At 39.1% G+C, this 144,179-nt stretch overlaps 1 protein-coding gene, 1 non-coding gene and 1 pseudogene across 2 annotated transcripts; 1 reads left to right on the top strand and 2 right to left on the bottom strand.

Annotated features, from left to right (window-relative positions):
* Positions 1-33,896: 33,896 nt before the first annotated feature.
* On the bottom strand, positions 33,897-34,003 carry LOC129061169 (U6 spliceosomal RNA). Its single transcript, XR_008528119.1, has one exon. It is a non-coding gene; the product is annotated as a U6 spliceosomal RNA (small nuclear RNA).
* Positions 34,004-48,669: 14,666 nt separating this feature from the next.
* LOC129088164 (protein FAM210A-like) lies at positions 48,670-59,946 on the bottom strand (annotated as a pseudogene).
* Positions 59,947-75,930: 15,984 nt separating this feature from the next.
* Positions 75,931-134,120, top strand: ATP6V0D2 (ATPase H+ transporting V0 subunit d2). The gene is made up of 8 exons (XM_054595903.1): positions 75,931-76,060; positions 84,933-85,104; positions 98,823-99,001; positions 117,148-117,227; positions 118,487-118,564; positions 128,770-128,946; positions 130,026-130,103; positions 133,786-134,120. Exons 1-8 carry the CDS (start codon positions 75,931-75,933, stop codon positions 133,945-133,947), a joined length of 1,056 nt encoding a protein of 351 aa, XP_054451878.1. The 3' UTR covers positions 133,948-134,120.
* The last annotated feature ends 10,059 nt before the right edge of the window (positions 134,121-144,179 follow it).

The following is a 144,179-nucleotide window of genomic DNA, read 5'->3' as shown; positions in this document are numbered from 1 at the left end:
TCTGCCTGTCAAGTGTTTTATTGAACTCAGTGAAAGAATCATTTCATATTCTCTAGGCAAATACTTTTGAGGTAATGGAAAAGATCTCAGAGGAGTAGAGAGAGCAAAAAGAAGAGAGGAAGAGGGAGAAAGAGAGGAATTATTTATAAAGTAAAATCATCTCCTGTAGATACTGGAGAGTACCCTGCTTCCCTCAGGGAGAATAAAAAAAAAAAAAAGCAGCCCATGAATAACCCATTAGCTTCAACTACTAAGATATTTTGATTTCTGGGTTAAAATGAATGAGACTTGTGTTCAGACTACAGCTGTTTTTCTTTTCACAAGAGAATTTTTTTTTTCTTTTTGAGAAAACATGCCATGTCCAGGTGATCTGGAAATAAATAACCTTATTCTTACTTAATCTCATTTTCTTGTTCCTTTTCTGTTCTTTGCAGCCCTTGAGGAATAGGCATATCCAGAAGGAGGTGGGGAAAGTGTTCTCTCCAACCTGGTATCTTAGACTGCCCACTGCAGACCAGCTCTCCCAGCACTAACAGCATTAATGGGTGATTCACTGTGCCACCAAGAGCCCCCAAAATCTGAAGGAAGAGCGGTAGGTCATCAAGTCTGGTCTTCTCCCAATTGGAGGCTACCACTGTCACGCTCTTTCTGTACATAAGTATCAATTGTGCTACTATTTACTAAATATTTTTCTTTAAATGGTTCACTTTTTAATTCAAAAAATTTTTAATAACAAATGCTATTTTACTAACCAGTTTAATTTAACAAAAATATAAGTTAAACATAAAAATATGTACAATGAAAACAATACATTATTATTTAATCCCCTAAAATTTCAGCCTGATCCCATCATCTCTCTTTGTTAACAAAGAAGAGTACTGAAATTTGGAACTGAGATACTTGACATAATCAAAAGGATATGAAAGATAATTGAGAAGGGAGAATATTCTCACTGTGTAATTCCAGAATATTTAATGCCCTGCTTATGAATTATTAATGATCTTTCCATACTAAGCAGGATTAAAACCAAAATGGAAATAGGGTATCTTTTGCCAATATCATACAAAGTTTAAAAAAATCCATTTATTCTACAAGACTCATAAATTTTAGATTGATACATTTGAAAACTATCTAGTTTTTCTCTTCTCCCAATATTTGCTTGTACTTCTGTATTACATAACTTGAGAAGATTAAAAAATGAAAACAAACTTTTTGGTCCTTGATGAAAACCTTACAAGTTGTTTTTGGAGAGAAAGGAACCACATATCAGCAGAGGACAAAGCAATCATTTGTTTAAATGTCAGATAACAACCATAGCTGCCCTCTATCCCTGTAATAATGAGCATCTACTATGGGCCAGGCTAAATATATGAATATCAATGTATAGGATGGTATTAATAGTATATGGTGTTAAGTGCTTTCCAAACATTATTTTATTTAACACTTTTAACAGTCCAATGAGGTAGGTAAGTTATCATTCCCATTTTTGTATGAAGAAACTGAGATTCAAAGAAGAAAATAAACAAGTCCAAGATAATACCACTGGTAATAGAGGAATAGGACTCAAACTCAGTTCTCTATATCATTTATTGGATAGAAATACAAAAAGTCTAAACAGGCAAGCCAGGAGAACTTAGAGGTGTGCTTTTTATTTTCTTTTTTGTTCTTGCCCATTATAGGTTCTCCCATATGAAAATGATGGCACCTTTCAGATTCCTAATATTCAGGTGAGTTTTAACCCCTGTAAGCTGCCTGGATTGTCAAAAGAATGCCTCTAGAGGAGGGGCACTATGGCCGAGGAATGGAAGTCACACTGAACTCCTCCCAGGACCAATCTGTAATTACAACTAAATTGTGGAGAAATCACCAGGAACAAACAACTGAACAATAGTGAGATAGAAGCCTTATAACCTTGGACAGACAAAAGAATCAGCTTTAGCACAACCTAACAGGTAAGGAGTGCAACGGACACTCAAAAAGGTGGGCTGGGCAACCACAAGCAGCAGTGCCAGTGTGATATTTAAGGGGAGAGTTGGATCTCCCTGAGAAGAGCAGGGTCTAAACCATAAGCAGGGGTCCCCAGCGTAGAGCACCAGAGCCCAAAAAGTACACAGAAAACAGCCAGCTATGAAAAGTGGCACGGTTGCACTCTGCCAGAGACAGGCAGCTGGAGACGCAAAGAGAAATTGAAAAGACCAACACAAAAATTTTTATCTGCAGCCACTTACCCTAGGCTCCAATGAAGGTCGGGGCAGAGTGAGCTATAAATGCCTGAAGAGGGATGAGGGAGGGAGGCTTTTGGGAGAGAACTGAGGGAACAGCCAGCAGAATCCTGGTGCTGAGTCACCACCCATACAGCAGTAGCCATCTTCCTCAGGCAGACCATTCCCTTGAGCAGCAATAGCATAAGAGGAAGCAATAGCCCTGCCCCCAGAAAGGACTCTGCCATGGTCTTGTGGTGCTTAAGCCTGACTGCTGAGTGCAGAGTGACTAGATTAACACCTGAAGGAGACAGCCACATACATTAGATTCCTGGAAGTCTCGAACAGACTGCCTAAGGTCAGACAGGTTCAACAGCTGACATCATCAGAGGCAGATCCAGACAGGAAAAACAGCAGTAAATACTAGAGGCTACTGAGAAGAAATCCACTGTAGTCTTCTCCATGATTTGCAATATTTTCTTTACTGCATAACATTCTAACATTCATTACAAGACTATCAAGTTTGTGCATACTAAGTCATTAGATTTTATACTAATAGTTTATTTCTATCCTTTATTATAATAGTCTTAACCTCTTTACAGCCTTATTAATACTGGTTCATTTGTTGTTGAGGGTAGGTTGTGCGGGGGGAATTACTTTTGTGGATGTGGGTTTGTTTCCTGGGATTTCTGGTTTTGTTCTGGCAGCACGTGCACAAAAATAAACACAAGACATGGTGGGTAGAGTGACCCTCAGTCAACCAGCTAGAGGGAAGAACCCACCAAAAAATGACTAAACAACAATCAAAACCCAATTTCTTCCAGAGACCCAACATAAACAACATAAAAGGCATCCAAAGAGCATCAAGTTCAGGAGGTCAGGGAGACTACACCAATGAATCTCACAGGTTCTCCAACTTCCTACCACAAACTGAGGAAGTAAAGACAGATCAACTTAAGAAGCATAAGCAAGAAAGAAGAATTTCACAAATAATAGGAAGACAAAAGGAAAAAAAAACCCAATTGAAAGGAAAGGAGGAATCACCAGAAAGAGGGCTAAATGAAATAAAGACAAGTAAAGTATCAGATATTGAGTTCTAAACAACGGTTCTAAGAAAGCCCAATGAGCTCAGTGAACTCAGAGAGAATTACCAAAAATTACAGGGAAACTATGAGGAACTTACAGAAAAATCTATCAGCATGAAAAAGGACATAGAAACTATCAATAAGAGACAAGAGGAAATGAAAAATACAATTTCTGAATTGAAAAACACAGTAGAAGGAATCCAAAACAGGCTTGATGAAGCTGAGGACCAAATCAGCGAGCTGGAGGACAAGGTACAGAAAAAGCTCCCAGAAAGAGCAAGAAAATGAAAAAAGACTCAAAAAGCATGAAGAGGCTTTCAGGGAAATGCAGGACAACCTGAAATGTAGTAATATCCATATAATAGAGATACCAGAAGGAGAAGAGGATGAGAAAGGAAAAGAGAACCTATTTGAAAAAGTAATGGTAGAAAACTTCCCTAATTTGAGGAGAGAAAAAGTCATACAAGTCCAGGAAGCACAGAGGGTCCCATTCAAGGGGAACCCAATGAGGCCCACTCCAAGATACATCACGATTAAAATGACAAATATCAAAGACAAAGAGAATTCTAAAGGAAGCAAAGGAGAAAGAGGTAGTAACATACAAGGAAGCCCCGATACAGCTAGCAGCTGACTTCTCAACAGAAACACTGCAAGCCAGAAGGGAATGGCAAGAAATATTCCAAATAATGAAAAGCAAAGGCCTGCAACCAAGACTGCTCTAACCCAGCAAGGTTCTCTATTAAAATGGAAGGAGAAATAAGGAGTTTCCCAGACAAAAGAAAGCTAAAAGAATACACCTTCACCAAACAAACATTGCAAGATATGCTAAAGGGATAGCTTTAAGAAGATGAAGAAAAAGAGTGTGAGACAGAGAGGAACACAGGTAAAAACAGAAAAAATGAATAAGTACCTATCAATAATAACTTTGAATGTAAATGGATTAAATATTCCAGTCAAAAGACATAGAGTAACAAAATGGATAAGAAAAGATGACCTTCACTTATGCTGTACTAGAGAACCACCTCTGAACAAAGGACCTACACAGACTGAAGGTAAAGGGGTAGAAAAAAAATATTCCAAACAAATGGGCCAGTAACAAAAGCCAGGGTAACAATACATATATCAGACAAAATAGACTTCAAAAAAAATGCCATAAATGAGACAAAGAAGTACAGCACCTAATACTTAAAGGAGTAATCCATCAAGAAGATATAACCCTTGTAAACCCAATATAGGAGCACCCAATTATATGAGGAAAATCTTGGAGGACTTCAAGAAAAATATAGACAGCAAAACACTGAAGTAGAGGATTTTAACACCCCACTATCAAAACCAGATATATCTTCCAAACAAAATGTCAACAAGGATATTGTGGAACTGAATGACTCATTAGATCAAATGAACATAACTGCTATATATAGAACAAATCATCCCAAAGAAGGAAAATACACATTATTTTCAAATGCACATATAATATTTTCAAAGATAGACCACACTATAGGACACAAAATGAGCCTCAACAAATTCAAGAAAATTGAAAACACAACAAGCATTTTCTCAGACTACAAGGCCTTGAAACTAGAAACCAACCTCAAGGAAAAAACTCAAAAACACTGAAACTCATGGAGACTGAATAGCATACTATTAAACAATGAATGGGGCAATAATGAGATCAGAAAATAAATCAAGTTTCTGGAAACAAATGAAAATGAACACACAACAGTCCAAATCCTAAGGGACACAGTGAAGGCAGTCCTGAGAGGGAAGCTCGTAGCAATACAGGCCTACCTAAAAAAGATAGAAACATTTCAAATGAATAACTTAAAACTACAGCCTCAAGAACTGCAGAAACAACAACAAACAAAGCCCAGAACAAGTATAATAAAGGAAATAATCAAGATTAGGGCGGAATCAAATGAAATAGAGACTAAAAGAACAATTCAAAAGATCAACCAATCCAGGAGCTGGTTCATTGAAAAGATAAGTAAAATTGACAAGCCTTTAAGCAGACTCATCAAGAAAAAAGGGGAGAGGACCCAAATTAATAATATCAGAAATGAAAGAAGAGAAATAACAACTAATACCACAGAAATACAAATGATTGTCAGAAACTACTATGAACAATTATATGCCAAGATTTTGAAACCCTTGATGAAATGGACAAATTTTTAGAAAAGTATCATCTTCCAACACTGAAGGAGGAAGAAACAGAAAGCTTGAACAGACTGATAACAGCTGGAGAAATTGAAGCAGTAATCAAGAAACTCCCAGCACACAAAAGCCCAGGGCCGGACGGTTTCACAGGAGAATTTCACAAAACATTTAAGAGCTAACTCCTGTCCTTCTCAAACGATTCCAAAAAATCCAAGAGGAGGGAAGACTCCCAGACTCTTTCCATGAGGCCAGCATCACCCTAATCCCAAAACCAGATAAAGACCCTACAAAGATGAAAATTACAGGCCAATTTCGCTGATGAACATAGATGCTAAAATCCTCAACAAAATAGTGGCAAACCGCATCCAGAAATACATTAAAAAGATTATCCACCGCGATCAAGTGGCATTCATCCCAGGCATGCAGGGATGGTTCAATATACACAAATCAGTAAATGTGATACATCACATAAATAAAAGAAAAGACAAAAACTACATGATCATCTCAAAAGATGCAGAAAAAACATTTGATAAGGTACAGCACCATTTATGATCAAAACACTCAGCAAAATGGGAATAAATGGGGCATTCCTCAACGTAATAAAGGCCATATATAAAAAAACCTACAGCCAATATCATACTCAAAGGGCAAAAACTAAAAGCTTTCCCACTAAGATCGGGAACATGACAAGGATGTCCTCTCTCACTGCTTCTTTTCAACATCGTATTGGAAGTCCTAGCCACAGTGGTTAGACAAGAGAAAGAGATAAAAGGCATCCCAATAGGAAAGGAGGAAGTAAAGCTATCCTTGTTTGCAGATGACATGATAGTGTACATAGAGAACCCTGCAGAGTCTACCAAAAAACTCCTCAACCTAATAAGTGAATTTGGCAAAACAGCAGGATACAAAGTCAACATTCAGAAATCAAAGGCAGTTTTGTACACCAGCAATGCAATAGAAGAAGAAGAAATCAGAAAAAAATATCATTCGATATAGCAACAAGAAAAATAAAGTACCTAGGGATAAATTTAACGAAAGACGTAAAAGACCTGTATGCAGAAAACTATACAACACTGAAGGAAGAAATTAAGGAAGACACAAATAAATGGAAGCACATACCGTGCTCCTGTATTGGAAGAATTAATATCCTCAAAATGTCCATACTACCCAAAGCAATTTACAGATTCAATGAAATCCCTATTAAGATACCAATGACATATTTCACAGAAATAGAACAGACATTTCAAAAATTTATATGGAACCATAAACGACCCTGAATAGCCTCAGCAATTTTGAGAAAGAAAAACAAAGTAGGAGGGATCACAATACCAGACATCAAACTCTACTACAAAACCACTATACTCAAAACAATCTGGTACTGACACAAGAACAGACCCATAGACCAGTGGAACAAAATAGAGCCCAGAAATAAGCCCAGGTCTCTATGGGCATCTGATATTTGACAAAGGGGGCAGAAGCATAAAATGGAGCAATAATAGCCTCTTCAACAAATGGTGTTGGGAGAGCTGGACGGCTACATGCAAAAAATTGAAATTGGATCATCAGCTGACACCATACACAAAAATAAACTCAAGATGGGTAAAAGACTTAAATATAAGTCGCAACACCATAAAAGTCCTAGAGGAGAACATTGGCAGGAAACTCTAGATATCCCACGCAGCAATTTTTTCACTGATATGTCTCCTAAAGCAAGGGACAGAAAGGAAAGAATAAACAAGTGATACCTCATCAAAATAAGAAGCTTCTGCACGGCGAAAGAAAACATCAGCAAAAAGAAAAGGGAGCCAACCATATGGGAAAATATATTCGCTAATGACAGATACATCAGAGAGATGGTTTGATCTCCAAGATATATAAAGAACTCACTCGACTAGAAGACGAATGATCCAATCCAAAAATGGGCAAAGGATCTGGGCAGACGCTTTTCCAAGGAGGAGATACAGAGGGCCCAGAGGCATTTGAAAGGATGCTCAGCATCACTAGCCATCAGAGAAATGCAGATCAAAACCACCATGAGGTACCACCTCACACCGGTCAGCATGGCCATCATAAACAGATCAACAAACAACAGGTGCTGGTAAGTCTGTGGAGAAAAGGGAACCTTAGTCCACTGTTGGTGGGAATGCAGACTGGTGCAGCCATTGTGGAAAGCAGTGTGGAATTTCCTCAAAAAGCTGAAAATGGAACTGCCTTTTGATCCAGTGATTCCCCTGCTGGGACTATACCCTAAGAACACCAAAACGCCAATTCAAAAGAACCTCTGCATCCCAATGTTCATAGCAGCACAGTTTACAATAGCCAAGTGTTGGAAGCAACCTAAATGCCCATCAGTAGATGATTGGATCAAAATGTCATGGTACATATACAGAATGGAATACTACGCAGCAGAAAGAAAAAATGAACTACTAAACATCGCGACAGCATGGATAGAGCTGGAGAGCATTATGCTAAGCGAAATAAGCCAGGGGGAGAAAGACAAATAGCATATGATGTCACCTATAAGCGGGACCTAACCAACAGTACAAAGATGCAAGGAAAATAAGACCAGCAACACTGAAAGGGAAAGAAATCAACAGAGACAAGAGGGAAGGAGGGGGGGGCGGGGAAAAGGAAGGGAAGGGGAGAGTCAAGGAACATATAGCAAGGACTCATGGACAAAACCAAAGAGGAAGAGCTGAGGAAGGGAAGAAGGGAGGGGGCAAGGGAAGTGGTGGGGGGAAGGCAGAGACAAATGTATTTGAAAAAATAAATTAAAATAGAATTAAAAAAAAATAAATGAAATCAACAAGCCTTTAAGCAGACTTATCAAAAAAAAAGGGAGAGGACCCACATAAATAAAATCAGAAATGAAAGAGGTGAAATTACAACTGATACCACAGCAATGTAAAGGATTGTAAGAAATTACTATGAGTAATTATATGCCAAGAAATTTGAAACCCAGGTGAAATGAACAAATTTCTAGAAAAATATAGCCTTCTAACACTGAATGAAGAAAAAGCAGAAAGCCTGACCGACCTTAACAGCAGGTGAAATTGAAGCAGTAATCAAAAACTCCCGGCACACAAAAGCCCTGGATCAGACAGTTTCACAGGAGAATTTTACAAAACATTTAAGAAAGAGCTAACCCTTATTCTTCTCAGGCTATTCCAAAAAACCCAAGATGAAGGAAGACTTCCAAACTCTTTTTATTAGTCTAGCATCATCCTAAACCCAAAACCAGATGAACACACAATAAAGAAAGAAAACTACAGGCCAGTATCTCTGGTGAACATAGATGCTAAAATCCTCAACAAAATATTGGCAAACCACATCCAGCAATACATTAAAAAGATCATCTACCTGGATCAAACAGGATTCATCCTAGGGATGCAAGAATGGTACAATTTCCACAAATCAATAAATGTAATACATCAGATAAACAAAAGGAAAGGCAAAAATCACATGATCATATCAATAGATGTAGAAAAAACATCGATAAGGTACAGCACCCATTTATGATAAAAAACACTCAGGAAAGTGGGAGTAAAAGGGTCATACCTCAACATAATAAAGGCTATATATGAAAAATCTAGAGCCAACATCATACTCAATGAACAAAAACTACAAGCTTTCCCACTAAGATTGGGAACAAGGCAAGGATGTTCATTTTCATCACTTCTATTCCACATAGTATTGGAAGGTCTAGCCTCACCAATCAGACAAGAAAAAGAAATAAAAGGCATCCAATAGTAAAGGAGGAAGTAAAGCTATCCTTGTTTGCAGATGACATGAGAGTGTACATAGAAAACCCTGTAGACTCCACCAAAAAACTACTCAACCTAATAAATGAATTTGGCAAAACAGCAGGGTACAAAGTCAATATTCAGAAATCAAAGGTATTTTTGTACACCAACAATGAAATATCAGAATCTGAAATAAGGAGGAAAAAAATCCCATTTTCTATAGCAACAAGAAAAATAAAATACCTAGGAATAAACTTAACCAAGGAGTTAAAAGACTTCTACTCAGAAAACTACACAACACTGAAAAAAGAAATTAAGACATAAATAAATGGAAGCATAAACTGTGGCAATGGATTGGAAGAATTATTATCATCAAAATGTCCATATTATCCAAAGTGATTTAAATATTTAATGCAATCCCTATTAAAATACCAATGACATATTTCACAGATATAGAACAAACATTTCAAAAATTTAAATGGAACCATAAATGACCCGAAATAGCTGTAGCAGTTTTGAGAAAGAAGAACAAAGTAGGAGGGATCACAACACCTGACATAAAACTATATTACAAGGCCACTGTGATCAAAACAGTCTAGTATTGGCTGTTGGCAGCTGTCTCTCATGTAATCAGCTTTTGACTTTCTTCACTTTAGAAAGATTCAACAACTAAGGCTTGAAACAGAGAAATGAATGGGGACCTTCAGGGACTGCAGTGACACCAAGAAATAGCAAAGGAAAGTGATGGTGGCTGTGTGAAAACCTTCCTGCTTAACCATACAGGAAAAGCTGACTCTGCTGATACCATGCCTGGCTTTGGAAACACAGAGAAGACACTGGACAGTCATCTCTGTGTCAGCAATGCTCAAACTTCCCTACAAGGAAAACTCAGCTCTGTGAACTGAAAACACCCAACATGACTCTAAATGCCACAGCTGGACAGAATCTTAACGATATTCATACTTTGGATTGGATTTCATTTCAAAAACAGAGTCATGGTTATAATTAGTTTCCACCTTTCACAAGTGCTGTATAAAGAAGCTGAGATTAGGTTTTCAAAGGGAGAGACGTCAGAAGCTCAGAACATTCCACAAAGGAACTTCCAAATTCAAGATAAGGAAAGGACAAGGCTTTACACTTATCTATATGAATATTAAATCTGCAGTTATTGCAACTGGAGCAAGGCATTGCCCACATTTGATTTGTCCACTGACAAATCACATGTTTGAGATGGGAGAACAGGTGTCCAGTAGTCTTTGTCTGATTGGTGCTTCCATGGCAATCTGTATTCATGATGAATGTGAATTGGGATTGTAGTGGGAAGTTGATCATGATGCCAACTTTATGGACAAGTTAGTAATATTATTAAGGGACAGAGTGTAAAATGTTCACAAATGTTTTCTTTACTTGGAGTTTGAAAATGCAAAGGCAAAGGGTCTGTATTAAAGGACCCATGGAAAACAGATGTCGCATCACATGCTGACACCCTCATCAGGGTGGTATGGAAACCAGGGAGGTATAGGGGGCTGCTGGGAAACACCCAGCCTGATTTCAGGAGCGGTAACCCTGCCAACAGGCTGGAGGGCCCCAAAGCTGGAAATAATCTGGAGGCCTTGGAGAAACAGGCTCCTGAGGCAACTTGGCCTGTACCCCCAGGCAGGGTGTAGCCCCTGCCTTTGTGCTTTGTCTTGTGATGATCCCTGTCAATGACAGGTAAGACCCCTCAGGGGAGGGGCAACCTCAGATAGGCATCCACTGATATAGGGAGCAGATAAGAAATTGGGGGACACAGAGAAGGGGCAAAAAGGCCCCTGCCCCTCTCAGCGTGGCTTGGACATGGCCAGAGTCTTTATTGCACCCCATAAGCAATCTCTTTATCCCTTGGTGGTTCCCTCCCCCTGCCTGGCTCAGGCTTGAAACAGTGCAGGAAAAACAGCCCTAAATCAGATCTGGTGGGTCCTGGGGTAATCAGGCTTAAAAGTAAATTCTTTAGAGTGTGCTCTGTTCGTCCCTCAGATCTCTGGTCAGCTCATGCTGCGAAGGACCTTCACATTATTTACACCCCTTACCCTTTATCATTAAGGCACTTTCCCTTATCTTCATTCTCTTTTGTTTAGACTGGTCTCCTCTTGTACCTATGTAAATCAGTGAATTCCTGTCACTTGTTTTCTTAAAAGTATCTATTCTCTGTGAAACTTAACATGCTAATGTAACGAGTGTACACATGCATTCCTGTTACCTAGCCCACTGATAAGTTTTTCAATAAAAGCCTTGGAACAAAGAGCAAAGCGGCCTTCCCCACTAGGGGGATGTTCCATGGCCTTCTCCAGTGAAGGAAGTGCCCCCGTCTGCTCTCCCGGCAAACAGAGAAGTCTTTGCGATGTTTTGTGTTTATTCTCCCTCATCCGTTGCAACTCTGGGATGGGCTCTGTGGATTTCAGAGCCCTGCTCCCACCTCAGCTAGCCCTGGCCAGTTTCCCTCAGGTTTCAGGGAGCACTGGGTTCTCTGCAGCACTCCCCCGTGGCAGCGCGCCCCTATAGCCGCTGCACAGTGCAACAGTGAGCTAAACCCTAATGCTCACATAGGTTTCTCCGTAGGAAGAGAGTTGGAGTGTTCAAGGTGAAATCTTTAGGATAACCCAGACCATAATGGCCTTTACTATGTTATTTGGGGTATATTTGGAAGTACATACTGCACATCCCCTTCACGCACAGCAGGCACAGTAGTTCTCAGTTTAGGGGTGTTGGGTTACCAGCCTGAACACAAGCACATTTTCTGAACCAGCAGGAGGAGACACACACCAACTGCCAAGAATCCAGAGCTGGCAGAAATTCCCACAGTGCCTAAGTCATCTTTGTCTAAGGCCCAGCCCATCCTAAAAGAATTGCCTTTGCTGGGTTTTGCTTCATTTTCTATGTTTATGTTCATGAATTCTCTCCCAATAGAAATAGGCATGGGATTTTAAGTCAGCAAGAATACTGTGAACTCCTCCTCTGCTGTCTACAAACTAGGTAATCTGGGCATATGACTTATCTTCCCTTGTACTTCATTTTTTCTCTATAAATTGATGGTAATGATGTTATAAACTAAAAGGATTTCAAGGAGAAATTACTGAAAAACATTCAAAATTCACTGAATAGAATGCCTTATTCATAGTAGATAGTCCCTAAATGTTTGTTCAACTTGAGAAGCTTTCTATAAGGTTTTATATTAGGAGAATAGAAAACTGGCTTTCTCACCTGCAATTATTGACTGAAAGATGGAACTCCTAGAGCTCCTGATGAGAACATTTCCCTGGGGCACAGATATGAATGCTTAAAAGATACAGTCAGAGTGTTATTAGAAGGTCACTGTGCTTAATAATTAAACAAGGGGAGTAAATTTATTTAGATCCAAATTTTCATTCTAATACTTCTTAATTGCATAATCTTATTATTTAGTTATCATAGTGTCTCAGTTGCCTCATGTATAAAATTGCAATCATATTATAATTATCTCATAGGGCAGTTTTAAGTGGCTGACACATAGAACAGCTACCCTACCTTATCGGTGGGGCATATACTCCAACACCACAACTGGATGCCTGAAACTGCAAATATGTAGTATCCAACCCAATGTATAATATATTTATTCCTATTCTTACATATCTATGGTAAAGTTTAAACTACTCTTACAGTTTGAGGTCATTATTAAGTTTTAAAAAAGGTTGACTTGAACAAAAGCACTGCAATAGGACAATAGTCCACCTAATAAACCAGAAGGCTACTAAGTGTCTACCGAGTAGGGAGCATATAAGGCCCAGAGACCCTGGACAAAGGGATGGTTCACAAATGCATTGTGATGGAGCAGAATGGCTCAAGATTTCATCACAATACTACTCATCATGGTGAATAATTTAAAACTTATGAATTATTTATTTCTAGACTTTCCCATTTAATAATTTTGGACTGAAGTTGACCATGTAACTGAAACCACATAACTGAAACCATGGAGAACAAAATAGTGGATAAGAGCAGACTATTATATACATCAATGCATAGCAGCTTGTATTAGACTTATTATTAATTGTCTTATTAGAATAGTTAGTAGTGATTTTTATTAATTACACTTTTCTTATTAATTAATTTATTTTTCCAAATACATTTGTCTCTGCCTTCCCCCCACCACTTTCCCCTGCCCCCTTCTCCCTCTCCCTCCCTCAATCCTTCCTCACTTTGTCTTTTTCCATGTGTCCTTGCGATATGTTCCTTGACTTGCTTCTTCCCTTCCTTTACCCCCCGCCCACCCCTCCCTCCTTCCCTCTTGTCTCTGTTGGATTCTTTTTCTTTCAATGTTGCTGGTCTTATTTTCCTTGCATCTTTGTTTTGTTGGTTAGGTTCCACTTATAGGTGAGATCATATGGTATTTGTCTTTCGCCCCCCGGCTTCTTTCGATTAGCATAATGCTCTCCAGTTCCATCCATGCTGTCACAAAGTATATTAGTTCTCTTTTTCTTTCTGCTGCATATATTCTATTGTGTAAATGTACCATAATTTTTTGATCCAAACATCTACTGATGGGAATTTAGGCTGCTTCCAACACTTGGCTATTGAAAATTGTGCTGCTATGAATATTGGGGTGCATAGGTTCTTTTGAATTGGCGTTTTAGGATTCTTAGGGTATAGTCCCAGCAGGGGAATTGCTGGTTCAAAAGGCAGTTCCCTTTTCAGCTTTTTGAGGAAATTCCACACTGCTTTCCACAATGGCTGCACCAGTCTGCATTCCCACCAACAGTGGACTAGTGTTCCCTTTTCTCCACAGTCTATTCAGCACCTGCTGTTTGTTGATCTGTTTATGATGGCCATTCTGACTGGTGTGAGGTGGTACCTCATGGTGGTTTTGATCTGCATTTCTCTGATGGCTAGTGATGCTGAGCATCCTATCAAATGTCTCTGGGCCCTCTGTATCTCCTCCTTGGAAAAGTGTCTGCCCAGGTCCTTTGCCCATTTTTGGATTGGATCATTTGTCTTCTTGGAGTGGAGTTGAGTGAGTTCTTTATATATCTTGGAGATCAAACCATCTCTCTGATGTATCTGTCATTAGCGAATATATTTTCCCATATGGTTGGCTCCCTTTTCATTTTGCTGATGTTTTCTTTCGCCATGCAGAAGCTTCTTATTTTGAGGAGGTCCCACTTGTTTATTCTTTCCTTTCTGTCCCTTGCTTTAGGAGACATATCAGTGAAAAAATTGCTGCGTGGGATATCTGAGAGTTTCCTGCCAATGTTCTCCTCTAGGACTGTGATGGTGTTGCGACTTATATTTAAGTCTTTTATCCATCTTGAGTTTATTTTTGTGTATGGTGTCAGCTGATGATCCAATTTCAATTTTTTGCATGTAGCCGTCCAGCTCTCCCAACACCATTTGCTGAAGAGGCCACTTTATGCCTCTGCACCCTTTGTCAAATATTAGTTGCTCATATAGACCTGGGCTTATTTCTGGGCTTTTTATTCTGTTCCACTGGTCTATGGGTCTGTTCTTGTACCAGTACCAGATAGTTTTGAATATAGTGGCTTTGTAATAAAGTGTGATGTCTGGTATTGTGATCCCTCCTACTTTGTTTTCCTATCTCAAAATTGCTGCAGTTATTCAGGGTTGTTTATGATTCCATATAAATATTTGAAATGTCTATTCTATTTCTGTGAATTACATCATTGGTATCTTAATAGGGATTGTGTTGAATCTATAAATTGCTTTGGGTAGTATGGACATTGAGGATATTAATTCTTCCAATCCATGAGCATGGTATATGCTTCAATTTATTTGTGTCTTCCTTAATTTCTTTCTTCAATGTTGTATAGTTTTCTGCATACAGGTTTTTTACTTCCTTGGTTAAATTTACTCCTAGGTACATTATTTTTCTCATGCTATATCGAATGATATTTTTTTCTGATTTCTTCTTCTTCTATTTCATTTCTACTGTACAAAAATGTCCTTGATTTCTGAATGTTGACTTTGTATCCTGCTGTTTTGCCAAATTCACTTATTAGGTTGAGTATTTTTTTTAGGAGGAGTCTACAGGATTTTCTATGTACACTCTCATGTCATCTGCAAACAATGATAGTTTTACTTCCTCCTTTCCTATTGGATGACTTTTATTTCTTTTTCTTGTCTGATTGCTGTGGCTAGGACTTCCAGTACCATGTTGAATAGAAGTGGTGAAAGCAGACATCCTTGTCATGTTCCCGATCATAGTGGGAAGGCTTTTAGTTTTTCCCCGTTGAGTATGATGTTGGCTGTAAGTTTTTCATATATGGCCTTTATTACATTGAGAAATGCCCTATTTATTCTCATTTTGCTGAATGTTTTGACCATGAATGAGTGCTGTACCTTATTGAATGCTTTTTCTGTATCTATCGAGATGATCATGTGTTTTTTGTCTTTCCTTTTATTTATGTGATGTATTACATTTATTGATTTGTGTATATTGAACCATCCCTGCATCCCTGGGATGAATCCCACTTGCTCATGGTGGATGATCTTTTTAATGTATTGCTGGATGTGGTTTGTCAATATTTTGTTGAGGATTTTAGCATCTACATTCATCGGTAAAATTGACCTGTAGTTTTCTTTCTTTGAAGGGTCTTTATCGGGTTTTGGGATTAAGGTGATGCTGGCCTCATAGAAAGAGTCTGGGAGTCTTCCCTCCTCTTGGATTTTTTTGGAATACTTTGAGAATGACAGGGGTTAGCTCTTCCTTAAATGTTTTGTAAAATTCTCCTGCAAAACTGTCTGGCCCTGGACTTTTGTGTGCCCAGAGTTTCTTGATGATTGCTTCAATTTCCCCAGCTCTTATTGGTCTGTTCAAGCTTTCTGTTTCTTCCTCCTTCAGCGTTGGGAGATTATACTTTTCTAGAAATTTGTCCATTTCATAGAGGTTTTCAAATTTCTTGGCATATAATTGTTCATAGTAGTTTCTTACAATCCTTGCATTTCTGTGGTATCAGTTGTTATTTCTCCTCTTTTATTTCTGATTTTATTTATTTCGGTCATCTCCCCTTTTTTCTTGATGAGTCTGCCTAATGGTTGTTGATTTTACTTGTCTTTTCAAAGAACCAGCTTCTGGCTTGGTTGATCCTCTGAATTGTTCTTTTCATCTCTATGTCATTCAGTTCTGCTCTAATCTTGACTATTCCCTTCCTTCTCCTTGCTCTGGGATTTATTTGTTGTTGTTTCTCCAGTACTTGAAGTTATAGTGTTAGGTCTTTTATTTGAAATGTTTCTATCTTTTTTAGGTAAGCCTGTATTGCTAAGAACTTCCCTCTCAGGACTGCCTTTGCTGTGTCCCATAGGTTTTGGACTGTTGTCCATTCATTTTAACTTGTTTCCAGAAATTTTTTGATTTCTTCTCTTATCTCATTAGACCCATTCATTGTTAATAGTCTACTGTTCAGTCTCCATGAGTTTGCAAGTTTTTGAAGTTTCTCTTTGAGGTTGATTTCCAGTTTCAAGCCCTTGTGGTCCAAGAAAAAGTTTGGTATTATTTCAATTTTCCTGAATTTGCTGAGGCTTGCTTTGTGTCCTATCATGTGGTCTATTTTTGAAAAACTTCCATTTGCATTTGAAAAGTATGTGTATTTTGCTTCTTTGCCATGTAAGGTTCTGTAAATGTCAGTTAAATTCATTTGATTCAGTGTATCATTCTGCTCCATAATATCATTGTTGATGTTTTGTTTTGAAGATCTGTCCAATATTGACAATGAGGTGTTAAAATCCCCTACTATCAGTGTGTTACTGTCTCCATCTTTTTTGAAGTCATCCAAGATTTTCCTTATATATTTGGGTGCTCCTATGTTGGGTGTATGTAAGTTTACAATGATTATGTCTTCTTGAAAGATTCTTCCTTTAAGTATTATAAAGTGTCCCTCTGGGTCTCCTTTTATGGCCTTTGTTTTGAAATCTATTTTGTCTGATATAAGTATTGCTACTGCTGCTTTCTTCTCTTTCCCATTTGCCAGGAATATTTTTTTCCATCCCTTTACTTTCAATCTATGTAGGTCTTTTGCTCTGAGGTGGTCTCATAAAGGCAGCATATGTGTGAGTCATGTTTTTTTTATCCATTCAGCTATCCTGTGTTTTTTGATTGGGGCATTTAGTACATTTACATTGAGACTTATTACTCATAGAAACTTATTCATTTTTTTTATTTGTACCTGTGTTTTTCTTCTTCTCATTCTTTTTCATCATCTTCTTAAACTAGTCCCTTTAGCATATCTTTTAGTGCTGGTTTGGTGGGCATGTATTCTTTTAGCCTTCCTTTGTCTGGAAAACTCCTTATTTTGCCTTCTATTTTAATTGAGAGACTTGCTGGGTAGAGCAGCCTTGGTTCTAGGCCCTTGCTTTTCATGACTTGGAATATTTGTTGCCATTCCCTTCTGGCTTATAGTGTTTCTGTTGAGAAGTCAGCTACTAGTCATATGGGACTCCCTTGTATGTTACTCCCTGTTTCTCCTTTAGTGCCTTTAGGATCATATGCTTGTCTGATATTTGCCATTTTAATGATGATGTGTCTTGGAGTGGGCTTCCTTGGGTCCCTCTTGAATGCGGCCCTCTTTGCTTCCTGGATCCATGAGAGCTTTTCTGTCCTCAAATTGGGGAAATTTCCCATCATTATTTTTCAAAGTGTTTCTCTATTCCTTGCTCCTCTTCTTCTCCTTCTGGCATCCCTATTATGTGGATATTATTGCGTTTCAGGTTGTCCTGCATTTCCCTAAATGCCTCTTCAGTCTTTTTGAGTTGCTTTTCCATTTCTTGTTCTTTCTGGTAGCTTCTTTCTACCTTGTCCTCCATCTCACTGATTTGATCCTTGGCTTCTTCCAGCCTGCTTTGGATTCCTTCTACTGTGTTTTTCAATTCAGAAATGGTATTCTTCATATCCTCTTGTGTCTTCTTGATAGTTTCTCTGTCCTTTTCCAGGCTGATATAGTTTGCTGTAAGATCCTGATAGTTTCTCTGCAGTTTGTCATAGTTTTCTTTGAGCTGGCTGAGCACATTGAGCTTCCTTAGAACCATTGTTTTGAATTCGATATCTGATAGTTCCCTTGCCTCTATTTCATTTAACTCTGTCTGTGGGGAGTCCCCTTTTCCACTTATTTGGGGGGAACTTCTTTTTCTTCCCATTTTTGTGAGAGTCCGTTAAGCATTTTTGTCCTGTCCTTTTCTTTCTGGGCTTGCCTCTGATGATGTCAGTTGTTAACCCTATATGATCTTGGGTTGTTTGTTTGAGCCTTCCAGGAGTCTACTGCCTGTGTCTGAGTCCTGCTTAGGGCAGTTCTGTGACCCCTTCGGTCAGGGCTGGGCTTTTTTGTGGGATTGCTCTGCACTCTCATGCTGTCTCCCTGAGCACGCTCCCTGGCGCAGCATGATCCCCTACCTGCCTGGGCTAATGCCTGCTTGCCCCAGACCAGAGGGCTTATTCGCGACCTTGCATACTCATCTGGCCCCCCTGGACAGTGAGCTGCCCGGCACTGGTCAGTTTAGGGTCTTCTATTGTGAGTTTTCCCCACTTTTGGCTGTTTGGGTGTGTTGCTTGCCCTTGCCAAATGGGGACTACGGAAATGGGAGGAAGTCAGCTCCAGGACTCTCTGGTTAATCCTGTCTCCAGTCTCTCCTCCAGGGACTCTGGGCAGCTCTACTAATTTTGTGGGCCGCTCTGCAATTGCGGGTGGGCGGGTCAATTTACACCTGCCCTTGCCGCTCTGTGTACTCCTTATCAGGCTGTATTGGTGCCAATCTGTGGGAGGCCTTGCTGGCCGGTGCAAGTTTTTGCCAGCCCACGCGGGTCACATACACGCTCACCAACCCTCGCGGGTCACTCGGCGCAAGTGTTCGTGCCTGCAGTGGGTGTTTTTGTGGTGTCTATGTGTGCTTTTCAGCTTTTGGGTCTTTGCGGGAGTGGCCTCTTCCCGCACAACGGAGACTATGGCAAGGAGAAGGAGTCGGGACTCCCTGGTTTCTCCTCCCTTTCTTTCCCCAACGTCTCCTTTTCCAGACTCTCCTCAGGGGTCTCCGGGCAGTTCTGTGACCTTTTCGCCCAAGGATCCACCCCCTGTGCAGACTGCATTTCAATCGCAGGCAGTCTGGTTCATGCGCGCCCCGCTTCTGCCTCTTTGGGGTTGCGCCTTTCCAGCCCACAATGGAGACTACAGAACGGGGAGGGAGTCGGGACTCCCTGGTTCCTCCTCCCATTTTTTCCCCAACGCCTCTGTCTCCAGTCTCTCCTCAAGGCTCTCCCAGCCAGTCTGCACTCAGCTCCGCAGCTCACAGGCGTACAAGCTGTGTGCGGAGCACACAAAAGGCAGGTTAATTGATTCCCTTTTGCCTGAGCGAGATGGGAGCTGCAGAGTGGGAGGTGCGTTATCACCAGGGCTCCACAGGCTGCTGTGTCAGTTCTCTTCACAAAGTTTTCCTCACCAGTCTTTTCCCAGGCACCAGCCCACCCTGCTGCCACCTCTACCCAGAGATCAAGGAGGGTTGCTGCCACTGCCATTTTTGCGTTGGCCCTTTTAATGTCTCTTTGCAACTCCAGCCACCTGTCTCTGGCAGAGAGCAGCGCTAAGCTTTTCCGGGTTGCGTTTTGTCTGTATTTTCTTGGTTTTAGCTGCTGTAGTTTAGAGGTCCCTGTTTATGGTTCAGACCCCGTTCTTCTCATGGGAAGCTAACTGGCCATTTCAATGTCCCTCTGGTGCTAGTGCCTGTGGGCACACAGCCCACACTCTCGAGCCTCCACCGCACTTCTCACCCGTTGGGATGTGTGAGAGTCGAATCCACTCTCCGCAGCACCAAGGCTCCTCTCCCACTATAGTTCCATTGTTTTCCAGTTGATTACTCCACTATTTAGTCGCAATTCCAGTTTGGTCTTGGGAGGAGGTCAGCGTGACTCCCATTCACTCCTCCACCATCTTCTCTCCTCTATGACTGTTTTTAAAGGAAATAAATTTGAGTACATTTAACTTGTTTCTTGAACTTTTCAATTCACAGTTTGTGCAAAAATCATTTTAATTTGGATGCTGGTTTTATAAGTATTTGGGACATAAAAACAAAACATGCATACAAAGAATTTTTATGCTACTCTGTTTACTATAATCTTCAAACTCTGTATCATCTGACTCCTATAGTTTAGCAACATTTCTAAATTAACCCAGTACATTTTTTTTTAGGTAGCTCTATTTTGAGAGACTGTAGTAAGTCCAGATTCATTGGACCTTTAATAAATTTATTTCAAAAATATTTGGTATCTAATGTAGAAATGAGTAAAGGGGAGAAACAATATGCATTTTAATATGCAAAATAAAAAGCATTTTGAAGATTCAATTGATCTATGCCTGGATTTAGGGGGTAAAAATATGAATTTCTAAGTCTCTGGCTGTGTTTACATGGAACAATGGGATCAAATAGAAATTTAAAAATTGGTTTGCGTTGTCTGTATTAGGCTGCTTTCAAGTGAGAAATCTCAGTCTCTGCAAATATCTCATACAACTTTTTTTTATAGTTTTAATAATTCTTGCTCATCAAAACACCATTCTGCACATGGTAGTCAGTTCTGGTCCTCCAAGACACTAAGACAGGGTTAGAAGAGCAAGAGGTGTATTAGGGGAAAGTCCTGTGAGAGTTAAAATGGAGAGGGAGCAGAAGCAGTGGGAGATACCAACAGATAGTATGAGGTCAGGGCTGGGGCGGGCAAGGATTGGGGGAAAGAGCCCTGAGTGCAGTGTAGCACAGAGATCCGTACTCCAGGGCAGATGATGCAGCCACTGGTATTATCTGCCACCTACCACCTCACAGCAGGTTCTGTTTTGAAAGAGTGCCTAGTGGTACATCTTCCCAGCTGTCTAGGGCAAAGTGCCCTCAAGCAAGACAGAAACAGATAAATTGGAATCTTTGAGTCAAGTCATTTAATAACAACAACAACAACAACAACAACAATAATAGCAATAATAATGATGCCATTGCCAGGGTTAGAGCATAGTACAATTAAAAAATGATGGAACAAAACTTCTCTGCTTTTACCATCCTCCCTTCCTAAGTGACAGGGGCTAAGAGAGTGAGCAACAGTGCCCACATTCTTTTTTGTCAGAGCTACTTTCTCTACTAAACAACGACTAAATCACTTTTATGCAGATACAGTCTCACATACTTTATCTTTTTTTGTTGTTGTTCAAATACATTTGTCTCTACCTTCCTACCACTACTTTCCCCTGCCCTCCTCCCCCACCTCCCTCCCTCAGTCCTTCTCCACTTTGGCTTTGTCCATGAGTCCTTGATATAAGTTCCTTGACTTTATCTTGATTTTTTCCCTCTTTGATGAAATCTAACATACTGACAAAAAACACAAATACAATTTGTGTGCAAACTCCAGGGAGTAATTATTAAACACATACCTGTATCACCTCCTGTAGAACTTTACTGGAATCCCTGTATGCTTCTTTCCCATCACAATCAAACCCTTTTTTGGAAAGGTAAATTTTAGGGGAGCAAAAAACAGGAAATACCTACAGTGTCTATCAGCTGGTAAATAAACCATGGTATATACATACAAACAAATAACCTCTAAGCAATATAAAATGACTTACTGATAAATGTAACAACAGAGATAACTCTTAATATCACCATACTGAGTGACAGAAGCCAGATACAAAATAAAGACTGTATGATTCAGTTACAGAAGTTCTACAAAAGGTAAACTAACCTATAGAGGGAAGAAAAACAAACAAACCAAAAAACAAAAAAGAAACAAAACAGATTTAGTGGTTGCCCAAGACCGGAAGTCAAGGAAGGGATCAACTGTTAAGGACATCAGAAAACTTTTGGGGAGACGGAAGTGTCCTATATTTCTCTGACCAGTGTGGCTCATTTGGTTGGAGCATTGTTCCATAAACCAAAAGGTCACAAGTTTGATTCTTGGTCAGGGAACATGCCTAGGTTAAGGTTCAGTCCCTGGTCAGGGTGTATACGAGGGGCAACTGATGGATGTTTCTCACATTGATGTTTTTCTACCTTTCTCTTTCTCTCCCTTCCCCCATCTCTAAAATCAATGAGAATATTTTCAGTAAGGGTTAAACAAAAAAAAAAAGAGAGAAACATCTTGTATCCATCTGTCAAAACTCATTGAATTGTACACTATACAGGAAACAGTTTATTGTATTAAAATTGTGCCTGTGCAATGTGGGGAAGTCCCTTCAATGACAACAACAAACATCTCCCACTGTGGTTGTATATTTATCTATTTCTCCTTGTGTTTCTGGCAAGTTTTAATTTTTGTATTTTGAAACTAGTTTATTAATAGCTTACAAATTTTAACAGTGTGATATCTTTGTGAAAAAATTAACCTTCTATCAGTGTGAAATGATTTTATCTTTGTTCATACTTTTGCTTAAGAGAAAGTTTTGTGTAATATTAAAATAGCTATATCTGCCCTGGTTGCTGTGGCTCAGTGGATTGAGTGCCTGCCTGTGAACCAAAGCATTGCTGGTTCAATTCCCAGTCAGGGCACATGCCTTGGTTGTGAGTCAGGTCCCCAGTAGGGGGCACATGAAAGGCAACCACGCATTGATGTTTCTCTCCCTCTCTCCATCCTTTCCCCTCCCTCTAAAAATAAATAAATAAACTTTAAAAAAATAAAAAATAAATAAGATAGCTATATCTGACATGCTGTGCTAGTTTTGCAAAGTATATTCATCTTCCTATTCTTTTCTTTGAATTCATGAATGTGAAGTTTAAAGTAAAGTATGTTCAAATTTGCTTTACAATGACTTCTCAGAGAATCTGTTTATGATGAATGGTGAAATAAGACAAGGCTTAAAATTTATGAATGCCTTGTTGATCAGTATATCCCAGCATCTGTTTCCTGGCAGAGAACAACATTTAAGTCATTGTTTTGGTGTGGAGATAGACAATACAAAAGTCATCAATTCCAAATGATTTTCTTTTTAAGATCTTTCTGCCATTTCTGATATTATGTTTTTTAGTGCATGTGTTTTAAAAAATTCTTTGCAAGAACACTGATAGATCCTCTCTTGCATCTTGGCAGCCATATTTATTGGTAGTTTTAGCTCTATAGGGCACAAAGATCAAAATGTCTGAGTGAAATTCTGTAACATTATGCCTGCAGGTTGATGAAAAACTGTGTCTTTCAACCATCAGCCTTCTTTAGTATTATCCAAATTAATCTTTGGGAGATAAATCAGAAAGCCTCTGTCATATTAAAGTTCTAGGTTTAAAGCGGTAACTCATTATAGAATTAAAGTGAACGGAAAATGGTGGACTGATACATAGACACACATTCAGTCATGGCACTCTAGAAACCTGGCAACCGGGACTGGCTAATTTGACCATCCTGCTTAAGAAGAACCCTTGTATGTGTTGATCAGTGAAAATTTAGGAATATATTTAGTCATATTAGGCCTCAATTCTTTTCACAGAAATTCCTACTTCAACAAGTCATGAGTCTCCACTCAGGATCTTCCCAATATGTCTGCAGGCTTCATGGGCTCTGCTAATCTGACATGATTAGCTAATGATTTTTCTCAGTCAGAGATAATTTTTTTTTACTGAGCACATTAAGCAGAAAGAGTTCTTTTACATGCTATTGACCAGTGATAAGGGTATTGAGGTATTAGGTAAGACCCCAGAGATGCTGGGTCCCCTGCTTGAGCACTGGCTGGGATGATAAAGGGCTGAAGATCTATTGTTTCAAATAATCTTGTCACTGTAATGCACAGATTCTTATTATGTACTTGTGTATGTCTAGAAATAGACTCATGTTTTTCTCCAGAAGGTCCTTCTTTACTTTTTCATAATTTCGTTCTTTTCTGTCATCTTCCCGTTTCCTGATGATGAATGAGGCTAAATTTTTCAGCTGCTGGCAGTGCCTATCCCTGACCCACAGGTGAGTTCAGTCAGGTGCTTGCAGCAGGTAAAAGCATCAGGTGCTTGGTGATGCAGGGGGCAGACGTGCACAGATGAATCGTTTTTCAGTCTCTCACTAGGAACTTACCAAACTGCCCAATTACCCTGGTTACAGCCCACATACTCATAGATTCATCAATAAATAGTGTTCATTATTAACCCCGAAACTACTTTTTGCTTCTGTCTGGCAAGGAACAAATTATTCTTGCACTGAATTTGCTGCCTACTCACGCCATCTCTTTTGGTGCCTTCTGTCTCCAACCCCACTGTCTGTACTCTCTCTCTCTCTTACTGCACTTAACTGGTTCCCATCTGTGGGGCAATAAATTGAGGCTGGGAAGCAACACAGCATACGTACCCTGGGGGTGCAGAGAAAGGCAGCTGGCTTCTCTCCTCAATGCTGGCATATTACTCTTTAATGAGCTCTGCAAAATCCCAGGCTGTGTGCTTCCAAAGCATGGATATATATTTTTTTTAAATTTTAAATCACATTTATTCTATTATGGCTGTCTCATTTTATCTGCCTTTTCCCTCTTCCACCCATCCCACTCCACCACGCTATCCCACAGTTAATTCCCACTTTATTGTCAATGTCCATGGGTCATTCATACATGTTCTTTGTTTAGCTCTTCTCCTTCTTTCCACCATTGTCCTCCTTCCCCATCTCCTCTTGTCACTTTCAGTCTGCTCCATGTTTCCATGTCTGTGGTTTGTTTTGTTCGTTAGTTTATTTTGTTGAATAGATTCCACTTATAGGTGAAATCATGGGATTTTTCTTTCACCGACTGGCTTATTTAACTTAGCACAATATTTTCTGGTTCCATCCATGTTATTGCAAAAGGTTTATTGCATGTTGATTTTTATTTATTTATTTAAACGTCAAAAATCCATTATAAAATATTTAAAAATTTAAATCCATTATAGTCTCAACAATTAAAATAACATGACACCAGCACAGAAATAATCAAGTAGATCAATGAAATAAAATGAGCATTCTAGAAAAAAATGTATATATCTGTCTAACAATGTAGTATATGATGAAATTGGTATTTCAAATCAATGGGGAAATAAGGCTTATTAAAATTAAGTGCATGGATTACTGTTACTTGAAATAAAACACATGTAGAGCCCTATTTCACACACTATACAAAAAATATTCAGGTGAGTTAAAAATCACTATGTACAAGGGTCAGATCAAGGAACAGATGTGAAGCCAAGGTGGGGAAGGATTGAGGAGGGTAGATGGGGGTAGGTGGGGCAGGGGGAAGTGGTGGCTGGTAAATGGAGACAAGTTTATTGGAAAAATGTTTTAAAAATAAATTAATTAATTAAAAACAAATCACTATGTAAAATCTAAGGTGTTTTAGTAGAAAATACAAAATAATATTTTTCTTACCCTGAAGTAAAATATTCAAACCCAGAAGCTATAAAGTGAAATATCGACAATATGACTATATTAAACATTTAAGACTATACAGTAATATAAACATTAAAAAAGTTAAAGGACAAGTAATAGAATAGGAAAATATTTGCAACACATCTAAAAAAGGGTAATAGTTTTATTTTTTTTATCAGGGAAAAAATTTTACAGTCAAAAAATGGATAAAGAAACCAAAAAGTCATTTAAAACTTTTTAAAATAATAGAAACAAGCAAGAAGTACACAAAAACAGGTTGAGTTTCAACAAATAAGAAAGTAACAATTGAAATAACACATCATTGTCACAATCAGATTTATAGGTATTAAAAATATTGGTAATATCAAGTACTGGTGATTATGAAAAGTACTGGGTATTCATAGACTCTTTCTCTTCATCTTCTTAAAACAGTCCCTTTAACATATCTTGCAATGCTGGTTTGGTGGAGGTGTATCCTTTCAGCCTCCTTTTGTCTGGGAACTCCTTATTTTGCCTTCCATTTTAATGGAGAGCCTTGCTGGGTAGAGCAGTCTTGGTTGCAGGCCTTTGCTTTTCATGACTTGGAATATTTCTTGCCATTCCCTTCTGGCTTGTAGTGTTTCTGTGGAGAAGTCAGCTGCTAGCCGTATCGGGGCTCCCTTGTCTGTTACTACCTGTTTCTCCCTTGCTGCCTTTAGGGTTCTCTGCTTGTCTTTGATATTTGCCATTGTAATGATGATGTGTCTTGGAGTGGGCCTCATTGGGTTCCTCTTAAATGGGACTCTCTGTGCTTCATGGACTTGTGTCACTTTTTCTCTCCTCCAATTAGGAAAGTTTTCCATCATTACTTTTTCAAATAGGTTCTCTATCCCTTCCTCATCCTGTTCTCTTTCTGGTATCCCTATTATATGGATGTTACTACATTTCAGGTTGTCCTGCATTTCCCTGAACACCTCTTCATGCTTTTTGAGTCTTTTTTCATTTTCTTGCTCTTTCTGGGAGCTTTTCTGTACCTCGTCCTCCAGTTTGCTGATTTGGTCCTCAGCTTCATCTAGCCTGCTTTGGATTCCTTCTACTGTGTTCTTCAATTCAGAAATTGTATTCTTCATTTCCTCTTGTCTCTTATTGATAGTTTCTATGTCCTTTTTCATGGTGATATAGTTTGCAGTAAGTTCCTCATAGTTTCCCTGTAGCTTTTTGTAATTCTCTCTGAGCTCACTGAGCTCATTGAGCTTCCTTAGAACCATCATTTTGAAGTCAATCTCTGATATTTTATTTGCCTCTATTTCATTTAGTTCTCCTTGTGGGGATTCTTCCTTTCCCTTCAAATGGAGGGTGTTTCTATTATTTCCCATTATTGTGAGACTCTTCTCTTTTGCTTCTGCTTCTTAAGTTGATCTGTGTTGATTTGCTGACTTTGTGGTGTGAACTTCTATGGTTGGAGACCGCTGTTTTTACCCTTTGGATCTGCCTCTGATGATGTCAGATGTTGACCCTGTCTGACCTGAGGCAGTCTGTTGGAGACTTCCCGTAATCTACTGTTCTTTCTACTGTGGCTCTTTCCTTCAACTGTTAATCTATTCACTCTATACTCAGCAGGCCACCCTAGACAGCTCACAGTGGGGTAGAGTCCCTCCTGGAGGTGGAGCTACTGGGTTCTCTCACACTGTTACCATATGGGGGAGGAGTCTGTACTGGGATTCCACTGGCTACTCTCTTTGTCTGTCTCCAAAGCCTCCATCCCCAGTCTCTCCTCAAGTGTCACCAGACCTCTCTGCACCCCCTTTAGCCAGGGATATATTGTCTGTGGCTGCCACTCTGCACTTAGCAGGCAGCTTAGACAGCACAGGGCAGGGTGGAATCCCATCTGGGGTGGGGCTATTGGGTCCTTTGACACTGGGGCCACTCAGGGGGAGTGGTCTCTGCCTGAGGAAGATGGCTGCTGATGCATGGGGGATGATTCAGGACTGAGATCCCACCAGTTTCTCTCCCAGTACTCTCACCAAAGCCTCCTTCCCCAGTCTCTCCTCAGGCATCTCTAGCCCACTCTGAGCCCAACTTTGCCAGAGACCAGGGGTAGGTGGCTGCAAATAAAAATTTATGTGTTGGCTCTTTAAACAGTTCTTTGTGTCTCCAGCCATCTGTCTCTGTTAGAGAGCAACCCTGTAGCTTTTTGCAACTGGCTGTTTTCTGTGCACTTTTTGGGCTCTGGTGCTGTAGGCTAGAGATCCCCGCTTTTGGTTTAGACCCCACTCTCCTCAGGGGAACCCAACTGGCTGTTTCAATATCTTCCTGATCCTGCTGCCCGTGGGTGCCACGCCTTGCTTTCTCAGGTCTGTACCGCACTCCTTACCAGTTAGATTGCGCTAAAGCTGATTCTTCTGTCTCAATGGTTACAAGGCTCCACTCTCGCTGTTGTTCTGTTGTTTGTTCCAGGAGATTTCTCCATAATTTAGTTGTAATTCCAGGTTGGTCCTGGGAGGAGGTCAGTGCGACTTCCACTTACTACTCCGCCATCTTGATTCTCTCTTCTCTTCTTATAATTTTAAAGGAAACAACAGAAAATATGCTTTTAAAATGTTGACTTCATTCCATTGTGTAAATGTACCACAGCTTTTTTATTCACTTATTTACTGATGGGCACTTGAAAAAAGAAAATCTTACCTTTTGTGACAGCATGGATGGACCTGGAGATTATTATGCTAAGTGAAATAAGCCAGTCAGATAAAGACAAATACCATATGATCATATATATATATGTATATATGTGTGTATATATATATGATATATAGATATATAGATAGATATGTCTGGCTGAGATATGGCTGTGTGTATATATACACATATATATAGATTTTATTTATATATATGTGTGTGTGTGTGTATATATGGAATCTAATGAACAAAATAAACTGATGAACAAAATAGAAACAGAGTCATGGATACATGGAACAGACTGACAGCTATCAGAGGGGAGGAGGGGTGGAGAGCTGGATGAAGGAAAGTTAAGGGCTTAAGCATGAGAATGGAGGGAAAGGCAAGTGTGAGCTATGTTCAGGAAAGCAATGGGCTGTAATCACACCCTTGTTGGATAATCCTGGCTCTGAGCTATTGCAGTGGAGTACATCACCTTCTTTGTCCCTGGGTCTTCACTTGGGACAGAAGGTTTTCGCGACCAGAAATGGTTATCCCTATTCTTTACTTTGTGTATCTTTGATGTACCTGATTGTGTTCAGGCACACTGCAGGATTATACTTCAATATTTTCTAACTGTAACATTGAGTTGTTGCCTGGGGCTTTCACATATGGTTAATATTTTGGCCTATGTTGATTTATTTATATATAATAGCCTGGTTCATTTAAAAGGTAAAACCAGCCTATTTAGTCCTTGTCATTGTTTTACAGTAACAAAACACCAAAATTAAACCTGTATATTTCATTACACAGAATATTTGGAGTCTTCCAGGATTATAGGTTCTCAGATCTCAAGAACCTTATTTTTCTAAATGGTACTCATCATCTTCATCATCATTATAATTCTTTGGATTTATTGAATAGTCATTATGGCCCAGGCACTCTGTTAAGTGCTGTGTATATATTATCTTAATTAACCCACTCTTCCAAGGACTATCTTCCCAGGAGACAGACACTACCAGTATTTCCATCTTACAGATGAAGAAATTGAGTTGAACAAAAATAAAGTGACCTGCCTGAAGGAAGGCTACTGCTAAGTGACATAGTGTCTGTGTTGAACACATCACTCTGGTTCCTGAGCATGGGCTTGTAATGATTATATCCTCCAGCTCCATCAGTGGCACTTTTTTTAAGGCATGTAGATGTTTAAGAAATTGCTAATTACCACTCACCTCTGTCTTGTTACTTCATTTGGCAACCTACTTTCTTTCCCTGGTGTCATATTTAGATGTATTGAGGCCACATTTTTATGTTCAGAGCTTTTATTTAAATGAAAGGGAAAGTGAGTCATTGTATTTTAGATGCCTCTTTGACTCCAGTATTCTAATTTTTCTTATTCTCCCTGGAAATGTGCAAAGCTTCTAACATCCTGGATGTCTGTGCAACTGAAGCTTCTGAAGTTAGAAGCATCACTCACATTACTTCCCTACCATCAGTCCCTTAAACTTCAGCACACTCCACTCACTGCCATCAATATCTGCTCACCAAAGATAAAACTTGTCATTCTTCTGTTATTTTTAAGGTGGCTGATTTTTTTGTGCATCTGAGGTTCAAGTAACATAACCAAAATCTGTATTCTTTCTTGGACATATGAAGATGTAAGTATGTGGAGGAAGTTGACCCTGCAAGTTATTTCTGTTTTCAAAGTTGGTGGTAGTGTTTGATGGACTAGAATTCTTAAATTCCACTTGAAGACAGTTGTAACATATCAGTCTAACCCAGATGGTCTAATGCAGGAAGCCACTGATCCTCAAGTCACTCAACAATAACCAAAGAGCTGTGTTTATCTACCTGTGACAGAAGAACAAATTGCTTCCACTCTGCCTTGACACTCTAACTGTAAATGTAGATAAGTCTGAAAAAAGTGTTTGTACCTACTTACAGTTGGGTGTAATAAGATGAAAGGAAGGCTGCTGTTGACATTCTCAATTTTGTTTTTTGGTTTTTTTTTTTTTCCTGAGGAAATATCTGGCCATATTGGCTTCAGGAGAAAAAGATCCCCTAAATCATCTGTGCAAAGAGCTGTGTGAACTCAGACTTACCAGGAAATTCTGAAGCAGAACCACTGCAGAAACCCCAAGCTTTTGTGTTTACAAGATGGTGGGGAAGTTGGGCCATGTGCTGCTAATTGCACCTATCATGTTTTTTTCACATGTGCCTTTCTCACCAGGCTTATCACTGCAAGAGCTTGAAGACTCTGGAGACTGTGACCCTCCACAAGGCATTTTCAGCCCAACACATTTATCCCACAACCAGAGACCGACTTATTTCTCTCATTTGGGGTGTGTTCTTTTTTTGGTCCTGCCCAAATATCTTTATAGAGATGCAAAGCAGAAGAACTAAAAGTTCAGCAAGTAAAATGAAAAGGAGAGGCAACTCTTCTTACATATTTTTCTACCCACTTTAGAGAGAGAAAAGGGAGGGAGATAAGGAGGGCGAGATTTTAAAAGTATATTGGAAACCTGGTGTGAAAACTGGGCAGTAGTTATCATGCTGACATCAGAGGCAAATTGGAGCGAGAGACAACTCTGCATGGCTCACTTACATGGAGAGCTGCCTCTCCTGGGTACTCACAAAAGAGTACTTTCCAAAACAACAACAGAATGAAATAGATGACAGACACCAGTTCCTCACCAGTCAAAATTGAGAGTATATTAATGGCTGTCCATTAACAAAGCTGTGTTACCCAGCATCCTGTGTTCTAAGTCTTCTTGAATGTAATTGGGAGGAGGCTAAACTGTTCACACAAGATAACAAAGAAATGAATAATTCTGAGTGATAACTCATTTCTCCGCTGACAGAATCCCACATCTGAAAGTTGGTTCCTATCCATCTGTAATTCAGGAATCTGTGTTTTCCATTACATTTTTAATCAGCCCCGCCAGAACTAAACCATTTTCAAAATATCCAGGGTAGAGTCCTGGCTTCAGCTTCTTAAGGGGTCACATGATGCATGCACAGTGTCCTCACATTCTTCTGGGACTGTGAGATAACACATCTGAGTGGTTTACTTCTTCTTTCAGGCAGCAAGATAAAACTTATCAGAATCAACTTTTTTTTTTCTAGGTCTAGTGAAAGAATTTGAAATGGTGAAGTTATTATAGAGATCTGGGATCATTACTTTTCATTATAGAGTAATACATGGCAGTACCAATTGGAAAAATCACGTTTTTATTTTGTTAAACATAACTACAGTGTTTTAATCCCAAAGTGAAAGAATAGCAGTAGAAAGGTTGTTTTTACCCTTGAGTAGTTATTTGACCTGACATTTAGGTTCCCGTGACTTGTTTTTCCTAATTTCACACAACGAAGGCCAAAGGCCACATTTTCATTCTATCTGATGCTGACATTCTCTAAAACAGGCTGCTCCTACATTTGAGGCCAGGGGATCATATTTCCCAAGCATAGCTGCAACACTGCCTCCCACAGAAACAGTCCTCTAGGACCTTGCAACTGCCCCTCCATCTTGACCATGGGCAGTCTGACGATGCACTTGAAAGCATTGGAATGAACAGAGATGATGCTGTGTAACCTCTGAGGCCAAGTCATACTTACCAATGAGCTTGGATACTCCCACCAGAGTCCTGGGCTACCCTGGAAGCTGTCCAACTTTCTTGGGTGGCACAAGGAAAGAAGCCCAGTGTCACCACATCAGACACATAGGGACATCTAGGACTTTTGTAGAAGAGCCCCCAGCCACTGCAGCCCCTGGTTGTCCAATTCAGCCACTGCCCGCAGCTGCTTGAGCCCTATGGCCAGACCACCTAGCCAAGCTGAGTGACAGAAAGATTTAAGTGAAAAGAAAGGAGACAAACACCTGTTTTAGGAACTGAACAAAGACCTGCTCTTGGTGGAACACACAAGATGAAGCTTCAATGATTCCTGACCCCCTGTCCTTAGTTTCATATTTAGGCCAAAATTTACAAGACTCACTAAGCAGCAGGTGCATGATGGTGGGACACACTGTTTCTAACCATGCAGAGGCCTCATTTTCAAAATACCTTTGATTCATTTTCCCTTCTCATGCAGATGGCATTGGTAGACATATCCTGTTTGTTCTCATTGACTACCTAATATATTTTCAATGGAAATGTTCCCAACCAGCAGTGTTCTTCTCACTTATGTACAATAATCCAGAGATTAAGACAATACCCAGTACTCTTAAGTGACTTGCCCAATGCCTCTAAGATAAGATGATTCTTTTCCATGTGCATTTAGTAAACTCTTCCTGTGCCTGCAGCCTGTGTCAGGCATCTCAGGAAATCAAAGATGACTCAGTGCAGATCCTGTCCCCAGAAGCCAATATGGTCCCACCAGGCTGCAGCATCTCAGGGAAGATCTGTACAGTGTCTTTTTTTCTTTAGAAGCAAGTGACAGTTTATATAAAATGACTATATTGACTTTCACTCATCTCACCAGCTGTTTGGCAGCTTTCATGATACACTTTAATGTCATGGAAAATTTCTTGTAGATTGTGCTGTTCTGTTTCTTTCTTAAAACAGAAAGGGGGTGGCGGGCAGCATCAGGACATCTGGCTTGTCTGTGGTAGGAATCAGGGAATGAGCACTTGGTACTTTTTCTACTCCATTTCTTCCTTTGCTGTATTAGTCATTTCCACAAGTCTCCAGATTATGGAGAACTTATTTTTCTTTTTGAATTTCTGAGTTTATGAAGACAATTTTGTAGTCCTATCTATGAAATTCATTTATTTATTCAGGCATCCATTTCTTTTACTAATACTTGCCAAGTAGTACCCTACTCTCTAGAAGCCTAAAGTCTTGACAGAAAGTAGACAGAAAAACACACAATTTTAATGCAAGAAAAAATTTGATTTAATAAAGATATGTGTAAGCACAGGTGGGGGTAAGAGCAAAGGAAAGGAGCCCAGGTCTCCTTGAGAACCAGAGAAAGATTCAGAAGAGAGATATAAATTGGGCTGCCAGCTGGAGAATCAATAAGAGAAGCAAGAGGCTCTGAAGACAGGAGTTACATTCTGGCAGCTGGAGAATGATGAGGCACAGCATAAGCTGAGTGTAGTTGGACTGTCAAACAAAACAGCAGAGTGGCTGAATCACCTGGACCTGGTAGAAGTAAACATCTACCCATAGAAAGATCTTGCACTTCATAGAAAAGAGTTCATGTATTTATCCCAGAGGATTTTGGAAAGCACCAAAATTTTGAGCAATAGAAGACATAATCATCTTTGTTTTATAAAATCTACTGATGCACTGAACTAATAATGAAGGATGAGAGTCATGGGGAGCCAAAGAGAAATACAGATAGTAAGTGGGGCTGTCAAGATCGTAGGCAAAGACTGCTGGCCAAGATGGAGGCATAGGTAGACATGCTTCACTTCTTTGCACAACCATAAGAAGGATCACAAGTGATCTCAAAACAAAATACAACCAGAACTGCCAACAAATCAAGTTGTATGTAAGTCTGACAACCAACAGTTTAAAGAAGAAATATTCACCCAAATGAGTAGGAAGGGTAGAGATGGGGAGCCAGGGCAGAGAGGGCATGGTATGGTGGCAGCGAGGCAGTGGCAGGAAGATAGTGATGGTGGTGGCTGGAGCAATGGATGGTCCCACATTTACATGTGGTGGATAAAAACTGGAAGGGACACCTGGGGAGCAAGCCATCCCAGCCCCAGACCTGGCCACTCAGCCCAGGGTTCCAGCACCAGGAATCCTTCACAAATTTGTGTGTCATCCTTGTGCAGGGGCCATGCTAATCCTCTTTGTATCATTACAATTTTAGTATATCTGCTGCCAAAGTGAGCACGCAACACCAAGAATATAAAGCCTCATAAGTTCTGGCTGTAAAAATCAGTGGGGGTTGGGGTGGTGGAAGAAACTGCCAGTCTCTCAGGAGTGTCCACTTAAAGGACCAACATGACCCTGGAATGTACACAAACCCACCCATTCTGGGATTCAGCACCAGGGAAGTAGCTAGAATGGAACCAGTCACATATGGGAAGTGGGGGGAGTGACTGGAAATGAGAAAGAGAGTCAAGCAAGCAGCATTGTTTCCTCTCCAACCCCTCCCCCATATACAGTGACACAAAGTTGCAAAGCAGATTGCCTCACCCTAGCAAATACCTAAGGCTCTGTCCCTTACAACAGATGTGCCAAGATAGAGTCAAAGCTGCTCACAGAAACAAACACAGAGAGGCTGCCAAGTTGAGGAGACAAAGAAACATGGCCCAAATGAAAGAACACATCAAAACTTTAGAAAAATAACTAAGTAAAACAGAGATGGCCAACCTATCAGATGGAGAGTTCAAAACACTGGTGATAAACACTTAGAGATGTCATTGAGTACAGCAAACATCTAAGGGCAGAAATGAAGGCTACACTAAATGAAACAAAGAAAAATCCACAGAGAACCAAGAGTGAGGGGAAGGGAACCAGGGTTCAAATCAATGATTTAGAACATAAGGAAAAAGCAAACATTCAGGTGGAACACAATGAGAAAACAGGAATTCAAGAAAATGAGGAGAGAATAAAAAGACTGGGACATCACCAAACATGCCAACATCTGAATCATAAGGATACTGGAAGGAGAAGAGGCAGAGCAATAATTTTAAAACTTATTTGAAAATATAATGAAAGAAAACTTCCCTAATTTGGAGAAGGAAATAAACATACAAATCCAGGAAGCACAGAGAATCCCAAACAAGTGGGACCCAAAGAAGGCAACATCAAGACATATCATAATTGAAATTCCACAGTTTAAAGATAAAGAGAGAATCTTAAAAGCAGCAGGAGAAAAGAAGAAAGTTACCTACAAAGGAGTGCCCATGAGGCTGTCAGCTGATTTCTCAAAAGAAACTTTGCAGGCAAGAAGTATTCAAAGTCATGAAAAGCAAGGACCTACAACCTAGATTACTCTGTTCATCAAAACTATTATTTAGAATGAGAGGGCAGACAAAATGCTTCCCAGACAAGGTAAAGCTACAGGAGTTCATCATCACCAAGCCCTTAGTATATGAAAAGTTAAAGGTTGTTAGGTAAGAAAAAAAAGAAGATCAAAACTATGAAGACTAAAATAACAACAAACTCTCAACTATCAACAACTGCACAAAAAAAAAACAACAACAACAACAAAAAAAACTAAGCAAACAACTAGAACAGGAACAGAATCATAGAAATGGAGATTACATGGAGAGTTATCAACAGTGAGAGGGAAAGAAAAAATGAAGGAAAATGTGCAGGGATTAAGAAGCATAATTGGTGTGTACAAAACAGTCAGGGGGATGTTCAAAATAGTATAGGAAATGGAGAAGCCAGAGAACTTATATACATAACTCATGGACATGAACTAAGTGGGGGAGTATTGCTAGAGGGAAGGGAGGTACCAGGCATAGGGGAGCAAAGGAGAAAAAAAAAGTTGAGACAACTGTAATAGCATGATAAACAAAATATACTTTTAAAATGACAACAGCCAACACACACACACAAAATTACAGGCAAGAGATGATGTTCAAAGTTCAACAGATGCGATTAGACTCTGTGTGATCAAAGGGTCAAAATGAAACAGTGAACAGAGAAAAGCTGGATTAGAGGCATCACTTTGACAAAAGCTGAGTTAGTACCTGTTGTTGGCCAGGTGATAAGGTAGCTGCCAGGGAGAGAAAGATGAGAACACATGGTCCTTGTCTTAGGAGAGCTCCAAGTAAGAGGAGTAGAACCAATCAGGTCAGCATCATTGGCACACAATGGGATAAGCATGAAAGGCTCTGGAAACAGACAAACCAGAGTTGGTCAATGATAGAGGATTTAATCTCTGATTATCACAAACACTAGGCTGAATACCTACTCCATGCAAGATGCTGTGCATATGCTTTATGTACACCATCTCCACATAAGACAAGATACTAAAAATTACATTTTTTAAAAAACTTGAGCTAATTACTCTTAAGTTGTCTCTTTTCCCTCCAAAGATTTGAACTACTCCAACGCTATTCTTATTAACAATGAGGTAAGCACAAGCACACTCCTTGCTGTTTGAGCAAGAGAATTTTGGCAGTTCCCAGTCCCCCTTGGCTATGATTATCCAAGATACAATTATGTTAATTAAAAAAAGACCTTAAAGATAACCTCTACAAAGATACACATCTGAACTGCTAACTACAGCACCTAAATTATGTTGTCTTCTTTAATGATGGATTTAGTTCTTACTTAACAAGATTTTAAGGAAACATTAACAGATTGCAACTCTTGCCCTATGTTTGTACTCTAGTTAACAGCCCAGCTGAATATTAACCACGAGTTAGTGGTTCGACATAAGATGGAGCCCAAGGTCACTTTGAGTGGCATGTTCAATGGAGGTAGCTGACATACATCAAGCTACAGGTCCTGGCTGAGTCCCAGCTGGGACCTAAAGCTGAACACCTTTCTCAAGGACACAGCCTGGCCACCTGTGTTGTTACATTGTGTGCAGCATGGCTGCCAGGAAGGCACATGCCAGTGAGGATTATGGACATTCATGTGGAGGGAAATCCAGGCTAAAAAGCATTTAGACAATCTTAAGTTATCTCTGAGATCTTTAGAGAACAGTTGTCTGTGATGGACCCTTTTATCACTTAAAAGATGTTCTGTCTTACACTTTATGTACAACTTTATTCAATTCAAAGAACGAGGTTTTTATGAGTGCCAAAGTCTGTCTATCTTGTTCCAGAATTATCCCTATCTACCACCCATCCAAGTGGTTTTCATGGCATCTATCACTTTCCCAGATAAATGGGAGGTTTTTTAAAGGCAAGGCCATGTCCTGTATTTATTCTGCAAACACCAACACATGCACATGTGATGTGGACAAACTCCCTCTGTGTTTGGTTGGACCACCTGCTATCTGGGGACCTTAAGCAAACTCCCTTCACTCTCTAAGCTCCAGTTTGCTTGTGTGTAAAAGAATAATATATTTTAAAGATTAAACTAGATAATAAATTTAAACAGTGCTCTGTAAACCTAAATAAATTACCAAACAATTATAAAGTATATAAATAATACACATATTACCAAGCATGCTCTTAGGAGTAAATCTGCTGTTACGGATGATTCTGACCAGTGAAAATACCCCCCTCCTGTCTTAATCAGCAAACCTCTTACAGAAAGAATTTCTGAAAGGGAAAAAAATTTTTTTAATGATTTGTACAGGGATGTCATATATAACAATCTTACAAGGTTTTGGGGTTTTTTTTAATAATAGCAATGCTACCAATTATTTTCAGAGATTCTAATGCTGAGGAAAACTATGATGTTTAACAATATGTTTCAACTTAAAATGCAGTCTATTTCCTCATAGAATTGAGCAGAGTAAATACAATTAAGATAGGCCAACGTTGGTTTTGGAGGTCAGCCCCAAAATGAATGGCATGTTTTTGGTTCACAGGCCAGAACTCAATCTACTGAGCCACACCAGCCAGGGCCGAATGGCATGTCTTTAGAGAACACCACACATTTTCCTAGCCCTAGGAGAGAGAGAACCACCCTCCCCACCATGGCTACGCCATCCCTGTAGGCTGTGTTGGTGCCTTGCTAGCTCCAGACTAAGAATACAGCCCATTTAAAGAAGTCACAACTCAGAATCTACCAAAGAAAGACACATGAGATCAGCAAATTTCATCTAAGTGAGATAAGCATCATGACAATAAGACCATTGTTGACATTTTTATTTCATTTGTGTGTTATCGAGTTTTTAATTCAAAAACTGGGACCTAGTCAAAAATCAAAATGAAAACTGGATTTAACAGCTAACAATCAATCAATTATATTTACCTAAGGAGGAAAAAATAGAAAAAGAACTGCTCATATAGTGAACAAATAATGTTGATCTAGATGTGTACATTGGTACCTATCAGGTCATCATCATCCTTTTTTTCACAGCAGGACCTGCAGAGTGTGTGAAAATAGAACACATGCTATGACTCCCTTGCACAATTCCTAATTCCAACCACCACATTTGCATAGCTAATTAGCAATCCTTACCTCTTCAGCAAATACAATGCTGTTGTGCATCCTTAGATGTGCAAATAGGACATAAATCAGAAGGAAACAACAGAGCATGTCTGCACCATGTGTCTGCAGCTGCAACACCCATCCTCTTCTCTGTCCTTAGATATGACAGAGCTACCCATAACTGACATTTCCTTTTGTGAAAAAAATAAAAAATGTTCAACAGGAATAAGTGACTTCCCTTTGGTTTTAAAATATACTGATATGTTCATGAAATCTCCAAGAATGTTCTGGTCCTGTTCACTGAACAACCCTGAATTTTACAATACCATAATAGTGGTTGGTCATATGATTGCTAGGAAGTAGTAACTGGCTATTTGTGGCCATTTTTATTACAGACTAATAGAAGAAAATGAGGAAGGAAAAACTATTTGCAGGTTTCAATTGGTTACAGGAAGCACATGTTACACAAGCAGCAGATATGTCCTCTGTTGGAATTTGTTTCTTGATGTCTTTTTCCAAGTGCCAACCCTGGTTGCAATTATGGGCATACAGTTTTCTGAGAAAGCTTTTGGCTATTATTCAAATCCTCTTGAACTCAAGATTAAGTAGCCATCAATGTTTATTCTGAAAGGAAAAAGGAAGAAACTGGAAACCAGGCTCACACAGTTAGAAAGCCATTGTGTAAGACATCACTACCTTCAACTACATCCAAATTACACATTTATCATTCTCTGCTGAATTTTTCTTCCTTTTGCTTTGGGGTAATTTCTCTCAAGAAGGGGTTTGGATTGTTTGCATAACCCGTGCATCATCTAGTGGCAACTGATGGGAAAATCCACTCTGGAGCTCTTCATAAAACAATTGACACAGTACAGTACTACATCTTTCTTAAACAGATATGTCATTTCTTATAAATAATTAAACAATTCAAATGATGTTTTATCTCCTTTGAGCTGAGCGTCTCAAGTGGACTATCTTTGGCATGGGGAAGATGTGCTTCTGGGTTGCATATGTTGAATTGTCTGAAATTCATTGCAGACAATTACTATTGTGTTTTAAGTCTGCTATTATCACTGCTCATTCACACTTACCAGAGCAAGAGGAGGTCAGAGGTTAAGTGCTCCAACTATGGAGTCAAACTAGCTGGGATCAAATTTCTGATTCTGCTCTCTATTCTTTCATCTCTCTGCTCTCTGACCTTTGACAAAATTACCTAAACCCTTTCACCTTCTGTAAATGTGCCTTTAAGAAAGAAGACAAAATGAGATAACACTTGTTAGGCACTTACAAATGTGCTTAAGGGACCTTCACTGCTCAGTAATGTTAGGTACTGTTAATGATTGTGAAACATCAGAAAATGGGTAACACTTCCATATCTACCCAGTTCTTCAATCAAACCAACAGAAACAGCTAAAGTTTTCCCACTAACACCATAGGCTTGTCATTAGTGTTGGTTGAATGCTCCCAGAAAAGATAGAATATACAGACTCCTGTGAGAATTTCAGAGGCCTGAAAAGGACCACAAGAACCCACTGGGTAACTCAACACTAGTGTGTCCTTCAAACAATGGAATTTCTGTCTCAGTGGAGATGCACTTAAAACATGCTCCTCTGTCAGTCCTTTGGCCTATTCTCAAACTATTTCATTAATTATTTCTGGTTTCTGATGGTTGTTCTTGAGCCATCCATTGTTCAATAGAGGAAGAGTGTCATTACAGTATGTCCTAATTTATTATTCTCATTGCATGAGAGGTCAGAGAGGAGGAATGATCCTTTGCAGTGGAAAGCACTGCACGTTGAACTAGTGTTGAGCTTGAGTGTAGAAAGCATGAACATTTGGGATTAAGACATCTGGTAGACGAGTGTTAATGGACAGAAGTATAAAAAGCTGAATGCAGGTTGTGCTTATTAAAGAACTAAGGCCCACAGCAGGTGTTCAAGGGACAACAGGTATTCCAGAGCTTCCTCTGGGCAATGATGGGGCATTTCCTGGGCAATTATGTGGCAGCATGTGAGTTCTGACCATTAGGATGTGAAACACTATGACATCCTCTGTTCACAATATTTTTCCTCAGACTGGAGCTGACCATTGATAAGTTGCTTCAAAAACACATTGTCAATGTCTATGGCTCTACCATCAACTGTAGAATAAAGTAGCTCTTTGCCCCTTGATTTCCTGAACACAGGCTTCATGACCATTATTAAGTGTTATCCGTATAGAAAGAGGAGTAAGTTACCAGTAATAAATCAATGATTCACGTTTTTTGCTTTGCTTTCTTAGTGCTAAAACATGGTCTACCCATTCCAACATTTGTTCAACAGATATTTCTGAATATCCACTATGTGCCAAGTACATATGTGTGTGACCAGTTGGGATTCATTGATTCAAATAGACAAATGCCAGCTCTCAAGAAGCTTCCATTCTGGAGGAGAGACAGACGAAATAACATATATAATAAACAAACAACAAATGATTGTGGTAAAGGCTACGTTGAGTTGAGGGGTTAGGAGTGAACTTTTTCTGAAAAATTCAAATTTAACCTACAATCCTACAAGAGGAGCCAGTTATATAAACATCAGTGACGTAAACATCCTCCCAGCCAAAGAAACAGCAAGTGAGAAAGACAGAAACAAGCTTAGCATGCTCGAGAAACAGCTTTCCCCAATTGAAAATTCTCCCTCTTTCTCTCTGGCTTCCCTACCCATTCTCCATGAGAATCAAGGATTGGTAGCTATCAATTTCTGGGGATTCAAATAATACCCTACTTTATTCTGAAAATGCCACTAAAGAGAGTGAGATTATGTCCTTTCTAAATATTGTTCTATTCTCAAAAAAATAACCTAGAAAAATTTTCTTTAACCAACTGTTGGGGGATTATTAATATTCCCATTCTATGCTAGACAGTTTACATGTGTGATATATCTCACATCAGTGTTATGATAAGGAAGAAAGTATTATCTCTATTTCATACATAAGTAAACTAGGGCACACTGCTATTCAATGGCAAAGCTGAGATTCAAACTCAGGTTTCTCTGGGGACTTCTTAAAGGATAGAATTAAGAGCCTGGCAAAGATGAAAAAGATTGGTAATACTCAGTTTGGCAGGTATATGGAGAAGCGAGCAATCTCTACTATAGGTAGAAATATACCACGCAGCAATATTTTTACCGATATGTCCCCTAGAACAAGAGACACAAAGGAAAGAATAAACAAATGGGACCTGATCAAATTAAAAAGCTTCTGCACAGCTAAAGAAAACATTAGCAAAAATGAAAAGGGAACCAATTGTATGGGAAAACATATTTGCCAATGATATCTTGGGCAAGGGTTTGATCTCCAAAATATATAAAGAATTCACATGACTCCACTCCAGGAGGACACACAATCCAGTTAGAAAAGGGGCAAAGGACCTGAACAGACACTTCCCCAAGGAGGACATAGACGGGGCCCAGAGACATATGAAAGGGTGCTCAGCATCACTAGCCATCAGAAAGATGCAAATTAAAACCACAATGAGATGACACTTAACACTGGTCAAAATGACTGCCATAAACAAATCAACAAACAACAAGTTCTGGTGAGGTTGTGGAGAAAATGGAACCCTACTGCACTGTTGGTAGGAATGCAGAGTTGTGCAGCTACTGTGGAAAACAGTATGGAATTTCCTCAAAAAACTAAAAATGGAACTGCCTTTTGACCTGGCAATTCCACTGCTAGTATTATATGCTAAGAATCCTGAAACACCAGTTCAAAAGAACCTATGCACCCCAATGTTCATGGCAGCGCAATTCACGATACCCAAGGGCTGGAAGTAGCCTAAGTGTCCATCAGTAAATGAGTGGATCAAAAAACTATGATACCTTTACACTGTGGAATACTACACAGCAGAAAGAAAGAGGGGGCTTCTACCCTTTGCTATAGCATGGATGGAACTGAGAGCATTATGCTAAGTGAAATAAGACAGGCAGTGAAAGACAAATACTATATGGTCTCATCTATAAGTGGAACCTAATCAACAAAACAAACAAGCAAGCAAATTGAAATAAAGAACAAACTGACAGTAACTGGGGTGGGGGAAGGGGGAAAGCAGGGGGAGAAGGGGAAGGGTCATCAAGGTACATGTATAAAGGACCCATGGTCAAAGCCAACGGGATAGGGGGTAGGATTGAGTGTGGGAAGTGGCGGTGGGTGGGGTGCAGAAGAGTGGTGGTGGGAAATGGAGACAATTGTGCTCGAACAACAATTAAAAAATATAGATAAATATCTTTTTAGAGGCAAAAAAAATAGAGGAACCAAGGGCCAAGTTGTTGGTCTACTAAGAAGTAAGCTCCTACCTCTGGGTACCATACAGGTGATGAAGAGATGGGCGGGGATCTCCAACTGTGCACCCATGACCAGCATAGACGCACATATGCATTCATCTAGAAGAAAAGTAAACATAAAAATCTGTCTTTGCTCAGGTAAGAAATTACCTGAGAATCAGGATTTAGATGTTAAAAGAGGAAGCTAGGAAACCAGAGTATCAAGGGACACTGAACAATGACCCTTAAGGGAGACTTTTATTTTCTTGATATAGAATGAGTCATTTAACTAAATTTTGTAGACATTTTTAAAGCTAATCTGCCATTTTAAAAACAGCTATATCTGGAACAGGAAGTATGTTGTGGACACAGAGTGGATCTGTGAGTAAATGGAGCCCCCAGACATCTTAGAAGACAAAAGAGAAATTTAAAATAAAAAAATCAACAGTGGCACAGGGAATTACCAGTTAAATATAAGCCAACAGACATTTTTTAAATGACCATAACCACAGCCTCCCATTTGATGTGAGCCCCTGGATAAATTTACAGAGAGCATAGCAGGGCTTCATCTACCTGTGTGATCTGCTGGGACCAGGACCCATCACCACTGCCCTGTTTGTGCAACAACACCTCTTCAGGAAGAGGTCGAGCTGATTTAGAATGGCTTGTTGAACCTGCTAAACAACAAAGCTTCTTTCAGAGATATAAAATCTTTCCTTGTATAAGCTAATCAATTCTGTTAGCTTTAGAAGATTTCTGTTGTTCCAAATCAGAACTGTTTGATAATATTTTTTTTAAAATTGTTAATAGTGAAATAATTTGGCTTATACGCCATTCATTGGGTATATATCACACACAGAAACCATGTAAATCATACACGTTTAGATAAATATATATGTAGAATATGTATTTCTATATCCTTAGAAAGATATCAAATATTGAATCAAGGGACATCAGGTTTCTAGTTTGTTTGTTTGTTTGTTTGTTTTTTAAAAAAGAACACAGCAAGTAGAAGTCCTTGGGAATAAAAAAATTATAGCAAGAAAATATTCAATGAAAGGGTTTGAAAGTAAATATCTAGTAAGTGAAGTTCCCAAGGAAAGAAGGAAGGCAGGTGAGAAGAATTTGTAAAAGGGAGAAATCAAGAATATTTCACAAAGCTGAAGCACTTGGAATCCAGACTAAAAGACCCAGTGAGTACCCAGCATAATGAACAACAACAAAAAATGATGACCAGGAAATTTTACAACACTGAAAATACGGAGAAATTGCCAGGGCTTCCAAGAGAACAAAAAGCCATCTACTAAGGATCAAGTAGAAGATTAACCTTGTACTCCTAAAGCAACACCAGAAACTTGGGTGGGATGGAGGGGAAAGAAGGGAAGGGAGAAGGCAAATCTTCAAATTCTTCATGAAAAGGATTTTCAATCGTGACTGCCAGCCAAGATGGAGGCATAGGTAGATACACTTTTCATCCTTGCATGACCAAAAGAAGGACAACAAATTTAAAAATAAAAACAACCAGAACTACCAGAAAATCGAACTGTATGGATGTCCAACAACCAAGGAGTTGAAGAAACATTCATCCAGGCTAGTAGGAGAGGTGGAGACGGGCAGCCAGGGCAGAGAGGACACGCAGTAAGGCAATGGCTGGAGGATGGGGAAGGTGAGATGGTGGCTGGTGGTCAGGGTAGTCCCATATTTACATGTGGATAACCAGGAGGAACAACAGAGGAGGAAGGCATACTGTGCATCCCAGGGTTTCAGCAGCAGGACAAACTCCCAGTCTCATAGGAGGGTTTGTTGGAGAGGCCCACAGCGTCCCATAACCCACACAAACCCACCCACCTGGGAATCAGCACCAGAAGGGCCAAATTTGCTTGTGGGTAGCAGGAGAAGTGACTGAAAGTGAAGCAAGAGCTGAGCAAGTGGCATTGTTTGCTCAGCTCTTGCTTCACTTTTAGTGAAGCAAAACATAACAGGAGCCCCAAGACAAATAAATATGTACCAAATGAAAGAAGAGATCAAAGCTACAGAAAAAAATACAACTCAACAATGAAGAGATAGCCAACCTATCAGATGGAGAGTTCAAAACACTGGTCATCAGGACACTCACAGAAATGATCAAGTGTAGTCACAAAACATAGGAAAAAGTGAAGGCTATGAAAAACGAAATAAAGAAAACTATACAGGGAACCAACAGTGAAGGAAAAGAAACCAGGACTCAAATCAATGATTTGTAGCAGAATAAAGAAATAAACATTCAACTGGAACAGAATGAAGACATAAGAATTCAAAAAATAAATAAATAAATAAATGAGAGGCTTAGGGACTTCTGGAACAACTTTAAACGTCCCAACATCCAAATCACAGGGGTTCCAGAAGAAGAAGAGAAAGTGCAAGAAATTGAAAACTTTTGAAAAAATAATGAAGGAAAACTTCCCTAATCTGGTGAAGGAACTTGACGTGCAAGTCCAGGAAGCTCAGAGGGTCCCAGAGAAGTCTGGACCCAAGGCAGCACACACTGGGGCACACCGGGTAATTACATTACCCAAGATTAAAGATAAGGAGAGACTCTTAAAAGCAGCAAGAGAAATGGAGAGAGTTGCCTACAAAGGAGTTCTCATAAAATTGTCAGCTGATTTCTCAAAAGAAATCTTATAGGCAAAAAGGGGCTGGAAAGAACTATTTGAAGTCATGAGAGGCAAAGACCTACATCCAATAGTACTCTATCCAGCAAAGCTATCATTGAGAATGAAAGGGCAGATAAAGTGCTTCCCAGATAATGTAAAGTTAAAGGAGTTCATCATCACCAAGCCCTTATTACATGAAATGCTAAAGAGACTTATCTTAGAAAAAGAAGAAAATCAAAACTATGAACAGTAAAATGATAACAAATTCACAACTATCAACAACTGAGCCTAAAAACAAAAACAAACTAAGCAAACAACTAGAACGGGAACAGAATCACAGAAATGGAGATCGCTGTGGAGGGTTATTAGCAGGGAGGAGGTGAGGGAAGAATGGGGAAAAGGTACAGGGAATAAGAAGCATATATAGTGGGTACAAAATACACAGGGGGATGTTAAGAATAGTATAGGAAATGGAGAAGCCAAAGAACTTATATGCATGACCCATGGACATGAACTAAGTGAGGGAATGCTGGTGGTAGAGGGGTACAGGACAGAGGAGAAAAAAAGGGAAAAAAATTGGGACAACTGTAATAGCATAATCAATAAAATATACTTTAAAAAATAAAGAAATCTAAAAATTGTATTAAAAAATTTTATAAAAAGGATATTCAGTCCTACATTCCACACTCAGCCAAGCAACTAATCAAGAGAAATGGTAGAAAAAACACCTCTCTAGACATTAAAGGTATACGAAACTTCTCCAGAGAATGCAAATCTCCAGGTCTGGAGTTTTCCTGGAATCCCTGGAGGATGTTCTCCACAGAAATAAGGGAATAAGTGAAGAAAGATGAAGACCAGGGACCCAGGAGAAAACAAAGAGATTTAACAGAGAGGACGAAGTGCCAGGATCCACCATTAAGTTCGCCCAAGAGAGCCTCCAGTCTAGGCTGGAAGAGAATGACCAAGAAACGTCAGAAGAAAACAATCAAACATATGTAGGTGATAGGGTTTCTGATCTGTTTGTGAGGAAATGTCTGTTAAGAAATAACTGGGAGACTTGAGAAAAATAAGTATATAGTATAAGATACATAAAAAACTAAGCAAATAAAAAGGCAATAGCTCTGGGGGAAGTCAGAAGGTTGCACATATTTTAAGTGCACATATTGATATGTTTGACAGATGTGTACAACCATGACACTGTCAGCATAGTCAGGATACTGGAGACATCCATCATCCCAGAAACCTCCTCCATCCTTGACTCTCTCCCTTCTGTTCTTTCCCACCCCTTCAGGTCCCTGAGCAACTACTGGTCTGCAACCTATTGCTATAGTGTACTTTGCATTTTCTGAAGTTTTGTATAAATTGTACCTTTTAGTATAAACACTTTTTTTCCTATCCTTTAACTCAGCATAATTATTTTGACTTATCCATATTGTTACGTGTATCAAGAGTTTATTCTGTTTCTGATTCTATCAAGTTTTCTCATCCAACTTCCTGAAACTTTAAAGTCCACTGTGATATGTCTTGAGTCAAGAACAGATTTTTATCTTTAACTTGTCACTCTTAAAAATGCCAACCTGTCCCCAGGAGGGTTCACTGATAATGGTGTTAAGGTCAGGTGATCACCTGCTGTGAGTCTGACACACACAGAGGCAGACACTAAAGGAACAATATGGAGGTTACTCTGAAACAGTATGGAAGTTCCTCTTCCAGGTGTCTACACAAAAATTTAAGAACATTTATTTATAAGGATAGATGCACCCTTATGTACATTGCGGCATTATTCACAGTGGCCAGTAGGTGAAAACAACCAAAGGGCCCATCGATGGGTGATTGGATAAAGAAGATACGGTACATACATACATTGGAATACTACACAGCCATAAGAAAAAATGAAATTCTGCCATTTGTGACAACATGTATGGACCTTGAGAATGTCATGATAAGTGAAATAAGTTAGACATAAAAAGTCAAGAACCATATGATTTCATTCATATATGGGATATAAAACTGAAAGCAACAAATGAGTAAACAAAACAGACAAAAAAATACCCTCATAGATACAGACAATATGGTGGTTACCAGAGGGAAGGGGGTGGGGAAAAGATGAAGAGAATAAAGGGGGCCACATATATGGGGACAGAAAGAAACTAGACTGGGTGGTGAGCACACAGTGCAATATACAGATGATGTATCACAGAAATGTACGCTAAAAACCTATATGATCTTATTAACCAGCACCACCCCAATACATATAATTTTAAAATTATCTTCGAAAAAGAATATGAGCACTGACTGGACAGAAGGAGGCACCAGGATTAAATTTTAAATTTTTGTTGCTTTAGTGAAGACCATGCTTAGCTGTGTCACATGGATCCTGTAATTGGGCTGCCTGTTTTCAATAGCTGAATAATTCTCTTTCATTCTTTTCTGGTTTCACTGCCAGCAAGGCTCACCTAAGTCTAGGGCTGGTGTTTTCCCTTCCACATTCCCCTTCCCCTTTGAGTACAGAGGGTACCCACCCTCTGTTGCAGGAACATCAATGTGTTCTGGAATCTACTGTGTCTCCTACAGTGAAGGGACAAATGGCCTAACAAGTTGGGCTTCTCTGAAGGGCTTACGAGCCTTGTTTAGCCCTGTGGTCCCCAGTAGCCTCCTGCTGTGCCCAGCTCCTCCAACAGGGCCAGTTGGGTCCCCTTATCTTCTGTCCAATTCCTCCAGTCTACTATTAAAAAAAATCATAACTCCTGATTGTCTACCCTAACTTCTCCTCTTCCTAGACACCCTCCTTCTGTGCTGAGGGAGGAGAGAATGGTATGAGTACTGCAACTTTCCAAATCACTTGTTAATTCATAACACCTGGGGTGTGTTTATCTTGGGGCTTTCTTCCTGATGTTCATCAAGAATGGGACTTGCATAACTTAAAAAAAAAAAAAAGAGATTGACAAGCTATTTCTTGATCTTTTGTTCCCAGGAAAACAACCTTACTTCTTGAGTTAATGTGGATGAAAGGCCATGCATAAGTGAATGGGGGAAGTAAAAAACAACATTAATATTACAAGATATTACCTTACTGTGTGTATTTAAATCATTTGTATGAATTCATAATCCCTTAAAATTAATGGATTCAGAGACATTTTAAAATAAAATGTAGTAGAATATTTCCAAGTCTAAGATATCAGTACAACAGTAAAAGTTACTCATCAAGGTAAGCTTTCTGACCCCAGAGAGGCTACTTAGCTGTGGGTACACTAAAAAAGTGCTTTGCAGCCCTTTAGACAAAAACCTGACATTTAAAAAAAATGATATCATCATTATCCAAAGCCACTTACAAAATAAAAATATTACTGTGCTATTTTGAACAAGAGCTGACCCCTATTTGGCCCTGAGAATGCTTAAATACCGTTACTTTCCAACAAAGTAGACCACTGGCCAGATAGCAAGAGAGCCATTTGGTATAAAGGAATATCTAATATTCAAGAAAAGACAGGAAACTTTTAACCAAACTTGTCTCAAGGTTTTCAAAAGACAGTGCAGCTCTCCAGGACCCCTGACTAGGAGAGGGTCCCATCCACATTGAGAATGTGTTTCACTGAGACCACAGTGCCAAAAGTCTGCAGATCCTGGAAACCCATCACAAAAGTCACATCAGCAACCAATTTCACCTAAAAATGTTCCCTCATAGCACCTCTGAAAGTTTCAAACACCACTCATTCATTCATCAAGGACTGTGCCTACAACCAGCTCTAGCAGAGCCAACAGGAAATGGTCTTCCCTTCACAGACAACTGCTCTTCCTGTTGCAGAAGGAACCTAGGGTCAACATCCTAGGTTCCTTCCACTCAATCCAAGGTCCCTTCACTTTCACTCAATGTACCTGAGTTTGCCTGATCTTTCAGGGCCAGAGTCTTGTAGACTCTGATCAACAGGAGTTTCAGAGTCTAGGAATCATGACTCATCCTCCTTTTACATTTTTACAAAATAATTAAATGCCACTATAACAACTGTACTGTACCTGGCACCTATGAGGTCTTTAATTCATTCCTTCCTCTTTTAAAAAGCGTATAAATCTCCTTGAGATTTTGGAGGTATTGTCAAAAAATAAATGAATAGTATGTGAATGATTATTTATAGGACACCCTGGAAAATGTAAAACTATAGGAAAAAACAGATTAGTGGTCTCAGTGATTCAGAGTGGGGTAGCTATAAGTTGTAGCAGGAGGGAATTTGGGGGGTGATGAGGCTATTCTGTATCTTGATGGTAATGGTAGTCACAGGATTCTGCATTTGTCAAAACTAATAGAATGGACAATCACAAAACTGAAGTTTTCTTTTTGCAAATTAAAAAAAGAAAGTACACTGAGTCCTACTAAATGGATTTGTAAAAGAGAAAGAGAATGGAAAAATAGTTGAAGTGACAGAATTCAACTCTTACTTTTCTCATGACATCTGGGGAAATCATTTGCTTTAGAACTATCATTATTAAAATAGTTACTGATTTTCTTCTTCAAAGTGAATGCTATGGATATTATAGCACATATAGAATAGCAAAGTAAGTACAACTACAGCCTGTCCATTGTTAACAGAATACCTTTGCCATTATTTCTAACCTCCATCCAACCTTCCTGACCTTTCTTTTATTTGAGACCCTTCTCAGCTAAAAAGCTTTTTAAAAAGTATCTAGATTGAGGAGAAAGCTAAGATGGTGGCCTAAGTAGACATGGCTTGCCTCCTCACAAAACCACATCAAAATTAAAACTAAATTATAAAACAGCCATCATGCAGAATTATCAGAAATCCAGCTTGATGGGAGTCCTACAACTACAGAATTAAAGAAGAAATCACATCGAGACTGGTAGGAGTGGAAAATATGCAGAACAAGCTAGTTCCACATTGACATGTGGTGGATAAAAAGCAGGAGAGATATCTCAGGAGTGAGGGGTCTCAGTCCCACACCAAGTCCCCCAGCCCAGGTTTCCAGAGCCAAGAGGGTAAGTCCCCATAACTCCTGGCTATAAAAACCAGTGGGGATTGAGGCTGTGGAAGGCAGAAACTTCTGAATTCCCAGGAAGTTCTTCTTAAAGGTCCCATACATGAACTTACTCAGAGTCAGTCCCTCTGAGATCCAGCATGGGGGCAGGAGCTTGAAAGGCACCAGAGGCATGCAAGAAGAAACTGAATTGTCGGGTATCAGGGCAAGAGCTGAGGTACAGCTTTCTCCCAGACAGAAGAGCTGGCAGAAGCCATTTTTTTTCCTGAGCTCACCCTCCAAAGAGCTGGCACATTGGTGCCATATCTGAGACTCCATCAACCTGGTTCACAATATTTGCCCCACTCTGGTGATTCCCTGAGGCTCTGTGCCACCAAACTTTTGGGCCTACCCAGCTGCTTCCAATGGTTTTTCATTATGAATGGCTTATTTTGGTTCATGTTTCAGATTTTCCTAAATCCTCTCAAACAAGCAGCATCTGGCCTGTAAGCCCCTTACCTCTTGCTAAGTGGCCCCAGGACCAGCACTAACAGCAGCTGGCCTCAGTTCACAGCTTGGTCTTGCTTGGGTACCTCCAAGTCCAGCATAAGTAGCAGCCATCTGCAGTTGCTTTGTAGCTTATACCAGGTGGCCCCACACAGAACACAGGCGGTGGATGACCTTGGCCTTTACCTTCTGGGAGGCCTCAGAGCCAGCACACCCAGTGGACAGCTATGACCACGTTGGAGTACCACCACCCAACCACCTCCACAAGTGACACACTCAAGCGGTGGACTCAGCAGGCACCAGAACCTTCTGAAGTAAGTCCTCCTCTGTGGAGTGGGCTCCTGCACAGCTGATGTTCCAGCGCAGCTGGAGTAGTCAGAGGTTGGTGGTAAGTGGTCAGAGCCAGCCCTTACAGCTTGTCAGTCTGTGTAAATCCCTCCCATTGACCTTACAACAACAATCAGGGCTCAACTACAAGCAGAGGGTGTACATAGTCCTTATGGTGTGTGGACCTTGAGTACCCAGCTTGGGTGATAGGGGAGGCTGTGCCATTGGACCCTGCAGGAAATCTACTACATTAGGGTACTCCACCAAGCCTGGGATACATAGCAGCTCTACCTACAACATAGAAACAAACACAGGGAGGCTGCCAAAATGAGGGTACAAAAAACATGGACTAAATGGAAAAAGAGAACAAAACTCTAGGAGAAGAACTAAACAAAATTGAGACGAGAAATCTATGAGATGCAGAGTTCAAAACACTGGTTATAAGAATGCTGAATGAAATTAGGGAAAGAGCAGATAACAAAATTTCAACAGCATAAAAAAAGGACATGGAAACTGTCAAAAGAAACAGTCATAAATGAAGGATACACTAACTGAAATGAAGAACAATTTATAGAGAATCAGCAATAGAGTGGATGAAGCTGAGAATCAAATCAATGATTTGGAATATAAGGAAGCAAAAAACAACTAATCAGAACAACAAGAAGAAAAAAGAATTAAAAAAATGAGGACAATGTAAGCAACCTCCGCAATAACTTCAAGTGTACCAACATTTGCATCACAAGGGTGCTGGAAGGAGAAAAGTAAGAGCAAGAAATTGAAAACCTATTTTAAAAATAATGACAGAAAACTTCCCTAACTTGTTGAATCAAATAGACATACAAGTCCAGGAAGCACAGAGCGTCAAAAACAAGATGAATCCAGAGAGGGTTCATAATTAAAATGCTAAAAGTTAAAAGCAAAAAGAGAATACTAAAAGCAGCCAGCAAAAAGCAGTTATTTACCTACAAGGGAACTCTCATGAGACCATCAGCTGGTTTCTCAAAAGAAACTTTGCAGGCTAGAAGGAAATGGTAAGAAATATTCAAAGTGATGAAAAGCAAGGACCTAAAACCAAGATTACTCTATCCAGCAAAGCTATCATTTAGAGTCAACAGACAGATAAAGAGTTTCCCAAATAAGAAAAAGCTAAAGGAGTTCATCATCACTAAACCAGTATTATATGAAATGTTTAAGGGTCTTCTTTAAGAAGAAGAAGTTCAAAAATATAATATGAACAGTAAATGGCAATAAATACATCTATCAACAATAGAAGCTAAAAAAAAACCAATAAAACAAACAAGCAGAACAGAAACAAAACCATAGGTACAGAGAGCATTTTGATGGTTGCCAGATGGGAGGACGGTCAGGAGAATGGGCAAAAAAGATGAAGGGATTAAGATGTACAACCTGGTTGTTACAGAATAGTCATGGGGATATAAAGAACAGCATAGGGAATAAAATAGCCAAAGAAGACACATACATGATCCATGAACATGGACAATGGTGTGGAGACTGCCTGAGGGAGTGGAGACAGTCTGGGTAAAGGGGGAAAAGAGGGTAAAATTGAGACAACCATAATAGCATAAACAATAAGATATAATTTTTTAAAAATTTCAAAAAATAAATAAAAGTATCTACATTTCTTTTCATCCTGAAACACTGGTGTTTGCTCAAAAGCCCCACACCCAACCCATCAGTGGACACTAGTAATCATGTTCACATAGATTTTTTACTGATAAAAGTATGCCTTGTTTGGGGTTCCCATCCATCCCTGTGTCTCCAGAAGCAAGTCATCCTGCTTGTGTGTTAGGAGCAAAGACCTTTTCCCTTGAGTGGAAACTATGAACTTGCTAGTTAATTAACTAATCTGTTTGCTTCTCTGTGAACAGTGCTCATTTGTCCTTCCTTCTTCCTCAAATCCATCCAAGCATCTTTCATCTCCCTCGGGCCCCAGATAATGTGATTGTACCATGGGGTCAATAATCCATTTCCTATAGATTCCATGTGTGTGTTCAACCAAAACAATGAGGAATGGAGTATTTTGTAACACTTTTGTAAAAATCTGAAAGAAGGAACAGTGCTTTTATTTCAATAAAGGAAGTTCCTTGTTGGTGTGTGGAGACAAGTAATGTTACTAAAATCAATTTATGGTGATATCTCTCACCCAATTAAAAGGAACACTGGCTAGTTTTAAACCAGATATTCCTATAGGAGTATTCCTTACAATTTTTCTGTTTAGTCAATAGAAACAAAATACTTAAACGTCCCACAACTGTTACTCCTCTTAGTCTAGTCTTATCTCATTTGTCAGCCCATTTTAAAAATAATTTCACAGTTCGATTTGTCAAGATACAAAAATATCAGTTGCTTTTTATATTCTGAAACCATAATTTTCCTTGCATTCTTCCCCTGGAAACTACTTAAACTCTATGTGACTACTTAGACCTGAATGTATGAGTAACTGTTAAAAGAAAAAGCAGATTGGCTGGAAAATAGCAGGTTGATTTGGGTTTGGGTTCATAACTGCAGAAGCTTAAAAGCTATTGGAGCATCACAAAATATCTGAGAGACTAAATTGTGTTCTACAGATTTGTATTCTTTCCCACCACTTTCAGGGCTGGGACTGTATTTTTCTCTGGCCTCACAATATATCACCATAGCCTTGATGACAAGGGAGCCATTGATTGGAAAACAAAGAAGTAGTGCAGACAATCCCTGCAACATGGACTCCCTGCACCTGCTGTAAATCTCTATGCTCTCTAACCTCAATCCAACAAAGAGTACCTCGTTGTGAATAATTTAATATTCACCTATGTTAGCTACAGGTTGGCTAAAAAAAGTATCAACATATAAAAATAAATCTTCCACAATAAATTCTGCAGATTAGAAGATATTTAACCAAATTTCAAGGATCCTTGATATCTCAGTAAATTTTTGGACTAAGATTACATTCTCTGCCTTTGAAAGAATGTCGTTCTAACTGATTTCCTACCATGGGTAATAAAACAAATTTGAATAGTGTGTGTTTCCATAATTAAATAGAAATATATATAATGACATAGAAAAATGGAAAATAGACATGATTTCCCACTATGTTTTTGAGTTTTTTTTATTAGTCTTGCTCTAAATTTTTTAAATATTTATGGGTCCCAGGATTTTAAATTCAGTCATTAATATCATCTATTATTCTCCCTGGTTAGTGTGGTTCAGTGGATTGAGTGCCAGCTTGTGATTCAAAGGGTTGCTGGTTCATTTCCCAGTCTAGGGCACACACCAGGGTTGTGGGCCAGGTCCCCAGTAGGGGGCACCCAAAAGGCAACCACACATTGATGTTTCTCTCCCTCTCTTCTCTCTCCCTTCCCTTCTCTAAAAATAAAGAAATAAAATCTTTTAAAAATATATCATCTCTTATTCTGAAGTAAATAATAAGAATCTTTCCAAAAATATTTTTTAAAAGAATTCTTCATGTATATAGACATATTAAGGTCAATTATGTTGGTATCTGGTCACTGTCAGATGCTTCACCCAGTTTTCAAACACCAATAACCAGAAGGTGAGCCTGATTTCTTCAGAATGTCATTTCACAAACCACTATGATTATCATGTTTTAGCATTAATTAATCAGTGTTAGTAAGGCCAAAATTATCTTCTTTTTATAAGTATTTTTATTGATTATGCTATTACAGTTGTCCCATTTTTTCTCCCAGTTATCCCCCTCCATCCTGCACCCCCTCTTCCTCTAGCATTCCCCACTCTTAGTTCATGTCCATGGGTTGTACATATAAGTTCTTTGGCTCCTCAATGTCCTATACTTTTCTTAACCTCCCCCTGTCTATTTTATGCCTACCAATTATGCTGCTTCCTCATTCTCCACTCTCCTCCTCCCTGCTAATAACCTTCCATGTGATCTCTATTTCTGTGATTCTGTTCCTATTCTAATTGTTTGCTTCATTTGTTTTTGTTTTATTTGTTTGTTTTTAGGTTCAGTTGTTGCTAGCTGTGAGTTTGTTGTCCTTTTACTGTTCATAGTTTTGATCATCTTCTTTTTCTTAGATAAGTTCCTTTAACATTTCATATAATAAGGTCTTGGTGATGATGAACTCCTTTAACTTTATCTTACCTGGGAGGCACTTAACCTGCCCTTCCACCCTAAATGATAGCTGTGCTCGATAGAGTAATCTAAGTTGTAGAGCCTTGCTTTTCATGACTTTGAATACTTCTTTCCATCCCCTTCTTGCCTATAAGGTTTCTTTTGAAAAATCATCTGACAATCTTATGAGAACTCCCTTGTAGGCAACTATCTCCTTTTCTCTTGCTGCTTTTAAGATTCTCTCCTTATCTTTAATCTTTGGTAATTTAATTATGATGTATTGTGGTGTGTTTCTCCTTGGGTCCAACTTCTTTGGGACTCTCTGAGCTTCCTGGACTTGTACATCTAGTTCCTTCACCAGACTGGGGAAGTTTTCCTTCATTATTGTTTCAAATAAGTTTTCAATTTCTTGTTCTTCCTCTTCTCTTTCTGTCACCCCTATAATTCAGATGTTGGAATGTTTAAAGTTGTCCCAGAGGTTCCTAAGCCTCTCTTCATTTTTTTTTTTTTTGAATTCTTGTTTCTTCACTCTGTTCCAGTTAAATGTTTATTTCTTTCTTTTGTTCCAAACCATTGATCTGAGTCCCCATTTCCTTCCCTTCACTGTTGGTTCCCTGTATATTTTTCTATATTTCACTTTGCATAGCTTTCACTTCTTCCTTTATTTTGCAGCCATATTCAATCATTTCTGTGAGATTACCAGTGTTTCTAAATTTGCACCTAATAGTTTGCCTATCTCCTTGTGTCTTGATCTGTTCTTTTACTTGGGCCATATTGCTTTTGTCTCCATGCACATGTTACTTTGTAAGGGGCAGAGCCTCCGGCATTCACCTGGGCGGGGCAATGCACTTTGATGCATTGTGGTGCTGTATGTGGGGGAGGGGTAAGAGAGGGAACAATGCTGCTTGCTTGGCTCTTGCCATGCTTTCAGTCACTTTCCTCACTTCCCACAAGCAGATTGTGCCCTTTCAGGTGCTGATCCCAGGTGAAGGTGCTGGTGTACGTTCTACGATCCTGTGGGCCCCTCCAATGGACTCTTCTGTGAGACTGGGAGTTTCTGCTGCTGCTGAAACTCCCACAGATTTTTACAGCCAGAGATTTTGAGGCTTTAGCTTCCCATGCTGGAGCCCTGGGTTGCACAGTCTGTCTTGCTCCCTAGTTGTTCCTCCTGGCTTATCCACATGCTAATGTGGGACCCCACGTCTGCCAGCCACAGACTTGCCACATGCCCTCTCCACCCTGGCTGCCCATCTCTGCCCCTCCTACCAGTCTGGATGAATGTTTCTTAACTCCTTGGTTTTCAGACTTCTACACAGTTCAATTTTCTGGAAATTCTGGTTGTTTTTTGTTTTTAAATTGGTTGTTATCCTTCTTTTGGTTGTACAATGAAATGAAGCATATCTACCTACACCTCCATCTTGGCTGGAAGTCCCCAAGCTGTCTTCTATCTGTAGGGAAAACACAATACACAGAGTAGAAGCCACTGTACTGTTGGGTAGGGTCTTTGCAGTCTGGCTTCAGAATACAGACCGAGATGAACACCTTCCTCAGCAAGATGTCAGCCTGTCCAACCTGTCTTTCAACAAAAGAATTACCTTCCCAAGAACTGCAGCCAGGGACATAGAAAAAACTCAAAAGCTGCATAAATGTTTTCTTTTGCAATGTGTGCATTGCAATGTGTGTATTTAAGCAGCAAGTAAACACAGGGACTTAAACACTTTCATGGTGATGGTGTTATCTGGAGCTGATAGTCTGCAAACATGGTGCTTCTTCAGGACAACCTGACAGCATGGGATGGGACTCTGAGAGCAACCAGCTCTTTAAGGGCACCTGAGATGTGCCTTATATTATTCTAGCTCAGACACACTCCAGTGTGATGGCCCCATGATGGAGTCACTTGAACAAGAAGCATGGTTAACAGCAGCTTAGGCCAAGGCAGCTTCCAGAAGACAACAGAGACAAGAAGAACCAAGCTAACTCAAAGATCCCTCCATACTTAATTGTTTCCTTCTGAGAAAACGCAGACAAAACGTTTTCTGTTTTCTTGCCTTTAAAAAAAATGATACTTCTGCTTCTGGGAGTTCCAGGGATCTACATCATGGGTGGAAAAGACTGAGGTGGTGATTAGTGCACGAATGATGTTTGACCAATATTTCCTCATTTATCTTGCTGTTATGGGGGTTTTTGAACTGAATTTAAAATAATCAGGTTCACTCCTATAAAAAATAATAGATCAAATTAGATATCCATCAGTAAATGTGATGAAAACATAAATCCAATGTGATGTGATGAAAATGATTCTGAGGAGGCACAAATGTGAGCCTAGACCTGAGTCAGCTTTGTGAGGTTGGTGCAGAGGCAGGGACCCAAGCACGGCATTGTGGCTGTAGTCAGGACTCTAAGCAGCACCCTACAATGAACTGTCCCCTGTCCCATAGTCCCAGGAACTGTCCGTACTTCTGTCTCTTCTTCTTTAAAAGTCATTTGGACTGCTGAAGTCATTCGTAAGTCAAACATTTACACTGCCCCTCCTGTATACATGCTCTTTCAACTTTGTACAACATTGCAACTTTAGTTCTGACTTCATCAAGATCCAAAAAAAGAGAAAAGAAGATTACTCTTGTTAATGTGGCAGGCTTCATCAAATCAGCTGAAGGCCTGGACAGTAAAATCTGAGATTTCCCAGAGAAGGAATTCTCCCTCAACACTGTAACAAAGAAATCCTGTTTGAGTTTCCAGCCTGCCTGTGGCCCTGCACACTTCACATGCAAGACTGCATCATCCACTCTTGCCCCCTGTCTTTTATGACTTTGTAATTGGCCTGCCATCTAGTAGTGGAAATAAAGAACTCTCTAGTGGAAGGTTTTCTCTCCAAGGAAAAACCCATTTGATATAGTTCTAAGGTTAATTGTATAGTAATGAGCTAATTTTTGTATAAAATTACGAACAGTTTATAAATCACTTTTATTTATTTTTTACTTTTTTATTTTTAATTTCCCTATCTGACAATGGCTGAATTTCATTCCAAGCAGATAATTCAATGACAGATTTTCTATAAAAAAGTCAAGTAAAATGCGCAAGCAAAGATTAAGTATCAGGGAAAAAGAAGCACTTACAATTTAAAAAATTTTTCTCAGTGAGATCAACATTAACTTTGGAATGAACATATTGGGAAAGAGCACTGGCTTGCTGAGACAAAGACCTGCCAGGTGGCAGGGAGAGTGAGTCAACTCTATGACAACATGGTTCCATTTTCCATCCTTCTAAACCTGCATTTGCTTGAGAACCACAAGCTCGAGTCGCTGCCTAAGATAACTTGATTTTCACAGTGCATTTAAGGTATAATTATCTTTACTTTTCCTCTGAAAAATTAGTTGGAGAGGACATAACTCATGGCAGCTTTATGTTCTAGGTGGAAACATACTATGGCCATATATATTTGCTGTAAGAAATTAATGATTTATGACAAGCTTCAAGTAAAAATCATTTTTAAATGGTCAATATTTTCATTTACATATAACCAATGCATCCTACATACATGACTCAATTTTTATTCAACTTTCTTCAGATAAAGTTTGTACTTTACCTGGTATGTAACTATTACACACTTTTTATAAAAAGGCTAAATATCCTCTTATTCACAGGCAGTTTTGATGATGATAGTTTGTCTCCACATTAAGAACTGAATATAGTTAAAACCTCAATGAACAGCATAAAAATGAAGGCCCAGTGTTACCTTTCTGCCTAGGGCCACATCTGTTATTAAAGAAGTCAGTCGCCTTGTCTGCCTCAATTTTAGCTGCAATGAAACATAAAGCAAATATGATTATGAAGATCTTGAAAAAGAGCTGACTTACAAGATATTAACCACTGCTTACTGCTGCTATTGATGTGAAATTCTTATATTGGGTTCATTTTTTTCTTTTCAAAACACACTGATTTTTCTAGTGATATTTATCATTAAAATGGTTCTCTTAGTTCTTTATAATCCTCAGAGAAGTGGCTGACATAGTTAGGCAACTAACCAAAAATATAATGAGAAGCATGTATCATTGTCCCAAGTTTCTAAAGGGTTAAAGTGCAAGAATTGTTTATAACCTGTTACATAAGGGACCCTATTCCACTTTTTTTTTATAAAGAAACTTTTTCTTTGGTTTCTTGTAATTTTTCAGTGAGTGTATTTTTCATTTCTTCCATTTTCTCTGTGAGAAGTTCCTTTGTTTCTTCCATCCTGTCCTGTAGATACTCCTTAAGAGGGGGTGGTGTTGACATATAGCCGTGACTATGCAAATACTTCACAGTGAAGGAGGTTCCCCCTAAAGTCATGGTATATCAGGCAGGCGTTACAATCTTAAACAAGCCATATGCTGTTAGTGCATTTCCACTCTGGGAATTTTTCAGAATGTTTACCATGCTGTCAGGTAACCCAATAAGTTCTAGAAAAGGAATGATATTCATTCCTTTTATGGATGCATAATAAAATGTTCCAAACAAACACCAGAAGTTATTAGATGCACTGGAATCAAAACTTTCCCATATTGTCTAAATGTTTTCTTAAATCGTTGATAAAGACTAATAGATTTGTCTTGTAAAAGATCAGGTTCTTTTTTTTTTTTTCTGAAGGAGTACCTGGAGATGTAGCATTAGATGATATAACCCTCTTGGAGAAAATATCTTGCTTCCACTGTTTATGGTGAAAAAACCCCCATTGAGGTGAATGACCATCCAATGGCTTCCTTCCCTTTGCAGTACACTGGGCAGCAGGTAAGTGCAGCTGTTGTTTTTGAGGACCCTCTACCAAAACTACTCTGGATTCAGCTCTATACAAAAGTAATGGTCCCTTTATATATTGACAATGTCCAAAAAGACCAGCTTTATGTGCTTCCATGCATGTCCTATGTGCCAGTCAGAATACAGTCCTTGGTACCTTCCACTGCATTTTGAAGAACGGTGACGGAGGATGGATTTCAGCTTCTCTTTGACGTAGAGGCTGCTGCTGCTTCCCGGCACACTGGCTGGCCGACAGCTCCTCAGATGCCACAGTGGTGTCACTCAACAAAGTGACCTGACCAAACATGCGTCAGGGTGCTGGAATCCAACCAGCTCAAGAGGATGCTAGCCTCCCACCACCCTCTAGCCACCCCTACTAACAATATAAATCACTTTTTAAATAGTGGAATAAATCATAAGCCAGGAGTCAGAATATCTTTGTTTTATTCCCCAGTTCTGTTATTATTGATGTATGATGCTGTTAAAAAGTGAAAAATTTTTTAACCTTTCCTTTGGAAGTTGGGTTTCTCTTTCTTTAAGGTAATAAGGCTGTTCTTGATGTTCCTAAGTTCTTTGTTATCTCCAATATGTTTTATAATTCTATTCTATGTGGCAACTGAAGCGCTTTTACATCAAGAAGTTTCCAGGAAAAAAGAGGAAAAAAAATTCAAATATTTTAAAATTTATTTTGTAACAATTTTTAAGAGAAATTAGCATACCAAATAAAATAGTCATTTTTAAAAAACTTTATATGTTGCAGAAACAGGACTAGTTGATTTGAGTTGTATGCAGGCCCATTTTTCTTTACTAGAAAAGAGATATTTCTAATACTTGGAAATATAATGAAATTTAATGATTAGCCTGAAAAAGCCATTAGTTCTTCCCTATCTCTGCAGTTGGTGTGACATTATAAAACCTTGTTAGTATAAAACCTTTTCTGATTACAAATTTTTCTTCTGTGATATTTTTCTAGACTTACAATAATGTAAAATAATGACTTCCCTTCCGATAGTATTTCATTTTTCTTAGTTCATACTTTCTCATAGAAATAGTATTCTCAGCATAATAATGCCATTTGTTGTTTCTGCTGGTGAATTTTTCATCATTAGTTCATGTAATTACCATACAGGCTACCACTGTAGCAAAACAGGTTCTGAGATCTCTGCCATCAAGATTTAAAAAAAAAATTTAAATGAGAACTATTTGGAGAAGAGAACACTGTAAAGCTCTTAATTTTTAAAATATATCTGAATTCAAAAAATAAAATTTTTCAAGTTAAAAATAAATTGAATACTTATATGAGTATTATATATGAATTTCATAACATTAAAAAAATAACTAATGTTATAAATCAGAATGTTTCAAATAATGTGCCAAAGAATACTACTTCTTCAGGTTGTTAAAGGCATGAAGTGCCCAAGCAGAGGGAGCCCTCATCCAGTCCATTGACTGGAAAATGCTGTTTCAAGGTAAAGCAAAGGACTTCTCAGAGAGTTCATTTTGGCAGTATGCACTTTGATGGTACAAGGTGGGACCTACTACCTATTGCGTTTCTCAAGCCTATTTGTTCATAGGACTTTTCACACCCATCTCCACCCTATTTCACAGAACATCTTTCGATGTGATAAGTCTGTGAATAAAAATGGTAAATGAACCCAAACTGTGAAATAACAGATGAAAAGATTTTAAAAAGTAATTTGCTGTTTAGGAACAACAAAAGAAGGGCTTCCTTACTTTAATTGTAAGGCCAACAATGTTTGAGGGATGGGGAACAACAAAGCTCCTGTGGCTGAGGGCGACATCTAAAAAAAAATCTTTTAACATAAGCAACTGGAAGCCACTTGTCTAAACTCGGATGTGATATTTTCCATATGAAAAATTGAACAGGAAAGGTAAAGCAAATGAAAAGATCCTTGTTATGATGTTATGGTGACCTCTTGTGGCTCAAAACTAAAATGACTTTTTGAAAAACTGGCACCATGACCAGCAAATATTTTGAAGCTTAAATAACATTTTTCAATGTTCTCCCAAACTATTAGTAGTGTTATCTCTTCAGATTGATATTATAAGAATTCCCATCTCATAAATTTTTGTCAAGGTTGGAATTTTGCAAAAAATATTCATTGCACTGGTAAGCAGAAAACAATAAAGGTAGAACAAAATATAAAATATAGGGAAAGTAATCATCTTGCTCAGGCAATTATTCATTTCCTTTCAAGTTAGAATATAAAATTTGGATGAGAGTACTGATTAATGACCCTAAGCTTTTGAAATAAATAGTCATTCCAAGATTTTGGACTCTTTGCCTTTGCTTTATAGTGATACCTATGTAAATATTGTATCTCAATATTATGAGTGATGATTGATTCTCTCTTAGTGAGACTAAAAACTTTTGCCATTGGAACAGGTTTTGTGATGAGAAATGAAATAGGGTCACTGAAAAGCAATGAGACATTTGAAGGAAGACATACATAATACCAGGCCCAGACTTAATTAATACTGTATAAAAACATTAGGGCAAACAGCACTTTGTAAATCACTGAGAGGACAGATTTCATGCAGCCAGCCAACAGCTGAAATACTTTTCTTTTCAGGAAAAAGAAAATATTAAGACACCCTTAAAACTTTGAATTATTCAAAACTAACAAAGTTTAGAGTGCCATCCCTAACCTCAAACATAAGAATCTTTCTGGCCGAAAGGCCCAGAAAATCTGATGACAATTTGCAGACTCTCCTCCATCTGTGGGAAGCAAATTAAAGCAGGAGTGTCCCTGAATCAGTGTCAGAGCAACCTGGGTTTGTCTGGAGTACCCCTGTCCTGAGCTGTCACATACTCTCTGGTTTTTCTCACTGAAAGCCACTTGCATCAGGTAGGGATAGAAGTTAAATTCATGTGCCTTTAACACTGAGTTCTTTGGCACAATGTTTTTCTTGGAACAACATGGGAGGGTTGTTTTGTTTTGATACTTCTAGTTAGAAAAAGGTAAGTACTGGAGGAAGAAGTTAAAGAAAGGTGACCTTGGACCCATCCACAAAAACCCTGACTGTACTGAGCACAGCCTGTCTTAGAACCTGCTGCCCAAGTGGGGCATTGCACTGCTTACCGCATTGCCCACTGCGCTGCACGGACTTGTCTTTTTTCTCAACACGCATGATGAACAGCAGAGAAATGGCCGGTGCCAGGTCCGGGCAACACTGTACATAATGAGCCTGGAACAAAGACCAACACAGTTATTCAGAAGAACATACTGTTTATTTTATTTTATTTATTTTTTTATTGTTCAAATAAACTTGTCTCCACCTTCCCGCCAGAACTTTCCCCTGCCCCCCTCCCCCACCTCCCTCCCTCAGTCCTTCCCTACTTTAGCATTGTCCATGGGTCCTCCACACATGTTCCTTGACTTGACCCTCCCCTTTCCTTTACCCATACTCCCTTCCCTCTTGATTCTGTTGGATTTTTTTTTCTTCCAATTTTGCTGATTATATTTTCCTTGCTTGTTTGTATCGTTGGTTAGGTTCCACTTATAGGTGAGATGATATGGTATCATATCATCTTTTGCCCCCTGGCTTATTTCACTTAGCATAATAATCTCTAGTTCCATCGATGCTGTTGCAAAGGGTACTAGCTCGCTTTCTTTCTTTCTTTTCTTTCCTTCTTTCTTTCTTTCCTTCTTTCTTTCTTTCCTTCCTTCCTTCCTTCCTTCCTTCCTTCCTTCCTTCCTTCCTTCCTTCCTTCTTTCTTTCTTTCTTTCTTTCTTTCTTTCTTTCTTTCTTTCTTTTCTTTCTTTTCTTTCTTTTCTTCTTTCGCATAGTACTCCATTGTGTAAATGTACCATATTTTGATACACTCATTTACTGATAGGCACTTAAGTTGCTTCCAACACTTGGAACCCCATGAATATTGGGGTTCATAGGTTCTTTTGAATTGCTGATTCAGGATTCTTACAGTATAATCCCAGCAGTGGAATCACTAGATCAAAAAACAGTTCCATTTTTAGATTACTGAGGAAATTCCAAACTGTTTTCCACAGTGGCTGGACCAGTCTGCATTCCCAACAACAGTGTACTAGGGTTCCCTTTTCGCCACAGCCTCGCCAGCACCCGTTGTTTGTCTATCTGTTTATGATGACCATTCCGACCAGTGTGAAGTGGTATCTCATTGTGGTTTTAATTTGCATTTCTCTGATGGCTAGTGATGATGAGCATCCTTTCATATGTGTCTAGGCCCTCTGTATCTGTTCCTTGGAAAAGCGTCTGCCCAGGTCCTTTGCCCATTTTTTGATTGGATCATTTGTCGTCTTGGAGTGGAGTTGAGTGAGTTCTTTACATATCTTGGAGATCAAATCTCTATCTGATGTATCATTAGCAAATATATTTTCTCATACAGTTGGTTCCCTTTTCATTTTGCAGATGTTTTCTTTAACCATGCAGAAGCTTCTTATTTTGATGAGGTCCCACTTGTCTATTCTTTATGTCCTTTGCTTTATGGGCTATATTGGTGAAAATATTGCTGTGTGTGATATCTGAGAGTTTCCTGCCTATGTTCTCCTCTAGGACTTTTGTGGTGTCACGACTTACATTTAAGTCTTTTATCCACCTTGAGTTTATTTTTGTGTATGGTGTAAGTTGGTGGTCGAATTTCAATTTTTTGCATGTAGCTGTTCAGCTCTCCCAACACCATTTGTTGAAGAGGCTATTTTTACTCCAGTTTATGCTTCTGCTCCCTTTGTCAAATATTAATTGACCATAGAGGCATGGGTTTATTTCTGGGTTTTCTGTTCTGTTCCACTGATCTATGTGTCTGTTCTTGTGCCATTACTAGACAGTTTTAATTACAGTGGCCTTGTAATACAGTTTTATGTCCAGTATTGTGATCCCTCCTGCTTTGTTTTTCTTTCTCAAAATTGCTGCAGCTATTCGGGGTCATTTATGCTTCCTTATAAATTTTTGAAATGTCTGTTCTATGTCTGTGAAATACGTCATTGGTATTTTAATAGGGATTGCGTTGAATCTATAAATTGCTTTGGGTAGTATGGACATTTTGAATATGTTGATTCTTAGAATCCATGAACATGGTGTATGCTTCCATTTATTTGTGTCTTCCTTAATTTCTTCCCTCAATATTGTACAGTTTTCTGTGTGCAGGTCTTTTACCTCCTTGGTTAAATTTATTCCTAGGTACTTTATTTTTCTTGTTGCTATAGCAAATGGCCTATATTTTTTTTCTGATTTCTGCTTCTCATATTTCGCTGTTAGTGTACAAAAATGCCTTCAATTTCTGAATATTGATTTTATATCCTGCTGTTTTGCCAAATTCACTTATTAGGTGAAGTAGTTTTTTGGTGGAGTCTATAGGGTTTTCTATGTAAAGTATCATGTCATCTGCAAACAATGATAGTTTTACTTCCTCCTTTTCTATTTGGATGCTTTTTATTTCTTTTTCTTGTCTGACCACTGTGGCTAGGGCTTCCAATACTATGTTGAATAGAAGTAGTGAAAGCGGACATCCTCGTCTTGTTCCTGATCTTAGTGAGAAAGCTTTTAGTTTTTGCCCTTTGAGTATGATGTTATGTGTAGATTTTTCATAATCGCCTTTATTACATTGAGGTATGCCCTCTTTATTCCCATTTTACTGAGTGTTTCTATCATAAATGGGTGCTGTACCTTATCAAATGCTTTTTCCACATCTATTGAGATGATCATGTGGTTTTTGTCTTTCCTTTAGTTTATGTGATGTATTATGTTTATTGATTTGCGGATATTGAATCATCCCTACATCCCTGGGATGAATCCCACTTGATCATGATGGATGATCCTTTTAATGTATTACTGGGTGCAGTATGCCAATATTTTGTTGAGGATTTTATGGTCTATGTTCATAACTGATATTGGCATGTAGTTTCATTTCTTGGTTGTGTCTATACCTCGTTTTGGGATTAGGATGATCTGCCCTCATAAAAAGAGTTTGGGAGTCTTCCCTCATCTTGGATTTTTTGCAATACTCTGAAAAGGACAGGTGTCAGTTCTTCCTTAAGTGTTTTGTAAAATTCCCCTGTGAAACTGTCCTGCCAAGGGCTTTTGTGTGCTGGGAGTTTTTTGATGACTACTTCAATTTCCCCAGCTGTTAATCAGTTTGTCCAGGCTTTTTGCTTCTTCTTCATTCAGTTTTGGAAGGTTATATTTTTCTAGAAATTTGTTCACTTCATCGAGGTTTTCAAATTTCTTGGCATATAATTGCTCATAGTAGTTTCTGACAATCCTTTGCATTTCTTGCAATCAGTTGTTATTTCTCCTCTTTCATTTCTGATATTATTCATTTGGGTCCTCTCTCTTTTTTTCTTGATGTGTCTGCTTTAAGCCTTGTCAATTTTTTTTATCTTTTCAGAGAATCAGCTCATGGATTTGTTGATCCTTTGAATTGTCCATTTATTCTCTATGTCATTCAATTCTGCTCTGACCGATTATTTCCTTCCTTCTACTTGCTCTGAGATTTGCTTGTTGTTGTTTCTCCAGTTCTTGAAGTTTTAGGGTTAGGTCACTTATTTGAAATGTTTTTATCTTTTTTAGATAAGCCTGTGTTGCTATGAACTTCCCTCTCAGGACTGCCTTGCTGTGTCTCATAGGTTTTGGACTGTTGTATGTTCATTTCCATTTGTTTCCAGAAACTTCTTGATTTCTTCTCTTTTCTCACTCTTGACCCATTCATTGTTTAATAGTTTGCCCTTCAGTCTCCATGAGTTTGAAAATTTTTGAGGTTTTTCCTTGAAGTTGGTTTCCAATTTCAAACCCTTGTGGTCCAAGAAAATGCTTGTTATTATTTGAATTTTCCTGAATTAGTTGAGGTTTGTTTTGTGTTTTACCATGTAGTCTAGCTTTGAAAGCATTCCATGTGTATTTGAAAAGAATGTGTATTTTGTTTCTTTGGGATGAGAGGTTTTATATATGTCAGTTAAGTCCATTTGATCTAATGCATCATTCAGTTCCACAATATCCTTGTTTATATTTTGTTTTGAAGATCTACCCATTTTTGACAGTGGGGTGTTAAAATCCCTTACTATCAGTGTATTAGTGCCTCCTGAGGGTAGGACTATTGTTTCCTGTGCCACTGCTGCCTCTCTGTGGCATGGCCTGCCTAAACAAGATGGTGACTGTGGAATAAGGGAGAAGTCAGCATTGAGATCCACCCCAGCTACTCCTTCAGTTCTATCCCCAATGCCTCTATCTCCAGCCTGTCCTCAAACATCTATAGTCAGCTCTGTGTCCCCTTTAGCCTGGGATCTACTCTCTGTGCTGGCCACTCCGCACTCAGCACCCAGGCCTGTGTACAACTCCTGGCCAGGGCAAGCCTCCTGAGGGTGAGGCTATTGTGCCCTTTATGCCTGAGCAAGACGGAATCTGCAGAGTGGGAATTGAGTCATCACCAGGGTCCCAATGGCCACTATCTAAGTTCTCTCCTCAAAGATTTCCTCTCCAATCTTTCCTCAGGCTCCAACCCACTCTGTCCTCGCCTCTGCCCAGAGACTAAGGAAGGTGGCGGCCACTGCAAATTTTTGCATTGGCCCTTTAAATGTCTCTTTGCATCTCCAGCTGCCTGTCTCTGGCAGAGAGCACCACTATGCTTTTTGCAGCTTTCTTTTGTCTGTGTGTTTTTTGGGGTTCTGACACTGTAGGCTAGAGGTCCCTGTTTATAATACAGGCCCTGTTCTTCTTAGGGGGATCCAACTGGCTGTTTCAATATTCTTCTGGTGCTGGCATTCGTGGGTCCCAGCCCACCCTCTGGAGCCTCCACCGCAGTTTTCACACGTTAGGTTGTGTGAGAGCCAATTCCACTGTCTGTCTGAGGCTCCAGGGCTCCACTCTTGCTATTGTTCTATTGTTTTCCAGGTGCTTTCTCCACAATTTAGTTGCAATTCCAGTTTGGTCCTGGGAGGAGGTCAGTGTGACTTCCACTCACTCTTCCACCATATTCCCCCTAGATTGCTAATTGTGTTTAAATGCACAATTTCATAAACATTTTTATTTAAAACCATTATTGGTCACTTTAGAGGATCCAAAGGTACCAACTCATTATCTGGAAACATAACTAATGAAGCATTTATCCTGCCCTTCTTAAATGAACTGTAAACTAGGGTAACGAAGATTTGATGTTGAAAAGTTTCTTTCATTTGAAAAAAGATGGTGGAAGAGTGAATGGGAGTCACCCTGACCTCCTCCTCCCAAGACCAAACTGGAATTGCGACTAATTTCCAGGAGTAATCACCTGGAAAACAATGGAACTATAGTGGGAGAGGAGACTTGCAGCCGCGGACAGACAGTGGATTAGACTCTCACACATCCCAATGGGTGAGAAGTGCGGTGGAGGCTCCAGAGGGTGGGCTGGGCGCCCATAGGCACCAGCGCCAGAGGGACATTGAAATGGGCAGTTAGCTCCCTCCGAGAAGAACAGGGTCTGAATCATAAACAGGGACCTCTAAACTACAGCAGCTAAAACCAGGAAAATACAGACAAAACACAACCCAGAAAAGTTTAGGGGCGCTCTCTGCCAGAGACAGGTGGCTGGGGATGAAAAGAGACATTTAAAGGGCCAACACAAAAATTGCAGTGGCAGCCACCCTCCTTGATCTCTAGATAGAGGTGGCAGCAGGGTGGGCTGGTGCCTGGGAAAAGACTGGTGAGGAAAACTTTGTGAAGAGAACTGAGACTGCAGCCAGTGGAGCCCTGGTGATAACTCACCTCCCACTCTGCAGCTACCATCCCGCTCAGGCATAAGGGAGTCAATTAACCTACCTTTTGTGTGCTCCGCACACAGTTTGTGCGCCAGTGAGCTGGAGGGCTAAGTGCAGACTGGCTGGGACAGCCTTGAGGAGAGACTGGAGATGGAGGCGTTGGAGAAAGAATGGGAGGAGGAACCGGAGAGTCCTGACTCCTCCTTTCCCTAGTCTCCTTGTGCAGGAAAAGGGCACACCCCCAAAGAGCCAAAAGCTGAAAAGCAAACAATAGACAGACCAAAACCACCCAGTGCAGATGCGCACACTTGCGCCGAGTAGCCGGCAAGGGTTGGCGAGTGTGTGTGTGGACCTGTGCAGGCTGGTGAAGGCTTGAGCGGGCTGGTAAGGCCTCCCACAGGTTGGGAAAATGGGGCCGCTGAGGGAGTGCGCAGATCGGGGAGGGTAGGTATAAATCGACCCGCACGGGCCCATGAGTGCAGAGCAGTCCACAGAAATAGTGGATCCTTGGCCGAAGGGGTCACAGAGCTGGCCAAACCAGGAGTCAGACACAGACAGTAGACTCCAGGCAGGCTCACACAAACGACCCAAGGTCAAATATGGTCAACAACTGACATCATCAGAGTCAGACCCAGAAAGAAAAGTAAAGGAAAAAAATAAATACATAAATGAATAAATAAAAAGACCCGCCTACTACCATAGAAGTTTAATCCACAAAGTCAGGAAATCTAGGCGGCCCAACTGAAGTAGAAGCAAAAATAAATAAATAAATAAATTTCTTAACAGACTCTCACAAAAATGGAAAGAAAAAGAAGTTCCCCCCAAATGAGTGGGAAAGGAGACTCCCCACAGAAAGAGCTAAATGAAATAGAGGCAAAGGAACTATAACATATTGATTTCAAAACAATGGCTCTAAGGAAGCTCAATGAGCTCAGCCAGCTCAAAGAAAACTATGACAAACTGCAGAGAAACTATCAGGATCTTACAGCAAACTATATCAGCCTAGAAAAGAACAGAGAAACTATCAAGAAGACACAAGAGGATATAAAAATACCATTTCTGAATTGAAGAACACAGTAGAAGGAATTCAAAGCAGGCTGGATGAAACTGAGGATCGAATCAGTGAGATGGAGAATAAGGTAGAAAGAAGTTCCCAGAAAGAACAAGAAATGGAAAAACGACTCAAAAGAATGAAGAGGCATTTAGAGATATGCAGGACAACATGAAACACAATAATATCCACATAATAGGGATACCAGAAGGAGAGGAAGAGGAGCAAGGGATAGAGGACCTCCTCGAAAAAGTAATGATGGAAAATGTCCTGAATTTGAGGAGAGAAAGGCTCTCATGGATCCAGGAGGCACAGAGGACCCCACTCAAGAGGGACTCAAAGAGGTCCACTCCAAGACACATCATCATTAAAATGGCAACTATCAAAGACAAGAAGAGAATCCTCAAGGCAGCAAGGGAGAAGGAGAGAGTAACATAAAAGGGGGCCCCGATAGCTAGGAGCTGACTTCTCAGCAGAAACACTACAAGCCAGAAGGGAATGGCAAGAAATATTCTAAGCCATGAAAAGCAAGGGCCTACAGCCAACGCTGCTCTACCCAGGAAGGCTCTCAATTAAAATAGAAGGGGAAATAGTTTCTCAGACAAAAGAAGTCTAAAAGAATACATCTCTACCAAACAAGCACTGCAAGATATGCTAAAGGGACTGGTTTAAGAAGATAAAATAAAAGAGTGAGAAAGAAAAATACACAGGTACAAAGAGAAAAAATGAATAAGTTTCTATCAGTAATAACTCTCAATGTAAATGGACTAAATGCCCCAATCAGGAGACACAGGGTAGCTGAATGGATAAGAAAACATGACCCACACATATGCTGCCTACAAGAGACATACCTCAGAGTCAAAGACCTACACAGATCGAAAGTAAACGGATGGAAAAAATTATTCTAAGCAAATGGGCAAGAGAAAAAGGCCGGTGTTGCCATACCTGTATCAGACAAAGTAGATTTCAAAACAAAGGCCATAATGAGAGACCAGAGAGGCACTTTAAATACTTAAAGGAAGAATCTATCAAGAAGACATCAACATTCTAAACTTATATGTTCCCAATAAAAGAGCACCCAAGTATATAAGGAAACTGTTGGATGACTTCTAAAAAGATATAGACAGCAACACACTGATAGTAGGGGATTTCAACACCTCACTGTCAAAAATGGACAGATCTTCCAAACAAAGCATTAATAAACATATTGTGGTGCTGAATGACCCACTGAATAAAAGACTTAACTGACATATACAGAACCTTACATCCCAAAGAAGAAAAATACACATTCTTTTCAAATGTTCATGGCAGGTTTTCAAAGATAGACCGCATGATAGGACACAAAGCAAGCCTCAGCAAATTCAGAAAAATTGAAATAATACCAACTTTTTCTTGGACCACAAGGGCTTGAAACCGGAAATCAACCTCAAAGAGAAACTTCAAAAACTTGCAAACTCATGAAGACTGAACAGTACACTATTAAACAATAATGGGTCAATAATGAGATAAAAGAAAAAATCAAAAAATTTCTGGAAACAAATGAAAATGAAAAAACAACAGTCCAAAACCCATGAGACACAGCAAGGTAGTCCTGAGAGGGAAGTTCATAGCAATACAGGCTTATCTAAAAAAGATAGAAACATTTAAAATAAAAGACCTAACACTACAACTTCAAGAACTGGAGAAACAACAACAAATAAATCCCAGAGCAAGTTGAAGGAAGGAAATAGTCAAGATTAGAGCAGAACTGAATGACATAGAAAAACTTGCTGTGCAGGACAATTCAAAGGATCAACCATCCAGAAGATGGTTCTTTGAAAAGATAAATAAATTGACAAGTCTTTAAGTAGACTCATTAAGAAAAAAAGGGAGAGGACCCAAATCAATAATATCAGATGTGAGAGAGGAGAAATAACAACTGATACCACAGAAATACAAAGGGTTGTGAGAAACTACTATGAACAATTATTTGCCAAGAAATTTGAAAACCTTGATGAAATGGACAACTTTCTGGAAAGTATAATCTTCCAGCACTGAAGGAGGACGAAGCAGAAAGCTTGAACAGACCGATAACAGCTGGGGAAATTGAAGCAGTAATCAAGAAACTCCCAGCACACAAAAGCCCAGGGCTGGATGGTTTCACAGGAGAATTTTACAAAACATTTAAGGAAGAGCTTAGCCCTGGCCTTCAAAGACTATTCCAAAAATCCAAGAGGAGGGAAGACTTCACGACTCTTTTTATGAGACCAGCATCACCCTGACCCCAAAACCAGATAAAGACCCTACAAAGAAAGAAAACTACAGGCCAATTTCGCTGATGAACATAGATGCTAAAATCCTCAACAAAATATTGGCAAACCACATCCAGCAATACATTGAAAAGATTATCCACCACGATCAAGTGGGATTCATCCCAGGGATGCAGGGATGGTTCAATATATGCAAGTCAATAAACGTAATACATCACATAAATAAAAGAAAAGACAAAAACCAAATGATCATCTCAAGAGACGCAGAAAAAGCATTTGACAAGGTACAGCACCCATTTATGATCAAAACACTCAGCAAAATGGGAATAAATGGGGCATTCCTCAACATAATAAAGGCCATATATGAAAAACCTACAGCTAACATCATACTCAAAGGGCAAAAACTAAAAGCTTTCCCACTAAGATTGGGAACACGACAAGGATTTCTGCTCTCACCGCTTCTTTCAACATCATATTGGAAGTCCTAGCCTCAGCGGTCAGACAAGAAAAAGAAATAAAACGCATTCAAGTAGGAAAGGAGGAAGTACAACTATCATTGTTTGCAGATGACATGATAGTGTACATAGAGAACCCTGTAGACTCTACCAAAAAACTCCTCAGCCTAATAAGTGAATTTGGCAAAACAGCAGGATAAAAAATCAATATTAAGAAATCAAAGGCATTTTTGTACACCAGCAATGAAATAGAAGAAGAAATCAGAAAAAAAATAACATTCAAAATAGCAAGAAGAAAAGTAAAGTACCTAGGATTAAATTTAACCAAGGAGGTAAAAGACCTGTATGCAGAAAACTATACAACACCAAGGAAAGAAATTAAGGAAGACACAAATAAATTGAAGCATATACCGTGCTCATGGATTGGAAGAATTAATATCATCAGAATGTCCATACTACCCAAAGTAATTTATAGATTCCACACAATCCCTATTAAGATACCAATGACATATTTCACAGAAATAGAAATAGACATTTCAAAAATTTATATGGAATCATAAACAACCCTGAATAGCTGCAGCAATTTTGAGAAAGGAGAACAAAGTAGGAGAGATCACAATACCAGACATCACACTTTATTACAAAACCACTATACTCAAAACTATCTGGTACTGGCACAAGAACAGACCCATAGACCAGTGGAACATAATAAAAAGCCCAGAAATAAGCCCAGGTCTATATGGGCAACTAATATTTGACAAAGGGGGCAGAGGTATAAAGTGGAACAATAATAGCCTCTTCAACAAATTGTGTTGGGAGAGCTGGACGGCTACATGCAAAAAATTGAAATTGGATCATCAGCTGACGCCATACACAAAAATAAACTCAAGATGGATAAAAGACCTAAATATAAGTCGCAACACCATAAAAGTCCTAGAGGAGAATATTGGCAGGAAACTCTCAGATATCCCACGCAGCAATTTTTTCACTGATATGTCTCCTAAAGCAAGGGACATAAAGGAAAGAATAAACAAGTGGGACCTCATCCAAATAAGAAGCTTCTGTACAGCTAAAGAAAACATCAGCAAAATGAAAAGGGAGCCAACCGTATGGGAAAATATATTCGCTAATGATACATCAGATAGAGGTTTGATCTCCAAGATACATAAAGAACTCACTTGACTCTACTCCAAGAAGAAAAATGATGCAATCAGAAAATGGGCAAAGGACCTGGGCAGACGCTTTTCCAAGGAGGAGATACAGAGGGCCCAGAGGCATTTGAAAGGATGCTCAGCATCACTAGCCATCAGAGAAATGCAGATCAAAACCACCATGAGGTACCACCTCACACCGGTCAGCATGGCCATCATAAACAGATCCACAAACAACAGGTGCTGGCGAGTCTGTGGAGAAAAGGGAACTCTAGTCCACTGTTGGTGAGAATGCAGACTGTTGCAGCCTTGGGGAAAGCAGTGTGGCATTTCCTCGCAAAGCTGAAAATGGAACTGCCTTTTGATCCAGTGATCCCCTGCTGGGACTATACCCTAAGAACACCAAGACACCAATACAAAAGAACCTATGCACCCCAATGTTCATAGCAGCACAATTTACAATAACCAAGTATTGGAAGCAACCTAAATGCCCATCAGTAGATGACTGGATCTAAAAATTATGGTACATTTACACAACGCAATACTGCGGAGCAGAAAGAAAAAAAGAACTACTAAACTTCGCAACAGCATGGATGGAACTTGAGAGCATTATGCTAAGCGAAATAAGCCAGGGGGCGAAAGACAAATACCATATGATCACACCTATAAGTGGAAACTAACCAGCAATACAAAGATGCAAGGAAAATAAGATCAACAACACTGAAAGGAAAAGAAACCAACAGAGACAAGAGGGAAGGAGGGAGGGGTGGCGGGGGGAAAAGGAAAGGAAGGGGAAAGTCAAGGAACATATAGCAAGGACTCATGGACAAAACCAAAGGGGAAGAGTTGAGGGAGGGAGGGGGCAAGGGAAAGTGGTGGGGGGTAGTCAGAGACAAATGTATTTGAAAAAATAAATTAATTAATTAAATATAGATAAATAAATAAATGAAAAATTAATAAATGGGAAAATAATAAAAAATAAATAAATTTTTAAAAAATGAAAAGTTTCTTTTTATGGAAATATTTCAGTTAATAAATGAAGAAGGAATGAAAATTTTTAAATTAATCATTTTGTTACTTCCGTGAAACTGCATCTAGATGGTGATCATAAATGGCTGCTAACATTAAAAACTAAAGAAGGACAGACAGGACATTACCTGCACCCTGATGGAAGTATTCAAAACAGATGTGAAGTGTTCCTACAAAAAAACACCAAGAATATAACATAAAGTATTAGATCTAACTACTAACTTATAGGAATTTACCAACTTATAGGAATAAGTTAAATGACACCTCAAGATGGTATCAGCAAATTCCAAAACTGCAGAACATGTGACCCAGTTTGTTAAACAGAAAGCAGAATAATGGAAGGGGAAGTGTACCTACAAGAAGTTAAGGGAATATAAATCAAATGTCATGTCTCCTCATTCAAATAAACCAAGTATAACAACATAAAATTTATGTTGAGAAAATTTGAACATTGAAAATATATTTAATATTAAGTAATAATTGTATTATTATACTGTAAAAGGGTCTTTATCTTTTAGAGACACTTACTGAAATATTTATGGATAAAATAACAGGATATCTTGGATTTACGTGACAATGATTCACTGTGGGAAGGAAGGGGCCAAGGTCAGAGATCAGGGTTTGGAAAACAGTGGGTCAGAGGCCAAGTCTGGCCCATCAGCTGTTTTTGTAAAGAAAGTTTGGTTGGAACTCTGTCATACCCATTCATTTCTGTGTGGTCTGTAGCTGCTTTCTGTACTATGGCCATGTTGACTGATTGCAACAGAGACTCTATGAACCCACTAAGCCAGAAATATTTACTATCTGGCCCTTTACAGAGAAAGCCTGATGCAAAGCTGTCCCAACATTGGCCAAGAGCACATGACTGAAGCTGGGTGATGGATCCATAGTGATTAATTATGGCATTGCTTTTTTGTGTGTATGTTTGAAATATCTCTTAACAAAAAGTTTTAAAGTTTAAAGAAAAACAAACAAAAAATGCCAGATTAACTTCTCGGGATTCTTCAGTCTGCCTGTTCATAACGGATGTATTTGCATAACATAATTTTTTTTTAAAAAAGGCCTCCTCTTTCTTTACATTAATATTCCTGAAGAAAATGAGGACAAATGTAATTTACATTTGAAATCTCAACTGGGAAGAGGGAGATGTTTACAAAATATTCAGCTGTTTTTCCCCTTCCAATAGCAAAGCTGGGAAGGGGCCTGTGGCTCTGTGTGGGACAGAACCAGCCCTGACCCACTCCTTCCTCCTTGTAGTTGTGGCTTCCTGGGTTGATGTGTTATAAAGCTTATTCACTGTTACTGTAAATAAGACTGAGCACTCTATGTTCAAAGCCACTGAAACAGGAGGAAACTAGTCACCAAAAGCCTGACTATCAGCTGCTGGACAGCTTCCTGATAATCCTGTGCCAGCCAGCACTCTCACACCAGTACACGTCTTTGGGGCTCCCAGGACACTGCTGTCCCAGCCTGACCTGCTTGACCTGTCCCCATGCTGGAAGTTGCTGAGCTATGCTTCAATGTGGACCATGGCTACCTGGAGGGCCTGGTGCGAGGGTGCAAGACTGGCCTCCTGACCCAGCAGGACTACATCAACCTGGTCCAGTGTGAGACCCTGGAGGGTAAGTTAATCTTCTCACAGGTTAGAGATGAAATAATGACTCTGGCCCTCAAGGACTTACGGGAGGGACTGGTCCCAGGGCCTGAGAGCCCAGAGCAGGATCTTAATCCCAAAGGTCCAGAATTCAAGGGTCCATGAACTTGGATCAGAAAAACAATCACATCTCTGTGTTCAGTATTCTCTAAGTGAAATCTTACCAATAGAAAGTCAGTATTTTCAGATCCTTATACAGTTCTGGTATTTTCAGGTCCTTATAGAGTTCAGATCCTTATATCAGTTATTTTTTTCAAAATTATGGAAAAGACTGCTCTCATCCCTTAATTGTGATATTTAATGTCTTAATAAAGGAGCACAGTATTATATATTTTAAAATATCTTGTATCTGGCTGGTGTGTATCTCTACACTTAGCTTTTTCCCTCTATTGGGAAAGTAAAATAAAAACTTTACTCTTTGTACCTTCTTTTCTTTGTGAATTCTTTCACAGCCCATGTCGCTGACCACCCTAACATTTTGGTGGCCCATATGGGGACATTATCTGTTTCTCTTTCTCCTCTGCCTCCTAAGACTTACAACTAGGGGAACGGTGGGCAGCAGAAGGCTAAACCCTTTCAACCCAGGCTAACCCCCTAACCCTGTCTCTGTGAGGTTCGGAGAGAGGATTCTAATCCTGACATCTTTCCTGACTCTGTGGACAGCCTTCTCCTCACCCCTTATACAGCCAGCGATCAGAGAAATCTGTAGAAACTATGTCAAGATAGAATGTCTAATAAACCTGGATTGTAAGTCTGTGAGAAAAAAAGTCACCTTCAAACACCACCCTCGCTATCTCATCCTAAGTATCTGAGTTAGTTACAAACTCCACTAATATTTCCCAGTTAAAAACTCTGCATCGTGCCTATTTTTATACTCATCACAAAGATTTGTTAACTCACATGATTTCTGTCATTGCACAGGATGTCCCTTGAAGTTAGTGTTCTACACTTTTTAAGAAAAGAGTCTATTGCTGGCTTAAGAAGACTGTAACATCTTTTTTCCCGCCCAAATAACAAGTAATCCAAATGTAGTGTTATGGGTTGAATTACGTTCTTCCAAAATTCATCATTGAAGGTCTAATGCCTGGTCCCTCAAAATATGACCTTATTTGGAAATAGTATCAATGCCGATGTAATGAGTTAAGATGTGACCATACTGGATTAGGGTAGATCCCTACCCTAATTTAAGTTATCCTTATAAAAAGGGTGAAATTTGGATATATACATGCACAAAGGGAGATAACCATGTGAAGATGAAGGCAAAAATCCAGATGATAGTTATATTGTATAAACCAAAGTGCCAAAAATACATGGGAGAGAAGTGAAAATGATCATCCTCCAAATCTTTCAGAAGGAATCAGCCCTGCCAACACCTTAAACTTGCATGCCTAGCCTTCAAAATTTTAATACAATAAATTTCAGTTGCTTATGCCTCTCCACCAAAAATAATAAATAAATAAGTAAATAAAATATCTTGATAACTATATTGTAATATATTTGGTTTCCTTTGAAATCGTATCTATTTTTATTCTACATATTTATAAATATTATTTGGAGAAAGACATCACCAAATTGCCCAGGGATCTATGGCCAAAAAAAAAAAAAGGCTAAGAACCTTAGTCCAGAGAAATTCTTTCTATTCCCAGTTTCTCAATATCTATTCATAGAGCTTATTTTAGTTTATTTGAAGTTTCTCTTTAACTGAAGCTTAAAATAAACCACAGTGAGGCCTGACCCAAAGGTCTTTCACCTCTGCCAGGTGCAGGTAGGTGACCTGGGGCTCCAGGCTGAGCAGAGTTCTCACTCATAAAATGCAAAGGTAACATCTGCTTTGTCAAGTTGTTTGGAGACATAAATGAGGTTATATATGAGAGAATGTTGTCAGAATTGTGAAACACTTTGTAAATGGAAATTAGCTGTTTTTTGAAACCACCTTATTAAGGTATGATTGATATACAAAAAGCTGTATATATTAAATATATATAACTTGATGAATTTAGAGATAAATATATGAGAAACCATCACTACAATATGTGCTTTAAATCTATCTATCACCTCTAAATGTCTCCTCCAGCTTCGTTATTATTATTTGCCAGGGAGTCGGGGGTTATAAACTATAGGCTCTATGCTGTACTGTAGATCCCCGGCACTTATCCATCTTGTAAAATCAAAACTTTCTATTATTTGACACCCCCCCATTTTCCCCTCTCTGGAAATTATCTTTAAGCTTCAATATTTTCAAATTCTTACCAAAGATGTCACATCTATGATATAGTATTTTTATTCTTAAAAACAGCTACACTGACTCATTTTGAAACATAATAAAATCAGTACTGTAATGTGTCCATAAGAAGGTTGTTTCCAACTTCCAAATTATTTTAGAAAAAGCAAGAAAGCAGTAAGGGTCCAGACTGCCAGGAAAAGTAGCAGAAAGCAAAGACAAAGCAGAAAAAAATGTGAAGGTGACTTTGCAAGCTTCTCAAGTGGAGCTGAGGGTCCTGAGATCATTTGTTTATGGCTCTGACCAGTTACAGCCAAGAGCAAAGGCCAACCTGCCCAGGCTGAAATGGACCATCTCCTCCCATTAGCAATTTAAAGAGCCAGAAAAAACTTCCAGATGCTAACTAACTCTGTTGGCTACAAATAATCACAACATAATCCCAGCTCCTAAATCACTTTAGGATATTATATTAGGAGTTTGGGGACTGCAGGGTTTCTCAATCATGTATAGAAAATCTGCATAAATTGAGGTAGAAAAATTAATGAACACAGGACAGAAAGACTGTTTCTGAGAGAAGTAATTTGAATAAGTTCTGATTAGTTTTAAGGCAAGCTTTTCAATGGGTTAAAATATGCAGATTTAAACGCAATACAGTAAATGTCTTCAAGATAGGCAATAAGGCTTTAGCCTACTCACTAAAAATATTCAAGGAAGAACGACTGTCAGCTTCAAATTGGGAGGGAAAGAAAGCTTTCAGACTCTTGAAGACTTGAAGAAGGAATCTTTTTAGTAAAATACACACAGGTACACACACAGAGAATTCTCCATATGATGTTGGGAGTGGAGGACCACCAAAGTCATCCCTGCACCCTGGCTGAAGACTCTCTACACACACTGTGGCTTTGTTGTCTTTGCATCTCGTGTCTCTTTCCTCCCAAAACCGTATTTTTTCAATTGCACAACTATGTTTGAATCAGTGCCAATCTATGGTTTGGGGACTCTTAGGAATATCAGTGTGAATCATGAAACTATAAATTATAATGACTGCTGAGAAAATGAGTCTAAATAAAATAAAGATTACATGTCCTTGGTTATAAGCTGAGGAAACAGAGGCCATGACTAATCTAACACTATTGTTGGGGATGGAGGACAGGGATATATCTGTGTCTGTTGTTCACTGAAATATTTATCCCTGAGCATGAGTTGAAGCTCCATGAATAGGTCCCAATCACTGACAGCTCCATTGTGACATAGAAAATAATGTCCACTCTGCCTGATTATTTCACAGTATGGTTAGTAATTAACTTGTGAATGTCAATGTACCTGTTGCATCTGAAAATGCATTGAGAGAAACACAGCCACCTTCCCAGCTGCCTTATTAGAAGTTAAGAACTTTGGGATTTTGTTTACTTCTGCATACAATATCCACCATAAAATGATAGATAAACAAGAGTAGGGGTAACAGTGTCATGAGGGTGCTGTGTGCTGAAGCAGACACTTTCTCTAACAGAAAAGCTAACTTGGTAAAGATAAGTCTTCTAGTCTTTAAAAGAAAGGTGTCTTGTTATCAGCAAATTGTTCCAGAGCCATTTACAAGGAACACATAAGGTTTGGAATTTGGAAGAGAGAACATGAAGATCATCCATACTAGCTTTGAAAAGACCCAGTATTCGTATTTGTGAAAAATTGAACGAGTGTTGTCAGAAGTATTCATTTATTCCTAGGCCTGCCCCTTACCGACAGTGCACAGAGTCCATCCTGAGAAGCTTTGACTCAGTCTTCCCAGGAACCAGAGAGGGAAGTTGATCTCAAGGCCTGTGCACTGGGTGCTGCCTGGAGGCTGTATCCACACAGAAACCTTTGAATTCTTTAATAGAGACTTGAACCAAAATAATAATGGTGAAGGAGCAGAAAGTATTCTGTAAAAGAATTACCACCATCATATTCGTATTAAGATGTTAGTTTTTAGAGCAGTTTTAGGTTCATTGCCCTGAAAACCCTCCTCAACCTTCACCCCTGAGACCACTGATCTCTCTATTGTCTCCAAAGTGTGGCCTTTTGCAAAAGGTCAGAGCTGGAATCACAGTCTGCAGCCTTTTCAGAGTGGTTGTTCCACTGACTAAGATGCACTTGAGGTTCTTCTGGGTCTTGCCAGGCCAACACCTCTATTTTCATCAGATTTTTTAAATTATAAATAAGGCTGTTATAAATATTATTTCCTCTTCAAGAAAAACAAGGTGGTACAAGAAATACCTCAGAGCTCCAGAATTTAGTAAAAATACTCTTTTCTAAAATATATGGTAGAAGTGTGCATAGCTCTCAGGTATGGTGAGAAGACTCGGGGATCCCCCTTTACTGTCTCCTGTCAGCCACCTTTCTTTGGAATGGAGGAAAAGGAACAGATTATATCTCACTAACAATGACATCCTCATGGTGGGCACAACCTTTATTCCTTTCCAATTGTGCCTTTCCAATTCCTTTCCAATTGGGAGTTAATTCAACCACCATATATAGTAATCACTATGTAGCTACAGACAAAAAGGTGTAGATAGGAAAAAAAAAGTATAGTCCCTGACCTAAAAGGACTTCCATGCTAGAGAAGAAAGATAAAACTCCTTAGATGATGTTTCCCTGTCCTACCTCTCTGTTTCCTGAAGATGTTTTGTAAACTGTAAATCATAAAATTTCTGGGAACTCCTAAGTACTCCTAAACAACAGTGTGTCTACAACAAGAACTAGTTTCCTCTCTCTGCTGTACTCCTGAATTCCTAAAATAATTCCTGTTTCAAAGTTACAGTTAGAAATAAAAGTGTTTGGGTGGAGAGTAAGCCAGTTTGGCTGCAATACTAGAATGCCTGGAGATAAGGCTGGAATTTCAGCTGGGAAACGTGATTAAGGACTTTGAAGGTCTGATTGTAGAGCTTTGAAATACTGAATGAGAACAAGAGACATGTCTGGTCTTTAGTTCAACACTTGCAAAACATGAACAGGTTATTTCTCTGGGCCTTTGTTTCTTTGTTTATGAAATAGGAGTTATTGTTAAGGTTAAGACACATTGTATGTTCAAACCATTCTGTCTGTGAAGAGTCAGTTAGGAGATGGCCACAGTGACCTGGTAGGCAGCCCATGGTTCTAAATCAAAGGTGTAAGGAATAAGGCTTGGAGGTCTTTGCAGAAAATGCAGGCGATGTGATAAAGCACCAACGAGGACTTGAAGGTTTATCATTGTAAGATGGTGGTAAATTAGCAAACATGGCGTAAGAAGTCTGGTTTTAAAAATATTGATATATTTACTAAAATAGGAGTAATTATCAAATGTGATGGTCAGTTTTAACATGTAGGTTGATAAATCTCTGGTTAGAGAGTAAAAAAGCACAGTCCTTAGCCAACTGAATCAAATTATTTTGGATGTAAATGGGTGTAAGTGAGAAGGAAAAGAAATTAATATTATGTGATTACTTCTACATGCTAGTTCCTCACTTCCGGCTCCCTTAATCCCTACAACAACCCAAAAGCATAGAATCTATACCCATTTTGTAGATGAGGAAACTTCAGAGTATGAGGAAATGCAGGGCCTGAGCAAGGACGGTGCCCTTCGCAGGTACTTCTGGAGGGGCTTCCTTGCCTAACCGACCTGAAGAATGAGAGGTGTGCACATTCCCTTTTATAGAGAGGAAGCTGCCAGAAAACAAATACTAACTCTCATCATTTTCTAAAATTGATCTGCCCAACAAATCGCTAGAACCCTGAGCCCACTGGAGACCCATTTTTCATTACAACCCTGGGTACAAACCTGCACACACACACACACTCCTCTGTGATACACTCTGATATTTGTTGTAAGAGCCCAGTTGAGGCCTTTATTTTTTTCAATGTTTGGGACCTAATAATCTGATTTATTTGGTAATGCTCCCACAGTTTAAAAAATATTTCATTTTCTCTTTGAGTAAAGAAGGAAAAATATGCCACTTGTCACAAAACTTCTGGATGAAAAAGCACCATAATTTTCTCAAGTGTGCTGTGTGGGTCGCTCCATTGTTTTCTAGTGGCTGGGGAGGTCCTGTACCACACATTACTCAAAGGAATACAACATAAGCTCTCAATTCCTGCAGATAAGAGCCTGTTTATTCCAAATGCATTTGACCACAGAGATACTTATTTAGATAAGCACTTGGGAAAATGAAGGCAAGAATGACTGAACCCACTTTGAAAATTATAATTCTACACAAACAAGCATTGTTATTATTATCGGTGGTCCACCACTGTCTGAGAGCAAGCATTTTAGACCCTAAGATTTTCTTAGACTCTGAATGAAACTGTTCCTTGGGTATTTGGTGTTGGAACAGAAGGTCCCTTCCATTGCATTTGCCTGCCCATCACATACAGCGGTGCAACATTTCTATGGGGTCCAGGCCACTGGACACATCTAATTGCAGGATGTCTCTGCCAGTTGAAAGATTTGAAGTTTTGCTTAAAAGAAATATACATCACATGAGGAAAATATCATGGTTTTAAAAGAAATGCCATTTGTATCCCTTCCTTTGGCAAAATTATAGGACTCTTAGCATGGAGAATGCAACTGTCAAATAATGTAAAAATCTGAACTGCCAAAAAACCCACTTGACATGGCAAAAGAGTTATAATTTTTTTAATGAGTTAATTAAATAGGCAATTGAGCAAGTAAATTCTTCACATAAATAACTTTTATGATGTATAATCTACTCCAGATTCTGAGGACGAAGACCTGCCACTGAATCTCAGATGTTTAAGAATCACAGATGCCTCCCTGCAACACCCTCGTCCTAGAACCCACAGCCCATAGCTGCTCCCTGTTGTCATCGGGATAAAGGATGTCCTACCCAGCCCTTCTTGGGATACCCCTGCTTACTTCTCTGGCTTCATTTCTTACCTCCCCTTCTCCTCTGAAGTTTCAACAACATGGAGTTGCTGTAAGCTGTGGCACCTCCCATACCTGCACTAATTCAAGGGATGCCTTCCTCTGACTACTACCTGGCACCTAAGGCTCATCTCTGATTTAGCATCCTCCAATAAACTTTCCTTAGCTCCAGTGCTCCTATCTCTGTGGACTTGGCTCTCGTTGTCTGCATTCCCATCTGTCAAGATCTTGATCTCAATCACTGAACTTAGCTCATGGTTGAACCATCTGTTTGTGGTGTTTCTTTCCCAAGCAGATTGCATTTCCTTGGGGATGAGGAATACATCTGGTCCATCTTTGGGTCTCCTATGGTAAAAGCATATAGAAGATGCTTAATCGACATTTGAATGAAGAATCCAATGAGCACCAGGATGCTATATTAGCTCAGTTGTGTGTGAGATGGTGCCAAAGACATTTTTGGTATTCAGATACTTAATAACACTTAAAATGTGGGGTGCTTCACAAGGAGCCAGAGATAAAGGAGATAACTAAGCTAATGTAACTACCTCTTTGGAGTTAACATAGTTAAGACTATGTAACATCTTGTGACAGGTGCTATGCTAGAAGTTATCATCAAAGAACTTTGAAATTCAAATGCATGAGAGTAAATAATTCTACCAACAGATTTCAAGCTACTGTATACAGAGCAATTAATAACCTAACTTAATTGATTGTCAATAAAATAGAGATTTTTAAGGGGCTTCAGAACGAGATAAATCTGACTTTAATTTGTTTCTCATTGTTATCTTGAGCGAGTTATTAACCTCTCTGAGCATCAGTGCTCTTATCTGTAAAAGGTGATAAACATGATTCCCACCTCATAGGATTGCCATGAGTATTAAATGAGATAATACAAGCTTAGTACAATGCCTGGTACATAATAAGCATTTAGTCACTGGTAACTATTGTTTTAATGTTGAAGAATTCATTATAGTGGGCAACTCTGGAAAAAGGTGGAGGGACTCCTGAAGAGTAGGGTAGTGCCAGCATTAACAAAAGTATGGATGCTGGAAAATACATGGTTTGCTCAGGAGCAAAGCCACAGTAAATGAAGTTGGAATTTAATTCAGTTATCTGGAAGTCTAAAACATTGTAGTTTAAAGGATGTTGGCATGGTCCTGTAGAAATGATGTTAGATTTTTAGAGTAAGGAGACCCATCTCCTAGTTCAAGCTCCCCTACTAACTCTACCCTTTAGGCCCTGAGACTCAGTTTCTTCATCTATAATAAAAGGGGGCTGACAACTGCCCCTGCCACCTCCTGCATCACTGGCCCACATTACTGATAAATGTCTCTTTTCCATCAAGCTGGGCCTTAGTTCCTTTTCAACAGTTTTCTGAGCAGGTATTTCAAATGACTAAAACTGGCTCCAGTAAAACCTACTTGCCATGTCTGCACTGGGTGGTTGTTAATGTTCTTTCAGCTGTGCTAAATAAGTCTAGATTTTTTAGGTAATGAAAATGTGTATATTGTATTAGAATGAGTCCGTATTAATATTGAATTATTTCTTGCTTCAGAGAAATATACTCATCTAAATGATATATAGATCTCATGTTAAGATCTAAGAAAGTAGTAATAATTAAGTATGCATTTATCATGAAGTTAACATAAATTCATTTACTGTTGTAAAGGCTATTCATGCATGTTCAAAATTTAACCTACTTTGGGTTTTGTTCAATTTCAGATCTGAAAGTTCATCTCCAGACCACTGATTATGGCAACTTCCTGGCCAATCAAGTCAACCCTCTCACTGTTTCCAAAATTGACACTGAGATGAAGAAAAAGCTGTGCAGAGAATTTGAATATTTCCGGAATCATTCCCTGGAGCCCCTGAGTACATTTTTCACCTACATTACGTAAGTGGTATTAAGAAGTCCTGGTATGAGGTCATATCAACAGGTACAGGTGGGATCTTAGGTGGATTTTTTGGCTTAAGATCTTTTCTATTGTTTGTAGACGTCAATATATTCAAACCCTAGCAACTGATAAGCTCAGGAACCGTGTTTCCACTATTAGAAAACACATTTTGCTTATTTATCTACATGATTACGTAGATGGTAGCCTCTGGATAAAGTGGTCAGTTTTCTTCTTAAAAAATGATTTTAATTTATAGATTTAATGCAATCCCTATTAAAATGCCAATGACATATTACACAGATATAGAACAAACATTTCAAAAAATTATATAGAACAATAAATGACCCCAAATAGCCTCAGCAATTTTGAGAAAGAACAAAGTAGGAGGGATGACAATACTTGAAATCAAACTATATTACAAGGCCACTGTAATCAAAAGAGTCTGGTACTGGCATAAGAACATATACATAGAGCAATAGAACAGAATAGAGAGCCCAGAAATAAACCCATGTCTCTATGGACAATTAATATTTTTAAAAAGGGGCAGAAGCATAAAATTGAGTAAAAAAGGCTTCATCAACAAATGATGTTGGGAGATCAGGACAGCTACATGCAAAAAAAAATGAAACTCAACCACCAATTTATATCATATACAAAAATAAACTCAGGGTGGGTAAAAGATTTAAATATAAGTCATGACACCATAAAAATCCTAGAGGAGAATATAGGAAGGAAAATTTCAGATATTCCACACAGCAATAGTTTTACTGATTTGTCTCCTAGAGCAAGAGACATAAAGGAAAGAATAAACAAATGGGACTACATCAAATTAAAAAGCTTCTGCACTGCTAAAAGGAAACATCAGCAAAATGAAAAGGGAACCAACCAAATGGGTAAATATATTTGTGTATGGGAAAATATACTTGCCAATGATACTTAAGACAAAGGTTTAATCTCCAAAATGTATAAAAAACTCACAGAACTCCACTCCAGGAAGACAAAAAAATCCAATTATAAAATGGACAAAGGACAGGAACATGTGCCCTAACCAGGGATTAAATCAGTGATCTTTTGCTTTGTGGGACAATGCCCAACCAACTGAGTCACACCAGCCAGGGCAAGTTTTCACTTTTATAACAAGTGGCGTTGATGGTTAAAGTGTTTGGGCTGTTGGGACTGACAACAGGTACTGTGTGACATTTTGGATCACTTGTCGAGGTTGGACTGAAATACCACAAACTGTTCTTCAGGCCATATCTGCCCTTTCATAGTTCCCCCTGGAGCAGGATAAGGAGCTCCCATCATGGTTACATGTGTTGCATGTTTATCCTTCTCTGTCACCAGTAGTTACAGTCCTTCAATATAAAGGACCTTAATTCTAAAAAATGTTGAACTTATACAGAGTAGTAAAATGGTACTTTTACTAATCCAGTTCATAAATTATATCCAGTACTTGAAATTTTAGGCCCTCCAGGTGGCAAGCTGAGAACAAAGGTCCTCAGTATCTGGGCTATGTGTCATGTGCATACAATTTAAATGCAATATACAAAGTTGTGAATACAAGGCATAGGTCTTAGACTGGTTTAGAAAGGCATAAAATGAAACTATTCCTGTACTCCACATGTTCCCTGCTTCCCCATTCAGTTCCCTCCCCAAAAGTAATCACTTAGGTACTCTTCCAGAAAAATATTTACATTCATGTATTTAACCCATGTACATACTCAACCCATCCACCTGCATTTCAAATTTATATGAATGCAATCATATACCTTCCAAAATTTTTCCCACTTAATATTTCTAACAACTTTCCTTGTCGACATTATTCTTTTTTTAATAACTGCAAAGAATTCTGTGTTTGGTAGGTATCATGACTCAATTGACCAGTCTTTTACTAACAAATAACTAAACTCTTTTCATTACAAAAAGGTTAGCAATTAGCTTATTACTCTGTAGGTCTTGAATTTATTTCCAAGCTAAATTTCTAGCAGTGGAACTAATGAATCAAAGGAATTTTTTTCTTGGTAAATTTTGCTAAGTTGTACTTTCAAAACAGTGCATGAGAAAACCTGTGTTCTTACACCGTTAAGAACATCGGATATTATCTTTTAATTGCCCATCCAACAGGTTAAAAAAATTGTATGTCTTTGCTTTAATTTATATTTTTTAATTAAAAAAATCGAACATCATTTCAACTTATTAGTCATTTGTATGTGCTACCTGACAGATAATTTACCTATTTTTTTTGGTGTATTTAGTAATTTTTGGTTGATATATAAGGGCTTCTTATAAATTAAGAAAATTAGTCCTTCATAATATATGTTGCAAAGAAAATATATATTTTCTCAGTTTGATATAATTTAATATTTATGCTTCTTTGTTGTAGAAACATTGAAAATTTTTAATTAGCTATAATCATCAATCTTTTCATTTGTTGACTTCTGATTATTTTATCTTGTGTAGAAAAGCTTTCCCCACTCCAAATTCATAAATTCATGTGTCTCTTCTTCCATTCGTTTATTGTTAATGTTTCATTTTTTACATTTAAAACTTTGGTTCATCTAGAATGTATTTTGATGTAAAGAATGAAACTAGGGATGCAAATGAGTGTTTTTTCCCCAAAAGCTATCCAGTTTTTCCTCTGCTGTTTCTGCAAATAAGCAAGAAGATGTGACCATAGTCTGAGGAGGCAACAGGATGAGGTTGTCTGAGACTTGGTCAGTACCAGGTTCCTTGTTTGTGCCATCAGGCTTCCCATTAGTGCTGTGGGTCAGGACTTCACTCACAGGCAAAACATAGCTGCTGACATTTTTTAAGAATCCACAAATATACAATTATTCAGGGAGAAAAACTGAATATGAACTTGGGTTTTACTCAGTTTCTTTGAGACAATTGTGGAAAATCTTCCCAGCAGGATGGTTTTGCTGTCATACCTAGAGATGGGCAGAGTTTGAGGGCCAGAGAAGGCTGAGTGTCTGGGCTGAAACCTCGTGAGTGATGAGTAACAAGTCAGTATGCCTGGAGTAGGGGTGCAGAAAGGGAGGGAGAGACATGGGATATGGAAGCCAGAGAAGTAAATTAAGGCCAGGCTATGGACAACCTCCAACAGCTGGCTAAGAAAGCTGGGCTTTATCACCTCAGAGTACTTTCATGAGTGTGTGTATTGGTATCTGCAAGACCCTTCCTTAAATACAAAAATCTTAAGCAGAAACCCACAATGTAAATAGGCAAAAGGAAAGGCCAGTTTTGCTCACAGGACTCTTCTTTCCCATTATGGCTGGGTGAAATGCACAATGCTTGGGTTTAGGACTGAGTCAGATCCAACTCCTTATACAATCATCAGTGTCACCTGTGATGCATCCTGCATAGATGTCTGACATGGGTCATTAGATGTCAATGTCAGGAATATTTAAGATCCTTGAGCTGCAAGACCAGATGGCCCTAGTTCTGTGGGAGTAGAAATAACAGGCAAAGTATTCGACAATATTTGCAGAATATTATAGTATTCCTGGGCCCTTCTCTGTGCTCTATACACAGTGTCTCATTTAATCCTCCTGAGTAGTCTTATCACCATTTTAAGGATGAAGAAACTAAATTCTAAGGCAGTAACTTGCTGGAGCCACAGATCTATGAGGAGAGACATCATGGTTTGAAATAATTCTTAAAAGTAAGCTTTGTAAAATTAGTTTGCTCAGATTTTAAGTGAATTAAGAAAATCTGACCATGATGATGAAAATGACAACCTAATTTTAAGTGAGTCAGGAAGCTGCCAGGTTTTATACGTTTTGGATTGAGGGTCAGGTCTCACATGACGGAAATTTGTCCCAAATGTATGGGGAAATGCTGTCTCTAGAATGACTCTGACTCATTCTGTCGATGGTTCCTCTTAGGTGATGATTCCACAATTTATTGTTTCCTAATTTTAGAATCTTAAACATGGAAGAAGACTTAGTGTTATTTAAGCAAGCATAATTAAAATATACTCTGTTTCTAAAAAAAACTACTTGAGATTCCAAATATTTCTTGTCATTAGCTATATTTTAAAACTGTACATAATACACATGGTCACAGAGCCCTGGGTAGAATGTTAATGGACAATCTGAAGTAGAGAGGTAGTTGAGTAGTAATAGTATAATGCTAGTGGTTTTAGTAATGGACATGTCTTAATTTTAAAAATCTTATTTCTTCTGACAGCTGAGAGGATAGGAGAGAAATAAGTATGAGAAAGCAGTCTTTCTTGCTGTGAACTCGTTGTTATTTCTTTTTTGTATCTCTATCTAGAATCAATAATACAGAACAACTGAATATTTGTTGAATCAATATGATATCCTGTAATTAGCAGCACTTTACACAGGGCTAGAAAAATCTTCCCAGACAATTCAGAACTTCATATTTTATATAACACTTGAGCATTGGTGATTTATTAGCTAGTTTGTTAGGGGTAAAAACCAGAGGCAAATCTGGCGGAGAACACTGCTGTTGGATGGCGGATGCCACAAGACATCAGCAAAATTTGTTCCCAAAGGTTAAAGACATTAATTTAAGATCACGGATGTGGAAGTGTTTAGGTTGCCATCTGTACAAAAGTTACCCCGAGAGGGTTACAAGATCTTTTCCTTTGCTCTTCCTCAGCTTTCTGGGTAAGCATCAATCATCCACCAGGGGGCAATGACTGTTCCCACTAACCAGTTCTTAAAAGTACTGTACCCCCACACTACCCCCCACCCTGCCCCCATCAGTCAATTGTTCCAGCAAAGAGAGGTGAAGCCATCCTAGTCTGCAGAGACCAAAATCCACCCTGCTGCTTCAGATAGGTAAGGACCTCATTTTATCTTATCTTGTTTGCTTTATTTTTTCTTTTTAATGGAAAAGAAGAACATGTATATTTTTTAGTTTTTTTTATTTATTGAATTTATTGGGGTGACATTGGTTAATAAAATTATAAAAGTTTCAGATGTACAATTTTATGATACATCATCTGTATATTTTATTGTGTGTTCACCACCCCAAGTCATGTCTCCTTCCATCACCATTTACCCTTTTTCACCCAATCCCTACCCCCTTTCCTTCTGGTAATTACATACTGTTGTCTGTGTCTGGGTTTCTTTGTTTTGGGGTATTGGTGTGGGGGGCTCCTTAATATCTTAATTCTTAATCTATTAAGAATTTTCTACATAGTACATACACATCTTTTTTATTTAAAGTAAATAATGTATTCCATTGTGTTGGGTGTGCTGTAATTTATTAACTATCCCCCCTTTGTCCACTTAGGTGGTTTCATTTCTTTGCTATTTCATTTACTGCTGCAACAGACTTCATTGTACATGTATCTGGGCTTTCTCATGCCTGAACTTCTTTAGGATGGATTCCAGGAGTGAAATTGCTTTGTCAATGGATATGCAGATTTTAGATTTTGATAGATATTAGCAGATTGCTCTCTCATACTTGTTTCTCTCCTATCCTCTCAGCTCTGCTTTTTTTTTCTTTCCTTGTCATAAGAAATAAGATTTTTCTCAAACCTGTTATGACCAGTGTTTTGAGTATGATAAGGATGAGATCTGCTCACTACTGTTCGCAACAGTGTGAAAAACTGGTAATGATGAACACTTAACATGTTTACCCATGGAACTGGCAAGAAGAATTCCTCACTGGTATTTTCCTGTGAGTTACATAATGTTCACAAACATGGCTGGAGGAGGGGCAACGTTGGAGCAATCTCTCTAAAGTTATAATTCTCCTCAATGGAAAAGGATAGAAAAAGCAAAGACTAAGCAGCCATGACCCCAGAAAGGAAGCTCTGGGTAAAATTCTCTGAGCTTCACTTCTGTATACTTCAGGGGGCATCAGAGTTAGCATAACTGTATGAACAGAGAGGAAAGTTTATTCATTGAAAAATGTCATCATTGTGTTTGTGTACTGTGCACAATGGTTCAGGCCTCTTGGAGGCCATAAAAATGTGCCAAACAAAGTCCTTGCCTTTAAGGATATTATAGCTAGTAAAGATGTGTAGGAGTTATCTCTAGATGACTGCATTTGAGATAAAGATATGAAATGACTTATCCGAAGCACATAACTGAACAACAGCAATAGTAGTACTAGAATCCACGTCTTATCTCCTTAGATATATAACCAATATTGGTGAATGAATGAGCTAACTATTCCTCATGTTCAGCATGGTTAATGCCAATGTATATTGAAAATTAATTTCAACCCAGGATAAATATGAATATAAAAATTTAGGTGGAATAAAATCACTTCTAGCTGAAGACATTTTAAAAGTTTAATAAAAAATGTGGTATTTGATTATAGTCTTAAAGGATAGGAAGGATCTCAACTTTTAATAATTGTTGGGGAAGAGAAACTTCTACATTTAGAGAAAGTAGAAACAAAGACACTGATATAGAAAAGGACAAATAAATTGGAAGAATTTTTTATGTGAACTGTCAGGTTAGAGCAAGACTATAGAGAATCTGAAGTACTAAAAGAAAGTTTTCTAAAGAATCCAGAGCTTCTAAGAGTTTGGGAAATCATATTGTTCTAAAATATACTGTTATAGGAAGTGCAAACATCAAAGTAATTTTTCAGTATTTTATTTTGCTAGAAGAAAAAATGAGTCTGAGAGCAAAATTAATTGCTTTTTACAATTATTTTATTTTTTCCCTTTTCTCTATTTTAAAAAGAGAAACTTCAGATAAGTAAGAAATGTTACTCAAAATGTCAAATTTCAGGAGGAAGCAGAAGGTTTATGGGGATACTCTCTGAATCTCAACATGCTATTTAGCAAATCAGACCAAATAGCCGGGCTATCCCAAGTGAGCATGTGGAATTAGTGTTGGATTGAATGAACCTGGAACATAACAGACGCATTCATCAATGTAATCAAGGAAAGTTTTCATTTGAAAATGAACACATTGGAAAAGACTTCCAACATGGCCCTGCTGTCCAGGTCACAAGGAGGAAATGTTAAAGGTAGATTAACACACTTTATTTTTTAAGTTCTGTTAAAGATTTTATTTATTTATTTTTTATAGAGAAGGGAAGGGAAGAAGAAAGGGAGAGAAACACTGATGTGAGAGAGAAACATCCATCAGCTGCCTCTCACATGCACCCCAACTGGTAATGAAACCCACAACCAGGAATGTGTCCTGACTAGAAATCAAACCAGTGATCTTCACCTTGCAGGACAATACTCAACTAACTAAGCAATACTGGTCAGAGATCACATTTTATAGAATTTCACTGAGGAATGAAATTATTTAACTTACATCAAATATGCTTCACACACACCCCAGTCCTTTCCATGAAGAGTGACCCCTGATTATGTATTTTATGTCCCTATAGCTGTATTTTCCACATGGACAAATGTGACCTGGGAAACCTTATCATTCTGGTCACCTGGTGCAGAATCATTACTGAAAATACTGCATAAAGTGCTGCAGACCCAGTCTCTCAGGTGGAAAGACACCTGATATCAGGACATGGCCCCTGTGATAAAGTCACATGCTTTTATTTTATTTATTTTGAAGGTTTATTTTATTCTCATTCAAGAGAAATAGGAGGGTAGAGAATGAAACATCTATGCAAGAGAGAAACACCAATAGGCTGCTCCAACTGGAGATCAGGCTGCAAACTTCAGCATGTGCCCTGACTGAGAATTGAATGGGCAACCTTTCAGCTACAGGATGATGCTCCAGCCAACTGTGCCATGCCAGCCAGGGCAAGTCACAATGCCTTTAGAAATAAATCTGTTATAATCACTAAGTTTATGAAATTAGTTGCTATGCAGTCATGCCCAAAGGGAGACAATCAGGCTGTCTTGAAGAAACTCCATCTAACACAGGGAGTCAGGCTTTTTTATATATAAAAACAATTATCATAAATTATGACTAATTAACCAGTGTTGTTTCAAGATTAATAATTATATTCCCAAAATGATAACATCAAACCTCTTAAAGTTCAGAAATCTTAAAGGAAACATCATAAAGCACATGCCTAGGTTGTGAGTTCAATCCCTGATCAGAATGCTTGTGGGAGGCAGCCAATCAATGTTTCTGTCACATCAATGTTTCTCTCTTTTTGTTTTCTCTCCCCAAAAATCAATAAATATATCCTAAGGTGAGGATTAAAATAATAATAATAATAATAATAACCACACAAGGGTAACTCTAGGACTCCAATATGTAAAACAGGATGGTAACAAGTTTTATAAAATATATTTAAGTCACACTTTGGGCTAACATCACATAAAGGAGCATGATTTATTGTCTTATAGACAGTCCAGTCTTCCACACCACACCTGGATTGATAATAACCCCTTATCTTCTAAGAGCAATAGGTACATTTAGAAAGGATTCTGCTGAGTAGAGCTAAGTGTAAAATGACAAAGATATAGAAATCTCAGGTTTAATAAGAATATAAAAATGGCAAATTTTTTACATGAGAAATGATGTGGCTTATAGTTTTCTGCTCCTGTTCCTCCAAAGTACAGCTTATAGGAAGACACCTTCCTCTGATGGTGTGTGACCTTCCTTAGTCAAGTCACTCTATCAAGGCTGTCATATGTATTGCAAATTTGATGCCACCACTTGCAGGTGAAAAAATACTTCCTTTTTAAGACTGAGGAAATAGAGCTCTCATTTGTAAGTCATAGGTGGGTTCAGAATTGGGTGTATCTGCTTCATAGCTTGGGCTTCTTCTACAGTGACAACTCAAGATTTACACACTGCTGTCATGTGCATTTGAATGTGACCATGAGAAGACAGTGATAGTCAGCACTTTCCCACTGAATTGCCCCAACCCGTTACCTTACACCCCCACCTTGCCTCTCTTCCTGAACCAAGGCAAGCTTGACACTTCCTTGGAAATTTCCCAGTACTGAGCTGCTTTGTCATGTGTGCATTCTGAGCCATGGCTTTTCTTTGTTTTCACCCATCAATAAGATTCTATCCATTTCAAATGTTCTATAAATTTACTAAAATCTCTGGTTCCCTTGTGATCCTCCATGGATGAATGTCTTACTTTTTGTGCACATTGAATATCACTATGGTTTGGGGAAGGCAGGTAATACAGGATCAAGCTCAGCTCAAGATCTAACAACAGAAACCTCAAAGGATGTGCAAAACCCCTCCAGCTTTGACTCCTGCCCTTGGTAACTGCATCTTCAGAAAGAACCTGACACATTCCTTATGGATTTATTTGAGCTTCACCAAACTGTGCTTTTAGAAGACATTTCTCTTTTGTCTCATCAGATTGCTCAGTGAATGAGTCATTTCTCAGCTACTTAATAATATTTAAATACCTCAATCTTTTAACCATAGAACAGTTCTTCTAACATGCCACATTTATGGCTCTCCATCATCTGACCTTTTCACAACTGTTCCATTAGCTCACAATTTGAAATGTATCAATAGAAAAGGTATGATAGTTCCTTTCAAGATCCTTAGACAATATTGAGAGCAAAGGAGAAAGAGTAGCTCTAAGACCAAAAAGTAAATGTCAAAGTGTTGTCTGACCCTGAGGTGTTTTTTCTGAACCTAACAGGGAGCCAGAGTTTGGTTTTAAGGTCTGACTCTGCCTCTTTCCCGCAGTTACCTGAGACAAGGTGTGAATACCTCTCAGCCTTAGTTTCTCACCTGTGAAGTGGTGACTATCATGGTCTGTACAGAATTGAATTGTGAGGTTGAATAAGAGCATGTACATGTCCAGAGCACATAGAAAGAACCTCAAAGAGTTGGCATTTTTTAAGGTTTATTTTATTTTTTTGTTACTATTCAAATATTATTGTCTCCATTTCACCCAACTCTCTTCCCCACCCCACCCTCAATCCCACCCCTCCTTGGCTTTGTCCATGGGTCCTTTATCCATGTTCCTTGGTGGCCCTTCCCCTTCTTTCCTCCATTATCCCCCTCTCCTATCCCCTCTGGTTACTGTCAGTTTGTTTTTCTTTCAATGTCTCTGGTTATATTTTGTTCACTTGTTTATTTTATTGATTAGGTTCCACTTAAAGGGAAGATCATATGGTATTTGTCTTTCATCGCCTGGCTCATTACAGTTAGCATAATGCTGTCCAGCTCCATCCATGCTGTTGCAAAGGGTAGGAGCCCCCTCTTTCTTTCTGCTGTGTAGTATTCCATTATGTAAATGCACCATAGGTTTTTGATCCTCTCATTTAATGATGGGCACTTAGGCTGTTTCCAGCACTTGGTTATTGTAAATAACACTGCTGTATTTACAGGGATGCATAGGTTCTTTTGAATTGGTGTTTCAGCATTCATATGATATAATCCCAGCACTGGAATTGCTAGGTAAAAAGGCAGTTCCATTTTTAGTTTTTTGAGGAAATCCCATACTGTTTTCCATAGTGACTGCACCAGTCTGCATTCCCATCAACAGAGTACTAGGGTTCCCTTTTCTCCACTACCTCACCAACACTTGTTGTTTGTTGATTTGTTTATGATGGCCATTCAGACCAGTATGAAGTGGTATCTCAAGCATATGTACTTTTAAAAAATTATTTTTACAACTGGATATTCTCAAAATTGAGTCCCTTTCTCCATCATGATTTTAGGTGACTTCATGATTCCTACAGGTGCCTTACCAGTTATAGAATAAAATATTTAAGAAAGGCTATAAATGAGGATGTTTCTCTACATTGTAGACTCTACGGCATGAGTAGGAAAGGAATTCGCCTAACTGAAGAGGCACTAATCCTGGGTCTGACATCACTTAGGAGCACAGGTACCCAAAACATGAGTGCTTTGAACCAGGCGAATTCCCAGGTGTTTTTAAGCTCAAAAATTACTCAGGCACCATCAGCAGTGATTTCATTGCTAACCACCATATGGATGGCCCTGAAAGTCTGTAAAGATTAGTCTGGAGAAAGTAAACTGTCTTCTGGTCCGATATCACCTGTCAACCCAGAGCGCCAATGATTATTATATACTGGTGTATACATGTGAAGGAGATTCAGGAAGGGATAGGAGAGACCCCTCCCTGCTTCTGACCCTGATATAGGCTGTGTTCTCACTTCATTTCCTGAACAACACTATGAGAACTAGTGTTATTGTCCCATCTTAGAAACAAAGCCACTTAAGTAATGAGTTGAAATAAACCAGAATCCAATCTCTATAGCTCTTTGCTATATAAGATAACAATACTCAGTAAACCCTTGTGCACATCCACACACACACTGTTGACATTGGTTGGCCATCAACATTGGTCAAATAGTCATCTTCAGATTGAGAATGTTGGCAGCTCATGTCTGCATTATAGGGGTGATATAAGAATCAGTAAAATGTCTGCTAAGGATTACTAAGTACTGGCTGCTGCCCCCTCAGGTAATAGCTTTTGAGCCCTACAGAGACAGTTAAAGATAAGCACTTCCACAGGAATGTCATTTTCAAGAGAGAAGGGTTCTAAAATTCCATAATGTCTACATTTGGTTCTACTGTTTGGGAGTGAAGAAACTTTATAGTTATGTACATTTTGTAAAGACATAATTTCCTGCTTCAAAACTTCCTTAACTAGACTTTTAGTGGGGCAAACTGCAGAGCCCCACCACGAAAGAGACTCTTTCCCAGCAGGAAGCACATCCTTGCAAAGGAAGTCAGTCAGCCATGCATCCTGACTCCAGGACATGCCAGTGAAAAGTGTTATTTCCAAGCCTGGATTGTGGTAGTGACTGAGTCCCATCACTGTCCCTTCACTAGAGGACCTCAACTTACCCATTAGTTGTCCTTTTGCTCTTCTGACCAACACCTCACCCTTTTGCTTAAACATCTTCACTTCTCTCTCATCTTAAAAAAGCAAATATCCAAACTGAAAGTGAACTACCTCCATGACTGCTGGGCGAACATACCATTATCTTTCCCTTCCTAACAATAGAGTTGTTAAAACTCTATTTTCCACTCATTTTAAACACACAGGCACCAGGTTTCTGTCTCTTTCCTCCTCCTTCCACAAAGTCCAGAGATGGTGTCCTCCCTGCATTCCCAGGTGACTTTTTAGTGTCTGTATCCTGTGTATACATCATGTCTGCCTGCATTTCCCCTGGCCTCTGATGCTCTGGCCCCTTCTTCCTAGAACTCTAGAACTTCCCAGAATTCTCTCTTCTGGTTTTCCTCCTACAATCTATCAGTGATTCTTAGATTTCATCAAGGTCCTTAGATGTTGAGATTTCCCTGAGTTCTCAGGACAGAACTCAATTCACACTAGGCTATGATTCCCAATGACAATGCCTTTACCTAAACCCCCCCCCGTACCCCCACTGATGTCTCTGTCCACTGTTGGCTCAGGACTGTGCCTTGGTGAACTACCAGGCATGACCTCTGGAAAGCTTCCAGGCACACTGAACTTATCCTAACCTAAACCTGCCCCCACAGCACTGTTTCCCCACCAACTCTCTCTCCCAGATAATGGTTCCACAACCCGAGACTTTTGTCACCCTCAACTACTAGGCAGCATATGTGAGAGCTTAGAGGAAAGTTACAAAGTGTGTTTCTCACTTCCCTCATTCAGTAGCCATGTCATGGAGAAGACATTACCTATTGCCACCATGGTGGTGTTGTCATGATTAAATAGAATAACTTGTGTGAAGCACCCTGCTATGTAAGCACTTACCTCTCCTCCTGTGTAGTCCATATTCCAAATAGACCATGATTCCCCTTCTTCTTACAGGCATTTGAATCTCCCATCACTGCTAACTGCCACACTGTACATCTTCACTGCCGGGACTCTGTGCCCAGCCATAGCCAGACATCTGTGCTCCAGCCTAGACAAATGTCCTCTGGCATGGGGACACTTCCCACTGCCAAGCTGTCTGCCTAGACAGCTACTCACCCTGCAGGCTTCAGCTTGACCTGGAAAGCCTGGTCCCAGACAGATTGACTGCTGGCTCTGCACCCCCAAACTACCTTGTCACTTTTTTGTCAGAGTGTGTACATTTCACTACAATTTATTCTAGTGGATTCTGTACCAGTTCCTCCCCTAAACTGGACTCTCTATGAAGGAAGGTCTGTGTTTCTGTCACTTCTTGACCTCAGTGCCTAGACTCTCCTAGGTGCTAAGCCTGTGAGTGAACAAGCATGGGGAATCCCCCAGCAGGGCTCACATGGGTAAGGAATCACATAAAATATGAATCAGGACTCCTAGGGATGGGGCGGAGGGGGAGAGTGGCACAGCTACAAAGTTCACCACCTGGTCTCATAAGAAGAGAAGAATACAGAATCTTTTTTTATTATCTAAATATTAAGTACTAATAAAATATATTTAACTTTTTAAACTTATTTTTAAATATTTTAAATTTTGAATCCTTGATGCTGAACTTCATCACAGATTTAAATATTCAGTTTTCAAAATTGAATAAATCACTCTGGGTCTGCCTTTCTCAGAATTTTTAGCCCTTTTTCCATCCATCCTGATAAAGCAGACACATTATACCCTCACTCTCACCCCACTCATGTGACAGTTACCTGCAGAGGTCATCTTCTCATAGTATTAATCAGCTATTATAGCACTGAATGTGCTTTTTCCAACTCTGGCACCCTATGGAGTCCAATATTTACTCACTCACATCTCTCACACACCACAGTTTAAAAGGAAGAGACTCACATATTTCCTTAACCAAAGCATTGGGGCCTGATGGTTGGTTTTACCAGTGAGTGGGGTGCATTTTACTCGGATGCAGATGTTTTCCTAACGTCCAAACCTTCTTCTGCATCAGGTGCAGCTACATGATTGACAATGTGATTCTACTGCTGACCGGCACCTTGCAAAAAAAGTCTGTGAAGGAAGTTCTGGGGAAGTGCCACCCACTGGGCCGGTTCACAGAAATGGAAGCAGTCAACATTGCAGAGACATCTTCCGACCTCTTCAATGCAGTCCTGGTGGAAACGCCCTTAGGTATGAATGTGGACATGATGCTATAGATGCCTTTGAGTGTTGTCACTGTCTTCAGGAAATGTACACCCAAATCACGGTTTTTCCCATGAGTACAGTGTCAGTCTATAGGGATTGCCAGAAGTGGAAGGGACATGAAGGAAACACCTAGTACAGCTCCCTAATTTCTCAGATCAAGACAAATGAAGTTATTGGTTGGCCAAAAAGTACTCTGTCTTTTTCTGTATAATGAAAGACATTTATCATTTTCACCAATTACTTTTTTTTATATCATGTTTATTCTATCACAGTTGTCTCAATTTTTCTCCCTTTGCCCTCCTCCACCCATCCCACCCTCCACCCCTGCTCCCACAGTCAATTCCCACTCTGTTGTCCATGTCCATTAGTCATTCACACATGTTCCTTGTTTAGTTCCTTCTTCATCTTTCCACCATTGTCCTCCTTCCCCATTCCCTCTGGTCACTTTCACTCTGCTCCATGTATCCTTGCCTGTGGTTTATTTTATTCATTAGTGTACTTTGTTGAATATATGCCACTTATAAGTGAGATCATATGTTATTTGTCTTTCACCGACTGGCTTATTTCACTTAACATAATATTCTCCAGTTCCATACATGATGTTGCAAATGGTAGGAGTTCCTTTTCTCTTTCATTTTTTTAAAAAATGGAGATAGATTTTAGTTATTTATTTTTTTTAATGTCTAGATCCATTATAAAATATTTAAAAATTTAGGGACAGACAGAGGAATTGGCTTTCACTTACCTTAATGGGTAAGAAGTGTGGTGGAGGCTCAACAAGGTGGGCTGGGCGCCCACAGGCAGGAGCACCAGAGAGATATTGAAACAGCTAGTTGGATCCCCATGAGAAGAGCAGGTTCTGAATAATAAGTGGGGACCTCCAGCCTACTGTACCAAAGCCCAAAAAAAGCACACAGAAAACAGACAACTGCAAAAAGCCTAATGATGCTCTTTGCCAGAGACAGGCAGCTGGAGACATAAAGAGCCATTTAAAGAGCCAATACAAAAACTTTCAGTGGCAGCCACCTTCCTTGACCTCTGGGAAAAGGTGGGAGCAGAGTGGGCTGGAGCAGAGTGGGCTGAGGAAAGATTGGTGAGGAAAGCTTTGGAAGAAGAACTGAGACAGTGGCCAGCAGGTCATCAGTGCTGACTAACATCCCATTCCTCAGCTTCCATCTTGCTCAGGCATAAAGGACACAATAGCCTCACCCTCAGGAGGCTCTACCTGGACCCTGTGTTGCGCATGGGCCTGGGTGCTGAGTGCTGAGTGGCCAGCACAGATACTAGATCCCTGACTAAAGGGGACACAGAGCTGTCTAAAGGCACTCGAGGAGACACTAGAGAAAGAGGCATTGTGAAGAGAATTGGGGGAGTAACTGGGGGAATCCTGGTACTGACTCCTCACCCAATCCTCAGTGTCCATCTTGTGCAGACAGACCACTCCCCTGAGTGGCAATAGTGTGAAAGAAAACAATAACTTTGCCCTCAGGACACTCTACCCCAGCCAGGAGTTGTGCACAGGCCTGGGTGCTGAGTTCTGAGCAGCAATCATAGATAGAAGATGGCTGGCAAAAGGGGACACAGAGTGGTCTAGATGCTTGAGGAGAGACTGGAGACGTAGGCATTTGGGAGAGAACTGGGAGTAGCTGGGGGCATCCTGGTGCTGACTCCTTGTCCAATCTTCAGTGTCTGTCTTGCTTAGGAAAACCACTCCCCTGAGTGGCAAGAACCTGAAAGGACACAATAATGCTACCCTCGGGAGGCTCTGACCCAACCTGTGGTGCTTAAGCCTGATGGCTGATGTCAGAGTGACTAGAAGAACAATTGCAGAAAATAGATGCAGACACTAGATTCTGGGAAGTCTCAAACAGACTGCCTAAGGTCACACAGGGTCAACATCTGACATAATCAGAGGTAGACACTGAAAAAAAAATTGAGCCATCTACTACCATACAAGTACACACCACAAAGTCAAGAAATCAAAGCAAATCAATTAAGAAGCAGAAGCAAAAAAGAAGAGTCTTACAAATAATGGGAGGAAAAAGAAACACCACCCCCCCCAATCAAGGAAAAGGAGAAATCCCCAGAAAGAGAACTAAATTAAATAGAGGCAAGTAAACTATCAGATATTGAATTCAAAACAACGCACCTAAGGAACCTCAATGAGCTCAGTGAGCTCAAAGATCATTATGCAAAACTACAGAGAAACTATGAAGAACTTACTGCAAACTATACCAGCATAAAAAAGGACATAGAAGCTATCAATAAGAGACAAGAGGAAATGAAGAATACAATTTCTGAATTGAACAACACAGTAGAAGGAATCCAAAGCAGGCTGGATGAAGCAGAGGATCGAATCAGTGAGCAGGAAGATAAGGTAGAAAAAAGCTCCCAGAAGAGCAAAAAAAATGAAAAAATAAACAAAGAGAATGGAGAGGCATTTTGGGAAATGCAGGACAACCTGAAATGTAATAATATTTGTATAATAGGGATACCAGAAGAAGAAGAAGAGGAGCAAGAGATAGAAAATCTGTTTGAAAAAGTAATGATGAAAAACTGCCCTAATTGGAGGAGAGAAAAAGTCACGCAAGCCCAGGAAGCCCAGAGGGTCCCATTCAAGAAGTACACAAAGCGTTCCACTCCAAGACATATCATCATTAAAATGGCAAATATCAAAGACAAGCAGATGATCCTAAAAGCAGCAAGGAAGAAAAAAGTAGAAATATACAAGGGAGCCCTGATATGGCTAGTCCCTGACTTCTCAACAGAAACAATACAAACCAGAAGAGAATGGCAAAAAATATTCCAAGTCAAACAAAGGCCTGCAACTAAGACTGCTCTACCCAATGAGGCTCTCCATTAAAATGGAAGGTGAAACAAGGGGTTTCCCAGACAAAAGAAGACTAAAAAAATATGTCTCCACCAAACCAGCACTACAAGACATGCTAAAGGGACTGGTTTAAGAAGATGAAGAAAAAGAGTGAGAAAGAGAAAAACACCAGTACAAAGGGAAAAAATGAATAAAAACCTATTAATAATAACTTTAAAAGTAAATGAACTAATGCTCCAATCAAAAGAACAGGATACCAGAATGGATTAAAAACATGACCTGCACAGATACTGCCTACAAGTGACCCACCTAAGAACAAAGGACCTACACAGACTGAAAGTGAAGGGATGGAAAAAAAATTCTAAGCAAATGGACAGGGGAAAAAAACAGGGGTAGCAATATTTATATCAGACAAAATACATTTCAAAACAAAAGTCTCTGACAAAAGACTCAAAAAGATACTTTATAAATATAGTCAAATAAAGAACCACTGAAGAAGACATAAACATTGTAAACCTATATGCACCTGGCATAAGAACACCCAAATATATAAGAAAAATCTTGGAGGACTTCAAGAAAGATAGAGACAGCAACACACTGACAGTAGGAGATATTAACATCTCAGTGCCAAAAATGGATAGATCTTCAAAACAAAATATAAACAAGGATATTGTGGAACTGATCCAAGCACTAGATCAAATGGACTTAACTGATAAAGATAGAACCTATCATCAAAAAGAAGCAAAATACACATTCTTTTCAAATGCACATGGAACATTTTCAAAGATAGACCACATGATAAACACAAAACAAGCCTCAACTAATTCAAGGAAATTGAAATCATAACAAGCATTTTCTTGGACTGCAAGGGCTTGAAACTGGAAACCTACCTCAAAGGAAAAACTCAAAAACATTCAAACTCATGGAGGCTGAATAGCCAACTATTAAAGAATGAATGGGTCAAGAATGAGATAAGAGAATAAATCAAGAAGTTTCTGGAAACAAATGGAAATGAACACACAATAGTCCAAAACCTATGACACAACAAGGCAGTCCTGAGAGGGAAATTAATAGCAACACAGACTTATCTTAAAAAGATAGAAACATTTTAAATAAATGACATAACCTTAAGCTTCAAGAACTGGAAAAACAGCAAACAAATCCCAGAGCAAGTAGAAGGAAGGAAATAAGATCAGAGCAGAAGTGAATGACATAGACAATAAAAGAACAATTCAAAAGATCAATAAATCCAGGAGCTGTTTCTTTGAAGTGATAAAAAACATTGACAAGCCTTTAAACAGACACATCAAGAAAAAAAGGGAGAGGACCCAAATGAATAATATCAGAAATGAAAGAGGAGAAATAACAACTAATACCACAGAAATGCAAAGGATTGTAAGAAATTACTATGAGCGATTATATGCCAAGAAACTTGAAAACCTCAATGAAATGGACAAATTTCTAGAAAAGTATAATCTTCCAACACTGAATGGAGAAGAAGCAGAAAGCTTGAAGTGACCAATAATAACCCGTGAAATTGAAGCAGTAATCAAAAAACTCTCAGCATAAAAAAAGCCCTCGGCAGGACGGTGTCACAGGGGAATTTTACAAAACCTTTAAGAGCTAACCCCTGTCCTTCTCAGACTAGTCCAAAAAATCCAAGATGAAGGAAGACTCCCACACTCTTTTTATGAGGCCCGCATCATCCTAATGCCAAAACCAGATAAAAACAGAACCAGGAAAGAAAACTACAGGCCAATATCGATTATGAATATAGACGCTAAAATCCTCAACAAAATATTGGCAAACCGCATCCAGCAATACATCAAAAGGATTATCCACCATGATCAAGTGGAATTCATCCCAGGGATGCAAGGATGGTTCAATATCCACAAATCGATAAACATAATACATCACATAAACAAAAGGAAAGACAAAAACCACATGATCATCTCGATAGATGCAGAAAAAGCAGCCATTTATGTAAAAATAAAAACCTCAGCAAAATAGGAAGAAAGGGGGAATACTTCAACATAATAAAGGCCATATATGAAAAAACTACAGCTAACTTCATGCTCACTGGGAAAAACCAAAAGCTTTCCCACTAAGTTTGGGAAAAAGACAAGGATGTCTGCTTTCACCACTTCTATTCAACATAGTATTAGAAGTCCTAGCCACAGTGGTCAGACAAGAAAAGAAATAACAGGCATCCAAATTGGAAAGGAGGAGGTAAAACTACCATTGTTTGCAGGTGACATTATAGTGTACAAAGAAAACACTATAGACTCCACTAAAAAACTACTTCACCTAATAAGTGAATTTGGCATAACGGCAGGATACAGAGTCAATATTCAGAAATCAGAGACATTTTTATATTAACAATAAAATATCAGTAGCAGAAATCAGGAAAAAAATCCCATTTCCTATAACAACAAAAAAATAAAGTACCAAGGAATAAATTTAACCATGGAAGTAAAAGAACTGTACAGAGAAAATTATACAACACTAAAGGAAGAAATTAAGGAAGACACAAGTAAATGGAAGCACACACTGTGTTCATGGATTGGAAGAATTAACATCATCAAAATGTCTATACTATCCAAATAAATTTATAGATTCAACGTAATCCCTATTAAAATACGAATGATGTATTTCACACACATAGAGCAGACATTTCAAAAATTTATATAGAACCATAAAGAACCTCAAATAGCTGCAGCAATTTTGAGAAATAAAAACAAAGCAGGAGGGATCACAATACCGGACATAAAACTCTATTACAAGACTCCTATAATCAAAACAGTCCGGTAATGGCAAAAGAATAGACACATAGATCAGTGGAAGAGAATAGAAAGCCCAGAAATAAACCCATGTCTCTATGGTCAATTAATATTTGACAAAGGGGGTGGAAGCATAAATTGGAGTAAAAATAGCCTCTTCAACAAATGGTGTTGGGAGAGCTAAACAGCTACATGCAAAAAATTGAAATTGGATCATCAGCTGACACCATACACAAAAATAAACTCAAGGTGGATAAAAGACTGAAATGTAAGTCTTGACACCATAAAAGTCCTGGAGGAGAACATAGGCAGGAAACTCTCAGATATCCCACACAGCAACATTTTCACTGATATGTCCCCTAAAGCAAGGGACATAGGGGAAAGAATAAACAAGTGGGACCTCATCAAAATAAGAAGCTTCTGCATAGCTAAAAAAAAATCAGCAAAATGAAAAAGAAACCAACAGTATGGGAAAATATATTTGCCAATGATACATCATATAGAGATTTGATCTCCAAAATATATAAAGAACTCACATGACTCCCCTCCAAGACAAATAATCCAAGTAAAAAATGGGGAAAGGACCTGGACAGATGCTTCTCCAAGGAAGAGATACAGAGGGCACAGAGACATATGAAAGGATGCTCAGCCTCACTAGCCATCAGAGAAATGCAAAATAAACCACAAAGAGATACCACTTCACACCAGTCATAATGGCTATCATAAACAGATCAACAAACAACGGGTGCTGACAAGGCTGTGGAGAAAGGGGAACCTGGTACACTGTTGGTGGGAATGCAGATTGGTGCAGCTACTGTGGAAAACAGTTTGGAATTTCCTTAAAAAGCTGCAAATGGAACTGCCTTTTGACCCAGCAATTCCACTGCTGGGATTATACCCTAAGAATCCCAAAACATCAATTCAAAAAAACTATTGCACCCCAATGTTCCTAGCAGCACAGTTTACAATAGTCAAGTGCTGGAAGCAACCTAAATGCCCATCAGTAAATGAGTGAATCAAAAATCTATGGTACATTTTCACAATGGAATATTACTCAGATGAAAGAAAGAAAGAAAAAACTACCACCCTTCGCGACAGCACAGATGGAACTAGGGAGGATTATGCTCAGTAAAATAAGCCAGGGGGTGAAAGGCAATTACCATATGATCTCACCTATGTGGAACCTAACCAACAAAACAAACAAACAAGGAAAATATAACCAGCAACATTGAAAAAAAAACCCCAAGAGAGTCAAGAGGGAAGGTAGGGCAGGGAAAGGGAAGAGAAGGGTCAAGTCAGGGAACATGTATAAAGGACTCATGGACAAAGCTAAAATGGGGAAGGACTGAGTGTGGAGGGTGGAGGGTGTGAGATGAGAATAGTAGGGAGAAAATTGAGACAAATATATTTGCATAATAAAAAAGTAAAATTTAAATCCATTATAAAGTCTCAGCAATTAAAACAACATGACACCAGCACAGAAATAATCAAGTAGATCAATGATAGAAACTGAGTACTCTAAAATCAAATGTATATATCTGTCTAACAATGTAATATATCATTAAATTGATATTTCAAATCAGGGGAAAATAAGGCTTATTCAACAAATAGGTGCATGGACCACTATTACTTGAAATAAAATACATGTAGAGCCCTATTTCACACATTAAACAAGAAATATTCAGGTGAGTTAAAAATCAATATGTAAAATCTAAGGAGTTTTAGGAGAAAATTCAAAATAATAATTTTCTTACCCTGTAGTTACATATTCAAACCCAGAAGGTATAAAGTAAAATATTGACAATATGACTATATTAAACATTTAAGACTATACTGTAATATACATATTTAAAAAGTTAAAGGACAAGTACAATAGGAAAGTCTTTGCAACACATCAAAAAAGCATTAATTTTTTTAAGGATAAAATTCTACAAACATTTAATAAAAAATGGAAAAAGAATACCAAAAAGTCATTAAAAGATTTTTTAAAATAATAGAAACAGGTACAAAATATACCAAAACAAATTTAGTTTCAACAAATAATAGAGGAACATTGTAAATAACACATCATTGTCACAATCAGATTAATAAGTATTAAAAATATTGGTAATATCATGTATTTGTGACTGTGAAAGGAACTGGATATTCATAAACTCATTTCTTAATCTTCTTAAAGCAGTCCCTTTAGCTTATCTTGCAATACGGGTGGAGTTTGGTGGAGGTGTATCCTTTCAGCCTACTTTTGTCTGGGAAACTCCTTATTTCACCTTCCATTTTAACAGAGTGCCTTGCTGAGTAGAGCAGTCTTGGTTTTAGGCATTTGCTTTTCATGACTTGGAATATTTCTTGCCATCCCCTTCTGGTTTGTAGTGTTTCTGTTGAGAAGTCAGTTGCTAGCTGTATCAGAACTCCCTTGTATGTTATTACCTCTTTCTCCCTTGCTGTACGTAGGTTCATCTGCTTGTCTTTTATATTTCCCATTTTGATTATGGTGTGTCTTGCAGTTGGCCTCATTCAGTTCCTCCTGAATGGGAACCTCTGTGCTTCCTGGACTTGTGTGACTTTTTCACTCCTTCAATTAGGGAAGTTTTCCATCATTACTTTTTCAAACAGATTTGCTATCCCTTGTTCCTCTTCTTCTTCTTCTGGTATCCCTGTTATACAGATATTATTAAGTTTGAGGTTGTCCTGTATTTCCCTCAATGTCTCTTTATTCTTTTTTAGTCTTTTTTCATTCTTTTTTGTTCTTTCTGGGAGCTTTTTTCTACCTTATTCTCCTGCTCGCTGATTCAATCCTCTGCTTCATCTAACCTGTTTTTGATTCCTTCTACTGTGTTTTTCAATTCAGAAATTGTATTCTTTACCTCTGTCTCTTAATGATAGCTTCTATGTCCTTTTTCATGCAGAAATATTTTGAAGTAGTTCCTGGTAGTTTCTCTGTAGTTTTTCATAATTCTCTCTGAGCTCACTGAGCTCATTGAGGTTCCTTAGGAAAAGCGTTGTTTTGAATTCAATATCTGATACTTTACTTGCTTCTATTTCATTTATTTCTCTTTCTGGTGGTTACTCCTTTCCCTTTGACTGTGTGGTGTTTCTTTTTCTTCCCATTATTAATGAGGCTCTTCTCTTTTTTTTTAATTTTATTTTAATTTGTTTTTGCAAATACATTTCTCTCTGCCAACCCCCCACCACTTTCCCTAGACCCTCCCTCCTTCCCTCCCTCAGCTCTTCTCCTTTGGTTTTGTCCATGAGTCCTTGCTATCTGTTCCTTAACTTTCCCCTTCCCTACCTTGTCCCCGCCCCCCCCCTCCTTCCTCTTGTCTCCGTTGATTTCTTTTCCTTTCAGTGTTGATCTTCTTTCATTGCATCTTTGTATTGTTGGTTAGTTTCCACTTATAGGTGAGATCATATGGTATTTGTCTTTCGCCCCCTGGCTTATTTCGCCTACCATAATGCTCTCCAGTTCCATCCATGCTGTCGTGAAGTTTAGTAGTTCTTTTTTTCTTTCTGCTGCGTCGTATTCCATTGTGTATATGTACCATGACTTTTTGATCCAATCATCTACCGATGGGCATTTAGGTTGCTTCCAACACTTGGCTATTGTAAATTGTGCTGCTATGAACATTGGGGTGCATAGGTTCTTTTGTATTGGTGTCTTGGTGTTCTTAGGGTATAGTCCCAGCAGAGGAATCACTGGATCATAAGGCAGTTCTATTTTCAGCTTTTTGAGGAAATTCCACATTGCTTTCCACAAAGGCTGCACCAGTCTGCATTCCCACCAACAGTGGACTAGGGTTCCCTTTTCTCCACAGCCTCACCAGCACCTGTTGTATGTGGATCTGTTTATGATGGCCATTCTGACCGGTGTGAGGTGGTACCTCATGGTGGTTTTGATCTGCATTTCTCTGATGGCTAGTGATGCTGAGCATCGTTTCAAATGCCTCTGTGACCTCTATAACTCTTCCTTAGAAAAGCATCTGCCCAGGTCCTTTGCCCATTATTTAATTGGATAGTTTGTCTTCTTGGAGTAGAGTCAAGGGAGTTTTTTATATCTTGGAGATCAAACCTCTATCTGATGTATCATTAGTGAATATATTTTCCCATATGGTTGGCTTCCTTTTCATTTTGCTGATGTTTTCTTTAGCCTTGCAGAAGCTTATTTTGATGAGGTCCCACTTGTTTATCCTTTCCTTTATGTCCCTTGCTTTAGGAGACATATCAGTGAAAAAAATGTTGTTTGGGATATCTGAGAGTTTCCTGCCAATGTTCTCCTCCAGGACTTTTATGCTGTCACGACTTACATTTAAGTCTTTTATCATTCTTGAGTTTATTTTTGTGTATGGTGTCAGCTGATGATCCAATTTGAATTTTTTGCATGTAGCCATCCAGCTCTCCCAACACCATTTGTTGAAGAGGCTATTATTGCTCTATTTTATGCTTCTGCCCCCTTTGTCAAATATTAGATGCCCATAGAGACCTGGACTTACTTCTGGGCTTTCTATTCTGTTCCACTGGTCTATGGGTCTGTTCTTGTGCCAGTACCAGATTGTTTTGAGTGTAGTGGCTTTGTGGTAGAGTTTGATGTCTGGTATTGTGATCCCTCTTACTTTGTTTTTCTTTCTCAAAATTCTGAGGCTATTATGGTTCCATATAAATTTGTGAAATGTCTGTTCTATTTCTGTGAAATATGTCATTGTTACCTTAATAGGGATTGCGTTGAATCTATAAATTGCTTTGGGTAGTATGGACATTTTGATGATATTAATTCTTCCAATCCAGGAGCACGGTATATGCTTCCATTTATTTGTGTCTTCCTTAATTTCTTTTTTCACTGCTGTATAGTTTTCTGCATACAGGTCTTTTACATCTTTGGTTAAATTTATGACTAGCTACTTTATTTTTCTTCTTGCTATATCAAATGGTATTTTTTTTTCTGCTTTCTTCTTCTTCTGTTGCATTGCTGGTGTACAAAAATGCCTTTGATTTCTGAATGTTGACTTTGTATCCTGCTGTTTTGCCAAATTCACTCATTAGGTTGAGGAGTTTTCTGTAGAGTCTACAGGGTTCTCTATGAACACTATCATGTCATCTGCAAACAATAATAGTTTTACTTCCTCCTTCTCTATTGGGATGCCTTTTATCTCCTTCTCTTGTCTGACCTCTGTGGCTAGGACTTCCAATACGATGTTGAAAAGAAGCGGTGAGAGCGGACATCCTTGTCGTGTTCCCGATCTTAGTGGGAAAGCTTTCAGTTTTTGCCTGTTTAGTATGATATTGGCTGTAGGTTTTTCATATATGGCCTTTATTACATTGAGGAATGCCCCATTGATTCCCATTTTGCTGAGTGTTTTGATCATAAATGGGTGCTGTACCTTATCAAATGCTTCTTCTGCATCTATCGAGATGATCATGTGGTTTTTGTCTTTTATTTATGTGATGTATCACGTTTACTGATTTGTGTATATTGAACCATCCCTGCAACCCTGGGATGAATGCCACTTGATCGTGGTGGATAATCTTTTCAATGTATTGCTGGATGAGGTTTGCCAATATTTTGTTGAGGGTTTTAGCATGTATGTTCATCAGTGAAATGGGCCTGTAGTTTTCTTTCTTTGTAGGGTCTTTTTCTGGTTTTGGGATCAGGGTGATGCTGGCCTCATAGAAAGAGTCTGAGAGTCTTCCCTCCTCTTGGATTTTTTGGAATAGTCTCAGAAGGACAGGGGTTAGCTCTTCCTTAAATGTTTTGTAAAATTCTCCTGTGAAACCGTCTGGCCCTGGGCTTTTGTGTGCTGGGAGTTTCTTGATTACTGCTTCAATTTCCCTAGCTGTTATCGGTCTGTTCAAGCTTTCTGTTTCTTCCTTCTTGTGTGTTGGATGATTAAACTTTTCTAAAACTTTGTCCATTTCATCAAGATTTTCAAATTCCTTGGCATATAATTCTTCATAGTGGTTTCTGACAGTCCTTTGTATTTCTGTGGTATCAGTTGTTATTTCTCCTCTTTCATTTCTGATATTATTAATTTGGGTCCTCTCCCTTCTATTCTTAATGCGTCTGCTTAAAGTCTTGTCAATTTTATGTATCTTCTCAAAGAACCAGCTTCTGGATTGGTTGATCCTCTGAATTGTTCTTTTTGTCTCTATGTCATTCAGTACTGCTCAAGTCTTGACTATTTCCTTCCTTCTCCTTGCTCTGAGATTTACTTGTTGTTGTTTCTCCAGTTCTTGAAGTTGTAGTGTTAGGTCTTTTATTTGAAATGTTTCTATCTTTTTTAGGTAAGCCTGTATTGCTATAAACTTCCCTCTCAGGACTGCCTTTGCTGTGTCCCAAAGGTTTTGGACTGTTTGTTCATTTTCATTTGTTTCCAGAAATTTTTTGATTTCTTCTCTTATCTCATTATTGACCCATTCATTGTTTAATAGCCTGCTGTTCAGTCTCCATGAGTTTGCAAGTTTTTGAAGTTTCTCTTTGAGGTTGATTTACAGTTTCAAGCCCTTGTGGTCTGAGAAAAAGTTTGGTATTATTTCAATTTTCCTGAATTTTCTGAGTTTTGCTTTGTGTCCCATCATGTGATCTATCTTTGAAAAACTGCCATGAGCATTTGAAAAGAATGTGTATTTTTCTTCTTTGGGATGTAAGGTTCTATATATGTCAGTTAAGTCTCTTTGATTCAGTGCATCATTCAGCTCCCCAATATCCTTATTGATGGTTTGTTTGGAAGATCTGTCCATTTTTGACAGTGGGGTATTGAAATCCCCTACTATCAGTGTGTTGCTGTCTATATCTTTTTTGAAGTGTTCCAACAATTTCCTTATAAACTTGGGGCTCCTATATTGGGAGCATATAAGTTTACAATGTTCATGTCGATAGATTCTTCCTTTAAGTATTATAAAGTGCCCCTCTGGGTCTCTCTTTATGGCCTTTGTTTTGAAATCTACTTTGTCTGATACAAGAATGGCAACCCCAGCCTTTTTCTCATACCCATTTGCTTGGAATATATTTTTCAATCCCTTTACTTTTAATCTGTGTAGGTCTCTTGCTCTACATTGGGTCTCTTGTAGGCAGCATCTGTGTGGGTCATGTTTTCTTTTCCATTCAGCTACCCTGTGTCTTTTGATTGGGGCATTCAGTCCATTCACATTGAGAGATATTACTGATAGAAACTTACTCATCTTTTCTCTTCGTACCTGTGTTCCTCTCTCTCTCATTCTTTTCCTTCATCTTCTTAAACCAGTCCCCTTAGCATATCTTGGAGTGCTGGTTTGGTAGAGATGTATTCTTTTAGTCTTCTCTTGTCTGGAAAACTTCTTATTTCCCCTTCAATTTTAATTAAGACCCTAGCTGGGTAGAACAGCCTTGGCTGTAGGCCCTTGCTTTTCATGACTTGGAATATTTGTTGCCATTCCCTTCTGGCTTGTAGTGTTTCTGTTGAGAAGTCAGCTCCTAGGCATATCGGGGCCCCCTTGGGTCACTTTCTCCTACTCCCTTGCTGCCTTGAGGATTCTCTCTTTGTCTTTGACATTTTCCATTTTAATGATGATGTGTCTTGGAGTGGACCTCCTTGAATCCCTCTTGAGTGGGGTCCTCTGTGCCTCCTGGATCCATGAGAGCCTTTCTCTCCTCAAATTAGGGAAATTTTCTATCATTACTTTTTCGAGGAGGTCCTCTATCCCTTGCTCCTCTTCTTCTCCTTCGGGTATCCCTATTATATGGATATTAATGCGTTTCAGGTTGACCTGAATTTCTCTAAATGCCTCTTCAGTCTTTTTCAGCCACTTTTCCATTTCTTGTTCTTTCTTGGAGCTTCTTTCTACCTTATCCTCCATCTCACTGATTTGGTCCTCGGCTTCATTCAGCCTGCTTTGTATTCCTTCTACTGTGTTCTTCAATTCAAAAATGGTATTCTTCATATCGTCTTGTGTCTTCTTGATAGTTTCTATGTCCTTTTATAGGCTGGTATAGTTTGCTGTAAGTTCCTGATAGTTTCTCTGCAGTTTTTCAAATTTTCTTTGAGCTGGCTGAGCTCATTGAGCTTCCTTAGAGCCATTGTTTTGAAATCAATATCTGATAGTTCCCTTGCTTCTATTTCATTTAGCTCTCTCTGTGGGGAGTCCCCTTTTCCACTCATTTGGGGGGAACTTCTTTTTCTTCCCATTTTTGTGAGAGTCTGTTCAGTATTTTTGTCCTTTACTTTTCTTTCTGGGTCTGCCTCTGATGGTGTCAGTTGTTGACCCTCTAGGACCTTGGGTTGTTTGTTTGAGCCTTCCAGGAGTCTACTGTCTGACTCCTGCTTGGAGCAGCTCTGAGACCCCTTTTGTCAGGGATGAGCTATTTTTTGGGTCTCTCTGCACTCTCACACTGGTTCCTTGAGCGCGCTCCCGGTGGCACAGGATCCCCTGCCTTCCTGGGCTCTCATGTGCTTGCCCCAGACCAGAGGGCTTATTCATGACCTTGTGGACTCATCTGGCCCCCTGGCCGGTGAGCTCCCCGACACTGGTCAGTTTCGGGACTTCTATTGTGTGTTATCCCCGCTTTTGGGTCTTTGGGTGCGTTGCTTGCCCTCGCCCAATGTGGACTACGGAAATGGGAGGAAGTCAGCTCCAGGACTCTCCAGTTTATCCTGTCTCCGGTCTCTCCTCCAGGGATTCTGGGCAGCTCTACTAATTTAGTGGGCCACTCCGCAATCACGGGCGGGCGGGTCAATTTATGTCTGCCCTTGCCGCTCAGTGCACTCCCTCACAAGGCCAATCTGTGGGAGGCCTTGCTGGCCGGTGCAAGCCTTCGGCAGCCCGCGCGGGTCACACACACGCTCGCCAACCCTTGCCGGTCACTCGGTGCAAGTGTTCACACCTGCACTGGGTGTTTTTGTGCTGTCTATGTGTGCTTTTGGCTTTTGTCTCTTTGGGAGTGTGGTCTCTTCCCATGCAATGGAAACTACAGCAAGGAGAAGGAATCGGGACTCCCCAGTTCCTCCTCCCATTCTTTCCCCAATGCCTCCATTTCTAGTCTCTCCTCAGGGGTCTCTGGGCAGTTCTGTGACACCTTTGGACAAGGATCCACCACCTGTGTGACCTGCATTTCAATCGCAGGCAGTCTGGTTCATGCGCGCCCCGCTTCTTCCTCTTTGGGGTTGCACCTTTCCAGCCCACAATGGAGACTACTGAAAGGGCAGGGAGTCAGGACTCCCCGGTTCCTCCTCCCATTCTTTCCCCAACGCCTCCGTCTCCAGTCTCTCCTCAAGGCTCTCCCAGCCAGTCTGCACTCAGCCCCGTAGCTCACACGCGTACAAGCTGTGTGCGGAGCGCACAAAAGGCAGGTTAATTGATTCCCTTATGCCTGAGCGAGATGGGAGCTGCAGAGTGGGAGGTGCGTTATCACCAGGACTCCACCAGCTGCTGTGTCAGTTCTCTTCACAAAGTTTTCCTCACCAGTCTTTTCCCAGGCACCTGCCCATCCTGCTGCCGCCTCTGCCGAGAGATCAAGGAGGGTGGCTGCCACCACAATTTTTGCGTTGGCCCTTTAAATGTCTCTTTGCATCCCCAGCCACCTGTCTCTGGCAGAGAGCGCCCCTAAGCTTTTCGGGGTTGCGTTTTGTCTGTATTTTCTTGGTTTTAGCTGCTGTAGTTTAGGGGTCCCTGTTTATGATTCAGACCCCGTTCTTCTCGGGGGAAGCTATCTGGCCGTTTCAATGTCCCTCTGGCGCTATTCAGCACCCAGCCTACCCTCTCAATCCTGGACTGCACTTCTCACCCGTTGGGATGTGTGAGAGTCGAATCCACTCGCCGCAGCACCAAGACTCCTCTTCCACTATCGTTCCATTGTTTTCCAGGTGATTACAACACTATTTAGTCGCAATTCCAGTTTGGTCTTGGGAGGAGTTCAGCATGACTCCCATTCATTCCTCCGCCATCTTCTCCTATATCCGAGGCTCTTCTCTTTTTGTTCTGCTTTAAATTGATCTGTCTTGATTTTCTGACTTCGTGGTGTGAACTTCTATGGTAGGAGACCACTGTTTTTTTCTTTCTTGATCTTCCTCTGATAATGTCAGATGTTGACACTGTCTCGCTTTAAGCAGTCTGTTCAATACTTCCAGGAATCTACTGTCTGTGGCTGTCTCCTTCAGCTGTTAAACTAGTCACTGTGCACTCAGCAGGGCAGCTTAGACACCACAGAGTGTGGCAGAGTCCCTCCCAGGGGCGCAGTCATTGGGTCCTCCCACACTGCTGCTGCTCAGAGGAGTGGTCTGCCTGAGCCAGGTGGCTGCCTCCACATGGGGAAAGAGTCAGCACTGGGATCCTGCCAGCTACCCTATTTGTTCTCTCCCCAAAGCCTCCATCTCCATTCTCTCATCAATTTTCTCTAGAGCACTCCGCACCCCCTTTGTCCAGGCATCTACTATCTGTGGCTGCCACTCTGCACTCAGCAGGCCATCTTAGAAACACCACAGGGTGTGTCTGAGGTCCTGTTTAAGGCAGTGTCATTGGGTCCTCTCACACTGTTGCCACTCAGCGGAGTGATCTGCCTGAACCAGATGGCTGCTGCTTCATGGGGGATTAGTCAGCACCAGGATCCTGCTGGCTACTCTCTCAGTTCCCTCCCCAAAGCCTCCTTTCCCAGTCTCTCCTCAGGCTTCTCCAGTCCACTCTTCCCCTGTCTTTGCCAAAACTTAGGGTAAGGGGCTGCAAAAAAAATTTGTGTGTTGGCCCTCCAAAAGGCTCTTTGCATCTTCAGCTGCCTGTCTGGCAGAGAGCAACTCTGCCACTTGTCACAGCTGGCTGTTATCTATGTACTTTTTTTTTGGTTTTGGTGCCGTAGGCTGGAAATCCCTGCTCATGGTTTAGACCCTGCTCTTCTCCAGGGGATTCAACTGGCCATTTCAATATCCATCTTGTGCTGCCACCTGTGGGCAACCCGCCCACCTTCCCAAGTCTCTACCACACTTCTTACCAGTTAGTTTGTGCTAAAACTGATTCTTCTGTCTGTCTGAGGTTACAAGGCTCCTCTCAGGCTATTGTTCAGTTGTTTGTTCCAGGTGATGTCTCCACAATTTAGTTGTAATTCCAGATTGTTTCTTAGAGGAGGTCAGTGTGACTTCCATTGACTCCTCCACCATCTTGATTCTCCCACTTTTTTATTGATTTGGACATTTTGAGTACATCGGCTATCTCCCACATGGCATAAACATTAATTATTTTCAATTAATGTCTCAATTTGGTTGCTATCAACTTCAACTTGTCTGCCTCACCGTAGAGCATCATGCAGTGAGAAATCTCCAGCACGAATCTTCGCAAACCACTTTTGACACATTCGATCAGCCTCAGCACCTTCTCTCTACAGTGCACAGATTTTTTTTTTGTATTTCAGTTGTGTTTTTATCTTTCTTTAAATAATAAAACATAATATGGAAAAAATGTTGTGTATTTTGTTCCATATTCAATATTAAAATAAGTACACAAAAATTCACTAATTTTGATTAGTTCTTTTTAAATGCACGCTGATACGATGCTGTCACAATACAATCTAACAAAATTGTTTCAAATCAAGTTAAAGACAACTGAGTGCTACCAGAGCCACCTTATGAAAAAAACAAACTTTTTGGCCAAGCCAATACCTGCCAGGGTTACCTACAAACTATCCATAGCTGAAAGGAGCTGAGGCTCACCTCCCAAACTCCAAATCCTTGTACTTTGTACGAGACCACAGCAAATAAATGAAAGAACTTGCAATGTTTCAAAACATTAATTTTGTAGCTTTTTTTAAAAAAGGATTAATGCCTTCTCCTTTTATTTTAAATCCTAGGAAACATTTTTTTTTGGAAATTTTAGGAATGCCTTTTTTCTGATATGCTCAGGATTGTCTGCAAATGGCCTGACGTAGCACTCAAAATGTTAATGGGGCAATTTTGTAAGCATCATCATTAGGAAATTTTGGACAGTAGCAATGCACTGTTGATCATTTTTCAAAATCATGCCATTTTGGACAAAAAAATTAGAAAAAAAATTGTGTCATCAAGTGTCCAATGCTAAGGGTACAGCTCACAGAGGAAAGAGGATGGGTCTGGAATCAGATATCCATAAGCATGAAGTTGGCTTTACCTGGTCCCAACAAAGTGACATGGGGTAATTCAGTTTCCCTTAGTTCCCCCATTTTAGAGTTTTGAAACAAAAAGAAGACACTAAATAAGTACAACTCAATGTTTGGCACACAGTGAGGTCACAAATGTTAAGTATTACTATTTGATAATGGAGAGACTTCAAAAAGTGAGCCTTGAAGTAAACAGTTCCAAGCATTGTGGGGATTAACTCACTTAAAGTATATCTCATGTGTTGTGTAGGACACACACATAGTAAATCCTTAATAAACAGTCACTCCTGTTGCCATCAGTACTATTAGGTTGATTGCATCTATGGAATGAAACTCCACTGTCCTAGTCAGGTGAACATGGGGTGGTGCATTCAGGAGACATTTCCTACAGTTTATAATCATGCTTCTGATTAACTTATTTTATACGATGACTTCTCAGCTCCATTCTTTCAAGACTGCATGTCCGAAAATACATTAGATGAACTGAATATTGAAATACTGCGCAATAAACTGTATAAGGTAACTGTTTTCCCAAATAATATGTTTTTCTTTATTACATAATATGTTATAACCAGAGTTTTTTCTTAGAAGTGACTTTGCCTATTAGCCAGTTCCTGCAAGTATGAAGTGAGGCATATTTGGAGTATACATACATGTCAGCTTTCCCAACCAGAAGATTGTTGAGGGGAGGTAACACCCCAATTTTCTCTGTATCTCCACATCTTTGCTTAGAACATAAAAGGTATCAATTGATGGATAGATTTGAAAACAACCAGCATTTATAGTGAACATAATGTTATGTAGAGTTCATCTCTGTCCTTCATCCTGTGAAAGAGTCCCTGTCCATACAATGTTAACCTACTGACAGTGGGCAGCATATCAAGGTGACAAACTGCACATGACATCATCTGTACCACTTTCCATGGTCTGGCCAGCTGATTCTCTGAACTGTGCTGCCAGCATCTGAGGATCTCTATGTAACAGAGTCTGAGTAAACTCTGCCTTTTCACTTGTACACCATAGTGTCTTTGGACATTCTCACAGAGTAGCTGAATAGATGTAGACTGCCATGCCATATATATGTACCATGGTATGTTGAAACATGGTCCTCTTAAAAGCATTACATTATAAGGGCTCTTAACGCCTTACAAGAGGCACCCTGAATACAGCTAACAGAAGGCACCATCTGTAAGTAATATATATACATTAACTTACTCTATCAATCAAGCAAAACTGTGCCATCTCCATTCCTCAGATGAGAAAATGGAGGCATGAAAGTGAGGTGACAGTTGAAGTCAGTTCACTAGTGAGTAGTGATGTTGGGACTCAGGCACAGACAGGCTGATGGCAGCCCAGCCACTGCCTTCTCATTGTACCCTTCGTGCTCAAAGCGACCTCAAATGCATCTCCTGAGAGATGAAATGTCTGCACTGAACCAAATCGAACGTTACTCATTGAGCTTATAAAGGAGTCTTGCACTCTGGTCAGAGTGGCAAGAACTAACTCTGTGAGATTCCATGATACATTCAAAAAAGCACTTGTCATTAATTATAAGATATGATAAGTACAATTTTGTTCTTTCATGAAGTTCTTTTTTCATACTGTGCAATGTGCTTTAATATGAAAATTTCTTCCAAATTTATTATAAAATATCTCCCTATGGGAGAAGTGATTCAATTTCCATTAAAGCATTTAATAAGCCATGAAAAACTGACCTGGAAATTTCCAAAAGGAGCATATAGTCATCTTATTGTTTTATGATCTTTCTTCTTTTTAAGTCTTACCTGGAGGCATTCTATAAATTCTGTAAGAATTATGGTGATGTCACGGCAGAGATTATGTGTCCCATTCTTGAGGTAAGAAAGAGCCCTTGAAGTTTTTATGTCAAATACTGTGCTTACACACATCTCATTTATATAATCCTACTATTTCTTTTTCTTAGAAGTTCCTTTATCTAAAATAAAATAAGCAATATCTTTTATTATAGGTATGTCATTTAATGTCTTCAGTTATGAGTGATATATTCCAAGTTTTCTATATCAGAGAGTTATTTGGAATTAGAAAGGAACAATGCTTATGCTTATAAAAGTTTGAACATCATTCAGTTCGCTGTATGCTGTATAGTATGAATAAAAATCATAATTAGTTAAAAGGTTAGTAAACTGTGGCAAGACACCCAACATGGTGGAGGAGTAAATGGAAGCTACACTAACCTCCTTCCAAGACCAACCTGGGATTACAACTAAATTACAGAAATATTATCCTGAATAACCAACTGAACACTAGCTGGAGAGAAGCCTTATAACCATGGACATATGGGAGAAGCCATGTCACCACAATGAGACTGTAAGGGAGTGCAGAGGAGGTGTGAGAAGATTGGCTGGGCTCCCAAGGGAAGCAGCTTAAATGCTGGAGGGATATTTCAGCAGCTGGGGGGCTACCCCTGGGAAGGGTGGGGTCTAAATCCCAAACTTAGCTCTCCAGCCTACAACACCAGAACTGTGAAAGGAACTCAAATAACATAAGGCTGTTGAAAGCAGTGGGGTTTCCCTCTGCCAGGGAGAGATAGCTGGAGATGCAGAGAGCCTTTTAAAGGTCAAGAGCACAAGTTTCCATTTGCAGTCACTTACCCTGGGCTGTGACAAAGGGAGAGCAGAGTAGACTAGAGATGTGTGAGGAGAATTTGGGTCTGCTAGTTCTAGGAGGAGAACTAAACGAACATCCACCAGAATCCACGTGCTGAGTCACCGCCCATCCTGCATAAGCCATCTTTCTAAGGCAAAGAACTCCTCCCCAAATGGCATCAGCCTGAGGGGAAACAATAGCCCTGACCATAGGAATTACTCTGCCTGACCTTGTGGTGCTAAAGCCCTGCTGCTGAGGAGTACACCGGGAAGACTTTCACTGATTAACTCTACAGAAAGCCTGCAGGCAGAGGTAAATTGCTGGAAGCTCTAAGGCTTCAGCTGACCCTTCCCCAGGCCTGGTGCTGATAAAACCTGGCCTTGATGTGCAGCCTTGTTCATTCTGCACACAAATATGCCCAGAAAAGGGAGCCACGCACTGTGGATCACTGATATCTCCAAACAGATTGCCCAGGGCTAGTCCCAGGCAGGGTTTGACTTAGTTCTACAACAGAGTCTTGCACAGAAACAAACACAAACAGGCAGCTAAAATGGAAAAATAAAGAAACAGACCCCAAGAAAGTAAAAGAGATTTCTCCAGAACTAGATGAAATGGAGACAAGCAATTTATCAGATAGTTTAGAATAATGATTATAAGGATAATCAACAGCATGAAAAAAGACATAGAAGCCATAAAAAATGAGTCTTAAATAAAAAATGCAGTATCTGAAATAAGTAATACACTGTAAGGAATAAAGAGTAGCTTAGATGAACCAGAGGATCAAATCAGTGATTTGGAAGGTAAGGTTGAAAAAACAATCAAGCAGAACAGTAAAAAGAAAAAAGAATTTAAAAAAATGAGGAGAGCTTAAGAAACATATTGAACAACATTAATGTAACAACATCCACATCATGGGAATACCAGAAAGAGAAGGGAGCAAGAAAGTGACTGAGAACCTATTAGAAGAAATATTGGCTGAAAACTTCCCTAATCTGATGAAAATATGAGACACAAAATTCCAGGTAACTCAGAGAGTCCTAAACAAGTTGGACCCAAAGAGGCCTACACCAAGACACATCATAAGTAAATTGACAAGGCTAAAAAACAAGGAGAGAATCCTAAAAGCTGCAAGAAAAAAACAGGTAGTACATACAAGGGAGAACCAAGTAGTCATCTGATTACTCAACAGAAACATTTCAGGCCACCAGGGAGTGACATGAAATATTCAAGGTAATGAAAAGCAAGGATCTACCACCAAGTCTACTTTACCAGCAAGACAATCATTTAAAATCAAAGGTGAAGTAAGGAGCTTTCCAGAAAAGAAAAAGATAAAGGAGTTTGTTAATAACAAGCCCATAGTACCATATCAAATGTTAAAGGACTTGCTTTAAGAGGAAAAAGAAGAAAAAAAGAGAGGAAAAAAGTCTAATAATAAAATGACACTACATACATATCTACCAATAATCACCTTAAATGTAAATGGCTTAAATGCTCCAACCAAAAGACATAGGGTAACTGAATGAATAACAAGACCCATATATATGCTGCCTCCAAGAGAACCATATCAGATTGAAAGATCCACACAGACTAAAAGTAAAGAGATGGGAAAAGATATTTCATGCAAATAGAAAGGAAACAGAAGCTGGGGTAACAATACTTATATCCAACTAAGTAGACTTTAAAACAAAAGCTATAGTAAGAGACAAAGAAGGACACTACATAAAGATAAAGGGAACAACAACAACAGAGCAAAACCCTAATAAACATTTATACACCTAACATAGGTACACCTAAATATATAAAGTAAATTTCAATGGACATAAAGGGAGAGATCCACAGAAATACAGTCATAGTTGGGGATTTTAACACCCCTGTGACATCACTGGATAGATCTTCCAGGCAGGACATCAGCAAGGAGATAGGAGCCTTAAATGACACATTAGATCAAGTGGATTTAATTGATATTTTCAGAGCATTTCATCCCAAAGCAGTAGAATATGCACATGGAGTGTTTTCTAAGATAGACCATATGTGAGGACAAAAATCAAGTCACAATAGATTTAAGAAGAATGAAATCATATCAAGCGTCTTCTCTAACCACAACACTATGAAACTAGAAATCAATCACAAGAAGAACATTGAAAAATACACAAAGACATGGAAGCTAAATAACATGTTATTAAACAATGAATGGGTTAACAACAAGATCAAGGAAGAAATCAAAAGCAACCTTGAAACAAATGAAAATGAGTACACAACAATCCAAAATCTGTGGAACACTGGGAAAGCAATCCTAAAAGGAAAATTCATAGCATTACAGACCTATCTCAAAAAACAAGAAAAAGCTCAAATAAACTACTCAACTTTACACTTAAAGGAATTTGAAAAAGAACAACAAAGCCCGAAATAAGTTGAAAGAAGGAAATAATAATGACCAGAGCAGAAATAAACAAAATAGAGTCTAAAAATTTATACAAAAGATCAATGAATCCAAGAGCTGGTTCTTTGAAAAGATAAACAAGATTGACAAACCTTTAACCACACTCATCAAGGAACGAAGAAAGAGGACCCAAATAAATAAAATCAGAAATGAAAGAGGAGAAATAACAACTGGCACCAAAGAAATACAAAGAATTCTAAGAAAATATTATGAACTATATGCCAACAAACTGGACAACTGGAAAAAGTGGATAAATTCCTAGAAACATATGATCTTCCAAAACTAAATTAGGAAGAATCAGAAAATCTGAATAGACAGAGTACACCCAGTGAAATTGAATCAGTAATCAAAAAACTTCCAACAAACTAAAGCCCTGGTCCCGAGGGCTTAACAGGTGAATTATATCAAACATTCTGAGAAGAACTAACTCCTCTTCCTCTCAAACTATTTCATGAAATTCAAGGGGAGAAATGGCTCCCAAACTCATTTTATAAAGCCAGCATTATCCTAATTCCAAAGCCAGATAAGGACACTACAAAAAAAGAGAAAATTATAGGCCAATATCCCTGATGAACATAGATGCTAAAATCCTCAACAAAATATTAGGATACCAAAAACAGAAATGCATCAAAAAAATCATACAACATGATCAAGTGAGTTTTATTCTGGGAATACAAGGACAGCACAACGTTCACAAATCAAAAAAATATGATTCACCACATAAACAAAATGAAGAGTAATGATCATATCAATAGGTGCAGAAAAATCATTTCATAAAATCCAGCACCCATGCATGATAAAAACTCTCAGCACAGTGGAAATAGAGGGAACATATTTAAACATAATAAAGGCTATAGATGACTAACCTGCTGCCAGCTTCAAACTCAATGGGCAAAAACTATAAGCATTCCCCTTAAGATCAGAAACAAGCAGGGATGTCTGCTTTCACTTCTCTTATTCAACATAGTATTGGAAGTCCTAACCACAGCAATCACACAAGAAAGAGAAATAAAATGCTTCCACATAGGAAAGGAAGAAGTAAAACTGCCTTTATTTGCAGATGACATGATACTTTACCTAGAGAATCCCAACAACTACACCAAGAAACTACTAGAAGTGATAAATGAATTCAGCAAAGTAGCAGCATACAAAATTAATATCCAAGAATCAGTTGCATTTTTATAGTCTAATAATGAACTAACAGAAAGGGAAATTAAGAAAACAATCCCATTCATGATTGCTTCAGAAAGAATAAAATGCCTAACAATAAACCTAGCCAATGATGTAAAAGACCTGCACTCAGAAAATTATGAGATACTGAAGAAAGAGACTGAAGAAGATACAAATAAATGGAAGCACATACTGTGTTAATGGATAGGAAAAATTAACATCATTAAAATGTTCATATTACCCAAAGCAATCTATAGATTCAATGCAATTCCTGTCAAGATTCCAATGATGTATTTCACAGAACTAGAACAAGTATTTCAAATATTTATATGGAACCACAAAAGGCCCTGCATAGCAACAGAGATGCTGAGGCAGAAGAACAAAGTTGGAGGAATCAAGCTTCCTAATATCAAACTATACTGTAAGGCCATACTAATCAAAACAGCATGGTATTGGCATAAAAACAGACACATATATCAATGGAACAGAATAGAAAGCCCAGAAATAAACCCACAGCTTTATATTCAATTAATGTTTGACAGAAGTAACAAGCACATACAATGGTCTAAAGATAGTTTATTCAATAAATGGTGTTGGGAAAATTAGGCAGATAATGTGTAGGAAAACAAAACTAGACCACATTTTTACACCACACACAAGAATAAATTCTAAATGGATTAAAGACTTAAATTTTAGACCATAAATCATAATAATCCTAAAAGAAAACATAGCTCATAACAATTTTTTATCAGATATATTTCCCAAGTAAGGGAAACAAAAGAAAAAAATAAACAAATGGGACTACATCAAACTAAAAAGTTTTTGCACAGCAAAAGAAAGCATCAACAAAATTTAAAAAAAAAAACCAACCCACAGAATTTGAGAACATATTTGCCAATGCATCTGATAAGAAAGATGCAAGGAAAATAAGACCAGCAACACTGAAAAAAAAAGAAAAGAAAAGAAACCAACAGAGACAAAAGGAAAGGAAGGAGGGGTGGGTGGGGAAAAGGAAGGGAAAGGGCAACTCATGGAACATATAGCAAGGACTCATGGACAAAGCCAAAGTGGGAAAGGATTGAGGGAGAGAGAGGGGGAAAGGGTGTGAGGGAAAGCTGTGGGGAGTAGGCAGAGACAAATGTATTTGAAAAAATAAATTAATTTAAAAAATAAATAAAACTTATAAAGAACTTACAAAATTGAACACCAAAAAAACAAACGACCCAATTAAAAACTGGGCAAAGGACCTGAATAGACACTTCTTCAAAGGGGACATACAGATATACAATATATGAAAAGATGCTCAACATCACTAATCAGAGAAATCCATGTTAAAACCACAATGAGAAATCATCTTGTACCTATCAGAATGGCTATCATCAATAAATCAACAAACAACAAATGCTAGTGAGGATGTGGATGGTGTTATAAGGGGACTAAATGGAATGGGATAAAATACAATAAAAAATTTTAAGAATCCATGGCAATTACTGCACTGTGGGAACTCATAAGATCACCCAGCTTCCCTCCAGGAAGGGTACATGGGTCAACTGGGACCTCACAAGCTGGCATCGAAGTCCAAGGTAGGCATTGTCCCCTGTGGAAATCCTGGCATAAAACTGTCACAAGAAGCCCTCAAGCACCACAGTGCTGGTTAGAAAGACTATGGTTAGGGGTTCACTCTGGCTTCTACCCCTCTAACTGATGTTATTATACTCTTATCATTAGAGATTTTTATCTGTGCCCTAAGGTCTCTTGTGTCAACTGTTATCTGCAAATGCACAGGAAATTCAGACATCAGAAGGGTCTCAGGCATCTGGGCATAGGTGGCATTCAGCAGTGTCTGTATCTGTAGATCTCTCTTGCTGGTTTCCTCAGTCATTTGGATTTAAACATTAATATATATATTTTAAAATAATATTGAATAATATATATATACACATATATTATTCTGGGCTTAGAAAATACCTGTGAAACCAAATTTTGTCCAAAGAATATCTTTAATTATTACATTATCTGTGACAGTGACTTCATTGGTGAGTAGATCCTTAAATATTCCAATGACTTCTGATTTCAAGAAAAGCCTGACAAGAACTACCATTTATGCAAAAAACAAGTCTCAGAAAAAAACCAAGGAAAGAAAAACCTGAATAACTTTATCTGCATGTATTGTAACCTAATGTTCTGAAACTGCATATGGTAAAATTAGTTTCCCTCAAAAAATCTAATCATTTAAATTTTATGTTATGTGAATTTTAAATTTTCATTAAGAACACTTTGCTATCCTCTGTTAAACTCTTAAAGCCAAAGGAGTCCTAAAAGTAAAAAGTTTATCAATAGGGAACTCAAAGTTATTTTTTGTTCTTATTTATATCACATAGAATGTGGGCATTGATAAATAAATAACTTTTTTTCATGGTATACTCAACGTCAGAAAGTGCATATGTCTCTTTCAGATGTGCTGGTCACATGAGTAACCTGGTGACCTCATGAAGCCCTGTCCTTTTGTTTTTATAAATTTCATTACTAGCCACACTAGAAAGAGCCACATTATTCATGGCTCAAAATATAATTTCTACATGGCATAATTCCTGTGGTTTAGAAATGCTTCATATACTTCATACCAACAAAATGAGTGAAATAAGAGTTATATTAAAACTAACAAAAGATATACAGTGGGACTATTACTAACTAGCTAATACTTACTATGTGCCAGATACTGTCCCACATGCTTTTTATACAAAAATTCACTTGGACTTCAAAATAGTACAAAGATATGAGTAGCTTAGTATCCATTTTTCAAAAGAGGCAACTAAGGCACAGAGAAGACTATAACTTGACTGATGCACAGTTAGTGGTAGTGTCAAGATTTGAACTCCCGCATCCTGGCTTCTGGCTCCAATTCCTACATGTTTATCCACTATGTTATATTATCTCTACATTAAATTAACAATTCTTACATAAAAGTAAGTGTTAAGTTATAAGTGAGATCACACTGCATATGCTATAAAATAGCAGAACTCGATAAGAATGATGTCTCTGTAAAAAGGACAGCATAGTATTGAAAGAAGACTTATCACATACCCAGTGGTCTCACAGCCCCTTTCCTATACCTTTGATACTATCATATTAGATTAGATTTTTTTCAATCTGCATTAAAAATTAAAATATATTTAATCATCTGTACACATTTATATAGATCAATTACACATGGCATGCAATCGTAACTTCTTGATATGATCAGATTTGTCAGATTTACATAAATATATCAGATCATGTAATGCCTTCTCCCTTTGTTTGTGCAACCAGAGGGAACTTAACAGTTTACAAAATTCTCCCACATATATTCCCATTTAATCTCATGTGACAGGAGAATGTGCGGGAGAGCGTTACCTGGGTTTACATGCAAACATTTGACCTAATTACAAAATTTTACTTCATATAAAGAAAAAGTTAACTTATGCTCAGGGCACACATGCTGCTTTTCAGTTCTGCTCTTCAGACAATATGTGGTTAATGGAACAGTGAAAAATGTACCCAGAATGTATCTGTCTCATGTCACTGCCGTCCATCTCCATGGCCACCCACATCCCCACCCCTTCCCCCTCGAGGTGTGAACTGGCAAAAACAGGTGACCAGACAGCCCAGCTCTATTGGGTGCAACTGATAGTAGTTTTGAATAAGTCAAAAGTACACTGTTATCTTCTGTAACGACAACAACAAAAATTGTGCTTTCCTAATAAATGAGTATATGTAGGCAGGCATGAAGAAGACAGGATATTTGACATTCTCTGTGCCCACAGATGCCAACCCCTCTCCAGAAGATACAGGGCTTCAGAGAAACAAATCTTGCATCATTTCCTCTCCTCCATAATCAGATCCATAATGTGTGTCCAATGTCTGCTTAGGGGTGGCCAGGGACAGTGCAGCCTTTTTACAATTCCAAATTATAGTTCTTTTCACTAAGAGCACAGATGTTCACACACAGATAGAGCCTCTAGACCAGGGGAATGCGGTAAGGTCAATATATGACAGAAAAAAAAGGGAAATTGCAGTATAATAGGAGTCAAAGGAAATCATATCCAGTTAGGGAAGAAATAGAAAGACTTTTTATGAAAAAGTGGTTTTTGACGGGATCCTCAAAAGCAGGTAGGATTTCAACAAGTTGTTATGGAATGGAGTATGTGCATTTTAGGCAAAGAGAAGACATGTTCTCAAAACTAGAACTTAGTGCATGGGTTGTTCAGTAGCCCACTGTCTCAGTCATGGTTCTGCCCTCTTGGCAACAGCCTGTGAAGCCCATCATGCTCTGTGTCCACTTCCCTGTCCCTCCCTCATCTCCCCACTTTCCCAGCTAGGAGCTGTGACTGTGCTTTGTGGGCCTGCGAAAAGCTTCCACCTTCCTCCATGCCCCGCACACCAGTTCTCTCCAGAAAATCCTATGATCTGACCACAAGGAAGCGTGCTGAAGAACTCTGAACAATTAATTAACTCCACTGTTTCTCCCCTGCCCTGATTTTTATTTCAAGGTTTATTTTGCCATGAATATTCTTCTTCTCTTAACACCTGCAAGGCCTAAATTTACCAACAGGACTAGTTTTATTCAGGGGCTGGAGGCAACTGCCTTTGCCTCCTAATAAGGCAGCCCCTGACTCTGGCTTACTAGTAATTTCCATGAGAGTGCTCAGAAGGATCAGAAGGAACTAACTCACTCGGCATGGGAAACACCTGTTCTTATGTAAGAGTCCCAGTAAAATCCAGGGCAAGTCTGGATTTGTTATCAGCTAGTCAAAAGGAAGCTAATTGAAGGACATCTAAAGTAGCAGAATCATAGACCATTCTGTTGGATTCAGTACACACTTAAGATCTTCCTACATGTCAGGCACTGGGTATTCAAAAATGAACAATGAGCAAGTGATCCTGCAAAGATTTTAGAACACAGTAGGGAGAGAAATCCATGAAGATTTTAAAATAATCTATTAAGTGCAGGATGCCTCAGGCACCCAAAAGAGTTTCTTAGCCCAAGGGCACCACAACAAACAGCCAGGTAGGTGGAGGCCAAGCTGAGATGGGTTGGTCAGAATAGAGCCAGGAGATAGAAGAAACACAGAGACCAAAGGAATAGAAGGAAATTTCAAGAAAGACTGGTTAGATGAACTGGAGAGGCCTAACATGAGGCTTTTGTTCAAGTACCAATCCCCATCACCTTACAACAAAGGAAACTGAGACCCTGAGAGGGAGATAACTTGCCCCAAGCCACAAAATTCTTAGCTACAGAGTTAGATTCATTGATATTTAAGCAAGGACTAAAAAAAAAAGAAAAGAAAAGAAAACCAAAACCATGTGAATCCAAATGGTAATAGCACAAATTTTCATCCTGTAAAAAATTTCCTACTGACACCAATAATCAGAGAAGAATATGAACAGGTATGGCATGTACTTTTCTTCCAAACGTCCCTCTAGATATTTCCACTTACATTATCTTGCTCTGTCTGTGAATGGACCCCAACAAGTAGGTATTACTCATGTTTTTATGGAAGAGACATTTGAAACTGGTAGTGAGTAAATGAGTACCTGGGAACTAAAGGATAGGGTTTCAAGAGCCATATAGGCCATTAACATTGCTGTGTGATCCTTCTCTGGCTAATAGATTTCTCCATAATGAGAAGAGAATAAAGGATCATTAATGGCATGCCTGTATTATAATTAGACATAGATGCAAAAGGATAGCAAATCACTTTGAATATGGTCTTGTGTCTTCAGGGCTCTGTTTATGACATTCAGTAGATGATTATATCTCACTAATTTTATCTCTTGCTAATTCAGTTTGAGGCCGACAGACGAGCTTTTACCATCACTTTTAACTCCTTTGGCACAGAATTAAGCAAAGATGATCGGCAGGCCCTGTACCCGACCTGTGGCAAGCTCTACCCTGAGGGGCTGCACCTGCTGGCCCAAGCAGATGACTTCGAACAGATGAAGAGGGTAGCAGACCACTATGGAGTACGTGATTCCAGGTTCCCCAGACATCTGTGTGACTTCACATGTGCTTTAGAAGGCACATATCATGTTGACACTTCTCATCTACAACATTTGTAATATTTGTAAGGTGGAAAGCCATATCTCTTGCTGTGATGTCTCTCCCATAGAAATACTTCAAGTTTCTAACATAAATGAGTGTTCTTTAAGGTTCATGCCAGGCAAGCACTGTTTAATTCTTCAAGAAGCAGTCCTTGGAGCACTTCTTTTGATGTGCTTGATAAAGCAAATTCCCCAAGAGACGGGTGTTCTGGAAACATGGCTCACATCAGTGTTATGTAAGATAGCTTGACCCAGTGGTTCTTTGGAGCGCCCAGTGGGTAAACAGTGTCAGGTACTGAATGTCTGCTTGAAATATGAGGGATACTATGGGTATGTCAGTTTGTGTACACCCTGGGTTCATTGGCCAGGAGCCGGGAATGGAAAGAGACAGAGCCTAAATCTTCTCTGCTCAGGTTATGCTCCTCCTCCCATCCCATCCCTTCTAACTTACAGATGTAATACGTAGACCCTGCAGGTAATTTTCCAGAGCTGGAAAGACCCTCCTCTCATCTTTCCCCATGGATTCCTAAAGCCCTCTGGGAAAGATCAAAGTCAGCAAACAATGCTCAGACCTTTGTAACATCTCATGTCATTGCAGGAGGCTCTATAGCATAATATTAAATCATGAGCTTCTCCCCAACTTCCATCTCTTCCACACTTGAACTTCCATGTGAACTTTATCAGTTGTCATCCCAAAGAGCCCATGAACTCAAACTGAGGGAGTGTTCATTGAGCCACTGGAATGTAGCTAACAAGCCCTGAGCCTGACTGTAGAGATGAGCTCACATCTTCATGCTGAAGAGGATGTGTGGCCCTCTGGCCTCGCTGTCTGCATCCCCCAGTGGGCTGCAATCCCACCACATTCATTCAGAAACCTTGATGTTTACAGCCTTCTGGATAAGTTTTTAAAATAAATGCACAATTTCTGTATTGTTAGGAAAATATAATCATATTTATAAGAAATGAAAATTTATTTAAAAATAAATTCTTCTGTTTTTAAGGTATACAAGCCTTTGTTCGCAGCTGTGAATGATGGCAGTGGGGGAAAGTCTTTGGAGGATGTGTTTTATGAGTATGAGGTATGCTAGTCATGGAAATGCTATTAGCTTATGCGTATTTTTTCTCTTGTTTTGGGTTTTAAATATCTTCTTACATTGGTGTAAGATCTCTACTTAAATAGGCCCTGTAGTTCACATATGGTAGCTTCTTGTGGAATTGCCCAGCCCAGACAAATATGCAGAGTAGCACTCTGGAAAGAAGCAGTACTTCCATAATGAAAAAGAGAAACAATGCCAAGTGTACTTGTGGTCAGAGATTGTCCTCATGGTGCACATTCTGGTAGAAGCACCTCACTCCTAGTCCATCCCTTCACGGATTTAACTACAATTATAATACTGTAGTTAAATTCAAAGCACAGTTATAACAGGAATTGTTCTTATGGAAATCCATACAGAGTCCAAATCATTTTTTTTTACTGTTCTATGCATTTTTTTATTTTTTTAAATTTATAAACCATGCTTATTCTATTCTAGTTGTCTCAATTTGCCCCCCCCCTTTACCCCCTCCACCCATTCCACCCCATTCCCTGCTCCACAGTCAATTTCCACTCTGTTTTTCATGTCCGTGGGTCATTCATACATGTTCTTTGTCTAGTCCTTTCCCCTTCTTTCCACCACTGTCCTCCCTCCCCATTCCCTCTGGTCACTTTCAGTCTGCTCCATGTTTCCATGCCTGTGGCTTATTTTGTTCTTTAGTTTATTTTGTTGAATAAAGTCCACTAGGTGAGATCATATGGTATTTGTCTTTCATCAACTGGCTTATTTCACTTAGCTAAATATTCTCCAGTTCCATCCATGTTGTCACAAAAGGTAGGAGTTCCAACTTTCTTTCTTTCTTTTTTTTTTTCTTTCTTTCTTTCTTTCTTTCTTTCTTTCTTTCTTTCTTTCTTTCTTTCTTTCTTTCTCTCTTCCTTCCTTCCTTCCTTCTTTCCTTCCTTCCTTCCTTCCTTTCTTTCTTAAATGCAGACTGATTTATTTTTTTAAATGTCAAAGTTAATTATAAAATATTAAAAAATTTAAATCCATCATAAAGTTTCAGCAATTAAACCAACATGACCCCAACACAGAAATAATCAAGTAGATCAATGAAATATAATGAGAATTCTAGAGACAAATGTATCTATCTGTCTAACAATGTAATATATGATTAGGTTGATATTTCAAATCAATGGGGAAAATAAGTCTTATTCAACAAATAAGTGCATGGACCACTATTACTTGAAATAAAACAAATATAGAACCCTATTTCACACATTATACAAGAAATATTAAGGTGAGTTAAAAATCAATATGTAGAATCTAAGGAGTTTTAGGAGAAAATACAAACTATTATTTTTCTTACCCTGAACTAAAATATACAAACCCAGATGCTATAAGGTAAAATATTGACAATATGACTATATTTAACATTTAAGACTGTACATATAAGACAGTAATATACATATAAAAAAAGTTAAAGGACAAGTAATAGAATAGGAAATTATTTGCAACACATCCAAAAAAGGGTTAATGGTTTGTGGGGTTTTTTGGGGGGGAAAAATTCTACAAACATTTAAATAAAAAATGGATAAAGGATACCAAAAAGTCATGTAAAGCTTTTTTAAAATAATAGAAATAGGCAAGAAATATACAAAAACAGCTTTAGTTTTAACAAGTAATAAAGGAACAATTAAAATAACACATCATTGGCATAATCAGATTAATACACATTTAAAAATATTGGTAATATCAAGTATTGGCAACTGTGAAAGGAACTGAGTATTCACAGACTCTTTTTCTTCATCTTAAAGCAGTCTCTTTAGCATCTTTTGCAGTGCTGGTTTGGTGGAGGTGTATTTTTTTTTTAGGCTTCTTTTGTCTGGGAAACTCCTTATTTCGCCTTCCATTTTAATGGAGAGCCTTGCTGGGTAAAGCAGCCTTGGTTGCAGGCCTTTCCTTTTCATTATTTGGAATATTTCTTGCAACTCCCTTTTGGCTTGCAGTATTCCTGTTGAGAAGTCAGCTGCTAGCTGTATGGGGGCTCCCTTATATGTTACTCCCTCTTTCTCCCTTGTTGCCTTTAGGGTTCTCTGTTTGTCTTTGATATTTGCCATTGTAATGATGATGTGTCTTGGAGTGGGACTCATTGGGTTCCTCATGAGTGGGACCCTCTGTATTTCCTGGGCTTGTGTCATTTTTTCTTTTCTCCAATTATGGAAGTTTTCCATCATTACTTTTTCAAGTAGGTTCTCTATCCCTTCCTCAACCTCTTCTCCTTCTGGTATCCTTATTACATGGATATTATTATGTTTCAAGTTGTCCTTCATTTCCCTAAGTGCATCTCCATTCTTTTTTAGTCTTTTTTCATTTTTTTGCTCTTTCTGGGAGCTTTTTTCTACCTTGTCCTCCATCTTGCTAATTCAATCCTCGGCTTCATCTAGCCTGCTTTTGATTCCTTCTACTGTGTTCTTCACTTCAGAGATTGTACTTTTCACTTCCTCTTGTGTCATTGATAATTTCTATGTCCTTTTTCATTCTGATATAGTTAGCAGTAAGTTCCTCTTAGTTTCCCTGTAGTTTTTGTAATTTTCTCTGAGCTCACTGAGCTCATTGAGCTTCCTTAGAACCATTGTTTGGAACTCAATATCTGACAGTTTACTCACCTCTCTTTCATTTAGTTCTCTTTCTGGGGATTCCTCCTTTTCCTTTGAGTGGGGAGTATTCCTTTGTCTTCCCATTATTTGTGAGACTCTTTTATTTTAATTATGCTTTTTAAGTTGATCTGTCTTGATCTCCTGACTTTGTGGTGTGAACTTCTATGGTAGGAGACCGCTGTTTTTACTTTCTGGATGTCAGGTGATGACCCTGTCTGACCTTAGGCAGTCTGTTCGGGACATCCAGGAATCTACTGTCTGTGGCTGTCTCCTTCAGCTGTTAATCTCCAAATCACTATTTTCCTAAAAAGGAAAAAGGGTATTTAATTCATCTCTAGTCAATTTCTGGGCAGTAAGCTAGTCAACAAGGGGACTTTTTTTTTTATTGTGTTATATTGTCTTATATTTTTGGTACCAGGTAAAATCCCCCAAACCCAGAAAATTTTTCTAGTGTATTCTATTCATTTCTCCAGACCACTGGCCCTTCTAATTCAATTGATTGGAACCAACAGAGAACCCTGAAATTAACATAAACTGTGAGGCTGCACAAGCCCCTACAAGCATAATGGGTGTTGGGGCTTCTTGTCAGTCCTATTCTGAATGTTTTCCACTGCTCTTTGTGTTTGTCAAAACAACTGAAACTTAAGTCAGGTTGTTGCAGACCATCCTAGAAAAATCTCATAATACCTCTAAGATTAAATTCCAGGGGTCTGGGATGTTGTCCTAGAGGGGAGTTAGACAGTCTTAAAAACCTTTTTAAATGTTTAAAAGCTGAGACCAAGGAAAAATACTTTCCCTAAATGAGATAAGCGCACTAGCTAGAAGCCAAGTAAATATAACACCAAAGTCACACACATACACACACACATACAATCAAGGTCCTAAGAATCTGTGCTTACAACACGGACAAGATTTGGAGATTGCCTTGTGGTTCTACTAGCTTACTTTTTAAACTACTATTGTTTGCATTTAATATGCTCAAGCACAAGCCAATCTGTAGTTTATTATTTTGTAAGCAGAGTAATCTCTAAATAAGCTGATGGTCTGCATTATTTTTTTTTCTGTGCTAGGTGAAAATGAATGTGCTGGCATTCAACAGGCAGTTCCACTGTGGCGTGTTTTATGCTTACATGAAGTTGAGGGAACAAGAAATGAGAAACATCGTGTGGATCGCAGAATGCATCTCACAAAGACATCGAACTAAAATTAATAGCTACATTCCAATTCTATAACCCAGTACAGGGCATCAGATGCAGAAAAACCATAAATCTAAAGAGGAAGCTACTAAAAATGAAAGGAATTGAGTTAGATTATCTAGGTTACACAGAAGGAAGCCACATGACCCCTTCATGAATTGCAGACCCACTGGAAACACAGTAAACCAGCCCTGAAACAAAGCTCTCATTTTCTCCTGCACCTTAAATCTTGTTTCCACATTTGTGTCTGATTCTTCACCAGGCCTTAAGCATTAATCTTAATTAATCCTTTGGCACTTCCACTACTTTTATTTTGCAGTGTTAAAAATCAAATCTAATAAAAGTGTTTTACTCCAGCTCTTCATGCTTCTCCATGAGCCTAAATACTAAGTGTTTTACTTTTTAACTGTTTATCCACAAAAATCCAGAGTTGTATGTAGCCCACTTGGACCACATGTTATAGGAAAGATTGTCTTTTTTCTAATACACTTTGATCTGGGAAGCTCAGAAGAGCTGCCAGTTTTGAATTAGATTCCCTGGATGCAAGTAAATGTTAAGTTTGTTATTGAGGCTACAACTAATAACTTATGCAGCTTTCTGTAAACAAAAGATATAGCTCTTTCTTATGGTTCTTTCATGCTTTGCCTGGAGAGAAAATAACCTCACTAACAGTAATTTATACATTAAGAAGCATAAAGCACAGGGTCAATTTGCAACTTGTAGATTCTCCATAAAACTTCAGTAGAACTGGTGCACAGAGCTGCCCAAAGAAAGAAAAGAAATACACACTGCTCAGGTCCTTTCTTTCAAAATAAAAGTGGTTCCTAAATAGAAAGTTCATACTTGCTGCTATGAGGGAGGAAGAAACTTTCCTCTACATCAAGGTTATTCTGGCTGGTCTAATAATCACATAGACATGACATAGATTAGCAAGAGAAAATAATGAAATTTAACACATATGTACATATGAGGACCCTGCATAAATGAGAGAATCAGAGACAAAGAGGAATGTAGGTATAGAAGACATCCTGAGCTAGGGATGAGGTAAGTGACCTTGGGAGCTCCAAAAGGTCATTGCAAGATGATAAGAACAGATGTTTAGTAAATATAAGTTTTCCCTGACATTATAGGTGAATCAAAGATTATCATTGATAATTGATTATGGGCAAGGTTCATAATTCAAGTTCTAAGTAGTTAAGTGGGGAGGGGTGGTGGTTATAAGTTTCTCTTGAGCCTGAAGCTAAAATTGCCTTTAGCTTGAAACAATCTTTATACCATATAGGCACGTCTTGGAGTGGCTTGTTCTGAACCCCCACAAGGTGTTTCATTAGTAATAACTCTTAAGCCTACCACTTAAAAGATAATGTTAACAATGTCAGATGTGTCAGACCTGGTGGAACAGAAGATAACATTCTAACAAAGACTGAAAGGTTTGGCACCACAGTCCTTAGAAAGACCAATAAAATGGCATTGGTCTGATCAAGATAGAATAAAGTATATAAAACAAAGTGGAGTCATTTATGTCAACTAAAATGGCTGTCAGTCAGCCCTGACACTTTGGTTTAAGAGAAAAATTACCTAAGTCAGAGTAAATTCACCTGGCAAGGAGACATTTCTGCCCATGTGGTCAGAGCAGAGATGTCTGGCAAGGAGACACACTTAAGATAGCTGCACACATAGTCAGAGTAGCCATGTCTGCAGAGCAGGACCACCATAGTCTTCTGGGGAAATTCCATACTTGCCAGCAGGGGTGTCAAGTAGAACAGCCATGTACCACTCATAGGCTCCTGGGCAAATTTCACACTTGCCATCTGTGGTGCCAAGATATTTATCAAAAAGACCCAGAAGGGTGGAATATACCACTTTCAAGGTATAACTGAGGCAGGCTCCAGAACACTGCTGAGACAGCCAAGCTCCACACACCAGAGTGCTGCTCCATGCCACACGGATATCCCTTGACATCGGCCACTGGAGGCTCTGCCCTGATGGACTGAGGACTTCGCCTGTTGTGCTGCCTACCTAGCCCTGGAGATCCTTCCTTGCAAGATGCTGACAACTCCCTTGCCCACCATGCTTTTTCCCAGACCTGCAGCCTGAGACTCTGGGACTTGGGTTCATTATCCCCCATTGATTGTTGTGTATGTGTTATATTTCTCTTAGATTGTTACAGTGTGAGTAAGATTCTAATGTATGTGGATGTTCTACTTTGAGCAAACTTGCACTCAATAAAAGCTGAGTTATTAGCATTGTTACTGTGTATAATTCTTCATTCCTTGGTGCTGGGAGGCTCAGAAGGTAGCTAATTGAGCAGTTGCCTGGCTTACTTATAAGAAAGACTGTATCACAAAGATATGCTCGTGACAAGTGCTGCCTCTCCTTGTTGAATTCATCTCATTCATTTTGAGTCATTTTCCTTTCAGCAAATGGAAGCATTAATTCTTCTATGTACCAACCAGAAAGCTACTGAGGGATGCCTGTGATGTAAGCAGAGGGCATCAGTCTTAGTGCTTCTGGCCCTAACCTCTCCCAAGATGAGAGACTAGGAGTTTTGGTGTCATTTTGGACTATTGTGTGGTTATAAACTGTACAAACTATAAATATAAAAACAGGGTGTGGAAACTACAATAGAGCCCAAACCAGCTGCCCTCAGCAATTTCTTGCCCTCCTTCCCCTCAGTTACATCTTCATTATTCTATCTGGCCTCCCACCAGTCTCTGTCACCCTGGCTGTAGTCCCCAGCTCCCACCACTAACAATTTACTTTTATGAATTATTTGTATAGTAGAAACACTACCTACTTTATTTAATGAGTTAATATGTACCTGAGTATTTACTGGATACCAGGCCATGTCATGCTCAGTGTAACTGAGACTTCTAGTTGGAAATACATTTGCCAGTGTTCAACCCTCGGTGCCAAAAACAAAATTATTTGGAATTCCAGTTATCAAAGCTTTAGTTCATTAAGATTTTAAGTTTAAAATGTTAATAGCCAAGTTCTATCATGACAGCTTCATGCCCACAATATATTGGTTTGACCAAAAAGTTCATTTAGCTTTTTCTATACAATGGCTCTAGTAGTGCTTAGTTGTCTTTAACTTCATTCAAAACAATTCTGTTAGCTTGTATTGTGACAGCTGTCATATCAGCATACATTTAAAAAATATCAAAATTGGTAAATTTTTGTGCAGCCATTTTAATATTGAAGATGGAAGATGTGCAATATTGTCAGTGTTTTAAGCTTTATTATTTCAAGAAAGGTAAAAATGCAACTGAAATGCAAAAAAAGAATATTTGTGCAGTGTATGGAGAAGGTGCTGTGACTAGTCAAATGTGACAAAAGTGGTTTGCAAAGTTTCTTGGTACTGTTGACATTTTGGCCAAAAAAACCTTTGCTGTGGGGCTGTCTTATACATTGTAAGATGTTTAGCAGCACCACTGGCCTCTACTCAGTAGAAGTCAATAGCAGGAGATAGCCAACATATTCAAAATATCCAAATCAATAAAGTTATTGGTGAAAATGAAAAATGTGTCTTTTATTTTACAGAAAAAACTAAACAGACTTTTTGGCCAACCCAATACAACCCATCAAAAAATTCTCTCACTACTACTGACAAAGATAAATGTTTTTTTAATCCACCACCTAAACTCAGTCCTTCATTATCTTTCATGTGGATCAGGACCATATACCTCTAACTAGTCTTTATGCTGTCATAACCCCAAAGCTGAAAGGGCTTTTTAAAACATAACACTTTCTTACCTCGTTAAATATCTTCCATGTGGCACCCCATTGCATTGGAAATAAAGTAAAATTTTCGCTATGACCTACAAGGTTCAGGATGGTCTGCTCTTTCCTGCCTTGCCATTTTCTCTTGCTGACGTGTCTCAGCTACTACCTTGACCTCACTGGACTCTTTCACATTTCCAATACTCAGAATGTGATCCACTGGGGCCACATCCAGGCCCTTATCTCTACATGGACTGGATTTTCACATGGCAGGCTCCTTTCCTTCAGGTTTTGAGGTCATCATAATGCCACAATGCCCCCCTCCAGTCAGCACCTGTCTTATTTTTGGAATTGTGCAAACCACCAGAACACAGAAACTGTGTATTCACCTCCTTATGGTCCTCCAGGCTTAAGGGGATGACTTGTACTGGTCTCTATCAGACCATCCAGTTCTTGACCTCATAATTCTTACCACAGTTCGTAAGCATAAATATGCTTGTTTTCTTGGAAATGTTGATTTACCCCATCCAACTAAGGTCTATGAGAACACAAGATGTATTATTCTAATCACTTCTGCATACTCAGTATTGGCACAGAGCCTGACATGCTACAGCATTTAATGTATGCCTGTCTAATGAATGAATGAACAAATCCTCCACCTGGAAGATTCTGTGATTCAAATCAAAGAATTGCTAAAAGAGAAACTGAGGCATGTTTAAAAATTTAAGAGTTTATTTGAGAAAAAAACTATTCCATGTGGGCAGCTCCAACTGGAAGTGGTTAGAAGTGCCCCACAGACAAGAGCCAAGGAGAAAGATGTTTCTAGAGAAAAGGCAGAAGCAAAGCAAAGACATTTTTCAATGGCTGTATCTTAAGCGGTTGTCTTATTTGGAAAAGACCTGTTGACTGTTGGTGATCAGCTGTTCTTCAGTTTTGATTTCCTGACCCCAAGGCCTTCACAAGGCTGAGGTTTGGGTTCCTTAATGTAGAGTGCTAAAATATTAGAGCTGCCACAGTCTAATGTTCTCCTTGTTTAGTTTAGTACTTAGCACAAGGGATGCCTAAAACATAACTAGGCCAGGGGATCCATCAATTCCCTCTGGGACACAGATATTTTCAGTGCCCACACAAAGCAACTACTCTGAAGGGTTGCCACCACCTTGCTCAGTGAAAACACAGAAACACCTGAAAGATAGGGATGCTGCTGGCTCATGGTTCTTAAATCTCCAACATTCCTATAGTATCAGCACATCATATGAACATCCAACACATTTGTGGAATGAATAAACGCAGATGTAGTGCAAGGAATGGATCAGCACCCACACGCAACCCTCAGAACCAAAGGGGAACCATAAGGCTGCACCCAGAACAGCTTCCACTAAGAGAGTGGGAACAACCAGGTTGTGTTCTCTGCCTTCAGCCACATGGTTCAGTGCTCACAGTCAGAGGTAGGGGGCCAATTCCATCGCAGGAATACATGTCAACCATGAACCACTTAACTAATTGGAGCCCACCTCCCACGGTCCACAAACACAGGTATCTACAAAGGAGAGAACTGAAAGACAGGTAAATTCACCAAAATTGCTCCATGGTATCCCCTGTACAGCAAGATAAACCTGAGTAATGACTCTACCCAATTTGCCTGCTGCCCAAACACTTAAACTTAAATTCACAGAAATCTAGAGTACATCAAGAGCTGGTTAATTCCCGTGTTTGTGGAGTATATTAAAGGAGAAAAATCCTACTGAATTATCAAGCCAGATAAACAGCTATGCAGTTTGTTTATTAAACTAATAACATTATCTCACTCTTTCAAAACAGTCAAGGCACGGAGACAAAAGCAGAAGCCCAGAGTATTTGACTTTGGCAATGAAAATTAATGTGTGTTAAGGGAGAAAAAGAAAATGATCTTTAGAAAAAAGAGAGAGATAAAAATCATTTCAAACAAACCCAAATGACATTCAGAGTTCCCTCCAAAGTCCCCAACATCACTTCTTTGAAAAGATTGCAGCCAAGTACACAGTTTGTAATTTTATGGTTGCTTTTTCTGTAATTTCCTTGCCCCTTTTCTTACTGTCAGTATAATAGAAGTTATTCTTATTACTGTCTTACAGCTTTCTTCTATTGAGTCTGGTTTGTTGCTCCTCCACTGGGAGCAATAAAAGCAAACTTTCCTATGGTTGGAATTAGCTGTGAAAGGGTAAACAGAGGCTTACATCAGCACCTGGGCATGGGATGCAGACTTGAATTCTCAGTGTGCCCTAGGGCTCCATTATTTCCTATTTCCTGAGAGTGGAGATTACTTTGTTCAATCACCTTGGAATGTGAAGACTTTTGATAACATTAGCATTCTGGTTGATAGAAAGTGCTGGAGCTGAATAGGCCTACTGCTACACACTCCAAATACATTTGAAATAATGTCTTGTAATGATTCTTGAGGACCCAGGTGGTAGAAATGCCAACTGCCTAGCTGCAGCAGTGAACTGAGCCTACAGTTCCCTGTGAAAACATGGCAGCAGGGATTGTTTTCCCCAGGCTCTGCCAGCCCTTAGCTGGAATTTAGCACTTCAGGCAGGCACATCATTTTCCTTCTTTTTGTCTGGATAGATTTCACTCTTTGGGGTTCTTATCATGTAAAATGATGTTTATAAAAATGTCATATCTCATAAGCTCTCATCTTCAGGTGGAAGGAAGTTCACCGTACATCAGGCTAATTACTAAGGGAAGCTTCCCATGTTGCTGCCATGGAAATAGCATATACTACACTGTATAGACCACATTATTTTAATTTCATGGAAAGAAAGCAGACCTAATCTATAGAAACAATTTAAGCCCAAATCCTTTTCTAGCTAGACATGGCATTTCAAATTTAAAGTGAAAAGTCATTTTCTTGAAGGGTATAAAATACATTCTTAGTTGATTGGAAAAATATGAAAATAAGGCATCTAAAAAAAAGAACTAATTTAAATTGTGTTGATATGGTTTGTAAAAAAGATTACTGTATATTTGTCTACTATTGCTTCTGCTAAATCCAGTGTCTTTGGGCTGTAACACCTGTGTGTTCAAAAAGTTTCACTCTGTGAGTTTATAAGAGCCTAACCATTAACCCTCAGGACAGAGAATCTGCCAAAGGTGTTTGCAATCCTTCTATTCTTTTATAAGGTGTGCTTTGGTTAAAAGTCTTATTTTCAATCAAAAGAAACTGACTAGCTAATCTGCATAACATAGGAGAGGGTGTTGAAAGTCTGCTCATAAATTCAGAGGAAGGGCAGGACACACGATGCAGAGGACAGAAATTAGAGCAAGTCCAGGAATCACAGGGCTGGTGCTTGTGAACCTCTCCAGGACACTCAGGGCACCTGACTCAGCTGAGAACTTCTGTTTCTGCATATTTCAACTCATTTTCAAATGTCTGGGGAGAGAATACCCTATTGGCCCAGTCAGACTTAGCATCTCTGCCCTTGGATTATCAACTAATTCAAAGGATGTGGAGTGGAGAAGGACAAGGAAGGCAGTCCAGTTGGGGCAGGCAGAGAATCACGGTCACTAAGAAGCAACCCCAATTTGCTTGTACTATTATTGGGGAACTTGTCCTCAGCTTACACACTCATATAGCTATACACAGATCACTGATTTCCCTATATTTTTATCTTTTTAAATTAATTAATAATGTTAACACTTTATTAAACACCTACAGTATGCTAGGGAGAAGACAAATCCCAAGGAATAAAAAGAGAAGTTCTCCCTCAAGATAAAGGTACAGACATAGAAGTAGTATGCTTAGCATCATAACAGATGTAACTCAGACTGGTGCATATTGAAGGAGTTATTAGAAGCTCTAAAGGATGTATGTTAAAAGTCTTGAGGTTATCTGAGAATTTGTTACATAACAGAACAGAGGAATAGAGGCACACCCCATAGAAAGTGCATTTTCAAAGCCTACAACCCCTACTAAGGGTGGAAGAAACAGACAGCACTGTGCACTTGGGAGCTGTGATTAGTTTGGTATTACTGAACTTTGTTAATCTGAAGAAGCTGATGAAATGAGTCTGGAGAGAAACTAGTTCCTGAAGTACCTATTATGCAAAATTAAGGTGAGTGGTCTAGACCCTTCAGTCAATAAAGGAGTTATGATTTGGGTAAGTGACATGATCAAGGTTGGTTTTAGAAAAATCACACTGACAGCAAGGGGAAGGAGAGTGAATAAGAAAGGACCAGCTCTGAGACAGCTGAGAAAATTGTCCTGCCCTCTTAAGTAGATTGTAGGTGGGTTTCTGTCATTTATCATCTAAAATGTACAGTTACCACTATTAGGAACACATTTAAGGAAGAGAGCTGGGAGAAAATTTTGAGGATACAAAAAGGTTATGAACTTGAGAGTGTGTTTCAGAGAGCAATCCTGTTTCTGCTTGCCTGTCTCTGTTTCAGGCCCCTGCTGTTCCTGTGGCCTTGATCCCTGTCCATGGCCATTTGGACCATGAGGGACTAATTGCCATTCTTCTACATCCCAGGTGAGCTGGTCTATAAGTTTTTTCTTTAGGTTTGGAGTTTAGGGATGTAGAGACCAAGCTCAGAAAAAGTCAAGGCTGAAGCTAAAGGGCCAAGTGCAATCTGAAAGCTAAAGAAGCCAGGCAGTGACAAGAAGAGAGGCACTGTTGCACAGAGAGAAACAGGAAGGAAGGGGACCCATGCACCAGTGCTGTGGACAAAAGAGCTGCCATCAGCCATGTGCACCTGTGTATTGTTTAGGAGCAAGGGCTTCAGATCAGCTAAACCTCAACTTAAAATAACTGCTTCTTTGAGGCTGGATCAACTGACATAAAACTTTGGGCCATGTTGAAATGTTATCCTCACCATCAGAGAAATAACTTTTAAAATAAATGCAAGTATTTGGAAATAATTTTTAACATTAAGAAAGCCCTGGCAGGTATGGCTCAGTGGATTGAACACCAACATGCTAACCAAAAAGTCACTGGTTTGATTCCTGGCAGGGCACATACCTGGGTTGTGGGCTGGGTCCCCAGTTGGGGGCGTGTGAAATGGCTATTTCTCTCCCTCTCTTTCTCCCTCCTTTCCTCTCCTTCTGTAAAAATAAATAAATAAAATCTTTTTTTTTTAAAGAAAGAAACCAAGTTGGAAAATATGGTTATTCCCAGGCTGAGAAAAACAGCCCTGGCTGGTGTGGCTCAGTGGACTGCATGCTTGACTATGAACCAAAGGATCGCTGGTTTGATTCCCAGTCAGGGCACACGCCTGGATTGCAGGCCAGGTCCCCAGTAGGGAATACACGAGAGGCAACCACACATTGATATTTTTCTCCCTCCCTTCCCCTCTTCCTATAAATAAATAAATAAAATCTTCTAAATAAATAAATAAGTACATTATAAGCAAATCCCCAAGGAACTTACCCTTTAAGTAAGTTTCAAAAAATGTTGTATTACTAAGTTAGGGGCCAGAGATGCTTTTATCCATGTCTTATGCTAAATTACATTCCTGATTCTCAAAATGGATTAATATTTTCCTTTGCCTCCCGACATAGCTTTGAGAGGTTTCTTTTTTTTTCTGCTTCTCTGGGTTCTGAAATATATACTTTTAGATTTTGAAACTAACATATAACTTAGCTATGTCCTTTAAAACTTTCAATTTTTTCTCAAGTACACAACCATTATTTAATTCTTGTTGGGAATATCCAAAGGGTACACTATAAAGTTGGTAAGAAGTAGCAGAGAACCCTGGCCAGGGTGGCTTAGTTGATTTGAGCACCATCCCATGCACCAAAAGGTCACTGGTTTGATTCCTGGTCAGGGAATATATCTGGGTTGCAGGCTTGATCCCCTCTTGGAGAGTCTACAAGAGGCAACTGATCAATGAGCCTCTCTCAAATCTCTCTCCCCCTTAGCCCTTCCTCTTTCTCTAAAAGCAATGAAAAAAAAATCCTTGGGTGAGGATAAAAAAAATAAAAACATAGTGGAAAGAAGGGAGGAGGTGGTTGTGAGGCAGATGAGGCCCACAGGTAACCTCTGCACAATGTTAGACATACTATTTGGCAATGAGCTCTGATTCTAACAATAAGCATTATTGTTTTCAATTTCACTGAACATTTTCTAGTGTATTTTAAGAAGATTTGATATTTGTGGAATGTGAGGCAACTCTCTCTTAAAACATCAGAAATTCTTTCATCCACTCTACCTTGTTATAAAAATAAAAATCAAGAAAACAAAGACATCTGAGATTGAATGCTGATTTGCTCATTTCATAGTTGCTTGATTTAGAGTAGCATTTAAAGGTAATCTAAGGGTGATCCAAGATGGTGGAGGAATAAGTGTAAGCTACACTAACCTTCTCCAAAGACCAATCTGGAATTACAAATAAATTGTAGAGAAATAATCCTAACTATCCAATGGAACACTAGCTGGAAAGAAGCCTTATAACCAAGAACAGACAGAAGAAACCACTTCATCGCAACAGGACTGGTAGGGAGTGCAGAGGAGGCATACAAGGGCTGGCTCAGCTCCCATGGGCAGCAGCTGAAGTGCTGGAGGGAT

The sequence above is a fragment of the Pteronotus mesoamericanus genome, unplaced genomic scaffold (genome assembly GCF_021234165.1).
Source record: "Pteronotus mesoamericanus isolate MK-2021 breed Mesoamerican mustached bat unplaced genomic scaffold, CSHL_Meso_final scaffold_54, whole genome shotgun sequence".
NCBI classification, from domain to species: Eukaryota; Metazoa; Chordata; class Mammalia; order Chiroptera; family Mormoopidae; genus Pteronotus; species Pteronotus mesoamericanus.
This window is presented reverse-complemented; position numbering and strand designations above follow the sequence as displayed.

Coding starts and splice junctions, on each gene's coding strand:
- ATP6V0D2 (XM_054595903.1), top strand. CDS start 75,931: ATGCTGGAAGTTGCTGAGCTATGCTTCAATGTGGACCATGGCTACCTG. Junction 85,105..98,822: donor ACATTTTTCACCTACATTAC/GTAAGTGGTATT, acceptor CTTCTGCATCAG/GTGCAGCTACATGATTGACA. Junction 130,104..133,785: donor ATGTGTTTTATGAGTATGAG/GTATGCTAGTCA, acceptor TTTCTGTGCTAG/GTGAAAATGAATGTGCTGGC.